A 135,012-nucleotide genomic window follows, 5' to 3' on the forward strand; every position below is an offset into this window, starting at 1 on the left:
TGACTTCCAGGAATGATGGAGCTCACTCGAGTGGCAGAGTCAACCCAAAGTGAAGGAGGGAGTTGGCACAGTTGCCAGGCAAGGCAGGGCTGCGTGGAGTCTCCTTGAAATTAAAAGTCCCGAGATAAAGCTGAGAGGAAAATGACGTGCCTGAGCCCCGCTTTATAAAGCTTGGGGTCCGCCCCCCACAGCCTTATCACCCTTCAACTGGTCCTGCCTCCCGGCTGTTTGGAGAGTTAGTATCCAATTTCAGTCCCTGAGACACTCACCACCTATTAAGCTCAGTTTCGGGGATTTAGACATTGCCAATCCATATCCTATTTCTGGAACGTAGTAATCATTGTCTTCTAGAATCAACCCACTGCCTGTGCAAACTCCCCTCCAGGAGACGCCCAGCAGGGGTGCCACTGTCCATTCCGACAGCGCCTCTGCTCCCGCCCCTGCCTGCTCACTGCTGGGGCAGCTGGTCTGTTATTACGAAGCAGACATCATCCTCAATGATCGCTTCCGCACTGACACATTCTGGAATGCCGCAGATAACCTCGGAGAAGTTTATACCATCGTCCCGAGCGCAGTAGACCAGGGCTCCTCTCTCCCTTTCTTGACAGCCCTTGTCTCCTCCTCACCACCCTGCTCCAACTTTCCAACCGCTCTGTCTCGTAGATGATTTCTGAGCTCCCTCCCAAGCATGCCCACTCTGCCAAGAAGCCTCCCTGTGCTGTATTTGCCCAGGTTCCTCTTAAAACATGCTGCCTGAGGCACCTGGGTGGCTCAGTTGGTTAAGCATTGACTCTTGATTTTGGCTCAGGGCAGGATCTCAGGGTCGTGAGATCGAGCCCCTGCATCAGGCTCTGCGTTCAGCGGAGAGTCTGCTTAAGATTCTCTCTCTCCCTCTCCCTCTGCTCCTCTGCCCACTCACACGTGCTCTCTCTCTCTCTCTCAAATAAATAAATCTTTAAAACAAACAAACAAACACGTTGCCTGGCATTGAGCACCACACTCCAGCAGGGTTCTTAACCATACAGGACAGTTTATGGCTGTTAATGTTTTTATTTCTTATCGTGGTTTTGATATCACTAAGATTGCCTAGGTTTTTAGTAGTGAAATGTGGAGCAATATAATTTTGTCAGAGCAGAAATGCAGGACTTTGTCTATGTGAGTGAATATGGGCTGGGAAAGTGTGGTGACTGGGAGATAGCCCCAGAATGTAATATTCCAATCATACCGTGACATGTCATCAGACACTAATGAATTACCAAGAAGCAGGAGTTCCTGGGGACATATTAAGCAGATGCTGAGGATGTGACCTGGCTCTTAGAATTCTACCTAAATGAAAGGGGGTATGGGTGCAAATTTCCTTTCATGCCCAAGGGAGCAATCACCTTAAAAATTGGGGGAGCAGAGTCAAAAGGTACAAACTTCCAGGTATAAAATAAGCGAGTCCTGGAGATGTAATGTACAGCGTGATGACTATAGTTTGCGTATTTAAAAGCTTCTAAGAGAGGACACCTTCAAAGTTGTGATCACAAGAAAAAAATTTGTAACTACGTGTGGCGATGGATGTTAACTGGATTCATTGTGGTGATGATTTTGCAATATATACAAGCATGGGATCCTATCTCACACTGATTTAATGTTATATGTCCATATAACCTCAATAACAAAAAATGAGGGCCCATGGCAAGGACTCCAGTTAGCTGATGAGATTTCACAACAAAACCATGAGGAGACCAAGTTGTAGGGTATCTCTTATCACTCCTGGTGTGGGGTCACATACGACTATATGCTGCCACATTTAACTGGTGAATTTAAGATCCAAAAAGAAAATTTGCATATGGCTGGGGTCAGTGGATGTTTATATCTGTTTAATGGATAAGTGAGAATTTTTGTGGTCTCTCATTCAATTTCAGGTGACTTTCTTCTGTATAATAATTCTTTGGTTTTCATTTAGCAAGTGGCTAATTCAATTTTCCCTCTTGTTCCCCTCCTCCCCCGAGACTGATCCACCCTGATCTTTTCCTCAGAAACTGATGCCAAACAGATCTTTCCCATCTGGCTTTAGTGCAAGGAGCTTGACTACCTCTCCCAGCTTTGGGTCATCTATAAATAGCAAAGCATGCTTTCTATAGAATCCATAAATAAATGAGGAGGTCAACGGTCCATAAAAATGGGAATCACTCATTTAGCCAAGAGTTAGAAGGAAAAGGGGTGACAGGACGTTTCTGATAATGCTGATAATTTTGTAGGGCTAATGATTCTGATAACAATGCCAAAGTATCTGATAATGTTGTCAAAGGGTTGTTTTCAAATCATGGTAAGGAACATGGGAAGGGAATTTGCCTAAACCAATTTTTAACTTAATTAAAATTAATTTCAATTTTCTACATGTGGTGGTTAGCAAACGGTACAACTGGTAACTTCCATGCCATAATAAAGAGTGAATTATCCCATTCACTCCTGTTTTTACTTTGGACGGTTAGCCATTTCTTGTTTTCTATCCAAACCTCTTGATTTTCTCCTTCCTGCCACCGATCAATTCCCATGTTGTCACTGTCTAGCACTCTCTATTGGGCAGTTCTGGAGGAGGTGAAACTGAGTCAGCTTGCTCTGTTATTTGCTAAAAACTCTGATAGGTAAGGCAGCGGATTCATATTTTGGCTTGTTTTGATTTCCACTCCAATGACCCGACTTTATATCCACAAAGCAATAACCAGAAACCATGGTCTAGCTGACAGGATTGGAGATGTGTGCAGGGAAATGGGAGACCTGGATGCATTTTGTAAACTGAAATGTTTTAAGATGTAATTCCAAATATCCTGCTTACTTTGGCTTTCTTTTATCAGAAAACAGGCAGCTCTTTGTGCCTTGAAAGAGACACACAGGCTGCAGAGAGTCATCTGAACTGCCCAGAGACGTCTTTAATCTTGACCGTTCTCCAACACGGGTCTCCATGGTGAACCATTTTCTAAGGAATGCTTACAATGCATAGTCTGTTCAGAGGATGCTGATTTCAAAACCTCTGTACACAGGCCATAATGAAGAGGGGCAGAAAGTGCACAGCTTCGGTAACTTAAGAAAAGGGAGAAAATTCGACAGGAAATGAAAGACTACCCAAGTTGAAAGTATGTCGCCGGCTATGATTCAGAATAAATGAAACGTAGCTCTTGGAGGTCTCTCGCAGACCACCCGCGCTTGCCCTCAAGTGTGGCGAGCATGCCAGCGTCCAGTTGCATAAATGTGCACACAGGAAAAAGGACACGTGAAGAATGGACTCACCATAATCACAGGAAGGGACTTATCTTTTATCAACGATTTGGGTTCTATAATTTTCCAACAACTTTAGTTCTCGTAGAACTATAACAATCCCAATCACTCATGTGCTGGCTCCTTACTGTTTATCAGTGCCGGATGTAGATAGATTAACGGTTTAATACCAGTCCAAACAGTCTGGTAATCTACATATTTCAGATTGCAGATGAAGCCACTGCAATGTTGGAATTTAGAGCTGCCTCTGTGTACACATGTAAGCATGAGCCAGTGAGGGAGGAATTCAGGACCTTCTCAGGACTGATCACTGCTCCTTGCCCTCAGGTCATTCTTCAAGCTCCCCCGCTCCACTCTGTATAGCAGGAGGCTGACTTCTATAGGCTGTTTCCAGACTCCTGTTTCTGGGGGCCTCTAGCTGCATTTGACAGATCAGAGACTGGAAGGGGAAAGAAGGGAATAGCCAGGGTATTACTAATCTTCCTTCTCTGGCAGTGGCCCCATCTCTTTCATGGGTCCAGCTTCCAGTGGATAAACCCAACATGATTCCAGCTTTGACTGGTCACCTTAGGTCTCTCCAGCTTGGGAGTGGTAGTGGCTTATGGCCATGGCCAATTGTGGGTCGCTGCACTGTCCCCTGCTGAGCTTTCAGCCTTCGTAGTCAATCTCCTACATTAAATTCCTAACGTAAATTATTCTTTACATACTCAGAATGGTTTCTGTTTTCTAACTGGATTCTGAATGATACAACTGAAACATATGTTAAGTATGCATGGAATCTCTTTTATAATAAAAATAATAATAGCTAATAGAAAGAGAAAGCTCCCTAAGTACCAGGGAAAAGCACTTAGTAAGTCCCGACACAGAGGGTAGCTACAGCTTTCGCCTCCAGCTTCTCCTGGTAGCAGCTGATGAATGTCCTCTGGTTGAACTCGCCAGCGTGGCTTATGTTACTCTGACGAGACCTCGACCAATACATAGGCTATTCTACCTTAATTCCAGTTAAGTATCCCCTCGAGTCTTTATTTTTTTTTAACCGTTTTTATTTATTTATTTGACAGAGAGAGAGACAGCCAGCGAGAGAGGGAACAAAAGCAGGGGGAATGGGAGAGGAAGAAGCAGGCTCCCAGCAGAGCAAGGAGCCCAATGTGGGGCTCGATCCCAGGACTCTGGGATCACTCCCCGAGCTGAAGGCAGACGCTTAACGACTGAGCCGCCCAGGCACCCCACCCCTTGAGTCTTTAAAAAACGGTATTCAGCCCATTTATTTCTATTTTATTTCAACTATACTAACTTTATGAGTTCTTATTTACATCATTACCTTTCTTTTCCCTTTTGCTCTTTTTCCAGAAAATAATAAGAACAGGGGCGCCTGGGTGGCTTGGTCGGTTAAGCATCCAACTCATGATCTCAGTTCAGGTCTTGATCTCAGGGTTGTGAGTTCAAGCCCCATGTTGGGCTCCATGTTGGGTGTGAGGTCTAACAAATACAAGCTGTCAAATGATTGCACAAATACTGTTTACGAAGATAGAGATGCTGCTGAAAGGCAAGTTTGATGGGCAGGCTATGATTACGTGATACTTTGANGGGACTCTGGGATCACTCCCCGAGCTGAAGGCAGACGCTTAACGACTGAGCCACCCAGGCACCCCACCCCTTGAGTCTTTAAAAAACGGTATTCAGCCCATTTATTTCTATTTTATTTCAACTATACTAACTTTATGAGTTCTTATTTACATCATTACCTTTCTTTTCCCTTTTGCTCTTTTTCCAGAAAATAATAAGAACAGGGGCGCCTGGGTGGCTTGGTCGGTTAAGCATCCGACTCATGATCTCAGTTCAGGTCTTGATCTCAGGGTTGTGAGTTCAAGCCCCATGTTGGGCTCCATGTTGGGTGTGAGGTCTAACAAATACAAGCTGTCAAATGATTGCACAAATACTGTTTACGAAGATAGAGATGCTGCTGAAAGGCAAGTTTGATGGGCAGGCTGTGATTACGTGATACTTTGAAATGTTCATTATCAGGTGATGCATGGAACATGCACTTGGCAAACAAAGGGTGACTGAGAGATATGTGAACGCCTAACAGTTGAAAAGTTGAGGACGTCCCATGCTTGCTNGGAAGCAGGCTCCCAGAGGAAGAGTCTGATGTGGGGCTCGATCCCAGATCGCCAGGATCACGCCCTAAGCCGAAGGCAGACGCTTAACGACTGCGCTACCCAGGCGCCCCATGGGTAGACAGATTTCTAAGACAGCCCCCTAAGATTTCTGCCCTGTGGTAAATAATCCCCTCCCCTTGAGTATGAGCAAAACTGTGAAGATGATGGATGTCACCCCCATGATTATATTATATTACATGGCAGAAGGGGTTTTGCAGGTGTAATTAGGTCCCCTGATCAGTTGACTTTGACTTATCCTGGATGGGCCTGATTTAATCAAATCAGACCTCAAAGGTACTACACTCTTCCCGCCACAGATTGAAAGGGTTACAGGGAGAACCTATGGAAGGGCCCACATAGTAAAGACATGAGAGTGGCCTCTGGTAGCTGAGAACAGTCCCCAGACAACAAACAGCAAAAAAGCAGGGACCTTAGTCCTACAACCACAAGGAAATGAATTCTGCCAAGAACGCAAGGAAGATTAGAAGTGCATCTCTCCCTAGTCAAGCTTCCTGATGAGGACTCACCTGGCTGACTGCTTGACTTCAGCTTTGTATGACACTAATCTGAGCTGGGCTCCTGACCTACAAGACTGGGAGGTAATAAATTTGTGTTGTGTTATGTCACTAAGTTTGTGGTAATTTGTTTCACAGTAACAGAAAAAGACTATAGTCTATGGGGTGTGTGTGTAGATTCCATCTGCAATACCAACAAAATACATCATAGCCACAATAAGAAATATGTAAGGAAAATCCTAAAATTTTACTGATGCATAAAAGTGGATTTGGAAAACTAGGGGGATATATTATGTCCCTAATGGGAAGATCAAATGTTTTAAAGATCTCAACCTTAAAGTAGTTTTTATGATAGATAAGAAGTGCATGAATAGTCCAAAAGAAAAAAAAAATCTGAACAGAAAATACATAGAACATTTGGAAATCTTTGGGAAAGGTCACTCTGGAAATAACATCCGAGACACTAAACTAGTCCATAATCTCTAACAGGAACTCAAATCTATAGTGGTAGAATGGACCTAAATTTTAGATCAAGAAAATGCAATTGGACTGAAATAGTAAATTCTAGAGGTGGTAGGAAAAATGGCTCTGCAAACCCACAGAGGTATAGAAGTAAGCACAGAGCTAGTGAAGTTAATCAAACCCTTAGTGGGAATAGATTTGTAATAATTTTAGGACCTGAGAGACAGGGTATATGTAAGGCATTTATACATTATTATAGATTATCTTTGATATAGATAATGATACCTGGTTAGCTTATCTTACAGTGTAATTTGATAAGTTATGTGAACGTGTAGTTTAAAAATGTATTGATGGTGTCAGATGGGAGCTACACTTGTGGGGAGCACAGCATAATGCATAGAGTCGTTGAATCATTATGTTGTATGCCTGAAATTAATGTAACACTGTGTGCCAACTACACTTCAATTTAAAAAGTTTTTTGTTTAAAGATTTTATTTATTTGAGGGAGAGAGCACAAGCTAGGGGAGAGGGAGTGGGAGAAGCAGACTCCCCGATGTACAGGGACCCCGATGTGGGGCTTGATCCCAAGACCCTGAGATCACGACCTGAGCCAAAAGCAGATGCTTCTCCAACTGAACCACCCAGGCACCCCTAAAAAGAATTTTTTTAAAGCAAAAGAAATGGGGGGGAGCATGGATGTTAATACAGGATTAGCTGTTTGCTGAAACTCCAATCTGGACCCAAATTTACACAGAGAAGGACCATTTGAAGTCGCTGGGTGGTAACAGCATCAGGAGTTGCGATTGGATACTATCTGGGGAGCCCTCCCCTCCTCTCCTCTCCAGCCTGTAGATTGCTGCCACCGCAGCGGTTTGGCACATAAAGGCACCAGCTGGGACCTTGTTCAGCTTTACACAGGGCTGTTTCATGGATGAGTGACCTGTGCAGCTATGCTTAAAAGAACCCCACGCTTGGTTTATAGTTCTATTAACACTGTCTTGAAATTCTTAATAATTTTTTTTAACAAAGGACCCTGCATTGTNAGCATGGATGTTAATACAGGATTAGCTGTTTGCTGAAATTCCAATCTGGACCCAAATTTACACAGAGAAGGACCATTTGAAGTCGCTGGGTGGTAACAGCATCAGGAGTTGCGATTGGATACTCTCTGGGGAGCCCTCCCCTCCTCTCCTCTCCAGCCTGTAGATTGCTGCCACCGCAGCGGTTTGGCACATAAAGGCACCAGCTGGGACCTTGTTCAGCTTTACACAGGGCTGTTTCATGGATGAGTGACCTGTGCAGCTATGCTTAAAAGAACCCCACGCTTGGTTTATAGTTCTATTAACACTGTCTTGAAATTCTTAATAATTTTTTTTAACAAAGGACCCTGCATTGTCATTTTGCACTGAGCCCTGCAAATTATGTAGCCAGTCCTGGCTTTAGAACCCATTGGATTTTTGCTTCTTCTGATAAACAGGAATAAAATTTAGATGCAGTTGAGCAGTGGCTCGGGGGTGAGNCCATTTTGCACTGAGCCCTGCAAATTATGTAGCCAGTCCTGGCTTTAGAACGCATTGGATTTTTGCTTCTTCTGATAAACAGGAATAAAATTTAGATGCAGTTGAGCAGTGGCTCGGGGGTGAGCATTCCTCCAAATCCCCTGACATGCTCCCCTGTCAGACTGTTCCTTTTCTCTAATATCCATCAGTTGGGTCTACTATAACTTTCAGGAAACTGGATGGGTCTCTAAAGAGAACCTGGCTGAGATGAACTTGATCTCAGCAGCATTGCCATTCTGTCAACAACCCCCACGTTGTTACAGGTGTGGCGAAACATCTCTCCTGCCAGATTCCAGCCAGTGGTGTATAAAGGACCCTACCTTGTGGGTGGCCTGGGTCTCCTGAGGATATTTTTTTCCAGAATGGTCAGAGGGGGACAAAGGGGGTTGGAAAATGATAATATTAGTCAGAAGTCAAGAATGATTACTCAACAGTGAATTTCTACCATTGATTGTTGCTTAATCTCCCTGAACCTCAGTTTCCTCATCTGTGAATGGGGCAAATGAGGAGGTATGAACCCCCACAGGACTCCCCAGAAGACAGAGAGGATGTATAAAAGACTTTGTGTGGTTCCTGGTGCTTAGTGAGTGTTGGCACTTATGAAACATCAGTTCTTTTAAAATTTTTAATGTATCTTTTAAACATGTTTATTGAAGTATAATTAAAATGCAATGTTATATTAGTTTCAGGTGCACAACATACTGATTCAACAACTCTATACATTACTCAGTGCTCACCGCAGTAAGTGTAATCACCATCTGTCACCATACAAGGTTATTACAATAGTATCAACTATAGCGGCACCTGGGTGGCTTGGTCGTTAAGCATCTGCCTTTGGCTCAGGTCAGGATCCCAGCGTTCTGGGATCAAGCCCCGCATTGGGCTCCCTGCTCAGTGGCAAGCCTACTCCCTCTCCCACTCCCCCTGCTTGTGTTCCCTCTCTTGCTGCCTCTCTCTGTCAAATAAATAAGTAAATAAAATCTTTAAAAAAAATAGTATTGACTATATTTCCTATGCTGTACTTTTCATCTCCTTGACTCACTTTATAACTGGAAGTTTTTTTGTCNCTTTTTTGCCTTTCTTTCTTTCTTTCCTTCCTTCTTTCTTTTTCTTTCTTTCTTTCTCTCTTTCCTCTTTCTTTCTTTCTTTCTCTCTTTCTTTTCTTCTTTCTCTCTTTTCTTTCTTTCTTTTCTTTCTTTCTTTTCTTTCTTCTCTTTCTTTCTTTCTTTCTTTCTTTCTTTCTTTCTTTCTTTCCTTCTTTCTTTTTCTTTCTTTCTTTCTCTTTCCTCTTTCTTTCTTTCTCTCTTTCTTTTCTTCTTTCTCTCTTTCTCTCTCTTTCTTTTCTTTCTTTCTCTTTCTTTCTTTCTTTCTTTCTTTCTTTTTTCTCTTTCTTTCTTTCTTTCTTTCTCCTTCCTTCCTTCCTTCCTTCCTTCCTTCCTTCCTTCCTTTCTTTTCCTTCCTTCCTTCCTTCCTTCCTTCCTTTCTTTTCCTTCCTTCCTTCCTTCCTTCCTTCCTTCCTTCCTTTCTTTCTTTTTTTCCTGCCGCAGGTTTGTTTGTACAAACAGCACAGGAGAACACGAGCCCCACGCAGATAGAAGCCCAGGGGACACACCAGTCCTTCCGTCCTCACACTGGCACCCAGAAGCATCTACGCTGGAGCCTTTGCGGGGGCCTGGGCACCTTTGGGAGCCTGAGCTGCAGCAGGAACCGGAGCCGGAGTCGCAGCCTGGCCTGGCCTTGGTTTGAGCCTTGGCCTTGGACTTCGGCCGCAGAGCCTGAGACCCTTGGCAATGCGGGCACGAGCGCGTTTCCCAAGCTTGGGGTGAGCGATGTAGGCAAGTCGATTGGGATCTTGGGCTTGACCTCCTTAGGCTTGACGAGGGCCTTGATAGCCTCGGCACGTGCACTCATGGCCTTGGCGTTGTTGGCCTGCACCCTTTTCAGGCCCTTCTTGTTGTGCTTCTTGGCAAAGCGCATGTTCCTCAGGAACTTGGGGTCTACCCCCTTAAGAGATTCGTATCTTTGTGACCGGGGTTTCTTGATGCCATTTCTGTGCCATTTCCGTGACTGGTTGTGCGTGGTGTGGTTCTTGGACTTGGCCATATCTGCACCGAAGCCCGCGCCTCCCGAAGCGCCTCGGACCGGAAGAGAAAGAGAAAGAGCTATAAACTGGAAGTTTCTATCTCCTAATCCCCTTTACTTATTTCACCCATCCCCCCACCCACCTCCCCTTTGGCAACCACCAGTTCTCTGTATTTAAGAGTTTGGTTTTTGGTTTATTTAACATTGATTCTTAATCATGTGGGTCATGGGCCCCTGGGAGAACCCTATGATACCTATGGTTCCTCCCCTACCCCTGCTTCGCCCCCAAATGTCATCTCGGACAAAGAGCTTGCCTACAGTGACAGCTCGACAACCCCTGAAGTTGGTTCCTGGACCCGGGTGAGGGCACGTGCCTCTCAAGGTTCGCTTAGGCGCTGCTATCTCCGCTCCCGCCTGGAAGCCTCCACCTGCGGCCTCCCACGGCCGCCACCCTGCGCTCCCCGCCCCCCCCCCCCCCCCCCCCCCCCCCGCNCCCCCCCCGACTCCGCACGCGGCTTCTCCGCAAGGGTCCCAGTGGCGGCGCCGGAGGGGGCGGGCCCGGCTGTCGGCCCGCCCAGTGTCGGGTTCGGGGTGGGGGCTCCCGCCTATTACAGGATGGAAACTACGGTGTCCAGAGGGGCGGGAGGCAGGGAGAGAGGGAGAGAGGGAGGGAGGCGCGCGGGTGAAAGGGGCATTGATGCAGCCTGCGGCGGCCTCGGAGCGCGGCGGGGCCAGACTCTGATCACGTCCCGGCTCCGCGTCTCCTCCTGCTCCTCCTCCCGCTCCGCGCGTCCCGGGGCCGCTGCGCGCCATGCGCCCCCACGGCCCCGCCGCCGCCTCCCCGCAGCGGCTCCTCGGCCTCCTGCTGCTCTTGCTGCTGCAGCTGCGGGCGCCGTCAAGCGCCTCCGAGACCCCCAAGGGGAAGCAAAAGGCGCTGCTGCGGCAGAGGGAGGTGGTGGACCTGGTGAGTCCGGCGGCGGGGACGGAGACGCGCGCCGTACGGGGAGGACGTGAGTCCGGCTGGCGGGGTGGGGGGTGGTCTTGTACAGCTGTGTCTGTGGTTCATGCGTGCGCCTGGGTGTCCAACTTTGTCTGAGTCCACGTGTAAGGTAGGACCTGGGCAATGCGAGCGGTGAGGACGTGGAACTCTTACGGGAGACGCAAATGCTGGAGCGGAGATGCGACGGTCGGATGGGACCCCCCAAAATACAGGGAGTCGCCCAATAATTTCTGGCCTCTGAGGGTCGCCCCCCCCCAACACCCCCGGAGGACGGAGAGGGTTAGGACGGCAATGAGAGTAGAATGAGAAGCTCGAGTAGGTTAGAAGGTGAGCCTGGGAGCTGTCTGGGAGACCCCGGCCTCGCTGCTCTCCTGGGTGGGCCTGGGCCAGAGCCCTGCGACGTGTCCTGTGTTGGGGCTGGTGGCCACGTCTGCCTGCAGGAGAGAATAACAACCCTCACAAAGTATCCGTCCAACTCTTTGTAACTTGAAGACTATGAGTCATGTTGGGTCATCTTCCTAGGAAGTGTGGGCTGCAATTTACTTTGTTGGACGACCACAACTCAGGACAGGAATGGTTCAGAGGGATTAAGGCCAGAAAGGGAAAATGAAGGGACCCCGCACTAACCCTCCGAGGACCCATTTCATTGTTCTGTTTATAGAGAGATGGGCAGTCAGCCCTTCCAGATACCCTCGGTTCTCAGCCTGTGGCCACCAAGCAGAAGCATCACAGCGGAGCAAAGGGAGAAGACAGTTCTCAGAAGAGCCAATAAATAGCCCAAGGGCTTTCTGAGCGGCTAATCTATGGGAAGGTCTGTGTGCTTAAAGCTCTTTCCTTCCAGAAGTCAACAAACCCAGTGGAGGGTAGAGCAGTCCTCTGCCCTGTGTCAAGAGCTGTCCTTTCAGACCATATTCACTACCATATTCCTTGGCACATAATAAACTTCAGTCTTTAGGCCAATCTTATTTGCAGACAAACAGGGTTTATAGGCATTGCAGGACCTAAGGCGGGGGCATTGTTTTGATTTAAAAAAAAAAAAACTGTCTCGAGTTTGTTAAGCTGCCATTATAAACTGTGCTAATAAACCAAATTCCCTGGCAGCTAGTTCTATGCCAGATTCAAAAGCTCTGGAAAAAAAATTCCTGCCATTGCACACTGCACTTTTGGTGATGTGCTATGTAATTTTGTTCCACAAAGCAGACAATGTGTTCAGGGCTCCAGTTCTATTTTAAGTGTCTAAATTGTCTAAAACTGTACCAAATGGCTGGGGTTCATGTGCAGTTTGCATTTTTATGAATTTGTAATTATGATACACAAAATACCCCTTTTCTCCAGAAAGCTAGCAATTTTTTCTTTTCCTTCACGGATTTACAGTACCTGCGGTTTCCCACAACGCTTGCCCGGCTTGGAAAAGCTTATTGTGAAGCCAAGCTCAGGTGCATCCTGTAGACTGGATTTGGTTTTGCTGGAGAAAAAAAAATGTTTATGTGGTCATTGAGAAGGTTTCGACAGATTCTATCAAGAAACTTCTTTGTACAGGAGCTTTCAAAGCGTTCCTTTCAAGCTTCCAGCAAGCTCTGCCCCCTGGTGGCCGGTGGAAGAAATATAGGTTCATTCTACAGACGTTTATAGAACGCCCCGCCTAGTACTAAGCCTGTGCTGGGTTAGCATTTTAAAGTGAAGGAAGACAGACGTAATACCCGTGGAACCAAATTCAATAAAATTGTGTGGTCACTGAAATGCAGTTTTTAGATAAAAAGCTGAATAAACATTCTCAACCTTGGCACTACTGACATTTGGGGCAAGATAATTCTTCGTTGTGGGGACTGTCCTGCGCATTGTAGGATACTTAGCACCTGTGGTCCCTATTCCCGTTAGATGCCAGGGGCACCCTCCCCTCCCAAGTTGTGACAATCAGACATGCCTCCAGACGTTTGCTAAGTATGCCCTGGGGGACAAAATCATCCCTGATTGAGAACTACTGATATATAGGAAAATAAAACTTTGTGTATCATCTTGCCTCAAGGAGAATAACAGTGAAAAAAAAAATCAGAAGAAGTCTTATTGTTTCTGTCTTGCCACTTGAAATTTATGTCTAAACATGTATCTGCTAGTGAAAGCAAATGAGATTACTAAAATGAAAATCTCACATAAACCAAACTGCTTTAGAATATTTTATACTTTAGCATGTCTTCAAATTTTGTTAAATACATTTGCAATTTTGTTAAATACTTTTCTTACTATTTCTTTGGTAATAAATAAATGGTGCCTTTTCTTATATCAGGAAAATGACAGTGGCCAAAGTCATGACAAAAATCATTTATCAAAACGCAGATGAAATTAGTGATATGAGAAGAAACTGATTGGGAAACATTATATCTATGAGGATCCTTCCTAGGCAGTGGCATTACTGGATTTTATAATATGACCATGTCTAAGTCCAGAAGTTGTTTTAATATATAAGGAGTCTTGGTTTCTTTTTTGTTCTCACTGGACAGTATCGTTAAACAGAATGATAGAACAATTTACATTAATAGGGGAATGTTAAAGTAAAAATTTAAGTGGCTTGCATTTGGGGTTGGGGGGTCCTAATAAATGGGCCAATTCCTGAATAGACAGGGGAATTAGACAGATGGAGATAAAATATTACCTATGCCACTTACCCAACCATATTGGTGTGTGGGGGGCTTATGGGTGTGTGCTGGCTGACAGTTTTGCTAATGCTGTCTTTCCCGGGTCTAGACCCTGGTAAGGTCCACCCATGGGAGTAGACACACTTGCCCAGTGTCACTGCCTCACATGGTCTTGGGGGAATAGTAAAACTCATCATGGCTGACATATGCTGTGCTCACTGTGTGCCCCACACTGCTCTAAGTGCAGCTTGATATGTGCTCTCACTTAAATCTCACATGAACCCTACAAGGTAAGAATCTTTATTATTTTCCCTCTTTTACAGGTAAGAAAACAGGCACTGAAATGTTGAGTAAGTTGCCTTATCTCACATAGCTAATAAGCAGTGGAGCCAGGATTAAAATCCAGAAACTCCATGTTTTTCATTTCTACCTGGTACTCTTGCTGCCTGCCTACCAAGAAAACCACAGAGAATTCTGGCACTTGAGAGGTTTGATAGATTACTGCCACCCTGTTGAAGGCCAGTGGTCACCTGTGACCAGGTCATTCGCTCCTGAGGGGAAGTGAGGTTGGAGGCCAGAAGTTTTACCTTGATGACACTTCCTTCACATAAAAATAGAAGCAGGAGGTGTGCAATCCAATTCAAAGATACTGCTGGTGTAAGATCATTATTAACTAAGGTTTTCTGATAATTATATCCCTAGGACTATGTCTTAGGGAAATAATTCAAAAGATGAAAAAAGCTGTATGGGTGAAGATTTTCATTACAATAATACTAATGATAGAAAAAAATAGAAATAACCTAAGTATCCCAAAATAGTGCAATGTTTGCATAAAATGTTAAAAGTATCATTCTGATACTTCACAGCCCTTTACAACATAAAAGGCTAGAAGAAAAAAACAGTATATCTAATTATGTTCACCCTGGAATAAAGCAATTTAAAAATTATGTATGCTTTTAATAAGCAGTAAAAAAAAAAGCAGGCAAATGAAAACATTTTGTCATCCTTGATTTCTGTGGGGGGGCAGTCTATGCAATAAGAATGGGAAAGAAATCTCAATATTTTAGAAATAACTTTAAAATCAGTTCTCTATAGTAATGCATCTAGAACATGAGCAAGTGGTGTAAAGGGATTTTTGACTCCAAGAAATGAATGCAATTCTAGGGGCCCCTGGGTGGCTCACTTGGTTAAAGGACCAACCCTTGGTTTCGGCTCATGTCATGATCTCAGGGTCCTGGGATCGAGCCCCATGTTGAGTCCCCAGTAGACCCCGTTGAGCCCCAAGTGGAGCTCTGCATTGGGTTCCACATCAGCGGGAAGTCTGCTTGTCTCCTCTCTCTGCCCCTCCCCCTGCTCTCTCTCTCTCTCTCTCTCTCTCTCTCACTCTGTCTCTAAAATAAACAAAATAAATCTTTAAAAAAATGCAATGCTAATCAGAATGAGTCTTTGAATCTTGAGTGGTGAGGGTTTGTCCCCTTTTCCTTTTTCTGCTCTAGTATAATGGAATGTGCTTGCAAGGACCTGCAGGGGTGCCTGGGCGAGACGGAAGCCCTGGTTCCAATGGCATTCCTGGTACTCCTGGGATCCCAGGTCGGGATGGATTCAAAGGAGAAAAGGGGGAATGCTTGAGGGAAAGCTTTGAGGAGTCCTGGACACCCAACTACAAGCAGTGTTCATGGAGTTCGCTCAATTACGGCATAGATCTTGGAAAAATTGCGGTAAGTAAAGTCTGAATTATCTTAAAGTTGAAGCAGAACTTAAGAGTTTTCATAGTTGAGTGTGAATTTACTATTTGATTTTATTTTTGCTGAAATTGTACTTTTTACAAAATTAAGGAGTAGGAATCATGTGGCTAAGTTAGAATTAATGAATAAAAAGAATAACATTTCAGATTTAATTTTATAAAGGTATTTCTAGGACAAATACATCACCATGTTATTTTAATCCTAATAATATCTAAAATAACTTACTCCTTTTTTAAAAACATAAACAAAAAGGGAGAGCATAAGTATTTGTGTTGGACAGTAAGCAACTTTCCAATCTTGTTCAAAAGTGAACTTAAATTTAAGTTAGTATGAGAAATTCTGCTGTGGCTCCAGACATAAGGGTAGGAAGAAATTTCCAAGAAACTCACCATGTGATAGGAATTATCTCCAAGTGGGAAGTCCGTTGATATTTGTCCTTATTCTGGCTAGCAAGTGTGGCTTAAAATTGCCAAGCTTAAGGGAAGTGGAAAGGACCAGAGATGTACTGCAGTGAGCATTTAAAATTTTTCTGCAACATTTAGGGGGGAAAAGTACTCAAAAAAGTTGTCTAGCAATGCATTTTGATTCATGATTCAGTCATTTTAATTAGTGTTTGCTTCAAAAGTAACTGGCCAGGCGACTGGGATGGCACAGAGTTGAAGAAGCTGGTGCTATTCGTAAGCCTTCTCTTGTTGACCAACTCTGTACATGGTTCCGTGTCTCTATTATTATTATTCAACAATATGTTATTCCTTGATACTCACCACTCCTACCACCTGGCAAATGCAAGTGGAAGAGGTTTTACTTTCACAAAACTCTGAGATGCTCATCTCAGCTCTTGACGGTCTGCTCGATTATCTATAAAAATCTTTCAGACTGTTTTGATTTGACTTTTGTGTACTAGAATTTCCATAGAGCTTCCAGAGTTTTGGTGACTGTGACCATTTTTATTTTCCTATGGGACGTCTTAGAAAGCATTGTATTAAGATGTGTTAAAATGTTGCCTGCTTTTTTAAACACCTGACAGTGATAGACTGGTTACTTATTTATAGTTCATCAAAAGTTGCTGAGTTCTCTCTAAAACTATCGCTGTGGACTCTGAGTTATTAATATGTTTTTAAGTTTCTTTTAGGAGCAGTCAGAATGAGTTTGGGAGCTTTCTGAAAGTAAAAGATAGTAGACCATGAACCAGGAGAGAGACAAATTTTGCAAAGAGCAATTAGAGAAAGAAACCAACGAAACAGGGTCTTCTAATTGTGTCATTATCGGTAAAGACTAAAACCTCCACCAGGGCTTTACCCCGATACTGTTTACTGTTGCTCACAAAGAAACTGGTCGAGAATAAATACACAGACAGTGCTGTTCTAGAATATAAGTCCCATGAGGGCAGACATTGGGTTTCATACAGTTGCTGTTGTAACTGTAGCATCCAGCACGTAGGGCTCAGGAAATATTTTTGGAATGAAAAAAGAAAAGTAAATATATAGATCGGTTTGGCTTTCAATACTGAAGACCAGCTGTTTTGAGTAAAACTAAAAGATACCTTCAATGGTGTGAAGAATTCTAAGAATGCCATAATTTGATTTTCTTAGAGTTCCTCCTATCTGAGTCTCTGCTCTGCCTTGCAGAGACTCTCTCTCCTTCTGTAAAAGTTAAGCTTTTGAAAAGTTAAGACTTAAGTTTGAGGAAAAGGAAAGTTGAGTAACGTTCACACGACAACTCGAAAGCATCTTTAAGATGAAAATGGAAAATGCTAAGTGGCCCCTCTTTCTGTGTTTGCCATAGGAGTGCACATTTACCAAGATGCGCTCGAACAGTGCTCTGAGAGTTCTGTTCAGTGGCTCACTTCGGTTAAAATGCAGAAACGCATGCTGTCAGCGTTGGTATTTCACGTTCAATGGAGCTGAATGTTCAGGACCTCTTCCCATTGAAGCCATCATTTATTTGGACCAAGGAAGCCCTGAACTCAATTCAACAATTAATATTCACCGCACTTCTTCCGGTACGTAGAGTAGTGACTGCGGGATGTGCCTGACGGCTTCAGAGACCAGAGCTTGGTTGTGAACCCGCTCTCATGTTGGCTCGCCAGCCTGGGATAAAGAGACCTATAGCAAGTTTCCAGCACCTAACTCTTCATCCTGGTGGCATTTCAGAATTCCCTGAAATGGATCTTTGAAATAAAACGCAGATGCCTGGGCCCCGTCTCTGACCAACTTGAGTCAGAATCTCTGGGGATAAGACTGTGTTTTTTAAAAGATCCCCAAGATTGAAAATCACAGAGTTAGATGAAATGGCAAAACAGCCCATAATGCCATGGAGCAGTGGTTTTCTACCCGGCTATTACATTAGGCTCACCTAGGGAACTTAAAAAAATCCCCATCCCTGGGTACCACCCTTCCAGGGAGTCTGACTTAATGGATCTAGAAGCGGCCAAGGTACTGGGATTTCAGAATTGCTTCCAGCTAGTCTCATGCTCAGCCAAGTTTGAGATCCACTTGATAAGGAGATTATTTCTCTGCCTTGTCCTTTAAAAGGATAGACATTGTCTGCTGAATTTGTAAAAGAGAACATTTCTAGAGTGCATTCTTTGTTTCTGCCTAGTGTAAGAGAAAAGACATTCATTTAAACCAGTGTTTAAGAAAAAAAAATTATTGCTTTGTTCTATTCTATTTTAAGGTTCATTAAAGAAACTTTGGAAGATACTCCAAAAATAGAAGGGGGGGTGTCTGTTAATGTCATCACCCAGACACACCCCTATCGATATTTGGCTGCCGCCCATTTTGGTTTCTTAGGTTGCAATGGGATAGCACACCATGGCAGGCCACACTGGGAGAATCACAAGATGTATATATCACTAGCTTCATTCCCCGGACGTCTTGCAGGGATTTCTCACTAACCTTGTACTTACAAATGGCAGAGAGAAGAGAAGAGATCCCCCACCGTTAATCAGAGGAAATTCTATTTCAGCATGTTTTGGGGATCCAAGTCAGATACTGAAGCCAAAAATTAATATAGCACATTTATTCCTGAGAAGTCAAGGGCATCCCTTCTGCATTCTTCCTCAAATCCCCACACTATCCTTGAGATATAAAGAAGATATTTTAACCCCCTCTCTTGGCACATAAAGAAGGTCCAGGAAAATAAAGTGTCTTATGCAGGACAGTAGAATCAGTGTTCAGGAGAGCAGAAACCAGCTCCTTGCCTGCCCTCTTGTCTCCCCAACCCTCTCTTTGATCACATTAAAGAGCCTCATTGCTGAGTTCTTAGATCCGAAAAGCAGTCTCTGCAATAAGAAAAATATAGCTATAAAATAAAAATTCAATTAGGAAGTGATATACTATATACTATATAGTATGTATGTGGTATATGTAATTAGTATAAGCAACTTTCTATCTTATTACCTTTAAGGTCCTTATGACGATATCTTGCTACAACATAAGACCTCGGGTCCAGGAACTGTGACCTATACATGTATATGCTTTATAAATTACTAACATAGCAGTTCCTAACCATGGTGTGGAAACTTATGTGGTGTGATCACTTGGGTGGAATATCAGAATTTGTTATTTATAACAGTTTTTGTATTAAGATGATAGAAGGTTACCTCTGTAATAAAATCGCTTTCTCTTGCACACTGATACTCTTTCTTGAGAGAAAGGAGACACTTACACTTAGCGCATCGAAGATGACTTTAAAGCCTTGGATATGCCCATGGGAGTTTGAAAAACATTTGAATGTCACCTTCTTACCTGGGGTCTAGAAAACCCTACTCCAACATATTTCAGGTGCTTAATCAGTGGCAATATTACCTTATCACAGCAAAAATGTTCATTCATTCAAAAAACATTATTTCACGGGTTAAAGACCATGAAGTCACCATCTGACTCGCCTCATGTGAGACTGATGCTAGACCCAAATTTGTCTTATGTCCTGTAGTGTGAGGTGAACAAGCTTCTAGGCCATGGATGTGCAGAACTTGGGAGAACATGAGTATTTCTGGGCATTTTCACCCAGCGTGGCGCTAGATTAAATGGGATCGTGGCCACACTGTTTTGTTCTCCCAGCTTAGAAAGGAGCCTGAACCACAGTGAAATCCTTGGATTCTGAGGGACTTACTTTAGATTCATTGATGTGTCAGCTGAAGGAAGAGGACTGCTTCAAGCCCAAATCCCTGAGGCTCAGCTAGAATGTACTAACCTACCGAATGGGAAACCTGACCCGTCACATGATCGCATCCCTACACTACTTATATGTCAGGACTCATTTTCTGAAAGAATCTGGCAACCTCTGATCCTTTTCCCCCCCTGCACAGACACTATCTTTTTGTCTGTTAAAATGACCATTGGGGGAATTTTTTTTTAAAATATAGAAGGACCTTGGTAAGATGGAATGCACATTGTATATTAGTATGCGGAAGTCCAGAGACCCTGAGAAAAGTTGCATATTTATAAAGCATAAGAACACAGACGGAAAGCAAGGTTGTTTGTTTGTTTGTTCACTGTGGGGAAATGCCATGTAAAATGGGATTCCCAGATTGAAGGACTGGTATAATGATTATGCTAGAATTTCTTTTAGTGTTACAAAAGTCCTCCTATGCATCAAGTGTACAGGTAAGTGTTGGAAAAGACCTGCATATCAAATAGAAGTCTTGGCTTTCAAAAGTGTGGGTTTCCTTTGTTTAGTCAAATAAATTGCTTTTTTGTTTTCAGTCACCTAAATGGTAACTTTCGGTAACTGAACAGATTCTGGCTTGATGGCTGGAACCTGTAAGAAAACCGCCTGTTCAGCTTATATCATCAGACAGATAGGTATACACTTTAAAAAAATATTTATGTGGTAAGAAAAAGAGAATTTACCTTTATGAAGTCCTTATTACGTATTAGAATTTTAATTTAATTAGAATTTTAATTCACTGTGCGTTAAATAGATTTGTTACCCACCTTGCTCTAGTAATAACATTTAGGTGAAGATTTTTGCTTTTTGTTCTAAAGAGTGTAACTTTCGTCTCTCTTCTGCAGTGGAAGGGCTTTGTGAAGGAATTGGAGCCGGACTGGTGGATGTTGCCATCTGGGTTGGGACTTGTTCGGATTACCCGAAAGGAGATGCCTCTACTGGGTGGAATTCAGTGTCTCGCATCATTATTGAAGAACTGCCAAAATAAACCCTTTAATTTTCACTCCCTACCTCTTTTTTATTAAACCTTCGAAGGGTTCATTTTAGTGGCGTTTTTATATCATTTTTATGTAGATATCTGAATAAAAAACAAAGATAAACGTGTTTCAGACCAAAGTGTGATTTCACACTGTTTGAAAATCCAGTATTATTCATTTTCCTTCAATCAAAAATGGTTTCAGGATTTTGTAGTTGATTAGAAATTCCTTCCTCATATTCCCCATTCCCTGAACCTATAATTTGGAATGTCACTGTGGTCTTGAACTTTTCCTATTCTCTTAGGATAGCACTTTTTAAAACAGAAAGGCTGCCATACCGGTCTTTGTACAAGTTGTAAATGTTCAGAACTGTTTTATATCTGTGAAATAAAACTTATTTCAAACAAATTCAATATGTTAACCTAATTGCTACTAAAATTAGAGTTCCTGGTACTTTATATCTGAAAAGTTGGGTTCATTTAACAATCATATATTACATTTTAGTGCATGTATAAGACTGTTCCATATTTTGAAGAATAAAAAGAAAAAAGGGGTATTTACATGTCAGGAAATACATTAGCACTTTAGGAATTTCATTTTTTTTTAAAGATTTTATTTATTTACTTGACAGAGATAGAGACAGCCAGCGAGAGAGGGAACACAAAGCAGGGGGAGTGGGAGAGGAAGAAGCAGGCCCACAGCACAGGAGCCTGATGTGGGGCTCGATCCCATAACGCTGGGATCACGCCCTGAGCCGAAGGCAGACGCTCAACCGTGGTGCCACCCAGGCGCCCCTAGGAATTTCATTTTTAACAGAATAAAAAGATATTTTTAAAAAGAATAAAAAGAGGAATCCTGTCCCAAATCGCTTACCACTTGATAGGGAAGGTAAGATGTATACAAAAATAACAATAAAGCAAAGATCAATTTGTTGATTGACATAAAAGTTACTGAAGGGGTGGTACAATTCAAAGGATGTTCTATTACTTCTGGCCAAGGTGATCAGAAAGAATTCATGTTGAAGGAAGTTCAGGTGTCAGACTGATAAAGTTAAGTGAATCCTGGGCTTGAATTGGAAATATCAGCATGAACTCCTCAAGTACTTTATCTTAAATAAGCCTATAAAACAATAACAACAAAGTCTCCTCATTTTTGGCCTGCAAACAATGACCTAGAAAAGGCCTAGAAATGATAACCAGTCAGGTGACACCCCGATTGTGATGTCCACATTCCATTTCCTACTAAAAGGAGATAAGTGTCCTTGAAGAAATGGGTGATTTCAGCTCTGGGGCAGGAAATGTACAGTGTGAGTCTGGAACATCTTGGCATACTGGAAACCAAGGCAGCTATGAAAGACAACTGAAAAGGATCCAAGAGCCAACTTGAATTGGTGCCCACTGGCAAAGATGGTACGATGTAAGCATCAATAAAGATAATAACTGCAATGGCTTGCAACACATCAAATATGTTTTAATGCAGGAGTTCATAATGATATTAACATAAACTCATTGGTCAACTTGGAGGATGCCAGCAAACCAACTTGTTACTTTGAAAATTGGTAAATAGAAAAAAAACCAAGCATTTATTCTGCTTTCTCAATATGAACCTTATTTCTGGGTGACCAAATTGTTGATGAAGGGAAATTTCCCCTTATAGAAAGTGTGTGTGTATTTTGTAGTGTGCATTGATATATAATAAATGAGGAGTGATGGAATTAGAATATCAAATTTTCAACCCCTCACAAATTAAGGGATCTAGCAATGATCGTCAATGACTGACAACATTCCAAAAAGGGAGGGACCAGGCTATGTGCCTCTTAATGAATGTACCTAACACTACCCAAGTACTTTTGCCAAGAGACAATCAAACTTGGATTTGATGTAGCTTCCAGATATAACCCTTAAATTTTGGGAAATATAGGGGGTAGAAGAACATGTTCAGTGACAAGACAGAATCATAATCAGCAAATCTAGACTCTGGGAAACTTGAAAGACAACTTGGTCTCTTCAATAAAAAATAAAATGCAAAACGAGAAAGAAAAACATGGATTAAAAGAGATTTACTGTCATATCAATCCATTTCAATGTTTGAACTTTATTTGGATGCTTGAGATAGCTGAGGACATTTGAACATTAACTGGATATTGGATATCAAATAATAATTTTTAGGTATGATAATGGTATTATTTTTTTGAACTCTTTTTTTGAGATTTTATTTTTTTAAAGTTCTTTTTTTTTTTTTTAAAGATTTTATTTATTCGTTTGACAGAGAGAGAGACAGCCAGCGAGAGAGGGAACACAAGCAGGAGGAGCGGGAGAGGAAGAAGCAGGCTCCCAGCGAAGGAGCCAGATGCAGGGCTTGATCCCAGGACACTGGGATCATGTCCTGAGCTGAAGGCAGACGCTTAAGGACTGAGCCACCCAGGAGCCTCTGGGTTTTATTTTTAAGGGGCCACTGGGTGGCTCAGTCGCATCTGCCTTCAGCTCAGGTCATGATCCTGGGGTCCTAGGATCAAGCCCTGTGTAGGGCTCCCTGCTCAGTGGGGAGCCTGCTTCTTCCTCTCCCTCTGCCCCTCCCTCCCCACCTCCTGCTCTCTCTCACTATCTCAGATAAATAAAATCTTTAAAAAATATATTATATTTTTAAGTAATCTCTACACCCAATGTGGGGCTCGAATTCACAAACCCAAGATCAAGAGTCGTGTATGACCCACTGAATGAGCCAGCCAGGCACCCCAGAATGTGATTATTTTTACATCTTTTCTTTTAGAGGTACTGCAATATTTAAGGTAAAGCGATATGTCTGGAATTTGCTTCAGAATAATCTGGAAAGGAAAAGTGGGTGAAAAAAGAGTCTAGATGAAATAATGTTGAAAAGAGAAGTTAACCAGGATGGGTAAACATTTTGAGAAATGCGGCTGGGATTAAGGACATTTTGGGTGGGGACAAGAACATTAATTCAGACCTCTTTAAATTGGCACAGACTGTGAAGATACATGGGTCCCACGTGAATGCCTACTAAAGGATATCCATTGCAGAGGGGGCTCTTAATAATGAGATGGACAAAATAACACACTGTTGGGGTCAGCTCCTTTCCCAGCCACGCCAGTCCTAGTTCAATGGACCCATGAACAAAGAGGCCATGGTGGCAAGGATGGAGGCTGTTCAACAACATAGAATTTCCCTTAAAAGGCTGGCCTGGCTAGAGTCACTGCTGCAGAGACCAGCATTGAGTATGTAACATTGGCACCATTTCCTGAGAGGACAAGCCAGACACCTAGTGGACCTCTTCTACCATGGAGGGACAGAGATTCATTCTCATGGAGATAGACATATATTCTGGGTATAGATTTGCCCTCCATGCCCCTAATACTGCTGCCAACACCACCATGATGGACTCACAGAATGCCTTAACCACTGTCATGGCATTCCATTTGGCACCGTTTTGGATCCAGAAACCTACCTCATTCTACAACAGAGTGCAGCAATGGGGCTCACCCCATGGAATTAACTGGTCTCACTACATACCCATCACTGGAGAATGGCTAGTCTAAAGGAAAGGTGAAATGGCTTGCTGAGGACTCATTATGGTTCCAGTTGGTAGACAGCATCCTAGAAGAATGCGGTCTCACAGGATGCAGTATGTGCTTGGATCAGAAATCATTACATGCTGTTCTCTCTCCTGTAGCTAGAATACAAGCAGTGGAAGTGAGAGTGGCTTCTCTCACTATTATACCTAATAACTCATTTGTAGACTTTTTGCTTTCTGTCCTGGCAGCTTTGAACGGCTGATTTGGAGATCTTGGTATCCAAGAGGGGAATGCTTCCACCAGGGGACACAAAAATAGTTCCACTGAATTGGAAGATGAGACTGTACTAGTTTTCTATTGACTGCATAGCTAATTTGGTAGATTAAGACAACACAAATTTATCTCATGGTTTCTGTGGGCCAAGGATCTAGGTTCAGGTTAGTCGAGTCTTCTGCTTATGTTGTCACCAGGCTGAAATCAAAGCATTGGCTCAGTTATCTCATCTGAGGCTCAGGATTCTCTTCTCAGCTCCTGTGATTGTTAGCAGCATCTAATTCCTTGCAGCTGTGTTGTTGAAAACCCTGTTTTCTTGCTGTAAGCTGAGAACTGCTTTTACCTCTTGGAGATCACTCCCAGGTGCTTGCTACGTGGCCCCTCCTCTTACAACATGGCTGTTTTTCTTCCAGACCAGCAAGAGTACTCTTTTCTGCTTATAAGCCTTGCTTGATTAGGTAGGTTGGGCTCACCCAGGATAATCTCCTTTTGGATTATAGCCAACCGATTAGGGACAAATTACACTTGCAAAATTCCTTCTGCCATATTCCATAATCATGGAATTGATAACCAACTATATTTACAGGTCCCAACAATGCGCAGGTAGAAATAGGTTGTTTATATCAGGGGGCAGGGATCATGGAATCCCTGTTAAAAGTCTACCTGCCACAGACTGCCACCTGGCCATTTTACGCTCTTTATACCCCTGAACCAAAAGGTGAAAAACAGGAGGTTAATCTGTCGGCTTTACTGATGGAGCCCAATTACCATGGGAAATTGGTTGCTACTATGGTGGAAGCAAAGAGGACTATGTTTGGAACCCAGAAGATTTTCTGAGGTTCTTTTTAGTACTTCCATGTCAAAGATTAATGGAGAACTACAGGAACCAGAAAAGGCAGAGTGATTGGGGATTCAGACCTTCCAGAAAGGAGGATTTGGGTCTTCTTCACCAGGTAAAGAACCCCGAGCTGTGGGTTCTGGCTGTGGGCAAGGAAAATGTGGAATGGGTGGTTAAATGTGGAAGCTATAGATAGCAACTATGACCTTGTGAGCAAGGACGGAAACCAGGACTGTGGTAGCTTTGGATAGATTCTCTTTGTTATATGCCTGTTTATACATGCTAACCCTTTTCTTCCTTTCTCTCCTTCTCATTTTTATTTTATGTAAAAGTTGGTGGAGGTCAACTTCACAATTCTGAGGCGAAATTAATATAGCCAGCAATGAATTCAATGACTGTTGGGCTTTGTGTTTTCTCATATGGGGAAGTGCAGGCACTTAACTTATCGGGATAGTTGTATCATGCTAGGGCTAAAATACAGTTAGTTGCTTCATCATTGTGCAGGAATTGGAATGTGTTTAGAAGGTTGCGAATGAAACTAAGTACTCCAAAGGGTCAATTAAAATACTCGATTTATTGCTTCTGAGCTCTGAATTCATTCTTCAATACCTACACTATGATAATGAACTGGACTCTAAGTATTTCTCCTTTAGAAGCGGGCTATTAAGAGAATACTGGAGGGACACTGCGGAAGCAGCTTGTCTTCCCGATTTCAGTGAGCTGAAATGTGCTTCTTGCTCCTATCAGTGGTGTGTATGTCTATCTGGTGGTACTTTGCTCCAGTTGCACACCCAGAATGCACAGTCCTTTAACTAGGACTTGCAGCCCCAGCCCTGGGGGTCTGCTTATCTTGCTGCAGTTGAGAGGGACACCACATACTCCTGGCCCCTGTGGCGGCAGGGCCCCTGATTCCCCAGAATGTCTCCCCTCCCCCAGTCTCGGCTTGCTTGTCCCCTGCAGAGTTGTTCCTGAAGCCCTTCCAACGTGGACAAAGTCTGCCCTGGTTTTGCACCTGCAAAAATGTCCCAACTCCCTTGGCAACATGCTCAGCTAGCCTTGGCTTGTGTCGTAAGGGATCTTTTCCCTGTTTATCACGTAATTCTAAACCAGCTCTGGCCCAATAAATCCAGCAGATTTTCTCATCATCCCGTGGTCTGTAGTGGCACCTTCTTCAAGAGGTCTGAATTTCAAAGGGGGACCTTCTTTCAAACTTGTCCTTCCTTGGCTACTTTTTCTCAGCTTTAGGGTACTGTTTAGAGTTCCTGTAATATATCTATCATAGCTTTGCAATTCCTTAATCTTCTCTTGGTTAAATTTGCTCTGTGTTCTGTCTCCTGGTTGGACTTAGATTGACAGTGTGTGATTAGTTGATTGGAGGTGGGGACAAGGAAGTGAGCATGAGTGGTGCTTTCTCTCTCCTCTTTGGGAACAAATTGCTCACAGCATGAGTTCCGCCCCACATCTCCTTGCTGTTTTTTTTTTCCCCCAAAGATTTTGAGAGAGAGAGAGTGAGAAAGAGAGAGAGGAGCAGGGGGAGGCGCAGAGGGAAAGGGAGCAGCAGACTCCCTATGGAGCAGGGAGCCCAACACGAGGCTCGGTTCTGGGACTCTGGGAGCATGACCTGAGTGGAAACAGACACCCAATCGACCGAGCCACCCAGGCACCCCCTCCTTGCTCTTTTACAAGGACTGGCTCTGGAAGTCTTGGTCCAGTGCTTTCTGTGGCTGGATGGGTAGGTTTGTATGACTCTGAGGCTTGGTTTAAGGAAGCCCTTTTACACAAATATAAGCCTCATTCTCTAATTTCAGCCTTACTACTAAGGATAATATTTTATGCTTCACTTAATCAATTTATTAGTTTTTTTTCAAAGATTTATGTATTTGAGAGACAGCTTGCAAGCAGGGGCAGGGCAGAGGGAGACAAGCAAACTACCCGCTGAGCCGGGAGCCTGACACTGGCTCAATCCCATGATTCTGAGATCATGACCTGAGCTGACATCAAGAGTCAGACACTCAACCGACTGAGCTACCTGGGCGCCCCCTATTTATGAAATTGTTTAAAGGCTGGGCGAGAAAGGTTAACGTGAATCACTTAACAAAAGTATCTTGTTGCTATTTGTCATGTTGAATGTAAATTGGTTTTATCACTTTCTTGCCTTGAGTAGAAGATGCCTGGCATCACAACTAATATATACTGAAATTTAATACAAACACACAACTTTGTCATATTTGATGTCAGAAAATACATTGGGAACAACTTTCAAATCATCCAACACTTGTACAGTTGGACCTTCTCCAATAGCAGATTTTAGTTATTTTTCTAAGGCTACTGGTCAGTCTTCCTCTTTCATGCTTTTCATGGTGAGTTGAATAACTTCTTTAATTCTTTATGAACATTAAATAACTGTTTTTCAGTTAAGGTAAAAACATTTTCAAAAACCTATACAACCCATGGAAGGATCACAGAGTGCTCCTTTTTCCTAAGGGTGACATCAATTTCCATAGAAACGAGAGTTTGACATCATGACGGTCTATGGGAGAATGACAGACTTTAGGGTCTGCATCACAGACTCAGTGTCATCTGGGAAGCTGCCAGTTGCAGTAACAGGCCCAACTGAGAGTGGCTTAAAAAATAATTAGTTCGCTCAGTTGAAAACTAGAGGTACATGCATCTGGGGGTCAGAATGGATCCAGAATCTCACATGACATGATTTAGGTCCTAGCTTCTTTCAATTTTTTATTGTTATTTCCTTGGTTTTGATTACATTTTGTCTCCAAACTCTACCTCCCCAATTCATAATCTTGAATTGGCTTTGAGGAGCTTTGTGAATTACACAAACCCTAATTGGTGAACCAGCAAAGAGAGAATCTGTGTCAGGATACACAGAAAAAAAAATGTCTCTTTAAGAGTCACTGCCCGGGCCAGCTTAGGCAATTGTGTCCATTCCAAACGTTCATTATGAACAGAGATGGCACATTTAGATCAGCTCTGCTAATCAGGGCCCCCCCTAAGGCAGGTGAGGCCAATTCCATCTAAACCACAAAGGTGAGAACGGAGGGAGGTTCTGAAAAGAAATTCCAGCTACTCGTCTCAGAAGAGAAATCAACGCCAAGCAGCCAGTAACAAGGTATTCCCTATGGATACTTCCAACTTCTTATTCACTCACTTTGAAAGAAATTTAAGACCTCACCCAAAGTAACCCAAACCCTCACATACTTTCTGCATGTTAAATAATACATTTTTAGAGAAGAAATAGTTAAATCACTTCATGCTATTTTATTTCTGTAATTTTACAATCACTAAAGAGGTCTTGCTAATAAAGTAATAATACTCTGTCTGGAGGATTTTATGTTCAGTAACGTGTCCGTGTCCACATTCAAAAGACAGACCGTGCTCTGATGACTCCTGAGCTCAAACATACTTTTTAGTTGATATCCCTTTTCTAGTATGGCTTTGAACAACAACTTTCTGAAGTTGCCACACTACAGAAGCACATAGTGAAAACAGAATAACCTTTTCACAAGGCATGGCACCCAACATTGTCTTGGTTCACATTTTACCATACGTTCGTTCTCGGATGCTGAGCTCCAAGTTTTACTTTGGCCTAGATCTTAATCTTTGAGCCTTTTTATAATCATGTTCTGGTTTTCGCTTGGCCAACCTCCCTGCTCGCACCCCTTCCTAGACTCCCAGTACTTTTTTCAAGCTGAAGTTCTCTTTCTACCTTTCCTTTATCTGCTGAAATCCAAGAAAGAGCCTAGAGTGAAATGAATCCTTGCTGTTTGCCCTACCTGCTTAGCTGCTTGCAACGTGTCTTCAGCCTCTATAATTTGAATCTGCTTCAAGTTATCAGTGACATTCATCTTCATCTTACTGAAATACTTACATGGTTGATAACCCCTTCCCTTTGAGTTTGCTCCTCTTATCTGACTGGTTGTCTTCTATCACCCTTGAGATGTAACCATGTCTGTTCTGTTAATGACTCTCACTTCTCTTTTAGTCATCAAATAAAACCTAGACACATTACTAAGACTCTGAGTTCTCAGGTTCTGGCTCGTCATTCAGCTCTCTCTTCTGTTTCTTCCTTTTATTACTACATTGACAACACGCTGCTCAAGACATGTCACCTGTGCTTTTTTTCATGTTCCCTTTGAAATCTCTACCATCAAGGCCAAGCTTCAAGTTCTCCCTTCCATGAACCCTGTTTTAGTTACCCCCAAGCTATAAACTGTTTCCAATTTCATCAATCAGATCGATGCTACCACCAACTCTTGACTAGGTATCTGTGAAAGCTTCCTAACTAGTAACCCTGTTTCTTGTCTCCTAATTCTTTCTTCATACAATAGCTAGAATGATCTCTCCCGAAATCTAAACCCCTGACTACGGCCTCTAAGATCTGGCCCATGCTAATGTTTGTAAAATGCTAAGCACTACACATTGATTGATCCATTTAATCTGATCAATAATCCTATGAGCTACCTACTTTTCATATCCTCATTTGCAGATTGTTGATGACCCACCAAACCCCTCTTTACAGGGCTGGCGCACCCATATCCCAGCTAACAGCTGTCACTCCCACATTATTTGGGGGGCTGCTTTTGACTGAGGAGAGGGACCTAGCCTCCCCTCCTCTCCAGGACAGTCAATGACTGCCTGATATGAGAACATCATAGCCCAGCCTCCCACCTCAGGGCAGGACAATCTCTGTGGTCCAATTCATACTGCAGAGTGTCCTGTAGGAACAGGCTGAAGGTGAACTTCTGAAACTTCCCCCGTCGTCTTCACTCCATGACAGAGGCTCGTAAGAGCACTCCCTCAATAATCACTTGCCCAAGCATCCTCATCCACAAAGGAACAAATCTAAGACACATTTTACGTACGAGAAAACTTGATTGGGCTGAGGCCAAACGGCAAATGGGAAAGCTGAAATTTGAAGCCAACCCTGCACTCTTTCCTACCATACTAGCAGGGCCATTTCTCCAACCTCCCCCTCCCTGGCCAGCCTAGCCTCAACTCACCCCCTCTAGCTAAATTAATTCCTGCCTCAGGGCCTTTGTACTTCATATTTTCTCTGCCTAGAATGTGTTTCCTTATCTCATTGTGGCTTGCTTCCTCATTTCTTTCAAAATGTTTCAAATATTGCCTCTTCAAAGAGGTCTTTCCTGACCCTGACCATCCCAAGATAGCAGCACTATTTCCAACTCTGCTTTTGTTCTATTTATAGCATTTAATATCTGAGATTGTATTATGCATAATTTATGTTTTCTGTCACTTGCACTAAAATGAAAATCCCCTGAGGGCAGGAATGTTGTCTGTCTTACTTTCTGCTGTATCTCCAGTGCTGGCACAGAGCAAGAGCTCAGTAACAATTTGTTGTTGAATTAAGTGGAAGGAGTTCTCTTTTCTCAGAACTCTCACAGGGCTTTGTAGAAATCTTCTTGCCTGTTAGTCTAGAACTGTAGTTACTTAATGCTTATTTACTTTTTCTGCAAGCTTGTATGCTCTTAGAAGACAGGAATTATGTTTTAGTAATTTGGGGGTACACACAGGAGGCATTCAAACAATGGCACTACCTCTAAAACTCCAAGCAGTAACTAGCCGGTCTTCCATATAGGGACTAATATCAGGATTTCATATGAATTATCGTACATCCAGAAGTATGAAAAAATACATCGCATTTAATTTACAAAGTATTCCTGTGCATATTACAAGAGATTAAATACAATTCGATACTTACTGTTCCATATTTTTAAAACAATGCCATTTTCAAAATATAAAAAATAGACCCATTTTCAAAGAACCATTTAAATATGGCTTTGAAAACCACCATTTTTTTAATTTACAACAAATAGATGGAAGTGCAACAGCATTCATAAAGATTTATGATAAATAAAAATATTATTCTGGCATCCTTTTGGGGCAAGCTTTTATAGATATTTACAATGGCTCAAAAAAGTAAAGTCAATAATGGCTATCAACGTAATTTGTATTGAAACCTGAATATGAACAACCAATGGAGATTAATCATTCATTTGGGATGTGAACCCATATCTCCGATAGCTGAAGTAGGAAGTTAGTTTCTCATTTTCACACAGTTCCTCAACAAGCACATTCCAATTATTCCAGTATCTGTATGAGGTGATCTATTAGTCACCTACAGCCAATTAGTGATTTACAGCCAAATATGCTAACCAAGGGCTGCACAGCTGGATCCTAATTCAGATTTTATAAGTTTAAGACACTAAGTACCTATGTCAAAAATATAACAACTGGATCCACAATTACATTTTAAGTTATGGAAGAGCCCCTGGAGAAAAAATTAATGACAGAATGACAACAAATATCAGATATTTCTCAAATTAAGAGAAGTATGTAACTTCTCAAATTTCTCTAGTTAGCACATTCCAATTGAATTAAAACTAAAGCACACTTACAGTGTTTTTTTTCCTTACCAAAATTTCCCAGTTCAAAAATGGTCTGGATTTAAGCAGTACTTTTCCCAGCAAATCCTTGAAGTTTAATTTGCCCTTGAAACAGCAATGATAATTCTTTTCAGAAGCCATTTTCTTGCTATTGCACAGAGATTGATTTTAAAGCCAATCCAGGCAAACGAGTTCAGAAAAAAAGCACGTTCATCTAATCCATTCAGCAAATGCTGTAATCAGCTTCTACTTGAACAGTGAAATACAGAAATTTGTGAAATTCTTCACTTGGTATCAGTTTTACAATTGTGTTGATGGGAGCCATTTCTGGCAGAGGTAGCCAAGTCCCATACATACGGGGAAGGCAAAAAGCAGAAAAACATTGCAAAGTCTTAGCAGTTCTTTGACTTCTAATGATTACAGACCAATTTCCATTGTGAACCATGTTGCTGTGCAGTCTTCTTCCGAGGTTTACATCTCAAACACAAAGAAACAGTTGCTCCCTTAAGCAGATGTACTGGAATTATCTTCTTCTAGCTTACATTTTTTTTTCTCTAAGGTCAAGTAGAAAATGTGAGACATTCTCATATACCACGAAAGTGATACAGCAGGCTGGAGTCACTCTGATCAAATTGGGGGCAATTCCTTTGTAAAATCCACCGATGCCTTCTTTCCTTTAGAGGGAAAGATAGATACATGCTTAATTTCTACATAGCTAGCCCGAAGATACAAAAGCTTAATTGGCATAGGGCATGGAACCAGCATTCAAAGCCTCCCTGTGATTTAAGTCGATGTATTTGACATGCTGAAATGATGTAGTTTACGAGCCATTTGTAGGGGCTTCCGTTCTTTCTGTGACTGACTCAGAAAGAGAGGGCAGAGGCACTCCAAAACTGAAAAGTGCTGTAATGACAACCATCTTTCCAATGTCTCTAAACATACAAGCATACAGGGGCATTAACTGATTAACTAACGTAGGCATTAAAAGTCTTACAGCTTATATAAATGCCAGGCGACACTAAACCTAGCACATACAAAAATAAAACTTTATTTCCTTAATGCCTAGAATGGGAATAATATGGCCTTGGAACTTGTCAGTTCGGTTCTCAATAAATATTTACTGAACTGAACTCAATGTAAACACCCTAAATATTCTGCTCTGGCCTTTCAGAATTACAGAAAAATATGGGGATGTCTACCTGTAACAGTTTATCCACAGGCTGAAGAGCGAGCATCTCTTTTATACATGGAGACAAGTGTTTGCAAGTTATTGTGCAAGTAGCAGTTTAATTATATTAAACTAAGGTTTTTATTACTTCCTATATTCAATGCCATTCAACTATCTTATGACACCTAAATTTTGGTACATTAATTTGCTGAAGCACAGATTTTTTTTTTTTTTTTTTTAAAGAGAGTGTGAGCAAGTGGGGGCAGAGGAGCGGGTGGGGAGGAAAGAGAGGGAGAGCGAGAATTGCAAGCAGGCTCCACGCCCAGTGCAGCACCTGACGTGGGGCTTGATCTCATGATTCTGAGATCATCACCTGATCCAAAATCAAGAGTAGGATGCTTAACTGACTGAGCCACCCAGGAGCCCCAATCTCATTTGATTTTTATAACAATCTTGTCAGCCTAGATTTTCTAATTTTACAAATGAAGGAATCAAGCCTCAGAGATTAAGTCTGTGGTTCTATGGGTAGTCCATGGGAAATGGAAAAGCAGGGGCCACCAGTCATGTTTTCACCACAGCACACTGGCCTTTACTATGCCCCCAACAGCAACCGGACAGTTTGAGGCATGCAGGGCAGATCCGGAGAGCCGTTTTGATACGCTGCATGCTCTCACCTCCACGTCTTTGTGATCACGTCCAGCACGCCCTTGTAAAACATGTGCTGATCCTGCAGACGGGCTCTCACGACCTGATACGGGTACGTGGCTGCCACAGCAAATATTTTGGAGAGTGCTGCAACAGATATATATTCTATTGTGCTCTAAAATGACAACACAAAACATTTATTTTTCTTTAGACAGGATTCCTTTAAAAATATAGAAGTAAGCATTATATAGGAAAACCTTTAAATGGATCTGTAAGTGAAAAATATGGTTTCCCCTCTTAACACAAGCTCTGTACAAATAAGGGGTTCTATTTTTGACATGTGTCATCTGCCTATAAAATATTTAACTGTAAATTAAATTAGTGGCAGTCATCATCATAGCAGTATTACCAAAGTAAACATGACGAAATTTCCATCTATTAAATGCCCATAAACGTAAATAACAGTTTTTTTGTTTTGTTTTTAGAACCATCTTACCAACTGGGCTTCTGGTAATCTGTTGATATGCTGGTTGTATTTCAACTTCAACAATTCATATGCCATAAATTGAAGGGCACCATGTGATGTTCCAAACAGCCCAGGAATAAATCCCTAAAAGGGAATAATTAAAAAAACAACAACAAAAAAAACCAAAAACTAAGCCAGTTCCCAAAGGACACAGTTTCCAGGGACGGAAGTAAAGAATGGGTGACCTCGATGTGTAACTTAGAGAAATGGTTACTGTACAGAACTTTATAGACAGGCCTTCTCAAACCTGCCAGTGTCATGATGATGTACCTTATAATAATGAGGATAAACAGATTAAAGCACAATTTCCACATTATAAACCAGAACTTCCGTTTTCATTAAATTGCTTTTTGCCTGAGTCTGGCTTCTTTTTAGGACTGACTAAAGGTCATTCAGAACTCAGACAACAGAGCCAAGGGAAGTTACAATGGTCAATTATTCAAAATATACTGATAATTCATTACCTTGTACAATCCACGCACACCTTCATACTTATATATTTTCAGAAGTGTATCAAACATTCCTTTATATTGTCGTTGTGAGGAGTTAACAACACCGTTGTACTGTAACATAAGGCGAGTCTTTGTTACCCATAACGGGTTTGTAATGCAGAGGGTCATGGCTCCTAAAACCAAATTTAAATAAGATTACTCAGCATACAAGTACTTTGCCACCTATGATGATCCAGATTAAGAACAGTTCATTAATAAACAGTGGGGTTGCCCAGGGGTTGTACCTGCAACAGTGAGATATGGTCCCTGAGGAAGCCTGAGGGTTAAAGGGTAGCCATAGTTTTTGGTGGTCATAAAAAGTTCCTCACTTGGTTAGTGGGAGGTAAATTAAAAGGGAGATGGAAACGTGAAACACTTTCCCTTTGAGGTGTGAGGACAGCAAAAATGTCCTGGCTCCTAAACAGTATGGCTTGGTGTAGAGAACAGATGGGAGTCCTAGGAAGCAGACTCTGGTAAGGAGATATAAATAATTAGGAGTAGGACATAGCACAACCCAGAGAGGTTGAAGATTAGGGGAAAAGGATCCGGAATCCAACACCTCAATATTTTCTACATGAACATATATATACATATATTCACCCCAACTTTACCACAATCCTCCTCAGATCTATTCAAGGTAGCCATTGCATCTCAAAACTTAAAGAACTACATGATAAATAATACTTCAAGCTCTTCATAGAAAGTGACAATTTTGCATATAAAAAATTTCATCTGGTTAAGTTTCTCATTTGCTGAGTTTCCTAAGTAGTCCTTTTTTCAACAAAAATTAATTAAGTCCCATTATGATTCAGGTCTGTGCTTGCAGCTAGGTATTCAAAAATGAGTAGGTTTATTAAGACAAGAACTATCAATAAACAAAGTGTCGAAGTATGAGTTATAAAGATTTATAGGTCCTGCTCTGCTTTTCTCTTTGAATAGTATACATACATGAGGCAATTAAACAAGGCTACTAAACTGTCTAATTTGAAAACTGAAATTATACTTTAATTGAAGAAAATACCATACCAAATCGTCTTTAACTATCAGGAATTCATAAATTTTCTAAATTTTACTTCCTTTGTGATAACTAAAATTCCTGAAATCTGTCCAGAGTAACCAGTAAGAAGAGTTGCTTTCTAAGAAATTCCATGTGATAACTGGTTACATAAGCATACTTAAGCTCTATTGTTCAATGGGAGAGAAAAAGCAAACAAAACAAAAAACACAAGAGAAAATCAAGTTGGAAGTTGCTGTTTTAGATTTCACACACTGCCTTACCAGCTTCGGCAGCTGAGACGAGGTATTCTGTTGCCTCTAAACGTTCTGCTCTTCCTTCTGTCTTATACGATTTGATGGCATTGTAACTAAAAGAATTAAATATAAGCAGTTTGATAAATATTGAATAGGTGTCATAAAGCAGTAAAGTCTGTTTTAAAATGTTTATAACTTAACAGCAGTACCCAAAAGTAAAAGTCAATGCATAAGGCAACCAAAGGAAGTTTCAAGAATGCATTTGCTGGAAATGGTTTCCTCTTAAGAGTTTACCATCACTCCCCACAAATGTATACGGCTACCACTACATATGCAAAATAGTTTAATCACATACTCATCAATTAACAGCAACAACAGGAAAATGGGGGGGGGGTGGTTGGCGGGGAGGGCTGTAGCAACGGTGCAGCAATTGGGCAGACAAAGCAGAAGGACAAAAGGGGGCCCCTAACAAAGAAGTGCTGGATGTTCAGGTACTGTGGTTGGCAACTCGGCTAGATAAAATACTCGGAGGGGCCTTCCTAGTGGATTCACAAGGACCACAAGCTGCACACAAGTAATCATAATAAAGACAACACAGATGATGTCATAAGAGATTGAGAAACTGTGGCTGAGATCACAGAAGGCCTGTGTAGGAGGTGGCACTGGTGGGGCGTGGAGACAGGTCCAGTTTCAGTGGAGAAACGGATGAGCATGAGCAAAGGTATAAGGGTGGCGGGAGAAGACGGGGAAAACGGAGCCACACCTGAGCGCAGAATATTTGGGCTTTAGTTGGCAGAAAATTGAGCCACTCAATGTTTCTCCACAGAGGAGTCAGATCAGCCTAGTCTCTCGAACTCCAATTTCCATTTTCCTCTTGGAAGAAGAGTTCAGCTACGTAAATCCTTCCAAACTTTACCAATACTATTCTAACATGAAACGAGTATACTTTTATAAGAAATTACCATCACATAAACCTTACATTCATACGGCATGGCCTTAGAAACCCTCTTTAGAGGACCTACACAACTCAAAATTGGTAAAAGAATAAATTTATACCTATCACTTCACCCATCTGTGTCTTAGAACTAAAAAGAAGAAAAATACATTTTTAAACAATATTAAGGTTGAATTTATTTTGCATTCACTTAAAAAATATTTTAAGATTGTGGTTTGGGGGCACCTGGGTGGCTCAGTCGGTTAGCTGTCTGACTCTTGATTTTGGCTCAGGTCATGATCTCAGGGTTGTGAGATCGAGCCACACGTCAGGCTCTGCACTCAGTGGGGAGCCTGCTTAAGATTCTCCCTCTCCCCACCAAAGACTGTGGTTTATATACTGCCATAAAATTATGGGAGATAAAGTAAAATATACAACACAAACGAGAAAAGGGCAAATAGACCAGGTACAGATGTTCTCCTAAAAGTGCCATCTAGTAACACAAAGACAAGACTCCCCATTCCTGGGTTCAGGTTCCAGTACCAGAGGCAGTGTGTGCCCCTCCACCACAGGGCTTTGCTCCCACACTCTGGCACAGTCAGTAAGCCAAACGTGCCTGTCACAAGCGCTTTCTGGGGCTTCTTCACTGGTCATGGAATCGCGGCTATTTCACATGGTGATGACACCCGACGGGAAGGAGGAAGAAAATGAACGAGCTAGGAAGATGATGGGGCAGGTCAATAAGAGGCAAGAAACAATGTGTCTCAAGCTCTTCTAGCTGCACGCTGGCTTTTACTTTCTGTTCCCAAGAGGGAGTTCCCATGGTATGTGTTCTTATGAGGGCCCCAAGACCTGTCTTCTTCAGCTTTCCAACTTCTTATGAATCAGAAGTACTCTGATAAGGCATCTTCCCGAATTCACCTCACAGAAGTAGCTTCTTTAAGAGTGTTTCTCCAACTCCTCCTTCACCTTTTTCCTATTAAGAACTTTCTTCCAGACCAAATGTCTCTGGATAACAGCTGACAGAGAAGGAAAGTAATAAGACTTTTGCTCTTTCTGACCCTTCCTATTCAGAGAAACTAATGAAATGTCTCATCTGGCTTCATCAACTGAAATGTAAAATAAATCACTGAAAACAAAAACTCCTTTTATTTAATACTGTAAAATCTCCCAGATCTACTCACAAGAAAAAGTAGAGTCCCCAGGATAAACCTGCACCCCACACATTTGGCGTTACTCCTTGGTAAAGTCCCCGTAGTCCATCAAGTTTCCAAATGGTAGTCAAGCAATGCACAATTCCTTTATATTTTGGTCTCAGTTCCAATCCATCACTCACTGCAGTAAAGGCACAAAATTAGGTGAGAGGAAAGTTCTAGCTCTGAATCACATATAAACATAGATATCACATAGTCATAGTAAAGAGATAAATTCAGAAGAAAACCCTTTTTAGGTAGAGAAAAATAATTCTATTTTCTATTTTTCGGAATTATTTATTCTTTATTATTTTCTCTTTAAAACATCTGACGCAAATTGCTAGAATGTTCAACAACTTTCTGTTCTTATCTAGTCTCTGAACCTTAAAGCTTTTACACAGGCTGTTCTGTCTGCCATGAACATTCTGTCTTCTCAATCTTTGATTCCTCTTTCAGGTCTGTTTAATAATTTCCTTTGGTGATCCTTTTCCTATCCCCTAGATGAGTTCAAGTTTCTTTGCACCATGGCACACCATACTTTCCCTAGCATAATGAAAACACTCTTCATTGCAATCACTCTGGCTTCCTAGTAGGAAGATGCTCTGTGAGGGCAGGGACTACTACTTCGCTGCAATATTTCTACTCCTATCTTAGCGCTTTGTACACCGTAGGCTCTCAATATATATTTGCTCAATTATTATATCCTGAATACTGTGTTTCTTTTCCAGATCCACTGTCCATCCCTTTCTATCACGTTCTGCCTAGCAGCCTGATCTTGTCTTAGAGTTTCTAGTTGAGCTGGGCTAGTGGGGAGGCCTGACAAGAGATCAGAGGGATGGAAGAGAGCAGATGCAGGTATTTCCTCTTTCACCTCCCTTCCTATGGGGTTGCCTTAGGAGGGCTGAACTTCTCCACTGCCAGTTACAGCTCCTCTCAAGGTGGCCCTCTCTCAATGACCTTCTCACCTTGACATTTGGCCCTTCAGGTGGCAACAGCCCAAGCTGTTTCCAGTTCCAAAATACTGCAGTATTCCTTATGGTTTTGCTATAATCTCGTATTTTTGTAAACAGTCCTTTCAAGCACACCCCCCCCCACGCCCCGAATTATCTTATTTTGAATGTGCCTTCTGTTTTCTATGGGGAAATGGAATGAAAGGATGTCAAATTTATAACCTAGGTTTTTTTAAATTGGTATTTTACTACATATAGTTTTGTATACTGCTTTTTTCTTCACTCAAGAGTGTATTGTAAGAATTCTCTTTGTAATTATAGACTTGTTATTTGTAATTAAATAGACTTCCAAAAGGTTTTTAAAAATAGTATCATGGTTTTCCCTCTCACAGACATCCCATCATTTGTAAAATCATTCCCCTAGTTGACATGTAAATTGTTCTCTTTTTGCTATTATTAAAAGGTCTCTAGAAAATATTCTGTAAAACAGACAAATTCCTATATCCTTAGAATTAATGATCAGAATGGGAATTAATAGGGGTCAAAGGTTATGAAAGGTTATACTGAAACTGTCCTCTACAAAGTTTATACAAATTACAGTCCTCCGGCCACATAAAAGCATGCCCGGTTCATTGTCCCCTTTGCCACTACTCCACCACATAATGGAGTCTGGCAAAGAATCACTGTTTACCATCGCCAGGGAAAGGGAGAAAAGTCAATTTCTTTCATCATTAACTTGACAACGTTACACCATGAAATGAGATTAAAGTACATGAGGCTTTATCAGAAGACGTGGGTTTGATATATAATTTCCCTAATTAGCTACATGATCTTAATCTTTCTGAGCTTTAGCATCCTCAATTCTAAAATGGGGATAAATATCACCTACCTCACAGGCTGTTGAGAAGTTTATACAAGATAACAAGTTTAAAAGCAAGTAACAGAGGAACAGGCTCTCAAGAAATATTTTGCTGTGTATTTCATCATCTTTCTGATGATTTCCTTGAATTTCACGTCTCTTATTCTCCTGATAAATTTCTTCTAAGTACCTTTCCATTTTCCTTTCAATAATAAGCTCACAACACAATTTCTCTCTTGAGGTAAAAAAAAAAAAAACCCACAAAAACACCATCTTTGCTTTTCGTGGGTATGAACCAATAATTTCTTTATTGTTTTGACAAGTCAATTAAAGGAGTATTAAGTATCTCAGTAACAGGCAACAACATTGTATACCCTATACTTCCCTGATACTGTAATCTTGTCTCCACTATATAGTTAGGATCAAATCTTTAAATGTGAAAAATATTCATTTGCACACCTATCACTTTATAAAAAAATTAAAAAAACTATTGACTCCTTATTATTGCCAGGCAAACGGGCAATCTCAACAGGTAGGACACAAACCCAGGCCCTGAGGAAGACATACTCGTCAAGGCCAAACAGCAGCAATCATGTTACAAAGTTATGAGCACTACGGTGAATGAAGTGCTATAGGATTACAGAAGCAACACAAAAAAATGTTCTGTATAGAAGGAACTGGGGAGATGAAGTAAAGTGACAGGGAACATGAGAGAGAAGATGCTAGGGTAGAGCCTTGAAGATTGATTAGAAACTTGTCTTTGGGGAAAGGAGAGAAAGGTTTGTCTCTAGACAAATGCAATAGCTTGTGTAAATACATGCAAGCATCACAGTGCCTGGCACTGTCTGGGAGAACATTAGGGATCTGGTATCAAGTGTACAGCTGACGGAGGGAAGGGATGGTAGGAAATTAGGCTAGAAAGGAGGGCAATGGTGTGATGGTGTGAACTGTGTCTCCCCCAATCCACTGCAATGTGATCTGCGCCTCCACCCATTACTGCAAGTGCTCTAAAGACCCTGAAGTGAACTGTGGGAATCCTTTCTTCTTCACCAACCATTTAGCAGCACCTAAGACTGTCCACATCCTAAACACTCCTCTTTGGACTAATTTTACACCACACTCTCCTGATTTTCCTCCTTCTTCTCTGGCCACTAAATTTCCTTTGCAGCCTGCTTACACTCCAACACTTAATTGTGTGATCCTGAGTCACTTACTTGATTACTCCATGGCTAAGTTATCTCATCCATAAAATGGGAAAAATAACGGAACCTAACTCTAAAAATCACAAAGGGCTAAATGAATTAATACATATGCAGCCCTTAAAATCATGTATGGCACACAGGAAGCATTCAATAAGTATTAGTTTATTTAAGCTACAGGGTCTTGCACTATATATACAAAACTGGACTGCATGCTATTCTTGTTACTTGATTCTACATTTTGGTTCCTCGATTAACTTATGGATTAAAGGCTTTCAGGTTATTTTAGAAAATTACTGTTTTTATACCTCATTCTTTGTTGGGGCTCTCTCTCTCATCAGTCTTTTTTTTTTTTTTAAGTTTTATTTAAGTAATCTCTCCATGAACTTATGACCCCAAGATCAAAAGTCGCACCCTCCTCCAACTGAGCCAGCCAGGCGCCCCCTCTTTCATCATTCTTGGATGATTTAAAATTGTATCTTAAAGTTAGAAGGGTCCTCAACAATCACCTCATCCAATTGACCTTTCCACTCAACACAGGAGTATCTTCTAACTTCTGTCATCCAGCCCCGAACCACTTCCAGATATCACCAGTTTCATTTCTGAGCACCACTACTTGGGACAAGCCACAATCTGCTTTCCTGTCATTTCCACTCAACCTCTACCTGGTCTTTACATCAACCCATAATAAGATAAATCCCTTTCACACATTACAGTTGTTCATCTTAAGTCGTCTGTCCCTGCCCTCCACCCACCTGAAGCCAAACTAGTTCTTCCAGTCATGTCTCACAAGTGATTTCTAATCTTTTTACCTCTCTGGACACTTTTGGGTTCCAATTTGCACTTGAACTCACTGAAATATTCCAAGTTTGGTTTAACGGGACATTCAAGACTAATACCCCTGTCACTAGGTAATTACAATTTCATTACAAGGGCCTAAGTTTTATGAAAGCATAAAAACTACAGCATTAATGCTGATGATGGCCAATCAACTATTTTTGATTTCAGTAATTTATCTTCCTGAATTTTCCTCTTTTCTATCACCACTTCACAGCCACACTTTATCATTACAAATTCCTGCTTTGACTCCTAGATCTTTAATTTTGTCTTTCCATCTGTCTCAATCATCTTACCTTGGCCACATTGGTCTCCTAACTCTCCCCAATTCATCAAGATTACCAATTTCTCAGGTACCAAAAATTCCCTTTCTTCAGGCACAATCTGCTTCACAGCACTGTCTTAAACTCACCAAGCCAACACTATTCCTCAGTGATCATCTCAACTGTCACCTCTTCTCCTAGACAAAACATTGGAGACACCAAATCATACAGGCCTGTACCTGCAGCCAAATCCAAAATTCTTTTCTTCATGTTCAAGCCACTGTATACTAGGGATTCCTAGAGGTAGAACGGTGAGTGGTTAAGAGTAAAGGGGTTCTAGAATTAGACTGCCTGGGTTCAAATCCCACATCTATGCTGTCATAAACTTGCGACTGGTCAACTTCTATTATTATTTGTATAAAATGGAGGTAATAAATTCACAGGGCTGTTCGGAGTGGTAAATGAGATAGATAATGCCCGCAAAACTATTAGTTCATTGCCTTGCTCTTACGAAATGCTCAGTGCTACTTGTCATTGTAATTTTTATCTGTGCATGTGTCACAAACTCCATGGAAATTACATTCCTTTCTGGGTTTTCTTCTAGGGAGTATACTCCGTAATTTTCACTGACTTTCCTCTGTAGAATGGCTTCTTGTCTCCTTTCTAGCTGTCAAAATATCAGTCCTTCTGTGGGGAATCTCAAGATCTAATGGAACCTTACAGATACGGATACATATGGCCACCAGCAACCTATAATTTTCCTGGTAGTCTGTCTCTACATATATTTTGATATTTGGATTTACTCCATTTTGCCCTTGACTTTATGTTGCCTAGAATTATCTTTTATGTGACTAACACTCAAGCCTACAATTAGACTGTACATCCCCTGAGGACAAGAACTTTGTTTAGGTGCTTCTGTATGCTATACAGCAGTCTACAAATATTAAGAGAACAATAATATTTTAGGTGGATAGAATCAATTTGCCTCTTGATGATAAACAACTTCTGCAGATCTAATTCTCAAGGCAGAACTTGAGTAAGAAAGAAAACCAAATGCCAGAAAATAGTTTCCCAGTAAAGGTACCAAGACCCTCTTTGAAACTATCTTTTCCAGAATTTACTGCTGAGTTTAACTTCTAAGGCACTTTGTAAATTTCACTTAACTCACTGCACTTAATAAACGTAAATTTTTAAAAATAGCATTTGGATTCTATCTATTCCTTCATAGGACTTTGTTACCACACTACAAACGCCAAAAAAAACAAACCTTCAAGACAATCCTATCCCAAACCTATTCCCAGCCACCCTCTGAGGATTACCACCTACCCCAAGCACTTTTCCTCAGATCCGAGGCCAAACACGTGGCTACCATAAGATTTCAAAGTACCTCCAAGGGTGAATGATTAGCATATGCGAGGGCTAACCCCTAAAAGGTGCCAATCCCTTTCTCGCTTTCCAAATCCGGCGTTGAGTCCCCCATCCAACGCCAATTTGAACTTTTCTCAGACTTTTCTATCCCTCTCCATTCCTTAGACTTGGGGATCTGGGACGAGGGCGACCAGATCCCTTTCCCGGGCTCCCCTTCCTCGAATCTAGTTCCAGGTGAGGCCGGATAAGCAGCATTTGCTTCAACGCTCGCCTAGTGGTAGGCAAGGGGCAGGGGAGCGCAAGGCCTCCTTTTGCGTCTTTTATCACCCACTTCGGGGTACCAGCAAGGAAAAGGAGCCCAGGGTCTGTCTGAGTGGGCTCTTACCCGCGAAGCGGATCTTCACGAGGTCTAGCGGGTGCAGCGCGAGGTTGGACAAGACCCCGCCGCTCACACCCGCCACCAGATTCTCGTACCGGACGTGGCGGAATATCGTGCTCCACGCCGACGACCCTGACGCCGACTGGCCCTGGCCCGTCATAGTCCCAGGGCCCGCTGATACCACGCCCAGGGCCACGGAGGTGGTAGGAGTTGCAGTGGCCGCCACCGTGGCGACCGTCGCCGCCCAGGAGCAGAAACCGCGGGGGGCGAGCCCACTTCCGGGGCCAGAGCTAGAACGCGGTAACTAAGCGGTGAGACCCCAGCGCAGAGCCGGCGCGAGAGGGGAAAGGTAGCACGTCACGCCAGCGGAGAACGCGAAGGAGGCGGGGCGCCGGCCTCGGCCAAGTCCCCGCCCCGCCCCGCCCCGCNGCCCCGCCCCGCCCCGCCCCGCCCCCAACTGCCGTTTCGGGCCGAGGATAGCTGATCCGAGAGCGCGGTTGAAGAAACACCTCGGGCCAACCTCTGTCGGCAAAACTACGGAGCGCCACAGGGTCCTGCTCAGGAGGCTGGCTTCCACGCCGTGGAAGTCACATGACAGGAAGTAGTATTGAAGAAGCGGAAGTAGCATGTGCCTAAGGAGACGGTGGTAATCCAAACTCGGGTTGTTGGGCGCAACTAGCAGCCAAAATGAAGGTGAAGATGCTGAGCCGGAACCCGGACAACTATGTCCGCGAAACCAAGCTGGACTTACAAAGAGGTGAGACGAGTTATTAGGGAGTCTGCCCGCTTTGAGGCTGGCCTCGGTCTCCACGGAGCGAAGCTGGGGGAACATTGGCGCTCCGGTCTCGTTCTTTCCCTGTTCCCTTTTGCAGAGGCAAACTTTGTGTATATAAGGACGTTGTGGGACTGGGTAGCAGGTAACTTCTCTTCAATGCCCTTCTTGAGGAAGTTTTTCTAGTGGTAGGTGAGAAAGTTGTTCATATCTGGAATGCTTCCGCCTTCCCTTTTCCAGCTGCTGCTCTCCCGATTTTTCCCAGAGCCCAGTTGTCAATTGAGAAGTGGAACTTGAAAGACAAACTCGTGAATTGAAGGATTTGACAGGCTTCTTTAAACCTCTCTAATTTTTGGCCGCTTTACTTCTTAAAGTTACGTACTTCTAAATGTGGGAAGAGACAAAGGTGAGACGTAAAGGCATCAGTTTTCTAAACTCTTGTGGAGAAGTCTGATGGGGAAATGGCTAAAATGAAATTAATAAGGCTTATTTATTGGTCTTATTTGCTGGTCTGTCCCCCCATTAGCATCCTGATTGCTTATCATTTGTAGATAATAATATCTAAATGACGAAGGACTAATCATGTCTGAAGAGACTAACAGAGGCCTTAAGGCAGGAATAAAGATAAAGCCTAAGAGAAGGGCCATGTCTTCGGATTTTGAGTAAGGGGAATAAGCCATAGAAGATGAGGCTCGGACGATATTTCGGTATTTTGATTGAGTAGTAGAGATTATCCACATATATGTGAGTAATGCTGAGAGGTAAATATGTGGTCTGTGTTCACAAGCTGTTTACAGTAATGTTTCTAAAATGCAAATTAGGTTATGTCGTTTGGGCTTGACATCATCTCTGGTCCCATCTTCCTCTCTAGTTTCAGTAGTCACTACTTTCCTTCCAAGTAGCTTACATTTACCCTTGGACATCTGAGTGCATTTCAGACATTTCTCTTTCAGATGTCCTGCGGCACACACCCTTACTCAAGTTAGCTCCTTCCTCTGAACAATAATCTTTCCATACTTACTTCCTTTGGTTCCCCTCCCCAGCCCATTTAAAGCACCCTTCTTCTGTGCTTTGATCACATTTTTGTACTAACATCAGAGTGTGTATCACATTGTCTCATGATTATTTTGGTTATCAGTCTTTTCCATCAGACTGAACTTGTATTGAAGGGAAGAGTCATGTTTGTTTCTATGTCCACTGTGTCTAGACAACACCTGGCACATAGTGGTTGCCTTATAAATGTCTGAAGGAATGAGTGAGTGACTGGCTGGTCATAATCTCCATGTTAGGAGATTATTAGTCATCTGATGTTATCAAGTGTCTTATTTTCAATGATATCTTCTTGTTTCTTTATAGTTTTTTTTTTTTTTTTTAAGATTTTATTTTATTTATTCGACAGAGATAGAGACAGCCAGTGAGAGAGGGAACACAAGCAGGGGGAGTGGGAGAGGAAGAAGCAGGCTCATAGCAGAAGAGCCTGATGTGGGGCTCGATCCCATAATGGCAGGATCACGCCCTGAGCCGAAGGCAGACGCTTAACCGCTGTGCCACCCAGGCACCCCTCTTTATAGTTTAAGATTTTATTTATTTTTTTTTTGAGAGATTTTATTTATTTATTTGAGCAGGGAAAGGGGCAGAGGGAGAGGAAGAAGCAGACTCCCCGCTGAGCAGGGAGCCTGACCTGGGGCTCAGTCCCAGGACCCTGAGTTCAAGACCTGAGCTGAAGGCAGGCATTTAGCTGACTGAGCCACCCAGGTGCCCTTCATGGAAGTTTTAATAGCAAAATGGAAAAACAGAAGCTTAGGAGCGCTGTAAAACATAAATCAAGGAAGACATTTGTTACCCCACCCTTTTTTTTTTTAAAGATTTATTTATTTATTTGAGAGAGAGAGAGAAAGAATCTTAGGTGGACTCCCCTCTGAGCGCAGATCCCAGGACCCCAAGATCATGACCTGAGCCGAAATGGGTAGTCAGCTGCTTAACCAACCAAGCCACCCAGGCGCCCATTTGTTACCTTTTTTAATTCTTTCATTCTTGTTTAGGTGTTATTTTCTTGTGAATTTTGATTGAATGTTGGATGTAATACCATTAACAGGGAGTTAGAGAAAAAAAAAGACAGCAAGGTGAAGGTGTGGGGTAAGAAGATGCATTTACTTTTAAACATTAAGGGTTTTTTAGACATGTGGGCTTAGAATTATTTCCTAAGCACAACTATTTACTGAGACATGTTCGGCAGCATAGCATAATAGTTAGGAACATGGATTCTGAAACCTGACTGCTTTTGTTTGAATCCTGTCGTTATCACTTCATAGGAAGTTTCCTCTCCATACCTCAACTTCCCAGATATAAAATGGGAAATAGTAATAGAACTACCCATAGGGTGCTTTGGAGATTAAATGCGTTAATATACAGTATTTGGAACAGTGCCTGGGACATGGTGAACTGTTTTTTAAATAAGTAAATAAGTTTTTTAAATAAGTAAACAAATGTGTGAAATGCTCAATAAAAAGTAACTATAATCATAATCACTGTGTATGCCTTGGGGTGCCTGGGTGACTCAGCCATTAAGCGCCTGCCTTCGGCTAAGGTCGTGATCCCAGCATTCTGGGATTGATCGTCACATTGGGCTCCCTGCTCAGCGGGGAGCCTGCTGCTCCCTCTCCCACTCCCCCTGCTTGTGTTCCCTCTCTCGCTGCCTCTCTCTGTCAAATAAATAAATAAAATCTTTAAAAAAAAATCACAGTGTATGTCTATCAGTATAGTGTTTAGCACTGGAGATAAATAGTGCTAATCCTGCCCCAAAGGGAGCTTAGAGTTCGGTTGAGTAAACATTTGTCATAAATTTGTTTTGTACCAGGCATTGTGCTAGGCATAAGTAGTAAAATGAAGAATGTGGTGGAAGCCCTGCCCATGAAAGCTTTACAACCCAGTTAAAGAATGTAGTAGGGCATATAAAAGGAAAAGCTGAGGTTATACGTAGGGTCCTGAGGTTATACGTAGGGTCTAGGTATTTTGCAAGATGTATGCATTCCATAGTTTTCCGGTAGTTTTGGAGAGGTTTATGAGTAAAAGGTCATCTACTTTTGTATTTTTCACAGTGCTAGGCATAGAACAGTGTTCCTAACAAAGGCTTATTGAGTAACAAATTGAATAATTAGCTGAGGAAGACCACAGGAAATATTAAAAGTGAATTATTTTGTTAAGAGGAGTCATTTTTATTTCAGTTCCAAGAAACTATGATCCTACCTTACATCCTTTTGAGGTCCCACGAGAATACATAAGAGCTTTAAATGCTACCAAACTGGAACGAGTATTTGCAAAACCATTCCTTGCTTCTCTGGATGGTCACCGAGATGGAGTCAATTGCTTGGCAAAGCATCCAAAGAGCCTGGCTACTGTCCTTTCTGGGGCATGTGATGGAGAGGCAAGTGTCATTCTAAACATCGCTATTTTAAACTAAAAGTAGTTGTGTTACAAATGTTTGTTAGTTTTGCGTTACTATGGATTTTAATTGGTTTGATTTAATTTTTCTATGTCCTGGTTTCTATTAATTCTCAAGAATGAATTCTGTTTGAATTATGAACTACAGTAGTTTCTCATCTAAGCCTCAGAAATTAGAAAGGTAGCAGCTGAAGGCTCAGTTGAGCTGAAGGCTCAAGCATGTTTACAGTAGTGAAGGTATTTGGTTCCCCCCTTCCCCCCCACAGAGGATGTTATTAATGATTCAACACTTATTTTTACTCTGGCAAGAAAAGAAAGCTTTGAAACATTTTAAACTAGAATCAACAGAGTACTTAACAGATTGAATTTTCTGCTTGTTGATATACTATCCATATGCACTGTAGTATTTTAAACTAGAGGGTTTTGTTTTTAGCAATCTGGTAGAGTGAGTCATAGCCTTTTCAGTGTGAATTTATTTTTCTTGGATGTAGTACTCCTATGCCTGAACATTTTATGTTTATAGTTCACTAAAATTTCTTGCTATGCTTTATCATAGGTTAGAATTTGGAACTTGACTAAACGAAAATGTATCCGTACAATACAAGCACATGAAGGTTTTGTACGAGGAATATGTACTCGCTTTTGTGGGACTTCTTTTTTTACTGTAAGTATAATTCAATTAAGTCATTAACTCTTTTCAACATGTGTAAGACTGAGCTACTGTTTTCTGAATTCATTTATTTGTTCCAAGAACCTTTTGGAGTTTCACAACCCAAAATAACTTTTTATAAAGCATTGAAAAGTCCTAGTTTTCTTTATATACTTCAGCCTTCTTCATACTTCTTGATTTTTTAAAATAAATAATTACTTAACATGTTATTGAATTAATATTCTATAGAACACTGAGAAGTGGGATTAATGCAAGGCGAGGCTAGAAAGGTAGTCGGTTTACTCTGGAAGATTTTCAGTGTTGGAGATGAGTAATTTGTACTTTGTCAGATAGTAAATTTTTGAAGTATCTGTGTGTGTGGTAAGGTATAGAGAATGTACAGTTTACCGTTCTAATAATTTTTAAGTGTACATTTCAGTGGCATTAAGTACATTCACGTTATTGTGAGACCCTCACCACTTTTTCATCTTCCCAAACTGAAGCTCATGTCCATTAAACAATAACTCCTTATTCCCATCTGCCTCTGGCCCTTCGTAACCACTGTTCCACTTTCTTTTTCTATGCAGCTTACTATTCTAGGTACCTCACATAAGTGGAATTATGTCATATTTGCCCTTTTCTGTCTGCCTTATTTCATTTAGTGTAATATCTTTATGGTTCATCCATGTTGTATCAAGTGTCAGAATTTCTTTCCTTTTTATGGTTGAATCATACTCTGTTGTACATACATACGTTTTGTTTTTCCGTTCATCCATCAGTGGACATCTGGATTGTTTCCATCTTTCTGCTTTTACGAATAATGCTGCTGTAAACATTAGTGTGCAAATGTCTGTTCAAGTTCGTTGAAAGTTTTGTAACAGGAATGACAGAATCTAAGCTGTACTTTGAGGTAATTAATTTGAGAGCAGTAAGTGATCAGTTTGGAGGCTGTTTTATTTATTTTTTTTAAGATTTTATTTATTTATTTGACAGAGACAGCCAGCGAGAGAGGGAACACAAGGGGGGGGGTGAGAGAGGAGGAAGCAGACTTCTAGCGGAGAAGTCTGATGTGGGGCTTGATCCCAGAACGCCGGGATCATGCCCTGAGCCTAAGGCAGACGCTTAATGACTGCGCCACCCAGGTGCCGCTGGAGGCTGTTGTAATAATCTGGGTAGGCAAAAATGAATCTGTGCTAGGGAGGGAAAACAGTGGAAAGAAGTTGTTAGGTTTAGAAACGTTTTGGGGGTGTGACAGGCTTGGCAGCTGAGGGGTATTTAGGAAGATTCCTTTTCCTTCTAGAAATGGGGAAGTCAAGAGTGTCAGAAGCTTCAGAGGAGAGAGGGAATGGGAAGGATATGGTATGATGAACTGCAATGGACTATCTGAATGAAGAAGTCTATCACACCCTTACAGATGTAGGTCTGGAGTTGAGGAGGGAAGTGAGAACTAAACTTGGTATCATCAGTACAGGAATAATGATTGAAGTCGTGGTATGGTGTCATTGAGGGAAAGTGACGGAAAATGTAGAAATACAGAAATGTCAGGGAAATAGCCTTGGGGAATGCCTGCTCCTAGGTAGGAAGTAGGAAAACTCAAGGAGTAGCCAGAGATCTAGAAGTAAGCTGGTAAACAAGCTTAATGTCCCAGGAGAAAAGAATCATTGGTTCTGTGAACTACTACAAAGGATGATGGAGACGAAGACTGAAAGAAATACTTTGGGAATATAAACCTGTAAAGAATAGAAAGTTAACAGCCCTGTAATTTCAGTTTTACCACTGTTGGCAGTTTGGTGTCTATCCTTTCATCTGTTTTGACCTATATATATAGCAGTTTGTGTATACATACTCACTAATCAACCATGTAAATCTTGAGTAGCATGCTGGGTGCCAAGGTAGATTGCAAAGGAATAACAAAGGGAAGAGATGACTTCTGGGAAACCTTTAAATATTTGAAAGATTGTCATGTGGAAGAAGAAATTGACTTTTCTGTATAGCAGCATTAGTAATAGTTGTTAATGTTAAAAGACTTGATTTCAGTGTAGGGACAAACTTACTCGCTGTCAAAAACCGAAGTAGGCTACTTGGTAGGGAATTCAGGTATTTTTTACTAAAGGGGTTTACATAAGCTTCATGACCCTGTATACAGTATGTTGTAGAAGGAATTGAGTGGGAAGTTGGAGCAGACTTACTATAACTGCACTTCCAGTTGGTTATTCTTTTGGATATATTGATTAGTTTAATATCCCAGCCAGAGGATTTACTGGCTGGGTTTTTTATATATATATATATATGTATACTTAAAATGAATAAAGTCTGAAAAATATTTCATCGTCACTGTTCACTTCCTTTCTTCAGATAAGACACATGAAAACTACTTGTTGGCCGAATTTTAGCACTTAGTGTTTCAAAAAATGTTCAATACGCAATGCTGCAAAAGATAAATCTTTATTACCCAAATTTCATAATATCTACTATATCTCAATTTGTGGCACCAACAGGTCTTTTTCAGCCTACTCAGCCTTGAGATAAGATATCCTGACCAGGCGTATGTTGCTTGGCTCCTTATTTTTACAAAATGTTAAACCTTTCTTGGCATTGATGATCTGCTAAGGCTTATACTCAGCAGACTGTACAGGGTAGCTTAGTCAATTACAAAGGAATTCAGTCTTGAACTTGCAGATACTACAAGAAGCTTGATCGAAAGAAGCAGTCTTTAGGGTAGACAGTCTCAAGGACAATTACCCGTCTTGCATAAATGCTAAAATTCCAGTGGGTCAGGCTAGATTAACAAAGACCTCAGTACCTAAATTAGATCTTACTAGCTCCCAGTAATGGGTTTCCAAAATTGAGTTTTAGGTATGATGCCAATAACTCAGATTCAGGTTGTCATTAAGATATAACCCTATTAAATATGTTTTGTCTATTATAAGGATGTTGTTAATGAATCTGTTAGCATCTTCAACAAAAAAAATTCCTCTCTGACCTTAGTACCAAAACTTCTCTCCTAATCACTTACCTGTTTTAATATCATGGGCGCTATGAATTGTTTTGCAGGAAGGGTTTCTCTTTTTGAATTTGCTTTAAGGAAAGAACTAAATTTACACCCCTCTCCTAGATAAATATATAGCTTTGTTAATATTTTTATTTAGAAAGTGGATGTAGATTGTATATAATAGAAATGTGAAAAACTAGAAAGTTAACATACCCTGTATTTCTATTTTCAGTTAAAACTAGTGGTTTGGTGTATGTATACAATTGTTCGCACCCTTTATATGATTATTTTATGTTTTTAACCCTAAACTAAGTTATATTGTGCATTCTGTTTTGCAGCTTATTTCACCTAATGTCTTGAATGTATCTGCCACATGCCCAAGCCTAAATTACCATTGTTTGTTACCTTGGTTTGATTTGGGCTCAGGTGCCAGTAGTCCTACCTGCTGTGGCTTTTTCACCATCTCTGCAACTGTCAGTTCACTGAAAAGGCAAATGATGTCTTTACAACATTATGGAAATAGTTTTGACCTTACGGACCCCTGAAAAATTCTCAGGTTCCTTCAGAGGTCTGCATTTCACAGTTTGAAAACCATTGACTTAATAGTCTTGGAGTCTTATGTCATGCAAAGGCGGCTTTACCCATGGCAAGATTATAAAAATGACTTCTGTCTACTATTTTTATGTTTTGTATTGGAATTTTTTACAATTAAAATTATGTGGAATTTTATATTTATGTCGGGTATCAGATTGCTTCAAACTTTTTAAATGACTAACCTGATACCATAATACCATTTTATTATAATCCACTTTTCTCTCTAATTTGAAATGCCATCCTTATCACAATATGCATTTTTTTGCCATATTTATGGCCTAACTTTGTCTCTACTCTCCTTTTGCTCTACTTATACTGTCCTATTTTTAATTTTATCTCCTCTATGTATTTGTCACAAATCTTTACTACAACATGGTGGGACATAAATGAATCAACAAATACAGTACTAGAAGAGTATGGGATGTATATTTTTTAAACTAGAGATGTTTATAATTTGATGTATATGTTATCAAGTTTACAGTTAATAGCAGTAGTTCATTATCATCTGAATCATTAATGTTTCGAGGTTGGCGATGACAAAACTGTGAAGCAGTGGAAAATGGATGGACCAGGCTATGGAGAAGAGGAGGAACCATTGCATACAATATTAGGAAAGGTACAGAAATAAATTGGCCTATACTTTGTCTATTGAAAGTCTTCTCTTAAAATTATTTCAGAATTAATTTTTTAAAAAGATGCAAATGAGACTTTAGGCTGCGATAATTGACCTATTTTAAGTAATATTTAATGTTGTTAAGGTCCTTTGCAGCTAAAGAATTTGAATGGGTCTTTGGTGTTCATTGTATTGGGTTCAGCTTCTGTGTTTAGCTGGAGGATGCAATGAAACATTTCCTATGGCAAGTCCTTGGGAGGAAATCTATAAGAAAAATAATGCTTTGGCTTCTCTCTGATTTATATTATCATAGTTCTTACACAAAGCTCCCAATTTCTTACTTGAAAGAACCCCTTAGGCAATGAAGAGGTATTATAATACGATGTTTTTTGTATAAATCTCATTTACATTTCTTAAAACATTATTCTGCAAATCAGACGATATGGTTTAGTTATAGCTTAAGTATAGTTCAGATCATATGGCCTACCCATGTTTCATAATGCTTACATTTTGAAATTAAATGAACTTCTAAAGTTAGATTAATCTTTAAATATCTGCATTTTTAAAATCGATTTGTCATTTCAGTATTATGTTGGTATATATTTAAGTTCTGCTTTTCAGATTTCAAGAAATCGTAAATGTTTTTAAAGACACATGGAGGTGGGACATGAGTATAACATGGTAATAATTTTCAAGTGGTAGAAAAGTTAGTCAATAATTCCTAAAACAAAATTGGTTTCATTCTTGAAAATGTCTTTTCTCTAGGAGCTCCAAATATTTTTTAAATATTTCATTTTACCCCTATATCTGTGGTAATGGGGATTAATTTTTACTGCGGAAAAGTTTGTCAGACTTGCCTTTGTGAATAGAAAATAATTGGAAGCCTGCGGATGCTGCTAAGAGTTCTTAAAAGCCTAAAGTGTTAGCTAAATATTTCCCTTGAATTTGCTTTGCAAACATTTTTTAGCACATAGTATAAAGACAGATTTTAATCTGGCCTTGAATAGATCAATCACATCTTTTAAGTGGATAATAACAAATTTATGAGATTTTATGGATTTTAACAATATTAGCATCCACCATTGCCAGGTTTACTTCTCTCCCTAAATTTTAATCCAGTTGTTGGTTTCGGTGTTTTTGTCCTGGGAATCAGTACTTCATGTGTTAAATGTGGAACTGAGTGTTTTAGACCTTACCCTTGCATTTCATTAATTGTTTGCAAGATCCTCGAATACCCAGTGATGATTAGGGATTACTTCAGTGATATGTATTCAAACTTAATTAAATACGTCCAGTGTTAACAGTTTTCTTTATCCCTGGAATGTGTTAGATAGGAATCGTTACTTTCTATGGTACTGTTTTCTCCTTTTTTTTTTTTTCCAATTTTTATTTTAAGTAGGTTCCATGTCCAGTGTGGGGCTTGAACTCACAACCCTGAGGTCAAGAATTGTATGCTCTACTGAGTGAGTCTAAGTAAAGGCTTCAGAGGAGTTTCTTTGTAAACAGGGATTTTCTTTAAAAAATGAGAATGTGGGTAAATATATTTAAAATATGTAGATTTGAAATATTAATGATTAGAAAGACCCATCTATAACAACATCTTTGCTCTTAAAGACAGTGTATACGGGAATTGATCATCATTGGAAAGAAGCTGTTTTTGCCACATGTGGACAGCAAGTAGACATTTGGGATGAACAAAGAACAAGTCCTATATGTTCAATGACCTGGGGGTTCGACAGTATAAGTAGTGTTAAATTTAACCCAATTGAGGTAATGCTGCTTTTTAAAATACTTCTGCTTGCTCTTTATTTATTTAATAATTTCAGCTCTGTTTAGGAAACTTTTGAGTGCATGATAAAAGAATTTTATTTAAATTTTAATTGGCTTCTGGCATTTGGTTAGTTTTCCAGATTATATCTGAGTTCTGATATCTTTGGTCAGATCTCGACATGTTTGCCCAGTTTAGTCCCATATACCAGTGCTATGCACTGTTAGAGGAAGGTGTGTGCATGTGCTCATAGGAGTAGAATTCAAGCAAATACTGTACTGTGAACAGTTTTACTCATGTCTTCAGTGCTTATGTTCTACAGATTACATCATTGTATATGGGGAAATGTTCATTTTTTAACTCTCTTTGAGGTCAGAAGAGGCATTGAGCATTGTTTTCTCTATTTGTAAGTGACAAAGGCACTAATGATTTATAGTAATATGCATGATTACTACTATACTGCATAATGACAGTTGTATTTTTCTTTGCTCAGAAGTCTGATATGGTGATTCCTAAGTCCTTCAAGGTCTGAGGGAAGAGTTGGAGATTAAGCTCTACTTACTGTTTATTGAGGTCTGATTTTAGGAAAGGAGGCTGCCCTAAAGGCTAAGCTAGTCCTTGGACTTAAGACCTTGCCCTGAGCTATTTCTGAATACATAACAATAGATGAACTCTTGTCCAAAAGACTCAGTAGAGATGCCTTTCCTGCAGAAAGAAAAGGAAATTGTTGCATGTATAAACTAATCTTCAAAGTTATCAAGAGATTATCATGTTAGATGGTATGAGATAATCCTGATCTGTAAGTTTTGCACTCTCAGAGATCAAGCTGATAAAAGGGAAAAAAGGATAAAATTGTTTATATGAAGTATTGGAACATGAGGTGGTGCAGTTCGATGTGAGTTTGACCTTGTGATGCTGCTGAGAGTTCAGATGGTCAGAGAGCACCCTTCTTGTCCCCAGCACATACCTACCTGCACACTTCTGGGAGGGGTTACAGGTCAAGAGCAGGGGTTGGCAAACTGGTTCATGAGCCCACTGCCTGTTTTTATAAATCAAGTTTTACTAGAACACAGCCATGCCCTTTTTTTTTATATATTGTTTGTAGCTGCCTCTGTACTATGACAGCAGAATTGCCCACAGAAGTTTAAAATATTTATTCTTTGGTCCTTTACAGAAAAAGTTTGCTGACCCCTGGTCTAAAGTATTTATCTGTATTATATCTTCCTCACTCCATCCTCCATCATCGTTTGGTTGTAGAAGTGAGATATGGCATGGGGGGCAAGCCAGCTTTGCAGAGCCAGGCCAAGGTGACCCTAGGCAGAAGCAGACTACAAACACAAGCAATTTGTAGGAACATTTTGTGTCCTACTTGGTGTGGAGTTAAACTGAAACTGTATTTTCTGCTAGCGTACCTTGGTAGTGACCTTACACAAGTCACACTTCTTCTCTTTATTTGCTTCTTTATTTTTAAAATGAAGGTCATGAGGGTAAAACGTGATAAATTTTATGTATTTTTTAAAGATGCTACCCAAATTTAGGATGACGTTATTACTATTAAAAAAATAAACAGAACAGAGCGATACTGATTCCTACATGTCTGAGGTATAAACAGTATTTTGTGTCTCTATTTTGGTGAACACCTATGTCAAAAGAGCTGATGGTTAATTCCAAAAATCATAATTAGTTATTAGTGATGACCTAGTGACCATGTTTTTCAAACTTGACTATATAATAACTATATTTGTTCAGCTGTGTGGGTTTTTTTTTTATTACCATTATGAATTGAGTGGTAAAAGCAAATGGTGTGCATGTCTCTTATCCTATATTAAATTTAATGGGAAGGGCATGTTGCTGTGAACAAATGGAGTGTATTTGTTTCCTCTAATCATTAATAATTAATTTTCGGTTAAAATATTGAAGCCTACAGTTTTGCTAAAGCTAAAAGTTTTATGCTGAGCATTGCCACATTTTGTAATGTAAAAGTCGGCTTTCAGTCTAGGTTGAATTTTTTGCTTTTCTCAGATTAAAGTCTTTATTTTAGAAATGGAACCTGGTGAAACTTTGAGGTGGCAGAATGAGAAACCAAGAAAGATTGAGAGGAGTCAGTAACTAGGGGAAAGTCTCAGAGGGAGTGATTTAAAAAGGAAGGTTTGGGGTTTTTTGTTTTTTGTTTTTTAACTAAAGATTTTATTATTTGAGAGAGAGAGAATGAGCAGTGGGGAGGGGTCAAGGGAGAGAGAGAAGCAGACTTCTGGAATGCCTAGCAAGAAGCCCAATGGCGGGGGTCAATCCCAGGACCTGGGATCATGACCTGAACCGAAGGCAGACACTTAACTGACTGAGCCATCCAGGCACCCCAAAAAGGAAGGTTTTGGAAAGGACTGGAGAAGAGGTCATGATTGCAGCATTAGCTTTATGATGTTTCATTTGAACTGTGTACACATATACAGTGGAGTTAGCTAGCCGTACGGCTATGTAGTAGATAACTCTTCTTCCTACACTTGCAGTAGGAAGTGATAGGCAGAAGCCAGGAGTTATGAGTGTCAGGAACCATGAGTAAGGAGGCACGGTGGGACTCAGGCCCTGCTGGTAGGTAGAGGGATTGTTCTCACATAAAGCTAAGGGTTAGGTATGTCAGCCTCCTGGACACTATAACTGACTTATAAGCAAATTAAATACTTGCAGGTAGGTATGTGTTGGGGGCAGGAAGGGTGCCCTCTGACCGTCTGATCTCTCAGCAGCACCACAAGGCCAAACTCACATTGAACTGCAGCACCTCATGTTCCAGTACTTCATACAAACAATTTTATACCCTGCTACTTTCACTTAACCTTTTCCCCCTTTTACCAGTTTGGGTCTCTGAGAGTGTAAAACTTACCTATCAGGATATTCTCTTATACCATCTAACATGATAATCTCTTGGTAACTTTGAAGATTAGTTTATACATGGAGCAATTAAATAGTTGGAAAAAGAACAGGCTTAATTTATACAGTTAATGAATATAAGGAAATGTTTATTAAAAAGCAGTAGTTCATATGATTAGGAAATATTGCTGTACAGATGTGAACTTTTAAATGCCACTACTTAATGCTTCCTGGTTGCAGTAAAATTGACATATTTCCACACTGCAGTGTATATTGATACAGCTCTTGGGAAAACAGTCCTAAATAATCAAAAACCATAAAATTGTTCATACTTTTGACTCAGTAATTCACTACTGAAATTTTATCCTTTGAAAAAGAAGAGTTGAATTTATGAAAGTGTTTGTTCAAGTGTTAGTGATAATACTGGAAACTAGGAAATAGGCTTAAGTTGAAGAATGGATAAATAAAATATGTTCTGTTATTAAAAAAAACACTGAATTATCTGAACACTCCCATCACTGGCATGTAAAATACACTCATGGGCATTTAGCAATGAAAATACTTGACTTAGGTTGCTGAGGTTATGAGCGATCATTGTTCTCTCTTAAAAATGGACTTTAGTATTGTAACTTTGTATCTTAAACATAAACATTAAGGGTAATTGAATCATTTGTTCATTGAATGGACAGGGTTTGCTGCCAAGCCTGGCTTTTAACTGGTGATTCCTATTTTTAGACATTTCTCTTGGGAAGTTGTGCTTCTGACAGGAATATAGTACTATATGATATGAGGCAAGCTACTCCCCTGAAAAAGGTGAGTTTCAGTTTGTTTCTGCTTTGTACAATTGTTAATACATTCCTCTATGAAGTGAGTGGCAAAAAAGTACGGAGCAAATGTTTTTTTCAGAATTAAATGTTTTTCATAGGCTTGTTCTTAGAAGCCAAAGTGATTATAATGGCATTCTCTCATATCCTTGTTGCTTTTTAGAGCCCCTTAAATTTTCACTAAGTTCTGTATCCTAGTCAACTTTGTATCTTCCATAATACCAGTAAGTTTTAGGCACCAAAATTGGTACTTGTTGAGCTCAGAGTTCTTAAGTATTGCATCCCATTACTTCACACCCCCATGGTTTTCATATGACACATACAGTATTCTGTTCCAGAATGTTTTGTAATGGAGTCACATAACCAGCTTTATTTGTTTAATTACATGCTGATGGATACTAGTTGACATTTTGTTTAGATAAGCACTAACTTGTTCAAGGTGACACATTTCCCAGCAGTTTTAAGGCAGTCATTCCAGGACTTAGATACCAAAGCTGATACAGCCTTAAGCTGACTCAAGAGGGACCGACATATTGTCAGTAAAGAGAGGAGTACCATTATAAGTGAAAAGGTATAAAGTTGATTTCAAGTGCTCAAATTCAGAGTGCAGAAGGGCCTAGCCACCATTCGTGTGCTGCAAGTCCATTGTCATAGTCCACATGTGAAAGAAATGCTTTTAATGTTTTTGTTGTTCCTAAACCATTTTTACTACATGTAGTAAATACAGAAATATTACAATATTGAGGTTTGAACTGCATAAAAATGATAATCTTTCCAAAGTACCACTTTAATCATTTCACTCATTCATGTAGTATAGTGGGCAGATCTTGCATGAACTTTGGTATTAGACCTTAAGCAGGTAACTTAGTCTGTGTTTCTCCTGTAAAATGGTGATATTAATAACTACATTTCAGCACATTGGTTAGAATAAAACATGATAACAGAATTCTAAGTTGAAATCTAGTTTAATAAGTAGTAGTTTTTGCCCCCTCTGCCCTTACATATTCTGTTTTTAATGGTGCTCCATTACTTTTAGTTGAAGAAAAGATGATAGCCTGGCTTTCAAGGCCCTCCAAATCTCATCCCAATTTGCATTCCATTGGTATAGTTGTTTCAGTCAGTAAGGCAACATTTAAATAGGGTTTGTCACATGGAGGTCACCTTGATGGAGTAGAGATGCTATTATCTCTCATTTCTTTATTCTGTATAGTAGGCTATCATTGTTTCTTCTGTCTTTTCTCCTACACTTATTAGTTTTCAACCAGGGGTCTATTTTTAGGAATGTGGGAGACGCATTTTAGAGACGGGCCTTTAGGGGCGCCTGGGTGGCGCAGTCGTTAAGCGTCTGCCTTCGGCTCAGGGCGTGATCCCAGCGTTCTGGGATCCAGCGCCACATCAGGCTCCTCTGCTAAGAGCCTGCTTCTCCCTCTCCCACTCCCCCTGCTTGTGTTCCCTCTCTCGCTGGCTGTTTCTCTCTGTCAAATAAATAAATAAAATCTTAAAAAAAAAAACAGAGACGGGACTTTAGTGGACATGTGCCTGAGAGGCTAAACATTTGCAGTGTACAGTTACACATAACAAAAATTATCCTACTCAAAATGCCAGTAGTGTTTTTGCTGAGAAACACTAATATGCTGATCCTTCACAGGTCAGCTCAAATCATGCTTGTCTTTTTGAAACCTTTCTTCTCTTCTTTAACCCTAAAATCACTGTTAATTGTGTCCTCAATTTGATACTTAATTATTTACTGTCTCTTTGTTTGTATTTTAAGTTTTCTTACATATATCTCATTTTCCTGACTAAACTTTAAGTTATTTGAGGTTGAGGGACCATTTGTTAAGCATTTTTATATTTTTCAGTACTTACTACTTAGTCTGTGTACTCTCTAAACAATTATTGATTGACTTCTTTTTGTATTGCACCGAGCTGAGTACCGTGCACATAATAGGTGTTCACTAAATATTTGCTTACATCAATAAAAAAAAAGGAAAGAAAATGAAGTGGGAGACTTATCCATTTGAGAGGGAATTGATTTCATGGTGATGGGTTAGTGTATTCCTCCTTTCTCAGGTCATCTTAGATATGAGAACAAATACAATTTGTTGGAACCCTATGGAAGCTTTCATTTTTACTGCAGCAAATGAAGATTACAAGTAAGTTTTCTGCTTTTTAAAACCTACTTATTTCTATATAAAGTGGCTCAATTGTATAAATCTTACTAATGAAATAGGTTTTCCTACATAGTATTCCTTCAAATATAAGATAGAAAATTGTCACTTGTTTTGCTAAAATAAATATTTCCCAAATTGGAGAAGAGCTTCTTAGAAAAATATTTTCAGTTTTCGAAGTGATGTAGACTAAGGACAGTAAACTGTGACCCATGGACCAAATCCTGTCTGCTGCCTGTTTTTGTAAATAGTTATTGGAATGTAACGATACTCATTTATATATTGAATTTGGCTGCTTTTGTGCTATCATGCCTGAGTTGAGTGGTTGCAACAGAGACCATATGGCCCACAAAGCTGAAAATATTTATTATGTGGCCCTTCATAGAAAAAGTTTGCTGATCTCTATACCATATAAATAATGAGTGAACCATACATGTTGTAATAGAAACTAAAAATATTTGCTTACAATGTGTAGTTCTTCACAAAGCTGTTACTCATATAGTCATGTTATCAACATCACTATTAACTTCAGTAAGACAAAAGGAAAAATAAAGTTTCAGTTTTTACCTTAACGTTTATGGACTCCATGTAAAGGTGACTTAGCAGCCTTACATTTTTGACCTAGATGGAATTTTATGATCCCTTATATATTGCCTTAAAATTTGTTGAGGCATTTCACATTGGCTGTCTTACTTTATCTTCTCAGTATCCCTAAAAGGTAGATAGGACATGTATGCTGTCCCCTTGGGTGTTAGAGCTGGGAGTTTAATCCCCTAGGAAGGAAAGAGTGTCTTCCTTTTTTTTTTTTTTTCTCCAAAGCATTTGTTGTAGTACAGTGCATATGGTAGATTCTTAATACATGTTTTTTTGAGAAGGTGGAAGTTTGTAATTGGATTGAACTTTAGATCTTCTGTCTTTAAGTTCTTTGTTCTTTCCACTATTATTATTTATGAAAACTTAAATTAGCTCAGAAATAGGATTTATTACATGATGTTTTAGTGGTACCAACTAAAAACATTATGACTTTTGTACTATGCTCATTTGGATTCTCATTATGTGGTAAGATCAAACCAAATTAATTGAAGGCCTTTTAGTCTTTACCAACATTTTGAAATTAAATGGCCTTATTCCAGTTAAAGGAAATAAAATAATGTTTTGCTGACCAACCTTATTAAGGTTTCTAAAGTTTGTTCTAATTAGCTATTTTGGCAAGATACCTTTATACAGAGTATCTGGAATTTCTCAGTTCTTGCCTTCGGAAGAATTTTATAGGCACCTGAAACAAAGAGCACATCCCTTGTAAGAAGTGGCTGTTAGAATACTCTAATTTGCTCTTACCTGAAAGTGTTCTTGCCTTGGTGTACTCTATATTTTTTAATATTTTCTTTCTTTTATTGCCCACCAAATAATCTAATCATTCTGAATTCAAAACCCAGGTTTAAGTCTAGACCCACCCAGTAACCACTGTAGAAATTTGGACTAGACATGTAAATGAACTCTGTGCCATAGTTTCATCATCTGTAAGATAATAGGATTGAAGTAGATGATCCCTAAAGACTCCTATAACTCAAAACTTTGTTTATGTAAACATTTTCTTTTCAAATGGGTTCATTTGCTTAGATTTTGAATAAGTTCTTAACCTTTTTCTTGTGTCGAGATTAACAATTTACTAAAAAAATCAGAATGTGTTAAACAAAAGCAAACCTGGTTGAGGACCACTGCTCTAGACAAGGAATATAAAGCAGTTGTCAACTCAGAAATTTAACCTCAAAGATCAGGATGACATTGGCTGACCATCCTGTGGTATGTGGAGAGATTAAAAAACAAAACAAAACAACAGACTTGTCTCTTGAGAATTTTGTGTTATTTGGGATATTTTTTTTTTTAAAGATTTTATTTATTCGACAGAGATAGAGACAGCCAGCGAGAGAGGGAACACAAGCAGGGGAAGTGGGAGAGGAAGAAGCAGGCTCATAGCGGAGGAGCCTGATGTGGGGCTCGATCCCATAACACCGGGATCACGCCCTGAGCCGAAGGCAGATGCTTAACCATAACTGTGCCACCCAGGCGCCCCTATTTGGGATATTTTACCAATACCATGAATGATTTTTCATAGTAATGATGTTAAAAAATATTCTTTTTTAAGTGTTAGGTCAATTTTTAAAACATTTTATTTTGAAATAATTTTAGGTTTATTGAAAAGATGCAAAAATTGTATTTGTCAGCCAGTGGATTCCCCTAAAGTTAACATCTTATGTCACCATAGTTCAGTTAGCAAAAACAAGAGTACAATACATTTAGCATTGGTTAACCAAACCACAGACTTTACTTCATCACCAGTCTTTCCATTAATGTTCTTTGTCTGTTCTAGAATCCAACACAGGATCCCATGTTGCATTTTTTTTTTTTAAAGATTTTATTTATTTATTCGACAGAGATAGAGACAGCCAGCGAGAGAGGGAACACAAGCAGGGGGAGTGGGAGAGGAAGAAGCAGGCTCATAGCGGAGGAGCCTGATGTGGGGCTCAATCCCATAACGCCGGGATCACGCCCTGAGCCGAAGGCAGACGCTTAAACCACTGTGCCACCCAGGCGCCCCCCATGTTGCATTTAATTGTCATGTCTCCTTAGTCTGCTCAGTCTGTGACTGTTTCTTACTTAGTCTTCCCTTGTCTTTCATGACCTTAGTACTTTTGAAAAGGATTTGTTAGTTTATCTTGTAGACTGCCCTTAATTTGGGCTAAACTGATATTTTCTCATTATTAGATTGAGATTATGCATTTTTTGCAAGAATACCACAAAACCGATATGCCCTTCTTGGGTCATCACTTCAGGGATATGTGATGTCACTTTCTCTTATTACTGGTGGTGTTAACCTTGATCACTTAGTTATGTGCTATCTGCCAAGTTTCTCACTATGAAGTCACTATTTTTTTCCTTTTGTAATTAACACTAGTCTTTGGAGAGATGCTTTGAAATTATGTAAATACCCTGTTTCTCCTCAAACTATTGCTCAGTAATTGTAGCATTTTGAAGTGTTTTAGTGTTAGGAACTTGTTTACAGTAATGCTGTGTTACTGTTGTTCATTGTGCACATGGTTCATTTGAAGCATTATTCTTCTGTTAAGAATTTTTAAATCTTGAAAATCATGAACTCATTTTTTTTTGTTTTACCAGCTGTGCACAAAATATAGTTTTCTAATTTTAGTAGACCCTTTGAAAAGCCACAGTCACTTTTATATATCACTGACAGGAGTGGAACTTTGTTGGAAATGAGTCAACTCAAAAACCTTGAAAGTTCTCATGCTTTTGGACTTCGTAATTTACTTGTAAGAATTTGTCCAGATTTAATTGAATCTGTCCCATTCAGTTAAAGATGAATTTCAAAAATTCAAATACTGGAATTTAAGAATTATTTAAAATTGAAAGTTGGAAATTTTTTATTAATAAATTATAAATATATTTAAGTTTTAAATAATTTGTTATTTTAACTCATTTAAATATGCAACCGTAAATGTTTATAATATGCTACATGAAGTATCAGAATACAGAACTTCATACGGTATTACCAATTTTGTTAAAAGTATATATTTAAATATTAGCATAATGAAAAGATTAGAAGTCATTATACTGCACTACCTGTTGTTCCTTTGGTGATGGAATTAAAGGTAAGTTTTCTCTGTACTTTTTTTTGAAAGTGTCACATTTTCTACAATGCGATTTAGGTTTATGAGGATGAAAGTGTGTAAGTTTAATCTTAAGGAATAAAAACTGGTAATATTTTTCTCTGTCCCTTACCTGCTATGTAAAAAAGCTATATATTTATGTGTGCATTATTTAGCTAGTGGTCTTAATTTCCCTAATGTCTCTTTGTACTGCATATGTTTCTTTATAGAAATTTGTATGGAATAATCATTCTTTTACAGCTTGTATACTTTTGATATGCGTGCACTGGACACCCCTGTGATGGTACATATGGATCATGTGTCTGCGGTACTTGATGTGGATTACTCTCCCACTGGGAAAGAGTTTGTGTCTGCTAGTTTTGATAAATCTATTCGTATCTTTCCTGTGGACAAAAGTAGAAGCAGGTATGTGACTACCAGTAAGCTATTTGTTCTTATTTGATGTTTTCTTGTCTTGATCATCATTAACCTTTTTTGAAAGGTTACCTGTTTGGTTATGTGTATATGTTGGGACTCACATCTAGGTATTGTGACTTAGGATACCAACTTCCACTGTGTCATCTGTGGGCAAAACATCAGCCTACTGGGCAGTTTCTTTCACTGAATAGGATATTACCTTTATATCATTTCTTGATATGAAATCTTAGTGTTTGCCTTAAGGTGAAAGCCTTTATTTCAGAGTTGTTTTTAAGTGTCTTAGAGTACACTTTTTTTTTTTAAGACTTAATTCTTTTTAGAGCACTTTATGGTTTACAACAAAATTGAGAGGAAGGTACAGAGATTTTTTTTTTAAGATTTTATTTATTTATTCGAGAGAGAGCGAGAGAGCACAAGCAGGGGGAGGGGCAGAGGGAGAAGGAGCAGCAGACTCCCTGCTGAGCAGGGAGCCTGATGTGGAGCCAGATCCCAGGACCCTGGGATCATGACCTGAGTCGAAGGCAGATGCTTAACCAACTGAGCCCCCCAGGCACCCCCAGAGATTTGTTATATAGTCTCTGCCCCAACACATGCAGAGCCATCACCCCTCCACGCATTACCAGCATCATTCACCAAAATAATATGTTTGTTAGTAAGGATAAACCTGCATTGACACGTCTTAATCACCTTAAATCCATAATTTACCTTTAGGGTTCACTCTTTGTGTTCTACATTTGTGGGTTTGAACAAATGTATAATGACATATTTTCATGATAATATTTTCATTGCTCTAAAATATAACAAACTTTTAAAAAATTTTAATTTAAGAACTTAGAGAAGTTTTCCCTCATATAGTTTCCCTCAGTAGCAAGAGTGCCTTTTTTTTTTTTTCTTATTCAAATTCAGCTCTTATACACTCAAGCAAAAATAAAAAAGAGGAAAAAAAGCAGTTTAAAATTGTCAGGCTCATTCTTCCTCCATCCCACTTAGTAGGTATATGTCCTGGAATGACCAAGAGGTGGAAAATATGATACTCAGCTGACCTTTACTCCCATTTGTCTCTTGTTTGATAAGCATATTGCGTGTAACTCTAGTGTTAAGGTATGTGTTATTTTATACAGTTTGGCCCTTTACTACGTATTACGTGTTATTGAATGTATATATTTATACATCTATACTGTATTACATATTGCTGTATTGAGTTAGGTTATAAAAAACTATGGCGTTTTAAGGTTTTAAGGATAGTTTTTTTTTTCTTTTAAAGATTTTTATTTATTTATTTGACAGAGACAGAGACAGCCAGCGAGAGAGGGAACACAAGCAGGGGAAGTGGGAGAGGAAGAAGCAGGCTCATAGTGGAGGAGCCTGATGTGGGGCTCGATCCCACAATGCTGGGATCACGCCCTGAGCCGAAGGCAGACGCTTGACCGCTATGCCACCCAGGCGCCCCTTGAGGATAGTTTTGACTGAGCTTGGTTTTTTGCTTTATGGGCTGACTTCAAAACCTAACTCCTGTGTAAGATAATCGCTGTTTGTGTAGTGTGCTATGGTTTACAGAGCACTTCCATGCACATTCTTGTTGTTCCTTAGTAATGCTTTTTATTGTTCCTGGAAGCATATTCAGAGCAAAACCAAGTAAGTTGGAAGAAGTTTCCCTGTAAAAAATAATGATAACTAGGGCGCCCAGCTGGCTTAGTCGGTAGAGCATGCGACCCTTGATCTCAGGGTCATGAATTCATGCCCCACATTGGGTGTAGAGATTACTTAAAATAATTTTTTTTTAATGATGAAGTATTATAGTGGTGTTGCTCACACTTGAAGATATGACTAGCTCCATTTTAATACAGTAATAGTATTGATACTAAAATTTAAAAAGAATAAATGGTCTCTCTAAAGTACTATATAAATACATATACACAATATATGCATGCATATACATGAATACATATACTTGATTGAGTGTCGTACTCTTCTTGCTTCGTGTAATTAAAGCTCAATGGGGGAAGATGGACTTGGTGAAAGGTAACAGAATATAATTGGAGGGGCACCTGGGTGGCTCAGTCAGATAAGCATCTGCCTTTGGCTCAGGTCATGATCCCTGGGTCCTGGGATCGAGTCCCATGTCAGGCTCCTTGCTCAGCCTGCTGCTTCTCCTGCTTGTGCTCTCTCTTTCTCAGACAAATAAAAAAAAAAAAAATTAAAAAAAAAAAAGAATATAATTGGAGGTAGGAAAGGTAAGGAGAGGAGTGAGTGCAATCTGGGAGAGGAAAGAACAGAAAACATGTATAATGAGGGTTGGGGTGATGATCTGTGCTGGAGGACAGCGGTGTGGAGCTGTAAAGCAGTGTACCCAACTTCCTAAAGATTGATGGTAGCAGAGAGTTGTTCTGGGACCCTTCCTTCCCTTAAAAAAAAAAAATCTAGAGAACATTCATTTGGTGTTGCAACTATAACAAGCTGGAGAAATCTCACCATTTTAATGCAGTGATGAGAATTTTGGTTACTGCTTTTACTGATAAAGAGCCTAGCTTTTACAGTGCTGAAGCTTTTTGAGTCTTTTGAAAGAGTGATGTTCATTTTCAAAGGCATATCGTGTCCTTCTCCTGACTCACCATCATTCTGTTTCAGCAGGGTCAGAACTAGGGTGTTTCTAAGTCAGGGGCCTTGGGCATAGAATTTCAAGGAGTTCCTCATTGTTGTCAGGGTTGTACAGGTGCCAACCCTGCGTCTGCACCTCAGTTTCTTCACCCTCGTCCCAGCCCTGTTTCAGAAACAAAAGATCTTTCAAACAGTGCATCCTGAGAGTCAGGCAACTCATCCATACCTTGTTTGGTCATAGCCAACCTGCTTTTGTTTGCCATTTTGGTATTTTTCTTGCGGTAGTTGCATCTTTCTACCCTCTAATTTGAGGGAGCCATACTGATTCCTAACCCTTCTTGTATCATTGATATCAGCATGCCATTGTCGTCATCGTTGTGTATCTGATTAAAAAGGTGCTTGAATCAAAAGTGTACTGACTGGAGTATTCTGATGACTTTGATCTTCATTCCATCTTCTCCATGTAGAACTCCCAGTGTTGGTTCTCATGGCTGTTGCCTCCTTTACAACTTACTTGATACTCTCCAAACTGTGACGAATGGTTTGTTGGAGTTATTCAGTCATGCCCATGGCAGGGCTGATAGTTTGCATTCTTCTCACATTCCTGGAAGATACTAAGAATCAGGGGAATGTGGCCCTTCAATTATTTTCTTTGCACTGGAACCGCCAAAGGTAGTAGCACAATATTTTCCTAACATGATGCATGAGCACACACAAAGAATGGGGAAAGAAGAAAGAAGAATAAGAGAATTGAGAACGTTTGGGCACCTGTGATCTCAAGGGCTCTGCAGCTGAGTTATTCCAAAGCTGTTGTGGGCATCCAAATGCAGATCTATCTAAAAAGCTCAGGTAATTGAAAGTTGTATGAAGTAAGGAGTTCTTATGCCCCTTTTCTAGGGAGTTGTCTCCTGATGACATTTAGAGATTTTGTAATCACAGTGGTGGTATATGGTACTTGTTGTTGGGTTTAAATATAAGTCGTTTTTCCTCTGATCTTTGCCTTCATCTGCTTAAAAGGTAGTTCTGGCTTGTTCTGTGGTCTGCTCTAGTTCATTACAAACATCAAATAGTGCAGCCAGTGCTTTGAGTAATCTTTTTTTTTTTTTTAAAGATTTTATTTATTTATTCAACAGAGATAGAGACAGCCAGCGAGAAAGGGAACACAAGCAGAGGGAGTGGGAGAGGAAGAAGCAGGCTCATAGCAGAAGAGCCTGATGTGGGGCTCGATCCCATAACTCCGGGATCACGCCCTGGGCTGAAGGCAGACGCTTAACCGCTGTGCCACCCAGGCGCCCCTGAGTAATCTTTATGTTTAAAATGTTTTTCTTTGAAAGACCTTAAAATGGTAAAATCTATTTTTAAAGTAAATTTTTAATAGATTATTAAAAACTACAGGTAAGTCAGTGTTTGAAATTAGACTTCTATTGGGATTTCATTCAATATTTACCAAGCAAACAAGTAAATTACTTGTATTCACGTGGAGTAGTTTGACTGTATAGTGAAGAATTTAAGTTTTTAAAATGTATATATCTCCTAATGGTATAACTTTAGTGAGCTTTGTAAATCTTTAACATGCAGAAACATATTTAGAAGTTAAGAACTCTGTATAGTTTACCATTAAGGAGACTCTGTTTGGTTAAGGAACTAACAGTTCGATTTGACTGGTTTCATATATCAACAGATTATTTTTAATGGTTAAAGCCTGATTGAATTTCCTACCTCTTTTTTTTTTTTTTAAGATTTTAAAAATTTATTTGTAAGAGAGAGTGTGAGCGAGCACAAGCAGGCGGAGCTGCAGAGGGAGAGGAGCAGGCTTCCCACCGAGCAGGGAGCCTGCCACAGGGCTCTATCCTGGGACCCTGAGATCATGACCTGAGCCGAAGGCAGACGCTTAACAACTGAGCCACCCAGGCACCCCAAATTTCCTAGCATTTAAATTCATTGGGTGGCTCAGTTGGTTAAGTGTCTGCCTTCTGCTCAGGTATGATCCCAGGGCACTGGGATCAATTTTCACATCGGGCTCCAGCTCAGCGGAGAGCCTCCTTCTCCCTCTGTCTACTGTTGCCCCGCTTGTGCTTTCTCTCTCTCTCTGACAAATAAATAAAATCTTTTTAAATAAATAAATTAATTTCATTATATTGCTAAAGAAAAGAAGGGCCACTTAAATAGGTAGAGATTATGAGAAATGAATCTTGTGAAAGCAGAGCATTGAGAGGGGGAAGAAAATCCGTCTATCTCATCTAGTTTTTTATTTTAATAGGATGTTGTTTCTAACGTCCTTCCCCTTTTAGAAATAAATTTCTTAGGGTTTCTCTACAGGTTCACTCAAGAGCTCAAAACATATCCATTAGAAACAGTGTAAAAGACTAGTTTTATAAATGTATCTCAGATATTTTTTATAAATCCGAATTCTTTTTGATCAAGTCATCATGTGTGGGGTTTCTTTTACTGTGCAGAGTGACCAAGCTCATTTCCTTTCTCTCAAGTCTGCATTTTGAATCATCTAACCCAGATAGGGAAAATTCATTTCTCCAAAAGTCTCTATTTTTCCTGACCTTGTCTTTTACTTGTTTTTTAATGCTTTTCTTAACACTTTCCCAATATAGTATCTTCTGTGAATTCACTTAGCATGTTTCACAGCCTTTCCAAATAGGTATGGTATTTTACATCTCCATTTATTAAATGATTCTTAACTCATCAGACACTTCTATAGCCCTCCCTTTCTGTTCACACATGTAAATCATCAACTCTCACTTTAATTAAGTAAGCTTTTTAAACAATTGGACCGAAACAAAATCAGACATTAGGGTCAATATATCAGGATGTGCTCTTTGAATATTATTACATCCATTTTATTTTCCAGTAAAATGAAAAAAAAAAAGTGTTGACCTGAATTGATTTGGAGGGAAGAGACAGTCTATTTCTTATTGTTAAAAAATTACTCTAGCTTCAGCATATTTTATTTGTGCCTTCAGTAATTTTGTGAACTTTCCTGGGCATCTGGTTTTGCTTAGTTTTTTTATATTTATTTTTCTTGTTAGATTGTAATTTCTCTGAGGGCAAGAATTTTTTTTTAACTCCCTAGGGCTTAGCATAAAGCCCTGTTAGTTTGGTTCAATAAAAGTATGTTAAAATTAATTTGAACCCTTTTATACTCTCTTCAGACTCAGAAATGCTATCCTGATACTTGATAGGCAATGGTTAAAGGAAATCTGTATCAAAATCCTAATTTTAACTTAATTCCTCTTCTGTAGGGAAGTCTATCACACAAAGAGAATGCAACATGTTATCTGTGTAAAATGGACCTCTGACAGCAAATATATTATGTGTGGATCTGATGAAATGAATATTCGTCTATGGAAAGCTAATGCTTCTGAAAAATTGGGTGTGGTAAGAGACCCCATTTTCTTTCATTGTCGTAAAACTAGTTTCTAATTTAGTGGGTATCATTATATTATAAAGAATTTATTTGAAGTACTTTAAGGATTTTGCTCAAACTGGCATAGTTGTGATAAAAAGAAATAAGTTAGCAACAAAATAAACAAGGCTGTATTGAGATTTACTTTTTTCATGTCACAGGAACCTTCAGAGGCCTGTGTTAATTAAAATGTTTGATAATATTTGAGACTTCTTGATTCTTCGTGTTTTTCTTGAGATAAGGAGAGGTATAGAGACTAGAAGGTTAGAACTGAGAATGCCTGTTTCTTCTGTTAAAGGAATAGTATAGTAATCAGGCACATCAAAAGCTGCAAGTGCCTCTGAGGTCTTCTAATTTCAAAAACAGTGAAACACTAACTTAAAAAAAAATACAGAAAGCTTCAGACTATAAAGAAGATTCAGTGAAGCTATAACACATATTATCATTGGCTGGCTCCCTCTGGGTTGGGGGTTATGGTTGGTTTTTGTTTTTGATGTTTTTCTGATATGAAACGAGACATTTCATATCAAACATGAGTGTTTATATCAGACACAAATACTGAGTTTAAAAAGGAAAGGTTAAGTGTGAATTATTGTCTACTTAGCCCCAGTAGGAAAATCAAGATATGATAAACAGTAATTAAAGGCCATTTTATTTTAGGCTTAATGATTGGTAAGTATTACACTATGCCTAGGTTTCAGTTCATCACTTAAGTTCCTCTAAATCATATCATCCTTAATATTTGTTAAACAAAACCTTGTCATTACAGAATTGAATGCTTTTTGTTTTCTGTTTCAGTAGTTATTTTTATGAAAAAATGTCGACGGATTAATTATAGGTGCTTTTTCTATGTTTTTTATGCCCAGAGATGGTCTAGTTCAGTGGTCCACATATCCCTACACAGCACTGATATTTTAACTTGGTGGCATATATCTACATTGGAGGCATATAGCCTAAAAGGAAATTCAGTGTTTGCAGAGATAATGACTCACATAACCTTGTAAAGGGTAGAATTACATTGGCAATTTTGGTTGCATGTCCTACAAGTTTTTGGGAGAAAGGGTGCTTCTTCCTAGCTTTGTTATATGAATAAAAAGAACAAACCATTCATTGAAATGTCAAAATGCATTTTTCCAGCTTACATCACGAGAAAAAGCAGCCAAAGATTATAACCAGAAGTTGAAGGAGAAATTTCAACATCATCCTCATATAAAACGCATTGCTCGTCACCGACATCTACCAAAATCTATCTACAGCCAGATCCAGGAACAGCGCATCATGAAGGAAGCTCGCCGACGAAAGTATGATTTGGGGCATTTGATTCTCTCTCAGTATCCTTTTCTAACTTCCCCTCTCAGCTCACCGGAAATAAACAAAAACCAGCCTTCTGAGGGAATAGTTTATGTGCCATTATACAGTAGAGATGTTTTTGAATACTGCCATGAAGGGGAAGCAGTGATTATATGAGAACTTCCATTACCTATTTTTTGAGATAATATTTAAAGGGCAACCAGTAAAAATGAATTCTATCAAAATAAGAAAACATTTCTGCTCATACTAAACAAAACTGTTGCAAATAATGTTTTTAAAAATGATTTCTAAAGAAGCTGGAATTAAGAGGTATTATATATTTTCCAAGTTAAAGAATGTGAAGAACTCATAGCATCTATTTCTTGAAGCATGTTAGAAAAATTTTTATTCATCATAGAATTTTGGATCTAAAGCAGAGCTCTCACCACCATTTTCCTGGTAGAGTGTTCTTCTCTTTGGAATAGGACACTGTTAACGTGATAAGAGAAGAAGCAGTTATAAATAAGTTAACAAAAGTTGATTTCTAGCTACTTTTTACCCAGTCTCCTTGTGAAAACTTTTTTCTTCTCAATAAGGAGTTTTTTAGCAAAAGAAAAGACTGTGGTTTTTATAAGAAAGCTTTCTTTGGGCAAGGTGATTTCTCATAAACTTGCTTATGTTTTGTATATTTTGTTTATTTCTAGGGAGGTGAATCGTCTCAAACATAGCAAGCCTGGATCTGTGTCAGTTGTGTCAGAGAAGAAGAAGCACATAGTGGCAGTTGTGAAATAATACTTGGTATTCCTACCAATCCTGATGTATAATTATGTGTTACGTTTTGATGTGCAGACTCCGCAAATAAAGTACTGACTCTAGAATAATAACAAACAGTTCAGTTACATGTTTAGAGCACTACCCTGAAAAACTATCCTGAAAGGTGGCCTGGTTGATAAGACTATCCAATATTTTATCCTTGATCTGCTTTCTTATTTCATTGAAGAATACAGTATTTACAAACATGTTTATTACTGTTAGAAATTGCAGATACGCTTTCGCTTTGATCTATTGTTGTAGATACACGCTTTAATTTACGTTTTAGACCAAACATCTCTTTTGTTACCTTTAATATTACTTTGGGTAATTATTGCAATGATTCTTCCTATGATTACATATAACATGTGGAAGCATTATGTCAGAACTTTTTTCAATTCAGTTAATTTTCTGCGCTTTATTTGTATTTGGGTCTTTGAGACTTTAAAGATGATCAGCTTGCGTTTATATAACTTTTATAAATAATTATAATTTATGGTGAAGTTAAGATAATAAAACATCCTTTTCTCAGCATTGTAACTTTGATCCATTTCTGCTAATTTCTCTTCAATCTCACTAAATCATAGTCCTGTGTGACATATGTTGGGGTTTTTTTTTAATTATAGTTTAGTAAACTTTATTATGAGTATATATAACCCAAATTTTAGGAAATTTTAAATAAGAGATTTTTAGGGGCACCTGTGTGGCTCATTTGGTTAAGCATCTGACTCTTAATTGTAGCTCAGGTCTTGATCTCAGAGTCATGGTTCAAGCCCTGCATTGAGCTCCATGCTGGGTGTGGAGCCTACTTAAACAAACAAACAAAAAACTGAAAGAAGAGATTTTAAAAACACACAAATATATATGTTAAGAATGTATATATTTGTAGTAAAAATATAAAGAAATGTACAGGAATGATAAAGATAAAAATCGAGAGTGGGAGGAAGAGAGGGTGGAGTACACAGGAGACTTCATCTCTTACTAATGTTCGTTTCTTAAGCTGTGTGATCATTGTATTATTTATGCTTTCTTGGATATCTTGGATATTTCACCATATTTTTCATAAGGCTGAGAAGAGATCAACCATCTACCTTTTAATTCCTATGATCTATTGCAGGCCTTACTTACTTGATTTGCAAGATGAACCAAGTTGTCTTTTGCATGTAGACTGCTGTTAGTTTGGGTGTGGTTTCAAAGAAATATGCAAAAACTGATCCAAAAACATGAGCTTTGGTGTAATTTGAGTCCTTCAAGAAGCAGATACCTAAATGGGATTATATGTGCAAGAGATTCATTGGCAAGAACCGTCTATAAAGGATTAAGAGGCAGGAGCAGGAGTACGCAGGGAGAGCCTCTGTCTGGACTATAGGCTTGACATCTGTGACAGGTGAGCAGGAAGAAAGGAGGACTGAGTAGGAGGAGGCTCAGGCTGCAGTGTGGTTCTAAGGTTGGGCCAAGCTGATAGGGTGTCCTGGAACCAAGTTGCTTGTCAAAGGAGTACCATATTCAAGAATGGGCCAGCTCTAGTACCCTCACTGTGCTCAGTCAGTGGCAGGGAGCAGCCGTGGGGAAGCATGACCTTACAGTGAATGCCGGAGTGGTAGGTAGGACCCCTCAGCTAGGACTCCATCAGCTGTACTTCCTGCAGCCAGTTCTTGAAGGAATTCTGAGCAGAGCATTTCTATAGCTGCACCCCTTGTGCCACACAGATCCACTTCTTGCAGGTTTGGGGAGCAACTCCTCCATGATTTTCCATGTACCTCTTCTAGAAGAAGGAGTTTGGGTGGTCAGTAACCCCTGTCTCTGAAGAGCCACAACTAGTACTCACCTTTTTAAATTTTCCTCATCCACAGCTATCACCTTTGCCAGTTGGCTTACCTCATAGTATAACCCAAACCTTCATTCCTGAGGGGTCTGAACCTTTGGTAATCTTTTCTGAACCTTTGATAACCTTCTCAGATAGGGGTTGCTACTCATATCCATTAACAGTTGCAGTGGAGCAAGGGAATATCAGCAGACACCAAAGGGATTGTGTTCTGCATGTTCTGCATGTATTTCTCCCATCTCCCCCTAACTGCCTCTGGTCAAAGTCAGTACTCCTGTTAGGAGGCTGACCATTCTAGCCTGCTGGTCCCTGGACATAAGTTCAAAGTACCTTGGTGATAGTCGTAACTTAAAGAGTTAAGTAGGACTTGTGCTGTGTTCTCTAGCAAGAGTGTATACCCCTTTGGCAACTAATTCTTCCAACCCTGCAAAGCCCAGAGTTTTAGGAATGGGAAGCCGTGGGTTGCTAGGAATGGTGGAGCCATTCCTTTTCTCTCTTGGTCCTTGGACACGAAGGTTTGTGATTTGGTGGATTTAATGCATTCAGAAGGACAGTACCCCATCATTTTACCATATTGTATCTGAGCTGGTGCTTACATTATGTCATTAGCAGGCCATTCCAGTAATCTGTGAGACTGTGTATTTCTGCACTGTGTATGTGCAGTGGGGGGACCCCCAGTGGGGTCCTTTGGGCCCAGTTTCTTACCTCCTTTGCTTGAAAGTAGGTTCCCTGGATGAATACTGTGTTGAGTGGGATTCATGCCTATGAATTAGGCATTCTGATAATGCCCAGGTAGTGGTGCTGGCTGAGACTTTGTGACTGATCTGGGAATACTGGCATAGGTATCTCCGTGAAAATTAATTGCTGGCCCTTCTAGGATTAAAGAGAGCAGTATAGTCATGTCGACACCAAATGGTCTTTTGTTCTCCTCAAGAAGTAAATAGTACCACATCAACACAACATTGGTCTCTGTCACTAACAGTTTGGACAGTCAGGCACACAATAGCTAGATCAGCTTTGGTAAGTGGGGGTTCATTTGTTGAGCTCATTCATAGCCTCTATCTCTGCCATAAGCCATTCCATCCATGTGCCCCTTGTGCCTTTTCTAGGTTGGCTAATGTCAATTAGTGGAATTATTCTATTTGGTGCCTTAGGGCCTCTTTCATGGTGGATTTTTTGGTGGACATTAACATGTTATACAAAATACTCTTGACTCCCTCATATCCATCTGTAAAACTCTACTCCAGACCTCCTTGTCAGATCTTCTAGCCCTTTTCTTTCCGTACCCTGACCAGCCATTGACCGCTGCCCAGGAATCTCATCTAAGGCTCCTTCTACCTAAAATGATAACCAGGCACATAGCTCATAGATCTATCCATTGGGAAGATTTTCCCTCACCACTGTCTCTCAAGGCCATCCCTTTATGTTTTTTTAAAGCAGCCATGGTCCATTTGTGTCTTGTGCCCACATATTGAGCTAAGCCAACCCCTCAGTAGACTAAGCTTGGGCATTATCCACCTCCTTCAGCTGGTTTACCCCCAAGGCTCTTGGTGCAAGTGGGAGGAATGACACTGATGCAGCTGTGGTGGGTGATGTGGAAGTCTGTGCTACCTACTCATATACGTGCCCTCTGGTCCTGCTTACGCTTTCTCTCAGATGTACCATTCTTGTCTTCTGATGGACTGCTGCTGAGTTCATATAACTTTATATCTTGGTAGTTCTGACTAATTCATCTCAAAATGGGCAGTTGTGGACACATGGTTATTTGGTGCTCGTCATCAAGCATTCTGTGTCTACCAGAGCTCAGTCACATTCCAGAAGCCACTTCTCAAAAGGTCTAATTTCCACTGCAGGTAGCATGGCCTTGCTCTGGAATCCCAGGGTCTTGTGATTCTCCCACTTGGACTTACCATAAACTCCACACTGCATCTTTTCCACCAGTGATGCTTCCTGTACTGTAAGGTCTACTGGGTTTTGTTGCCCAAGCACACAGGGCTGCTTGTACCTTAGCCTAGACCTGATACAGAACTATTTCCTGATCTGGGCTCCACTCAAGGATTGTAGCCTTCTGTATTACCCAGCAGATGAGCCAAAGCAGTAGGTATTCTTAGGTGTGAAATGTGTTGCCTACAAAACTCAAGTGGGTCTACCAGGCACAATGCTTCCTTCCAATGCAGCGGTTACACTTTGGGAGAGATCTTGTGGTATGCCCCTGATCACTGGACTCCTAGAAAGTCACTAATGTGACAGATTGCTGAACCTTGATAGGATTAATTTCTCACCTTTCTGACCACGTGTATCTTACCAGGGCTTCTTGCATGGCAGCCATCTCTTGTTTGTCCTGTCCAGTCAGCAGGAAGTCATCAATGTCATGTATAAATGCTCTATGGGATGTCCAGTCAGCCTCGATCTCTGGACTGTGAGAGAGTACAGGAGAGTTCGTAGCCTGAGGGCAAATTTAAGTGAATATTGTTCATTCCGTGTGAGCGTGAACTTTCTGATCGTCTTTTCTAGCTGGAGTAGAAAACACATTTGCCAGATCCATAGCTGCCTACTGTGTACCTGCGGCCTACCAGCATGTCTGCTCTAGCTACAGTGCTGTGTCCAGCACAGCAACGGGGATCGGCCATACTACTTTTGACTGCTTGCAGTGGTGTATGTTACAGTCATTCTCCACAATCCATCTGGTTTGTGCAGAGGTCAGACTGGCAGATTCGATGGAGATGTGAGACCGTATCTGCTCCTTTCCTGTCCACCCACCCCCAATACTTTTTAGGTCCTTAATGGTGGCACCAATCTCCCCTATCCTACCCACCCCCAATGCAATATTGATTTTGATTTGCTGTCTTGGTTGGGGGGAAGAGGTGGGATTTAAGAGGCTTCTTACTTGTTTTTCCTGTCACAGCTCTTATTTCATGGGTCAAGGACCCATGTGGTAGTTATTCCAACTATATCATTTCCAATTACACACTTGGGAACTGAGGAAATGACAACCGGGTAAGTCCATGGACTCAGTAGACCTACTATAAATTAGACTTTAGATCTCCATTAGTTGTCATTCTAATAGAGTCATAATGACTCCTCAGGTCTTGGGAGTAAAATGTCAACTCAGACTTTGGGCCCTATAATCCTTGCAATATCTGGGTATTCCTCTTTCCCCAGTGCACAGTTACAATAAGTAAATGGCCATAGGTCCTTTTGAGAAACCATTATATACTTGTGGTTTTGCAAGTCTCCCCCGCCCGCCAAGGACCCAACTACCTCTGCAATCAGCAGTTCCGACTGAGGTCTGCTAACTGAGCAAGAGATTGTGCCTTTTTACTGTGATTACACTCGGCTTCCTTCATTCTTGCCTTTTTCTAGCTTTCGATGTCAGAGTACCATTATTGGATATCCATCTATTTGCCTCAAGGACACCATGCTTTAATGATTTCCCAAACTCCCTGCAGATTAAGACTATTTGCCCCTCCAACCTTGCTGGTCATGACTGCCTCGTGGCTTCTAATGGTTAAGCACCACCACTTGACCTCTCTTACTGGTATGTGTTTGGGGGCAAGGGCATGATCACCATGGATTTTAATGAGCTAGCTCTCTGATTACTTTTCCTATCACCAGTGCTGGGCTGTAGAGAACTAGCCCTGAACTTTTTGGTGATGTTAGTGCTCCTCTCACCAGCACACTCCTATTGACCTTGGTGAATGGTGTGTCTCCTAGGCTTTCCCTTGCACATAATCTGATGGTCGCTGCCTTACTTAATGTATCCATCCATCATGCCAACTTCCCTCAGCTCTATTTCTTCCTCTACAGGCTGCCAGGGCAACAAGCTATTTCCACTTTGCTCAACATTGGCCATCACTTTCTCCAGGCTTCTAGGAGCCATCCGAACAGTGAGTGCCCCCTTTCCCTAGGGTCCTTCCCAGGGTGCCAAATCCTATGACAAAAGAAATAATTCTTCCTTTTTCAGGGTTATGCCCCTCCCCCCTTGAAATTCAATCCCAGCAGTACTTCCTTGGCTCCTGCCAGGATACACCAATTCTTGCAGCTCTTTTGGTGTGTAATCTGTTTCTTTTCTTGTCAGGGTCAACATATCCCTAACCAGGAAATGCTGGAATTTTACTCTAATTACTGGCTCAGCAGTCCAGAGTGTAGACAAGGGAGTGCTCCCTGCCTGTTGCCTTGCTGAGAAGAAGCCCGTGTGGTATCTTTCCATACAGGAGAAATGCTAGCTCTCATTAGAAGGGATGGACCACCTCTCCAAGCTCTAGGGAATCAGGAAGGTTTGCAGTGCCCACATCATCAGAATATCCTTGGAGTTCTCCCACATCATATTTCAGAGTTCTAGGTTTTCCCTACCAGAGACCTGTCCTTAGCAAAACAGACTACACTGGCCGAGCATTTAAATGTCTGCAGAGGTGTGCAACTCTGATGATCAGATCCTATGTCTGCTCCTCAACTCTGTCTGCACCTTCACTGCAGGAGGGAAGGGCTGCTTTGTAAACTAGCAGAGTCTGGTCTCTGATTCTCACAGTTAGCCTTTAATTAATGGCCCTCAGTTTCTCATTATTCCTCTGCCAGGCACCAGTACACCTTAATAATCAGCAACTCTGCTGTCCTTGGAGACATTGTGCCCTCGTCTCTTTCACATGCTTGAATCATCACACCTGCAAGGGTAGTTCCTCCCATCAGGACATTTTCCTAGGTCATCACACTGGAATCTTCAGCAGTGGAGCCACTCAGACTGCAGCCATTTTTATCAGCCAGGCAGTGAGTGAGCCTGTCTCCAAACTCCATCTTACCTCTTATTTTCTTGCTCTACTCCTAGTACCAGGTTCTAGTCAGGTTCCCTGAGAAACAGATGCCAAGACAGCATTAGACAAGCAAGAGATTTAATAGAGGAAGCGTCTGTGAAGGTGAAAGGGCAGGGAGACAAAAAAATTAAAAAATAAAAAGGCGGGGAGCAGAAGTACACAGGGAGAGCCTTCTGTCTGGACCGTAGGCTTGATACCTATGACAGGGAGCCTCAGGAGACAGTGCAGTTCTAAGAAAGCTTTAACCAAGCCAGTGGGGAGTCCTCCAGCCAAAGTTGCCTATTAGAGAATTCCTTAATCCCTCAGGGATGGGCCAGAACTAGGACCCCTATGTGCCCAGTCTTGGGCTGGGAACAGCTGAGGAAAGTGTAGCCTTGGCAGGAGCCTGGTGGTGGGTTTGGGGCTGCAGCTGGGGTTCTTAGTAGACTGTGCTCCCCACTGCCAGTTCTCTTGAAGGAGACCTGAGGGGCACATTTCCATGGCTGCCACAGCTACCCTTTTTCATACCCATTGTCGTTATGAACTAGGATCTGTTTATATTTCTACATATAGATCATTCAATAAGTATGCTAATTTTTTCCTTACCTGGACGTTAATATAAGTGAAAGTGTAATGCATTTGCAAAGTGCTATTTAAATATTGGTCCTAAGTGGTATTAACTGTCATGGCATTGGAAGCGACCAATGGCAGAGAAAGAAGCCAAGCTCAACATTTAGCTCTTGGCACATAGTGGGTGCTCATTAAATGTTTGTTGACATAAATAAAACCCAAACTTGCATTCCTGGTGGAATATTTACTGATGATTGTAGTTTTTTCATGACTTAACACTTTTCTCCTCATTCCTTTGTCCTCCATAAGCCTGAGAATGCAGTGTCTCTATTTAAGGAGAGTGCCTTTTTAAAATATATTTTGTTCTGAAATATTAAAAAGTATATTGTTCAGGTACATAAATAAAAACATGTAACTCAATTTTTGATAGTGCTAACATCAAAAAATGTATTTGATAAAATAAAAAGTTGGTTAAATTCAAGCAATTGAACTCTGAAGCATAACTGCTTAAATTTACCTTTATGAAAATATGCAAGCTATTTTTGTCATTCATGCAGCACCTCAGTTTGATTCAACTAATTCAAATAATTGATTCAAATCATGAAAATATATCCATACCCAAAAATAAAGTCAAATATTTAAAGTTAGGCCAAACGGATATTACAAAATACCTTTCTGATTTTATTGTTTCATTGAGGAATAATCACTATAACTGAAACAGGACCCAACCGTGATTCTTAAGGGATGAGGATGAGAGTGTATATATCAAATCATGCTGTTAAGAAACAATGCCCCAGGGGCACCAGTTAGTTAAGCATCCCACTCTTGGTTTTGATTCAGGTCATGATTTCGGAGTCCTGGAATCGAGCCGCATGTTGGGCTCTGCACTCTGCGCTGAGTCCGTTTGAGATTCTCCCTCTCCTTTTGCTCCTCCCCCTGCTTGTGCACTCTCTTTCTAAAATAAATAAATAAATGAAATGTGAAAAAAAGTTTTCCCCTTTGCTTGATTTCTTTTCATGTTTTTTTCTTCAAATTTATAAAACACGAAGGAGGATCACAAATTTTTCTACTTATCGAAGGGGATGGACAAGGGTTTTCAATGATGGAAAGACACTATTTCAGGGTTCTTGCCTACCCAGAAACCATCTGACCACTTTTGAAAGTTTAGAGATTTGCCTTCATCCTTTTTCATTTTCACTTAAAGGGAGTAGGGAGGGGAGTGATGGAAGTTGAATGGTCACAGAGCTTATTATCACTTATGGCCACCGAGTTCTCAACTCAAAGATGATGAGATGAATGCATAGGACAAACCTTTTTTTGAGATGTAATTGATATTTAGCATTAGTTTCAGGTGTATAACGTACGATTCAGTATTTGTGCTCACTGTGAAATGATCACCATACATACATATAATTATAGTTCTTTTTCTTGTAACGAGAATTTTTAAGATCCATTATTTTAGCAACTTTAAAATACACAGTACAGTATTAATAACTAGAGTAACCATGCTGTACATTACATCCCCAAGGACGACTTACTTTATAACTGAAGTTTGTGCCTTTTGACCACCTTCACACATTTCCCTCACCTGCGGCTCCGCCAAACTGCCTCTGGCAGCCAGCAATCTATTGTCTGTATCTGTGAGTTCGTTTTTGTTTTATTTTTTTAATTGTTTTATTTTTTCAGAGATAATGGTAAATTTATTGTATTTTTTTATTTTAATTTTTTTTTATCATATAGTGGAAGATCACATGATATTTATCTTTCTCTGTCTGATATATTTCACTTAGCATAATTCCCCTGTAGCGTAAGCCCTTGGGCTTTTCTTTTTGTAATGCAAGTGTCTGACTTAAGGTTTGATGCTGAGCCATCTCCCTCAAAGAGGCATCTACTTCAAAGATGGCTATGTTGAATAGACACTTGCCAGCCTTAGAGCTAAATAGTCAGGCCACTACCCCCTCTCCCCTACCAGTCTCCTTTATTTTAGAGATCTTGGTTGGTTTTGATAAGTGACCGCTTGGGCCTCTTGGTTGGTTTTTTTTCCCCCCTCTTTCCACACTTTAAATTCCCTCTATTCTGCTTTAAATAATTCACCAATAAAAAGTGAGCCTAAACCCTAGGCCCTCATCCTCAACCCTAATAAAATCAGAACCCTAGGCCCATGCATGCCCTCTTTCTTTTTCTCTCTACCTGCAACCTGCCTGTGTAGCCACAGATGTGCCATGTAATTTCTAGGTACTATAAGTAATTAACCTTTCTTTCAAAGTTTCCTGATGGTTATTGCTGAAGGCATCTTGAAGTTATAAGAACCACAAGGGCTGGTTCAGGCACAGCATTGGTTATTGATAGGCTGAGACTAGCACACAACATGCCCTCAAGTTCCATCCATTTTGTTGCAGATGGCAAGATTTCATTCTTTTTTATGGCTGAATAATATTACACTGTGTAAGTGTATGTGTTTTTTTTTTTATCCTTTCATCTGTTGATGGATAATAAAGTTGCTTCCCTGTCTTGCTCCGGTGAACGTGAGAATGCAGATACCTCTTTGAGATCCTGATTTCAGTGCTTTTAAATATATATCCAGAAGTGGGATTGCTGGATCATATGGTAGTTCTATTTTAATTTCTTGTGGAACCTCCATATGGTTTTCCATAATGGCCGTACCAATTTACATACCCACCAAACGTATACAATGGTTTCCCTTTTCTCCTTGCCAACACTTTTCCTTTCCTTTCCTTTCCTTTCCTTTCCTTTCCTTTCCTTTCCTTTCCTTTCCTTTCCTTTCCTTTCCTTCCTCTCTTCTCCCTCTTTCTTTTCTTTTCTTTTCTTTTCTTTTCTTTTCTTTTCTTTTCTTTTCTTTTCTTTTCTTTTTCTTCTTTTCTTTTCTTTCTAATAACCATCCTAAAAGATGTGAAGTGATATCTCTTTGTGGCTTTGATTTCCATTTCCCTAATGATTAGTGATTTGAGCGCCTTTTCATGTACCTGTTGGCCATCTTTTTCTTCTTCAGAAAAATATGTATTCTGATTCTCTGCCCATTTTCTAAAAAGATTTATTTATTTGAGAGAGAAAGAGAGAGAGAGTGGGGCAGAAGGGGCAGAGGGAGAGAGAGAATCCTGAAACAGACACCTTGCTGAGCGCAGAGCCTGACATCGTTTGATCCCAGCACCCTGAGATCACAACCTGAGCCGAAATCAAGAGCTGACTGCTTAACCGACTGAGCCACCCAGACACCCCTGCCCATTTTTTAATTGAATTGTTTTTTGCTGATGAGTTGTATGAGTTCTTTTATTTTTTGGATATTAACCCTTTACGAATATATGATTTGTAAATATTTTGTCTCATTCAGTAGCTTGCCTTTTTGTTTGGTTGATGGTTTCCTTTGCAGGGCAGTAGCTTGATGTAGTTCCACTTAATTATTTTCGCTTTTGGTGTCAGATACAAAAAGTCATCGCCAAGACCAATGTCAATGAGCTTACTGCCTGTTTTCTTCTTGGAGTTTTATGGTTTCAGCTCTTACATTCAAGTCTTTATTATATTTTGAGGTAATTATTGTGTATGATTTAAGATAGTGGTTTATTTTCATTCTTTTACATGTTGCTGTCCAGGTTTCCCAGCACCATTTATTGAAGTGCCATTTCTTTCTGCCTTGTATATTCTTTTTTTTTTTTTTTTAAGATTTTATTTATTTATTCAACAGAGATAGAGACAGCCAGCGAGAAAGGGAACACAAGCAGGGGGAGCGGGAGAGGAAGAAGCAGGCTCATAGCAGAGGAGCCTGATGTGGGGCTCGATCCCAGAACTCCGGGATCACGCCCTGAGCCGAAGGCAGACGCTTAACCGCTGTGCCACCCAGGCGCCCCTGCCTTGTATATTCTTGGCTCCTTTGTCATCAGTACTTGACTATGTATGCATGGTTTTATTTCTGAGTTCTCTGTTCTGTTCCATTGATCTGTGCAGTTTTTTTATGCCAGTACTACACTATAATTTAATTACTATAGCTCTGTAACATAGTTGTAAATCAGGAAATATGATGCTTCTAGCTTCATCCTTCTTTCTCAGGATTACTTCGGCGATTTAGGGTTTTTTGTGGTCCCATACAAATTTGAGAATTATTTGTTTTAGTTCTGTGAAAAATGCCATTGGAAGTTTAATGGAGATTGCATTGAATCTATAGATTGTTCTTAGAAATATGGATGTTTTAACAATATTGGTTCTTTCAATCCATGAGCATGGTGTAGCTTTCCATTCTTTTGTGTCATCTTCAGTTTCTTTCATCAAGGTCTTATGGTTTTCAGAGTACAGGTCTTTCACCTCCATGGTTAAGTTTATTCCTAGGTATTTATTCTTTTTGAGATTAAATGAGATTGCTTTCGTGATATCTCTTTCTAATGGTTTATTATTAATGTATTGAAACATAACAGATTTTTTGTGTTGATTTTGTATCCTGCAACTTTACTGAATTTGTTTTTCCTAATAGTTTTTTGGTGGAGTTTTTAGTAATATCATGTCATATAGGCATTTTTAAAAAGCAGTATAAAATGATGTTTTAAAAAAACCCAAACACTTGGCACATATTGCAAATATTCAGGAAGTGGCATCACTTTTTTTCTTTTTTTACATTTTATTTATTTATTTGAGAGAGAGCAAGGCAAAACGAGAGAGAGAGTGAGCACAAGCAGGGGGGAGGGGCAAAGGAAGAGGGAGAAGCAGGCTCCTCGCTGAGCAGGGAGCCCATGCAGGGCTCCATCCCAGGACCTTGAGATCATGACCTGAGCTGAAAGCTGATACTTAACTGACTGAGGCACCCAGGCATCCTGGGAAGGGGAATCACTTCTGATATGAGTCTTAATCCTCTGTCATTGAAGTTAAGGAGTTTAATAAAAAATTTACTTTTTTTTTTTTCTTAAAAATGTTTAAGAAGAGTCTGGCTTTATAGCTCCTAGTTACCTTGAAGCAGGGCTTTTTACTTTTAGCCCTGTGGTTCTCAACTGGGGCCAGTTTTGTACCTTTGGGGACATTTGACAATGTCTGAGACTTTTTTTTATTGTTACACCTGGTGGGGAGGGGTTGTTGCTAGCATCTAGTAGGTAAAAGCCAGGGATGGATGCGGCTGAACATCCTACGAGGCGTAAGACAACACCCCCCACAACAAAGAATTATCTGATACAAAATGATCAACAGTGACATTGTTGAGAAACCTTGCTTTGGTCAAATTTAGCCAAGCCACTACAGAAATAACAACAGGGATCCATCTTTTTTTAAATCAAAATTCGAAACTGCAAATTTTAAGCAGTTTATAATTCGTTGGAAAAAAAAAACAAAACAGGTAGGAAAGCTGTTTTATTATCTAGCAATATCTTACACTTACAGGCTGTAAGAATGAGCCTAGCAGGAAAGTACGTCTTTCCCTTACAGCCTGTCCTGAGTAATCAGTTCCAGTAACTGAGGCCAACATTCACTGATTTACAAAGTAGAGTAGCATGGAAGTTTACTTTTTTTTCCTTTCTCTTTTATCATTTGAATCTGATCTTTCTCTTGCTATTTTCCCTGCTCCTGCTTTGGCTGATCTCAAGTCTGATTTGCACCTTAGCCCAGTGTCAATGTATATTCCACTTAAAAAATGAAACAGCCGTAGTATGGTGCTTGCTTGGCATCTTGTCAGGGCACTGGGTACTACTGACTTGGAAGTAACCCCTGCTGAGTCACTGGTACTGCCTCCTGCTACACCCCGTGGTTTCCATAGTGATGTCTCCGTGAATTGCACTCAACGGAACCTGACTGGTGAAAGAGAAGAGCAATTTCCTGTCATTCAAGCTCTCTGTTAATCTAGAAATGGGAACATGATTTTAACCATTTTCAAATTTCACTTTACCAGTCAAAATCTTTTGGAATAAAATCCACAGATATGTTTTAAGAAGTGAGGTTGTTAGGGTTAAACCCTTAACAGGAAAGAAAGGAAATAAGGATGTAGGTGATGGGAAAGAGTTACTTAGGGAGAAAAAGAAATGCTAGTGAATACAAAAGATTGATAGTAACCTTCCGGAAAGAAAAGTTCCATCAAATGCCTTGTTATTAAGTCTTGCCCCTTGGTCACTGCTATAGGCCTTATCTTTGATGGAACCAGAGAAAGCAGATTGTTATTCAACCAATTTTTTTTTAATGATCCCCACTCATCATCTTTTTTTTTTTTTTAAAGATTTTATTTATTTATTTGACAGACGTAGAGACAGCCAGCAAGAGAGGGAACACAAGCAGGGGGAGTGGGAGAGGAAGAAGCAGGCTCATAGCGGAGGAGCCTGATGTGGGGCTCGATCCCATAATGCAGGGATCATGCCCTGAGCTGAAGGCAGACGCTTAACCACTGTGCCACCCAGGCGCCCCCCCACTCATCATCTTATTTTAAGAAAAAAGAAAGGGCTTGCCTGACTGGCTAAGTCGGTAGAGCATGCAACTCTTTATCTCAGGATTGTAAGTTTGAGTCCCTCGTTGGGTGTAGAGATTACTTAAAAATGAAATCTAAAAAAAAAAAAAAAAAAAAGGAAAGGAAGGGAGTACACCTGCAGCTAATGTAACACGGTATGTTAACTATACTGGAATTAAAACCAAAAAAAAATTTTTTTTACAAGAGAAAAGGAAGGGAAAGAGCCATTGATTTCCCCTTACTTGCTACCCATTTAGTGGTGTGGACATAGAACAGTCTTTCTGTCCTTCCCTCCCCCCCTTCCTTCCTTCTTTTTTTCATTCGTTCCTCCTCCGTCTCCTCCACCTTCTTTAACTAATACATTTTTACAATTGGAGAATAGATTGCGGAGATTTTTAAAAATTGGTATGACATTCTGTGTACTAGAGAGACTTAAGGACTGTGTCATGGGAAAAAAGAGATACTCAGGAAATCAGGCATCTCAAGTCTTTAGAGAACATTCATGGTCAGCTTGGATGTTTGAGTAGTGAATCTAAAATTGGTTGCAACCCAGTGAGCATTGTGATTTATACAGGGCCTTAAAGCCCCGTACTAGAAGGTACTAAATAAACATTTGATTATCTGGTGAAGGAGGTTTTAAAACATAATAGATCAGTGTTTTCCAGTTTTTTAGTATTATGACACATAATGGTGCTAAGAGTGCATGCATTTTATTTTATTAGACTTTTTTTTTTAAAGATTTCTTTATTTGAGAGAGAGTGAGCATGAGTGGGAGGTGCAGAGGGAGAGGGAGAGAGAATCTCAGACTCAACACTGAGCGTGCAGAGCCTGACACGCGGCTCGATCCCACAATCCTGACCATGACCTGAGCTGAAACCAAGAGTCGGTAGCTTAACTGTCTGTGCCACCCAGGTGCCCCTGGTGCATACATTTTAAAGTAAATGTAAGTTTGCTTTGATCCCTTCTTTGAAAGTTATTAAGTAGCTAGGTTTAAGTCGGGGCCAAGAACTCTTTCACTGAATGAATGAATGAATGAATTATTGAATGAAATAAATATTCTTTCATTTAGTTGACATTTGAGTCCCAGCTATAGGTGTGTGTCTTAAGTCAGCTTGATGCCTGAGTCTCTTCAAAGGCAGTGAAGGTAATGTCCAAAAATGAACTCATTATTTTGCTCTGTCAAATTTCATCTCCTTCTGCATTACCTATTTCTTTTTTTTTTTTTTTTAGGATTTATTTATTTATTTATTCGACAGAGATAGAGACAGCCAGCGAGAGAGGGAACACAAGCAGGGGGAATGGGAGAGGAAGGAGCAGGCTCATAGCGGAGGAGCCTGATGTGGGGCTCGATCCCACAACGCCGGGATCACGCCCTGAGCTGAAGGCAGACGCTTAACTGCTGTGTCACCCAGGCGCCCCTGCATTACCTATTTCTGAATGGCATGTCACACACAAAGATACCCAGACAGGAACCTGGAAGGAAGCAAATTTTATTATTAATAATAGTTTTAATAACAATAGCTGCTAATGTTTATCATAATACTGCAAATGCTTTACATGCACTTAATTTAAACTAATTTAATTCTCTTAAGAACCCCAAAATGTTCTGTTACAATAGAACCTTTATAGGCCCTATTATAATCCATATTTAGTCTCTGTACTTGGCACTCAATCTATAAAAAATTCTGAAAGGAGCTCAGTCTCAAAGGAGATAGACAAATAGTTGAAAACAAGTCATTGCAGTCCATTGTGGTGCCTCAGCAGGATACCGTAGCAGCACCCACGAGGAAAGCCCTAGCGTCTGGCTGGGACAGGAAGGAGCCCTCCAGAAGTGAATGATGTTTATCAAATGCCAGCTAGTTGTGATATATTGCATGGGCGAGTAGAAATATAGCAGGGCTATTTTCAAAATAAATCTCTGATCCCTCATTCAGATATGTCACAATTAATCAAAGAATCTCTTGTAGCAATGCTATATTATCAGAAATTGATTGCCCTAGGTCAAATAATATATATGGTTTGGGCTCATATTCTCCAGAGAGATAAGAGAGTTAAAGGATAGAAGTCTTATTAGGTATTAAAGTTGAATGGATCAGAAAACACAAAAAACATATTTAGGGGTCTAGGACATGGGGCAGAAGAGTGACTGTTAGGTAAAGATGAAGGTTGGTGTGAGAATTGGAGGCACTGAGGCAGAACAGGTGTGCTGCAGATCCTGGTGGACAGGCCCATGACAAGATCAGCCAATAGCGACAGAAAAGAAGCTTCCAGCAAGTACGCACGCATGTGCCTACATCTGCGTATGGGAGCAAAGACTGACAGCAGCAAAAAGGGAAAGCATCTCTTCTGATCTTTGCCCCCATAGTTCACACGACCAAATGAAGAAATTAGATATACATTTAGGGCCAGCTTTAAAAATAGGCCTGAATGATTTCGTGACTTCCTCTCTCTTGCTAAATAAAATATCTCTTTATTGCAACTAAACACAAAGATTAATATATAATTATTGGTTGAGTTAATACATTGATTTAAGCACACGATAGCTTTGTTGTAGACTGGGGATCAGTTTTTTTCAAGGAACAATATTTTCCTCAAGGCATTCAAGAAATATGTGGGGAAGAGTCTCATGGAAACCCAGGGGCAAGAACCTCAGAACCACCACTGAGCGAGACATTCAGGGCTCTATAGCTGGGCCTTGGAGAGCCACGGGGAAATGAGACTCCTTCTGCATCTGCTCTGTGTGTTCTCTACCAACTGGCCTCTTTCCCTTGCTCATAATTTCTATTCTTCTATAACATCAACTCTTCCTGTACCCAGACAGCTGCCCCACCTTGACTAGACATGACTTTCCAGTACCAGTGCCCCATCATTTGGCTCTTTACCTCTGTATCTTTCAATTTCAGTTTCCCAGGAAGGAAAACCCCTTAGTTGGGATCAGCTTCTTGAGGGCACAGTCTCTTGCGTCAGAGTCACTTGGAGGCCCTGGTTAACAGGTCTGCCCTCGACCTCTTGCACAGCATGAGCTAGAGGTGGGAGTTTTCAAAATGAGCTGTCAGTACTAAGCCATTAAAATGTTTAGTGCATTTCAGTTAATGATCAGAAGGAACAGGAACACTCTATCAGTGTTTTGGGCAAGGAATGGAAGGAAACAGGGACTCGGGAGTTCAAAGTAGGGGATAGGTCACTCCGAGTTGATAAAAGGGCACGGAAAGAGGAGGCTGATTTCAACCTCAATTCACTTTGACTGCCTCTGTTTTCCTAGCTGTTCAACCCTATGTCTCCTGATGGTCACCCCCAAATATGTGGGAGCAGGCTCAGTCTTGCCTCTGTTCCTCCTTTGGTGGGACATGTAAGGGGGGCTTGGAATTCCGTTACTGTCCCTATACCCTCAGTGTCTCCCTGGATCTGGGTGTAGATCCCAATTGCCATCCTTTCCCCATGTGGCTCCACCCTGAGTCCCTGTGGTGAGTAGTGCCGTGGAACCCTAACTAGTTCCTACCAAATTGGCTTCCCCATCACTGTTAGCCCATGCCCTGCTTACTGGCCTAATGGAGGGTGGTAAGTTATTTGGCTCCTAAACTTCAGCACTCAGAAACTCTCCCTCCATGCCCTGGCCAACCAATGATGAGCCCCAGAATTCTGCCAAGCCACAGCCATAACCAGGAACTGTAGCCCCCATCGTGCCAAGCTTGAGCTGCTCTCTTGCTGCCGAGGTTTCAGCATGCCTTGCACCCGAGAAGAACACAAACTGCAGACTTCATAATCACCTCAAAGGGAATTTTATCATCACCTTAGCAGGGATAAAATAGAGGCTACGTACAGAGGTGTTGCTGTCCTGCTAACACGCTCAGGAAGCCTTGCTTTGCATGCTTTATGAAGCTTTTTATTGGCTTTAACACCTTAACTTCCTCATGAAGAAACTTATTTCCCCAGAGATTCCTTAATCAAAACATCACAACATTAGATTTGTGAGAAAGTTCCCTTAAGCAATTAGTACTGGTAGAGAATATAAGCCCAAATATTGAGTTTGGTATGATGGTAATACATACTCCTCAAGGCAATTGTTCTCAATATTTGCAATTTTATTTTTTTTTTAAGATTTTATTTATCTGTCAGAGAGAGAGAGCACAAACAGGGGGAGTGGGAGAGGGAGAAGCAGGCTCCCTGCTGAGCAGGGAGCCTGATGTGGGGCTCCATCCCAGGACCATGAGACCATGACCGGAGCCAAAAGCAGACACCTAACTGACTGAGCCACCCAGGTGCCCCAATATTTGTAATTTTAATTTAAAAATTCATTTGAACTTAACATGTGTTATAACAGTACATAGAATCTGAAATGCAAAAATTTCAAGCTCAGTGATAATAAGTAACTAGAACAAATATATTTGGGTCTAGTTTCAATTCTATAAGGAAATAGGTCAGAAAATTAATTTATAAAAAGCAATCTTGTTAATTAGATTCTTTCCAGGTGAAATGTGAAGCTTTGAATAGCATTATCCATTCCAATTTATAATTAATGAACTCAATTTCTGTTGTAACGAAATTTCCTATTCATCCGTCAGGGATTTTCAAATCACTATCATTCATTTTATGAGGAAAAAAATGTGAACTATTTCCTAGAGGAAATAAATATTTTAAAATAATTTTATTAATCATGTTTTGCTTAAATTGGAGTAAATAAGGTAGAAAAAATTAATTACTCCAAATCTGTTTGTATTACATAATAACCAATTATGCCGATCGTGTGTGACTATAGGCCAAACACTTATCCTCTCTGAGACTCAGTCATGTCATTTGAAAACTGGGTATATTCTATGCACGCCTTCACAGGGCTGAAGGTTTTTTTTCTTTTTCTTTTTTTTTTTTTTAAAGACTTTATTTATTTATTTGACAGAGAGAGAGAGAGAGACAGCCAGCGAGAGAAGGAACACAAGCAGGGGGAGTGGGAGAAGAAGAAGCAGGCTCCCAGCGGAGCAGGGAGCCCGATGTGGGGCTTGATCCCAGGAGCCTAAGGCAGATGCTTAACGACTGAGCCATCCAGGCGCCCCTAGGGCTGAGGGTTTCTAATGAAACAATGCCACACCCTAGCCAAATAGCAATCTTGACAAAGAAGCTTGCTTAAAGATCACAAAAGCAAAGTCAGGGATAGACCTAGATGGGGTCTGTTATTTGAATCAACTAGTAGAGTTTACTCAAGCAGTTTCTTTGCTACCCTTACAAACATGTCTGAAATTCTTGGCTGAAATTCTACCCCTTCATTAAAATAACACTTTAGTAAATTATCATAAGCAGTATGCAGTGGACATTTATCCTTTTCGTGGTTTCCCAGTATCTACTTTGATGGAATCTGCAGTGTGTGATTCTTGGAAGTGATGGAGCCAGTCACTCCCTCTCCCTGTTCCCTTACGGGCAAAGCCAATTAGATGCTGCTGCCCAGTGCTTTGAATCTGGGGTAAGTGAAACTGTCATGTAGGGTCAGTTCTGAACTGACACACAGAGGGGCATCCAGCAGCAGTGGAGGGCAGCAGTGGTGGTCGTGTCCATTGAGACACCCTAAACAGACCATTCCTGTGGTGGGACTGGCCTGCTTCCAGTTCTGTAACCTTCCCTGGCTCCTGTCAAATTTCTAGCCTTGGACTCCAGCCTTCGTATTCAATCTGTGATCTGTCCTATACCTTTCCAACAAATTCCTTTTCTGCTGAAGTTAGCAATAGTCACTTTCTGTCTGTTTTCAAGAACAAGTGTATAGTTCTTGGCCAACTAATTCATTAGGAAATTACCTTTTGGTGTTTGCATTAGAAAAGAGTCTAATTTACTACCTTTCTTAAGTCAATTTTGCCTTCCGAGAATCATTTTTCTTAACAACAACAACAACAGTTGAATGGAAACCCTACAAAGAAGAATAAACCCTGTACAGTCTGTTGATCTGGGTATCTTGTGTATGAACGCTGCCTCTTCTGGTTTACTTTAGTAAACTTCACTCCACTACGTTCCCTGCAGTTTCTGCTTTCCACTCTTGCGGTAGAGAAATGAGACAGGGGTCAAGGTAGAAGAGGAAAGAAAATCTTCTCACTACTTTTGATCCTCAGCCTTTTATTTCCAACTGGACTGCAAGGGACTTTGTGTTGTTTATTGTTGACTTCTCAGCATATAAACAGAGTCTATGGAATCACAGATACTTGATTGAGTTTGTTGAATAAATGTGGTGAATCTCTTCAACATGATTCATATAGAGTCTTAGTGTAACTATATTAGGGCTTAAAATAAATTCTTATGAACTAGTTTGGGAACTTAGGCACAATTTGTAACTTGTTATATTAGAAATTATATTGCAGGGGCGCCTGGGTGGCACAGCGGTTAAGCGTCTGCCTTTGGCTCAGGGCGTGATCCCGGCGTTGTGGGATCGAGCCCCACATCAGGCTCTTCTGCTATGAGCCTGCTTCTTCCTTTCCCACTCCCCCTGCTTGTGTTCCCTCTCTCGCTGGCTGTCTCTATCTCTGTCGAATAAATAAATAAAATCTTTTAAAAAAAATTATATTGCAAGAGTCATAGAATTGTGAGGGCGCCTGAGTGGCTCAGTTAAGCGTCTGACTTTGGATCAGGTCATGATCTCAGGCTCCTGGGATCCAGCCCCATGTTGGCTTCCTGCTCAGCGGGGAGTCTGCGTCTCCCTCTCCCTCTGCCCCTCCTCTTGCTCATGGTCTCTGTCTCTCTCTCTCAAGTAAATAAAATCTTAAAAAAAAAAAGAGTCCATCATATAATGGTCTTACAAATAAGCTTTTGTAAGGCAATTCAGGTAGGTTAGGCACTGCCCTTCCAGTGGAAGAGAACTAATGTCAGCAGTGGTGACTTTAGTACAAGAGGCTTCTGCCTGAAGTCGATTTGAGTTAATAAAGAAAGTATCAGTGGGATGTTAATATATGAATTGACGAGTAACTCTTTTAAAATGTTTAAAATGTTTGCTCAAATTTTTCTTTCAGCAGTAAATCTGCACCAGATAGCTAAAGCAAATTAGTAAAAAAAAAAAAAAAAAGAAAAAAGAATTGTTTTCGAAAATGCCAAAGATGCTTCAGGAGCCACCCTCCCCAGTTTGAAGACTGCCCACACCCACTGACACTTCTCCTACTGTCATCTTAGGCATCAATGCCTGTTTTCTCTTCCAGCTGCCATACCATCATTCCAAATCCCACCCCTTGGCTCCTTCTATCTGCCCTGCAACATGCTAGCATTGCTCCATTAATTCATTTGATAATTACCCAGGCACTAGACTGCTACTTCTGGATGTCCTTGGCTCTGTTCTATCTTTCCATCAGTCATCAAGTCCTACATACTTCCTAATTATCTTTGAATCTTCCCTGTCCTCTTCATTCCCACTGCCAACACCCTAATCTAGCCCACGATCAAACCTCACACAGACCATGGCAATGGCCTCTTTTTTTTTTTTTCAAGTTTTTATTTAAATTTCAGTTAGTTAACATATTGTGTAATATTAGCTTCAGGAGTTGAATTCAGTGATTCATCACTTACATACAACACCCAGTGCTCATCAGAACAAGTGCCCTCCTGAAAATCCATCACCCATTCAACCCAACTCTCCACCCACGTCCCCTCCAGCAACCCTTATTCTGTTCTCTATGGTTAAGAGTCTGTTTTATGGTTTGCCTTTCTCTTTTCCCCCCCTTTGTTCATCTGTTTCATTTCTTTAATTCCACATTAAGAGTGAAATCATGTGGTATTTGTCTTTCTCCGACTTTTAATTAGCAAAATACACGCTAGCTCCATCCATGTTGTTGCAAATGCCAAGATTTCATTTTTTGTTATCCCTGAGTAACACTCCATTGTATATATATACCACTTCTTTATCCATTCATCAGTCAATGGGCATTTGGGCTCTTTCCATAATTTGGCTATTGTTGATAATACTGCTATAAACATCAGGGTGCATGTATCCTTTCCAATCAGTATTTTTGTATCCTTTGGGTAAATACCTAGTAGTACAATTGCTGGATCATAGGGTAGCTCTATTTTTAACTTTTTAAGGAACCTCCATACCGTTTTCCACAGTGGCTGCACCAGTTTGCGTAATCAGTGATGTTGAGCATCTTTTCATGTGTCTGTTACCCATCTGTATGTCTTCTTTGGAAAAATGTCTACATGTCTTCCGCTCATTTCTTAACCAGATTATTTGTTTTTTTGGGTGTTAAGTTTGGTAAGTTCTTTATAGATTTTGGATACTAGCCCTTTATCTGATATGTCATTTGCAAATATCTTCTCCCATTCCAAAAGTTGCCTTTTAGTTTTCTTCATTGTTTTCTTTGCTGTGCAGAAGCTTTTTATCTTGATGAAGCCCCAATAGTTTATTTTCACTTTTATTTCTCCAGCATCAGGAGACGTATGTAGTAAGAAGTTGCTATGGCCGATTTCAAAGAGGTTGCTGCCTGTGTTCTCCTCTAGGATTTTGATGGTTTCAGGTCTCATATTTAAGTCTTTCACTCATTTGGAATTTATCTTTGTGTATGGTGTAAGAAAGTGGTCCAGTTTCANTTTCAAAGAGGTTGCTGCCTGTGTTCTCCTCTAGGATTTTGATGGTTTCAGGTCTCATATTTAAGTCTTTCATTCATTTGGAATTTATCTTTGTGTATGGTGTAAGAAAGTGGTCCAGTTTCATTCTTTTTTTTTTTTTAAAGATTTTTATTTATTTATTTGACAGAGACAGAGACAGCCAGTGAGAGAGGGAACACAAGCAGGGGGAGTGGGAAGAGGAAGAAGCAGGCTCATAGCGGAGGAGCCTGATGTGGGGCTCGATCCCACAACGCTGGGATCACGCCCTGAGCCGGAAGCCAGATGCTTAACCGCTGTGCCACCCAGGTGCCCCTGTGCCACCCAGGCGCCCCCAGTTTCATTCTTTTGCATGTTGCTGTCCAGTTTTCCCAACACCATTCATTGAGGAGACTCTCTTTGTTCCATTGGATATTCTTTCCTGCTTTGTCAAAGATTAGTTGACCATACAGTGTGGGTTCATTTCTGAGTTTTCCAATTCTGTTCCACTGACCTATGTGTCTGTTTTTGTGCCAGTACCATACTGTCTTGATCACTACAGCTTTGTAATATAACCTGAAACCTGGAATTCTGATGCCTCCAAAGATTGCTTTGGCTGTTTGGGTCTTTTGTAGTACTATACAAATTTTTGGATTGTTTGTTCTAGCTCTGTGAAAAATGCTGGTGTTATTTGATGGGGATTGCATTAAATGTGTAGATTTCTTTGGGTAGTATAAACATTTTAACAGTATTTGTTCTCCTAATCCATGAGCATGGGATATCTTTCCATTTCTTTGTGGCCTCTTCAGTTTCTTTCATCAGTGTTCCATAGTTTTCAGAGTACAGATCTTTTACCTCTTTGGTTAGGTTTGTTCTTAAGTATCTTATGGTTTTGGGTACAGTTGTAAATGGGATTAACTCCTTGATTTCTCTTTTTGCAGCTTCATTATTGGTATATAGAGATGCAACAGATTGCTGTATGTTTATCCTGCAACTTTATTGAATTTGTGTATCACTTTTAGCAATTTTTCAGTGGAGTCATTTGGGTTTTCTATATAGAGTATCATGTCATCTGTGAATAGTGAAAGTTTGATTTCTTCTTTGCCGATTTGGATGCCTTTCATATCTTTGTGTTGTCTGATTGCGGAGGCTAGGACTTCTAGTGCTGTGTTAAATAACAGTGGTGAGAGTGGACATCCCTGTCTTGTTCCTGACCATAGAGGAATAGCTCTCAGTTCTTACCCGTTCAGGATTATATTAGCTGTGGGTCTTTTGTATATGGGCTTTATGATGTTGAGATATGTTCCCTCTACCCTACTTTGTTGAGAGTTTTTGTCAAGAATGGATGCTGTACTTTGTCAGATGCTTTTTCTGCTTCTATTGAAAGAATCATATGGTTCTTATCCTTTGTTTTAAAATGTGGTGTATTGCATTGATTGATTTGCAAATATTGCAAATATTGAACCACCTTGCAACAGGAATAAATCACACTTGATCATGGTGAATGGTTCTTTTAATGTACTGTTGGGTTCAATTTGCTAGAATCTTGTCGAGAATTTTCACATCCATGTTCATCAGGGATATTGGTCTGTAATTCTCCTTTTAAGTGGGGTCTTTAGTTTTGGAATCAAGTTAATGCTGGCCTTGTAGAATGAGTTTGGAAGTTTTCCTTCTGTTTCTGTTTTTTGGAACAGTTTGAGAAGAATATGTATTAACTCTTCTTTAATTTTTTTTTAAGATTTTATTTATTTGAGAGAGAAAGAGCGCATGGGGCGGGGGGAGGGGAAGGGCAGAGGGAGAGGGAGAAACAGACTCCCCACTGAGCAGGGAGCCCCAGGCAGGACTCCGTCCCAGGACGCTTCACCAACTGAGCCACACAGGCACCCCCTTCCATGACTCTATCTTCTATATCACATTTTGTTCCTGTACTTCTTCCATCCTTGTGGTCATTACATCCAGTCAGTTTCACATCTTGGTCATAACATTTTTTATTTTGGCCTGTCTAGTTATTAGCTCTTTTATCTCTGTGGTAAGGGACTCCCTGGTGTTTTCCATGCTTTTCTGAAGCCCAGCTACTATCTTTATGATTGTTGCTTTATATTCTGGATCAGGCATATTACTTATATCTGTTTTGATTAGATCCCTGGCCATGACCTTTTCTTCTTCTTTCTTCTGGGATGAATTCCCCCATCTTAGCATTTTGTCTAGGTATCTGTCTTCTGTGTGTTAGGAACACCTGTTGTGTTTCCTGCTCTGGAGAGTAATGGCTTTATAAAAAAAAAAAGTCAGATAGTGTCCAGGGCCTGGCACTTCAGGAGGTGTCTCTGGTGTGTGCTATTTGGACTCTGCCACTGTGTTTTGGCTGCTCTATCCCTCAGGTCAGTCATCTGCCGAATTTCTCCTTACCTGCAGTGGGGAGTGTTTGGACCTAGGCCAGAGTGTGGTGAGTTTTAACTAGGTGTGCTCTGGTGTGCTGTTTAAAAGAGACCTGATGCTATTTCCACTAGAGTTGAAGCTTTGCAGAACTCTATGGTCAGTAGACATGGTACACTCGGAGGGCTTGTGCTGATCTTGTGTGTGGGGGGGTGTGGGCACTGCTCTGTTCTCAGGCATGCTTGCATTAGAAAAGCAGCACCTGCAGAGTGCAGGTGTGCAGGGCTTGGTGTAATCGGTTTAGGCCACCACTTTTGGTGCTGTGCTGCTTAGTGAAGTTAGTTTATGCTGAGAGCCTGGGGGAGAAATGGCACCAGCCCCCTCCCTCGTCCTTAGAGAGGGCCACTGGTTTCCGGGAAGCCCTCCCAGAAGAGCAAACAGTCTCCCTTCATGTGTCCCAGGTGTCCCTCAGATCTCTGCCTTCACCCTGTCTGCGTCCAGGCCATCTGTCCACCCAGCAGTGCAGTGCACCCATGTTCTATCCCAGGCAGGCTGGCTGAGTTTTAATACTGCTAACTTTAGGGAACTGGCATGGCATGGATCTGTGCTGGACCTCTGGGGGAGGGTCTCGTGGCACTGGGACTGGTACCAGTTTATCCCAGAAGGGCAGTGGCTCTGAAGCACAGGGGTGTGGAATTTGGAGTAAAGCTTAGCAAAGAGCCAGTGCCAAGTTAGCCATCCTTAGCAGGTGTCTCTGTGCCTGTGTTGAAGGGGCGGGGGGATGGTAATGGTGTCCACTGGCTCTTTTGTCCCTGGAGAGACAATGGCACCTCTCCCAGATGCACTCCAAGAAGGGGGAACCATCTCTCCCAGTGCGTCCCAGGGGATCCTTAGATCCTGCCATCCATTATAGGGCTATCTGCCCTCCTTCTCCACAGGAACACTGCAGTGCCCAATGGGCTCCACTCCAACCACGCTGTGGACCTCTAAAACTCCACCCTTTGAGCCCTGCTGGTTGTAGAAACTCACAAAAATCAACCCCTCTCATTTTTCCAGTCATTGTTTTTGGGGAAGTGTTCTCCTTGTGGGAACCCCTGTGCACTCCTCTCTCTCTCTCTCTCTCTCTCTCCCTTCCTTTGCTCTGTGACCAGGGCTCCCTCCCCTCTGCAGCACCCACATTCCTCTTCTCCCCCAATCATGTCTCTGCTTCTTCTCTCCCTCTGGTTGTGCATTTTGTTCTGTTAGTCCTCAGATTGATTTCATAGGTGTTCAGAATGATTTGATACTTATCTAGGTGTTTTCCAGGGATGGGGCAAGCCTAGGGTCCTCCTAATACTCCACCATCTTAGCTCCTCCCCTCATGGGTCTTTTAACATAAACTTCCTCTCTTTTTAATTTATTTTGTACTCTTTGGCAAAGTAATCATTTCAAAAAGCAAAGTCACCATGATGACTCTCCTGTGTTCAAAAGCCTTTCAATAGCTTATTCTTGGCATTAGAGTAAAGTCCAAAATCTCAACATGGCTCACAAGGCTCTCCGTGGTCTGCTCTCTTGATCAACATCACGTTTCTTTTTGATGCCACACTCCTCTTCCATCTCTATGTTCAGCCAATTGGATTTCTCTCAGTTCTTTAATTATGCTGTGCTTTCTTTTGCCCCATGACTTCCACAGATTATTCCCTCTGCCCTTGGGGGACTTGTCCAGATTCTTCAGGTCACCTCAAACATCATTTCCTCAGAGAACACTTTCCTGTCCCCATAGGGCAGGTAGTTCCTTAGGATGTAATCCCAGAGGACTGCTCTGCCAACTGTGAGACCTAGGAAGTCATGGACCATGTCTGTTTTATCCTTGGGTGTGTTCTCAACTCCCTGACCTCTCTGCTTTATTATATTCTCCACAACTCTCCTTTTTCCTATACCCTGAGGAGTAGATGTTATTTCTGTCTTCCTTTTCTCATTTTGAACCCTCTTGGAGAAATATATCCCTAATTTAACATCCTACAGCCGTGGGAGTCAATGAGAGAGGGCTCTAATCAAACTATTTCAATAAGCAATTTTAGGGAGAAAGAATGGTAGATCAGTTAAGATCGTTGTCCCTCAAGTTAGACCACTTGGGTTCAAATCCTGACTCAATCACAAGGAATGTAACTCTAGGTAAATTACTTAACCTCTAGCCTTGGCTGAGTTTTCTCATCTGTTAAGTGGTGGTAATACATCATAGGGTTGTTGGGAGAATTAAATGAATTAATATATGTCAAACACTTAGAACAGTGCCTGGTATATAATATATGTTAGGCAAGTATTAGCTATTATCATTTCTCGAACATGGATTCTGTGCTACGTTAGACTAGCAAAGTTAGCCCTGTGAGGGTAGAGCTTGGGTCTGCCTTCTTTATTTTGGTATTCTCAATGATTAGCACTTTATCTTAGCACTAAGTAGTTGTACATTAAATACTTGTAGCATGAAATCAAGGATGACTGAAAGAATGGTCATCATTTGTTAGGCATCATCCTAATGGAGAATAGCAGAGAAGGGACCTAACTTTTTCTTTTTTTTTAAGTAAGCTCTATGACTAATGTGGGGCTTGAACTCAGGATCCTGAGATCAAGAGTCACATGCTCTACCCACTGAACCAGCCAGGCACCCCAGAAAGGACCTAACTTTTATTGAGCAACTTCCACAAACCTCCTCTCCTTACCTGAAAATGGTGGTAATATCCTTCTCACAGGACTGTTGTTTGATTTGAGTGACAATAAATGATGTAAAAAGCTTATCCCAGTGCCCAGCACACTAAGTGCATCAATTATGGGCTATTGTTACTCTCCGAGCTTGGAAGCTAGTAGGTTAGTAAGTGTCTTTCTTTCTCTAGGTTCCAGCATTAGGTTCTCAGTTCTGCCTCCTTACCTGTCCGACTTTATTAAGGCATTTCCAACAAGGTGATCATCTATCTTCTCAACTTCTGCTTGCTCTTATAAAATCTCTACGAAAACCCAGCAGACTCCTCTGCCTTCAATATTAGCCAGCACTTCCCCTGTCCAGAACTTACTCCATCCTTACGGATATTGAGAAGATAAACAGAAATGATTAGAATGTACTTTCCAAATATAAAACATTGTACTATAGGAGTTTGCCAAGAGGGATTAATATAACCAGATATCTCTAGAACTTTATGAAGACTCTGTGTATCTCTCAGCCTTAATGTCTAAGATTGTGGATATGATAGAAATCTGTAAATAGCTTGGAAAAGCAAATTTATTAAAGTCTAGGACAACTGCATTACCCAGCTGTACACAGTGTGTTCTTTCTTCAGATGCAGCAATAAATGAAAAAAAAAATGGTTGCCATAGAGATAGTTAAACTATGCCCTTTGGCTAGCAGATTAGAAGTCCATTTCAACCTAGGAGAAGAGAATGCATTTTGCCTCTAAGTGATATTTACAGATTATTTCTATCACAGTTGCAACCCAAGTTATTAAAGTTCAAATGCTAACCCTATAAACATCGCAGCTTATAAAGACTTTTGTTCTTTTGACAAAATTTATTTTAATTTTTATGTGCAAACCCTAAACGCTGCTATCTTTTTGCCTTGGAAAATGTATGTTTAAAGTTCTTCCCCCTAAGATATTATAAAAATCTTCCATGAAGTCTATTCTATCATACAGTTGGTTTTATTTTCTTTGAAGCTCATATTTTATTTTTGAATTATTTGTCAGAGGTAATATGTAGTATTGCAAAGGATGGACCAGCACAGGAAATGCTTATGAAACATGGAAAACTCATTTAATAATAACTCACAGTAATCAGTTAGCAGAGAGATTTGTGGATGATAATATTTAGATCTTATGTAGTCATTTAATCTGTTCTTCAAAATTCAGAAAGTAATTACAAATCCACAGCCAGGAAAATCTTCCAGTCGATGCAAGCATTTGCTGCAGGAAGAAAATTTGTCAAGGTTAAGCTTATTTTGCCTGGTTGGGTAAGATAGGTTCTGTGGATAACAAAGAAGAGCCTGGATTTTTTTTTTCCTCTAAAATTGAATGAATTTTATGTCATCGTAAGTCTGACCACTGTTCCCTGAAATATTGCTGCATAAATTCATTTTTCAGATCTGGTAACTTACAAGAGATTTGTATTCCCTAGGAAAACAATAATTTTTCTCTTTCCCTGGGCATTGGGGATTCAGTCATGACCTTCCTTTGCTCATGACAACATTTAGGTAATTGTTTCCTTACCTTATGCTGGTGGCAACTATTTATATCATTGTGTGTGTGTGTATGTGTGTGTGTGTGTGTGAAGTATATGTGTCTAATTGAGCATTTAAAGGAAGGAAGAATAGTAGAGAAAAAGCACCTTGGCAAATAGCCTGAACTTCAAACCAGGAACCTTAAAGTTCTAAATTTGGGTGAGTACATGATCATATAACTTGTTTCCCATCTTTCCCTCCTCCCCCACCCTCAATGTCCTTCTCTTAGATGTAGTAAAACCAGATGAGTCAATATGCATGAAGATCTTTTAGTTCCTGAAGGCCACACATCATTTAAGGTAGAATATCAGTTTTCTTTTTTTTCTGAGATGAAGTGAAAACTTAAGCAACTACATACTTTATAGGTTAAGAGAGTTGAAATAGGAGTCATACATTGTTCAGGCTCTTCTTTATTATGCATAAAATCAATTATTTTATTTCTTCACCTAAGAATCTGTTTCATGTTTGTACAAGGAAAAGCATGGCAAACAGTGAAATTAGACTAGCCTAAAACACATTCCCCTCCCTCTTCTCCATTCCCAGTTTTCCACTAGAGAGGCTAGAAATGCTAGTTTTCTAGAAAGAAATACTTTCTTTCTACCTCCCTATGGCTGGGGGTGGCCATGTGAATCTGTTCTGGCCAATATGGCATAAACAGAAGTCTACTGTGAGATTTTTGGGAAAGTGTTTCTTTCTTAATAAAGGGACAGATGTGGTTGGTGCTATGCTTTCTTCCTCCCCTTCATCAACTTCTTTATGCCTTAAATGTGAAAGTGATGTCTGGTACTGCAGTGGCCATATTGTGACCATGGGTCTAAGCTATGAGGCTAAAGGTGATGGAACAGAAGATAGGAGGGGCCAAGGTCTTTGACAACATCATTCAGATAGGAGATACAACCTCCTGTCTCCTGTCTTCTAATTATAATGAGACAAATAAATGCTTACTGACTCAAGCCACTGTTAGTTTGATTTTCTGAATGCTTAAAACCAAGAAAAGATCCTAACTGATACAAGGTTTGGTTTGAATTTCAGTCTGAGAACCACCCCTACCCTAAAGGATGTTAATACTTTCCATTTTATCCCTTGTCTGTTTTAGGTGAAATTGTTACCTCTGTATTAATCATTATAAGCTGTTTTCAATTCAGTAAATAAGCTGGACCTTTTCCAAAGGGGATAGTTTGGTGTTATGCAAATATTACCCCACTATCAAGATGTGTATGTAACACAGTTCAAGGATCATCCTTAGGGTCGTAACTTTTAACCAGCTTGGTAAATGAGGCCAGTTACGGACTGGGAAGGAGAAAATTTAAAGTTAATCTCTTTGTATCAGAGGTGCAGGTGGCTCAAATCAAGTCATTTTCTGTGCAAGTTAATGAAAGGAAACTGACTTCCATAAAGTAGAAAGCACGTCTTCTCTGTAAGTATTTTTAGTTTTTCTACCCCAATTTTGTATCTCTGGGAATCGGACATGCTCTCTTGGCAGACTCATCTGTTTTTAGTGGAAAGATGTACAACGCTTCTGAAGCACTTCTCCTTTCGACTCTCCCTGGTTCTAATTAGTCCTCCCCAGAGTGACAGATGTACTTCTGTAGTTTCTAAGCTGCCAGCTGCAATGCCATGTATCTATCAGCATCATCACCTGACACTCTCAAGTTCCCCATGATCTCCCAGTCACTTCAGATAGCCAGTCATGTTCAGGTTAATGTCACTTGCTCTGAACCAATTCTCCATCAATTATGGGAAACAAAGCTAAATAATTTACACTGCTGTTTAACAGATATCAGCTAAACTTTGCGCATAAACATTCATAAAAAGATACACATATCTTTTCCCCTGAAAGCCTTTTATGATTCTTTGGAAAATTATTTCAATTCAATCAGCTATGGACATCATCAAACATCATGGGTATAAATAACAATGTCGCATTCGGTTGATTCTGGCTCCAAATTTGCACGTAAGATCATTCAATAACAATCATCAACTGCTTTTTGTTATAAATTGAGGTTAAATTCACATAACATAAAATTAACCAGTTCAAAGTATACAATTCAATGGCATTTAGTGCATTCACAATGTTGTGCAGTCGCCACCTGTATCAAGTTCCAAACATTTTTATCACCCCAAAAGAAAAATCCCATACCCATTAAGCAGTCACTCACCATTGCCTCCCTCCAGCCTGGGGCAACCACCAACCTGCTTTTTGTTTTTAAGGGTTTACCTGTTCTGGATAATTCATATAAATGGGGTCATATGTGACCTTTTGTGTCTGGCTTCTTTCATTTAGCATGTTTTTGAGGTCCATCCACATCACAGCATATATCAGTACTTTATTTCTTTTTATGGCTGAATAATATTCTATTGTATTGATCCTACTACCACATTTTGTTTATCTATTTATTAATTGATGAACATTTGGGTTGTTTCTATCTTGGAGGTACTGGGAGTGGTGCCACTACAGAAATGTATGTACAAGTATTTATTTGAGGACCTTTTTAAAATTCTGTTGGCTATGAACCTTGTAGTGGAATTGCTGGGTCAGATGGTTATTTTATGCTTAGCATTTTGAGGAAGCACCACACTGTTTCCCGCAGCAGCTGCACCATTTTACGTACCCACCAGCAATATACAGAAGTTCCAGTTTGTTCCCATCCTTACCAACACTTGTTGCTTTCCTTTGGTTTTTCTTATGGCCATCTTAGTGGGTATAAAGTGGCATCTCATTGTGGTTTTGACTTGCATTATTCCCTAATGATTAATGATGTTGAACATCTTTTCATGTGCTTGTTGGCCATTTACATATCTTCTTTAGAGAAATGTCTTTACAAGTTCTTTGCCCATTTTTAATTTGGGTTGTTTGTCTTCCTTGTTGAGTTGTAGGAGTTCTTTATATATTCTGGGTAAAGGTTCCCTCTTGGATATGTGATTTGTAAATACTCTCTTTAGTTCTGGGGGTTGTCTTTTTAGTTTTTAAATAATGTCCTTTGATGCACAAAAGTTTTTAATTTTGATGAAGTCCAGTTTATTTTTCCTTTGTTGCTTGTGTTTTTGGTGTCATATCTAAGAATCCATTGCCAAATCCAAGGTCACGAAGATTTACCGCACTGTGTTTTCTTCTAAGAGTTTTATAGCATCAAATGCTTTTGTGAAGTTAGCACAGCGTGACTGCTGAAAACAAAAGTAAAAAGAAATAAGGTTTATGTACTAACCTGCTCCAGAGGAGAGCTTATCTAAGGCTGAAGACTTTCTGTTTTCAGTACTATATAATTAGAAGTTGGTCCTGGATTCTGCTACCTAGACGTCACAGTGTCCTCTTAGCATCTAATTAACAGAGATTGTTCACTGGTGAGCTAAGTGAGAAAAAGACAATTTAATAAGAAGGTCAACATAGCCTTTGGAAGACAGGCAGATGGTTCTGTGACACGATGCCAAGCTTCTTACCAACTGAAGGCTTACAGCACAAACCAATCTTTGTTGTGTTTCAAAATATTTTAGCTACCACATAAATTAATTTCACTTCTTAAGCAGCTCCATTAGTTAATACCCTTCATTGAATATCAAGGCAGAGCCTCCACCAATAAGATGTTAGACACAGCTTTGAAATGAGTAGTAGGATGCCCTCATAATGCTATCCAGAGCAGGGCCAGCCTTTGGAAAACTGGACTAGAGATTAAGTTTGTACCTATTGTACCTATTAAGGTTTCAAAGACAGTAGGACAGCCTTCTGACCGGCCTACGTCCCAAATGTGAATGGTTTCCTTGGCTAGCCTCCATAGATGTTTAGCTTTGCAGGTTGAGAAATTATTTTTTACTTATTAAGAAATTGTTCAAGTTTAGGAGGAATTCATTTCATTCTAACGACTCACAAGAGGTTATTTTATCAGGTAGGATTCCAGTTTCAGGATTTATAGAGATTATATCTGCCCAGAGGCCAACATTGGCTATTTGCTTCAACTTCTCTATCTTAGTGGTAAATCTACTGGGAGAATAAATTGTTGGTGCTGCATTTTGGTAGAAATTAAGTAAAAGTGCCTGTGATGGTTCCAGGTAGTATGGATCTTCACCTGCCCCTCTCCACTCATAGAAGGAGCATACTGATGTATAAATATTAGTTGATCTTCCCCAAAGAGGGTCTGTCTTCCAAGAGATACACTGCTAATTCCCATGTACAGCTTTTCTCTTTGGTGGGTTGTAGCCTGGACAAAAGCAAATTCAGAGGATCCAGGAACATCCCTCTATCTACGTATCTCTACCTACAGTTCCTTCCATACTAGGGGAGATCTTGCTCTTCCATTAATCTCAAGCCCAAAGGCCAATGCCGAATTATACTTTGAGTAATTCAGGAGTTTAATTACTTAAAAATTAACCTCTGAGCCACCCCAAGTGGAAGGGAATTAATGGTGTTTTATTTTCTTTTGCTTTTTTCTTTCAAAAAGCAAGAAGGAGCCTGAAAATAAGTGCATTTAACACTTCCCTTCTCACACACCACACCACAGCATTACTGTGGACAGGCAGTACATATCTCAGGGTTTCTCAGAATGTGTATCACCAGGAGCACAGAGGTTGATTTCAGCTGTTACCCAGACGGAGCTCTTTTATTTTAAAGGTTATGCATTTATGTTAATGTGTGTTAGAAAACTATCTGGGGGCGCCTGGGTGGCACAGTCGTTAAGCGTCTGCCTTTTCGGCTCAGGGCGTGATCTTGGCGTTCTGGGATCGAGCCCCACATCAGGCCCCTCTGCTGGGAGCCTGCTTCTTCCTCTCCCACTCCCCCTGCTTGTGTTCCCTCTCTCGCTGGCTGTCTCTATCTCTGTCAAATAAATAAATAAAATCTTTAAAAAAAAAAACTATCTGACTAGCTTATCAAACTCATGGTGTCATAGATACCATTACTTAGGGTGAAACTAAAGTATGAAAAATATGGTTAATTAGTTGTTTTAAAGAACACCATGAGCTGTTTTAAAGAATTACATTGAAGACTATAGGTAGTATGAGAATATAGCAAAGATGATAAAGGTAAGTAACCAAAGAGCAAAATTTGGGAAATGCTGAATTTATTTGTCTTATATTAAGTGACAGAGTTTTAGCAGCTCTCCTGCAATATGTCCTGATAGCTGATTTAATAAATCCAACTAATCACATCCCATTCCCTATCTCCCACTCGGTATAAATGCTTACCCCTCATTGCTTGACATTACAAAGTATCAACTTCATTTGGAAAAAAAATGCTTACTGTGGCAAGCTCTCCATGGACGTTTCTCCCAATTTTCCTCTTCATTCAAGCATTTAGATTCAGCGTTTATCTGTAAATGCACCCCTTGTGATTATGCCTCATCCTGACTTCCTCTTATCAGTAAGTCAGCCTTGCCTTTCTCCTAGTCTTCATTTCTCTTCACCCACCTCTGAGCTGTATTTCTCTTGAAACTTCCATTTAGCAATTTATTTTCCTATCTGGCACTAAATGTACATTATTTTCCTCACCCATGACATTCCTATCCACTCCTCTTCCTAGTTCTTTCTGCCTACTGCAACGCTTGGTGACAATAATGACAACAAAAATAGTTAGATGTAATTACTGGCTATTTTTATAAAATTAAGTGTAGCTTGCCCCTGCTCTATTCTAGGTATATTCTAACTAAATAATTGACATTGGCCTTCTGAAGTCAAAGTGCCCTTCCGTCTGGGGAGGCTGGATAAACCTAATATCTGCTTGCTCTCCTGCCTTCCTTTTCTTAGATCTGAGGCAGACTTCCAATCCTCCTTCTGTTCTGACAGCACCACAAAAATCGGAGGTATTTGGCAATATCACTGACAAGGCTACAGTTTTGTTTTTGTTTTTGAGAAACTCAGTGTCTTTCTTAACTGGACTAAGAGACAATGGCTCTATTTTGGACATGTTTATAAGCGAGTTAAAGTGAGTCATTTCTGCAGATGCAGTCTTATTCACTTTGCATCAGTTTTAATATCAGAAGCTAACCTTTCCTTGATCTCATCCCCAAATTTCGGAGCTATCTGCTATTTGGAACCTTAATGAATGACTGCACTGTTCCACATAATGTTTCAGCATCTCTGCGTCCAGGCCCTAGTCTATGACCTGTGACAGGGCCTTCCTGTCTCAATCAGGTGCCCAGATGTAAAGTAATCTTCGCTAGCAAGGTTTTCATTGGTTAAAAGTTGTGGGTAAAAAAGGGAGCCCAGGGCACCTGGCCAGCTCAGTTAATGGAGTGTGTGACTCTTGATCTTGGGGTTATAAGTTTGAGCCCCACACTGGGTGTAGAGATTACTTAAAAAAATAAAATCCTTAAAAATAAATAAATAAATAATAAATAAAAAAGATAACCCTTCCCCAGTGAATGTATGGATTTAAGAATATAGTACTCCTGTCCGTATGGAGGTAAGAATAATTGAAATGTAAATGGGCTTTATGTTGTCTCAAGAGGGAAAGGATGAAGTCTCTGGGAGTGCTGGAGGTTTAAATGTGAGAGAAGAAGATGAACAAAATGAAATGCAGAAGTTACTTAAAGAGACACTTGGGAACGTTCCAGAAAAATGGGAGACTAGAGCAGAGTAGGTTGGAAGGTTGCTAGTGGAGTCTAGTGGGGGGAGTACATTAGCTTTATAAAGATAAGTATCCAGAAAGGGCTTGGGAAGAGGAAACAGCAGCTTAAAACACTTCCTGTGAACAGACCGAAGGGATCTTGAGATGAGAAATTTGATGAAAAGAGTTGGGATGGAATCCAAAGTCAACTGCTCAAGCCGTATCTGGAGGTTGCAGAGAGAAAGCGGTACTTAGCTGGGACCAAGGACAGTGCCTGGTGGCTAGAACTGAGCTTAATGACCACCTGACCTGACAGTGAATTTTGAGTAACAATTTGTTAAAATTGTGTTTAGTGAGTTAAAAATCATCAAGTTGTTTTAAGAAGCCAGACTGTATTCCTCTAACTCGGGATAATTTGTATCCTTCAATTTCCTCGCTTCAGAACAAAGCCTTGCTGAATACCTAAGTGACTGACTAACGGGGCTGAGATAACAAGACACAGAAAGGAGAGGAAACCAGAAACAAACAAACATACAAATAAATCGGACAAGGAAAAGGCCACAGTGCACCTGGTAAGTGGTGAGGGGGAAACTTACCAGTCATGGACTTCTAGGAAGATTTTCTTGGGGGCTACTATGATATATCTTTGTGCCAAGGTATAAAAAGGATTATTTAGGGGTATGAGATCTTTCTAGTACCCTTCAAATCCTGCCATGTCTAGTTCTAAGTATGAACTGAGGTGGGTCAGAATGCACTTTAAATATATAAATATAAATATATATGTTATTGAATACTTATATATTCAGACTGAAATCCAATTATAGCTGAAGCATAAGTAAAATATTTTTAGATACATTTTCCTTCAGACCAAATTTTCCTTATGTCAGAAATGAAACCAAAGAAACACATGGTGAAATTCTGTGTTCTCTCTTTTTTACCACAGTTGCTCTATTCTTCCCTACAGGTTCGTGTTACCATTTAAGTTTGGCAAGCAATGGTAAGTTTTTGATTGCTTCTGATTCAGGGTACTTTAAAATTCTTTTGTTTTGGATGTGATGAAACTCCAAACACATTTTTCTTAGAGCTCTTCCCCTCAAAGACCAGTTCTATGTTAAAATTGTTTTGTTGTTGTTGTTAGTTTTTAAAACAAAGCTGCTGATTGAATCCAGTGGTTATCAGAGGCACAAAATTTTGATTCGGGGATATGGAAAAAATTTGGAGGTTTACTGAAATGAAATGACTTGGTGGTAGAATCAGATATCGGGGTGAAAAAAGGAAAACAGGGCATATGACACTGTGCTATCTCAGAAATGGGAGACCAGTGTCAAGTGTCAGTAATAGATGGCACCTTGCTCAGGGACAGCCATCAACCAGATAAGACAAACCTGGGGATACTATCCTGGCTCTTTGGTAAGTGCCCTACCCCCATGCATGGGCAGTAAAACTCGGGTGGGCATTTGGACAAGGGGAGAAAATGATGATCTATATTTCAGGTAATAAGAAGAGAAATTTCCTAAACATACACGTAGCGCTGGAAATGAAGGCAGAATTTAACATTTGCACATACGAGCCTGAGGGAGCAGGGTGTGGGTACGGGTGATGGATAGAGGCTTCTTTTTGAGAAAGGAGCATCCGTGTCAACAGCTGTCAAGTCTTGGCTTCCTTCTTGGCCAATTCTCAGTCTTGATTTCACATGGCTTCCTCTCCTATCTTCCCATCATGGTGTTGACAAATGCCAGGCCTCATGTTAGGAAATTGTGGAAAGGGAGCCACACTATGGCTGATGCCTAAAACCCTTAGTCTCCAAGTCAAATTAAGTGAGAATTTCGTGTCCCCCTCCTGCTGCTTCTATCTTCCTTCCCAAACAAGTACATATGGGCACATGATATTCAAGTTCTTTGTAGTTCTCTGTGACTTTGTTTTTTTTTTTTTTTTTACATCAAGGTGTGTCTGATGTTCATCTTGAAATGTGTCCTGTCTCTGGAATGGCCCTGTTCAGACACCATATTCTCTCCACTACACATACATTAAGCACCTATTATACACACTCAGTGGATATTCACAAAGAAGAGCCTGTAAGTGGATGTGATCTCCCCTTGTGTCTGCAGTTTGCAGGGATCCTTACTCTCACCAGATTCTCACTTCAGCAATTCATTTAAAAATTAGTTGTATTCTGGGGGCACTTGGCTGGCTCGGTTAGTGGGGTATGCGACTCTTGATTTTGGGGTTATGAGTTGAAGCCCCACAATAGGCATGGTGTCTACTAAAAAAAAAAAATAGTTGTATTCTTTTCTTTCCTGCTTGTATGGCATCTGGAGTTTCTTCCTCCAGTGTTCTGCCACAAGTGAGCCAATGTTCTTAACCTATCTGTCCTTGGAAGTTTTTGTCTTTCCTTGGATTTTAATGTACTTTGTTGCCCAGTGATATCAGCTCTTTGATAGCTTTAAGAAAAGGTATGATTATATTGATTATCCTGCTTTTTCTCTTTTATTAGGATGGAAACAATATTATTTCCAGCTCCCTATATCCTAGATAGAACTAGCATTGTGTTTACTTTTAATTATATTTGATTCGGGCTTATGGCAGGATAAGCATGCAGCTATTTCTAAGAAGTAACAAATATGAGACAAAAGACATGAAAAGTCAGGTGTTATCTGCAGATCTGATCATCAAAGCTGATAGAATATGATATTGTAGAGGAAAATAAACTGCAAAGAAAGAGCTGACGGTGGGAGACACAATGAAATCATTGAACTTCCTGCAAAAAAGATAATGTATCTATGTCTGTTTGATGGGAAGTGGATGGTTGAACAAAATAATTAAACTTTCTTTGTAGTCTATCATTCCAGTTTTTAAACTGATTTCCTGCGATCTGTGCCTTTCAGTTAAGCAGACCTGTTTCTAGAGAACCATCTGAAAGTTTTTCTTCTCGTCTTTCTCAACTAGTTAATATTGATACATTCTGGCTTTATCAGCAAAGAAAGTAATCACTATTTCTTCCCTCCTCCCCTTTGGATTCCTTTAATTATTTAAAGTGGTGCTGCTCCAAATAGCTAAAGACTAATTAAAAAAAAAAAAAACAACTCCACAACAAACGGTGATTCATTCATTTCCTCCACCAGAGCTACATCTTAGCCCAAGGGCTCCGGATGGCAGCAGCATGAGGTTAATTCTGGAATCACAGGCTGCTTGGTTGAAAACTGTTTCACTGATCCTCTCTTCTGGGTGGGAGCTCCCACTGATGGCACATTCAGAACGACAGATGAGAATTAGGCTCTCTATTTCGGAGGTAGGTATTTTGAGCAAAATTGAGGATGGTATAGGTAGGGTGGATTAGGTTGAAATGAACCCCAGTCTGACAAAGCCCTTAACACACACACACACACACACACACACACACACACACACACGATAACAAAGGCAGTATTCACCCTCGAGAACGATGTAGTTCTTTTCCGGCAGTAGCCGTGTGGCGTGGTAATTAAAGTAATTAAGGCTGTGGACTCTGAGCTTAAATCCTGGCTGCATCAGCCACTAGCTGTGCAACCTTGAAAAGTGATTTGATCTCCCCAGGTTTTGGTTTCCTGTAATGTTATATAGGGGTTAATCGTCACAGCTAACGCTTGTTAAGCCTATGCTATGCACAGAGTATTTTTCTTTTTCTTTTTTTTTTTTTAAAGATTTTATTTATTTATTCGACAGAGATAGAGACAGCCAGCGAGAGAGGGAACACAAGCAGGGGGAGTGGGAGAGGAAGAAGCAGGCTCATAGTGGAGGAGCCTGATGTGGGGCTCGATCCCATAACACCGGGATCACGCCCTGAGCCGAAGGCAGATGCCTTAACTGCTGTGCCACCCAGGCACCCCTCTTTTTGCTTTTAAAATAAATTTTTATTTCTATCAAGTAATTTTAAAAAGCAAAATAGTACTGAATTAGTAGGTGAGAGGCTAAGGTATTGTTAACAAAGACGGTTCAGGTATTAGCCATTGTATTTGATGACCCCAGCAATGCTCGATGCTTCAGGTGGCTCCCAGCAATCCTTGGTGTTCTTGACTTGTAGCTAGATCACTCCAGTCTCTGCCTCCATCCGCACATGACTTTCTCTCTGTGTGGTCTGTGTGCCCTCTCCTAAGGACACCGATAATTGAATGTAGATCGTTAGAGCCCACTCTAATCCAGTATGATGTCTTCTTAACTTAATGACGTCTACAAAGATCCCATTTCCAAATAAGGTCACATTCTAAGGCTCTGGGTGGACATGAATTTTTGGAGGACACCTTTTAATCAACTACAACAGGTATTGGTGCCTATGTCCTGCAACCAGGGTAGGATAGAGGGTCCATTACATTTTCTTAATTTCTTATTTTAGCCCTTCATCTTCCTTCCTAACCCCCAAGCCTAGAAACTTAGTCCAGAGCCTCTTTGGTTTGGGGTACCCATGTATCTACGGTATCTTGACAGAAGTGTTTGGGTACATAGTTGGGTAGAGGATAGTGTGGGTGGATGTGGAGTCACAGATTTTATGAGGTTGAGGAAGGAACCTAGCGAGTTTAATTATTTTCTGTCCAGATTTTTCAATCAATCCTTCTTTCAGCCCCAAACCTCACCTCTGTGATTTGCTTTATCTTGGGCCTTCAAGTTGAAGCCTTTCAAATGGTTTTAGGGTTAATTGTGCTTCATTGTCTTTAATAAACTCCCTCTGTGCCCACCCCACCCCCCAACTTCACCCCCAGCAAGCACTTTATGTTTTGACCTAATCTACTCTGCTAAATCTGTTGCCACTTCTCCACACTTCACCACGGGTAGGCAGATGTTAAGAGATGAGAAAAGTTGAGTTTCATATAGGCTCATGAGAAAAACATGAGATATTATGTCTGAAAGCATACTAGGCATAGTAATTGTCATATAGTAAGAATTTGAAAGATATTACTTGAATCTGAATTTCTGGTATCTTTTACAGAGCAAATAATTATGCCCTAATTTTTCTGTAAATCTAGATGTTCACATGTTGAATTGGCATCAAGCAAGTTAATATTTAAAAATCCCCCTCTTCCACTTAGAAATATTCTCTTATGAAAAAATGATGTTTTAATGTGTTTTAAGGAATCTTCATTTTTGAATAATAGGGCCAAATAAATTTTACATTAATTTGTTTTCAAAAAATGCTTGTTTTTTGTTGTTTAAATATATACATATTTTTAATTGAAGTATAATTAACAAAATGTTATATTAATCTTAGGCATATAATATAATGATTCCACAATTCTGTGCATTACTCAATGCTCATAACAATGAATGTATTCTCAATCCCCTTTTATGTTACCCATCCCCCCCCCCCAACCTCCCCTCTGGCAACCACCAGTTTGTTCTCTGTGTTCAAGTCTGGTTTTTTTGTTTTTTTTTCCTTAGTATGTTCATTTGTTTTGTTTATTAAATTCTACATGGGGCACCTGGGTGGCTCAGTCGGTTAAGCATCTGACTCTTGATTTTGGCTCAGGTCATGATCTCAGGGTTGTGAGATTGAACCCCGTGTAGAGCTCCTCACTCAGTGTGGAGTCTGCTTGGGATTCTCTCTCTCCCTCTGCCCCTCCCCCACTCATGGGCACGCTCTCCCTCACCAAATAAATAAAATCTTAAAAAAGTTTTAAAAAATTCTACAAATGAATGGAATCATATGGTGTTTTCTTTCTCTGACTTATTTCACTTAGCATTATATACTCTAGGTCCATTCATGTTGTTGCAAAGGGCAAGATCTCATTCTTTTTATGGCTGAGTAATATATTCCATTATATATGTTCATATCTATCTGTCGATCGATAGATAGATAGATATCTCACTTCTTCTTTATCCATTCATCTATTGATGGACACTTGGGACTTGGGTTGCTTCCATATCTTGGCTATTGTAAATAATGTTGCAATAAGTATAGAGGTGCATATATCTGTTCAAATTAGTGTTTTTGTATTCTTTGGGTAAATACCCAGTGATAAAATTACTGGATCATATGTTATTTCCATTTTTAATTTTTTGAGGAACCTCCATACTGTCTTCCACAGTGGCTGTACCAGTTTGCTTCCCACCAACAGTGCATGAGGGTTCCTTTTTCCCCGCACACCTTTACCAACCCTTGTTTTTTCTTGTGTTTTTTATTTTAGCCATTCTGACAGGTATGAGGTGATATCTCATTGTGTTTTTTATAAGTTTTATTTATTTAACGAATCCCTACACTCCACATGGGACCCAAATTCATGACCCTGAGATCAAGAATCATACTCCTCTTATCAGCCAGCCAGGCACCCCTCGTTGTTTTGCTATGCATTTCCCTGATGATTAGTGATGTTGAGTATCTTTTCATGTGTCTGTTGGCCATCTCTATGTCTTCTTTAGAGAAGTGCCTGTTCATGTCTTCTACCCATTTTTTAATTGGATTATTTGGGGGTTTTTTGGTGTTGACTTGGTTATAAGTTCTTTGTATATTTTGGATACTAACCCCTTGTTGGATATACCATTTGCAAATATCTTCTCCCATGCAATAGGTGTCTTTTAGTTTAGTCGATTGTTTCTTTTGCTGTGCAGAAACTTTTATTTTGATGTAGTACCAATAGTTTATTTTTGCTTTTGTTTCTCTTGCTTCCGCAGACATATCTAGAAAAATGTTGCTATGACCAATGTCAAAGAAACTACTTCCTATATTTTCTTCTAGGACTTCTATGGTTTCAGGTTTCACATTTAGGTCTTTAATCCATTTCGAGTTTATTTTTGTGTGTGGTGTAAAAAAGTGGTCCCGTTTTGGTTTTTTTCATCGTTGCCCAAAATTTTCAACACCATTTGTCGAGGAAATTGTCCTTTCCCCATTGCATATTTTTGCCTCTTTTGTCATAGAGTAATTGACCATGTAGTTCTAAGTTTATTTCTGGGTTCTCTATTCTGTTCTTTTGATTTGTATGTCTGTTTTTGTGCCAGGACCATACTGTTTGATTACTACAGCTTTGTAGTATATCTTGAAATCCGGGATTATGGTACGACCATCACTGTTCTTCTTTCTCAAGATTGCTTTGACTATTCAGGGTCTTTTGTGTTCTATACAAATTTTAGGATTGTTTGTTTTAGTTCTGTGAAAAATGCTGTTGGTATTTTGATAAGGATTGCTTTAAATCTGTAGATTGCTTTGGGTAGTATGGACATTTTAACAATATTGGTTTTCCCAATCCATGAGCATGGAATAGCTTTCCATTTGTGTTGTCCTCAATTTCTTTCATCAGTGTGTTGTAGTTTTCAGAGTACAGGTCTTTCACCTCTTTGGTTAAATTTATTCCTAAGATAAATGCTTATTTTTCATGTGACCTTTGATAAATATAATGATTTGGAAACATATGTTGCCTGGAAATTTTTATATGCAAATATAGCATTAAAAAATTGTTCAGTATATTTAAGATTCATAAGGAATCAACACACTCATATTTCTAATTAATATGGTTACATAGAGTATGCTAATATTTTGAGTACAATAACATTTTAATTAAAAATTTATTGTAAAATGAATTAATTAAAATCTGAGAAGATACTGTTTAAGAAAGAAATATACTAATAACAATTAGTGTAGTCATTTGAAATTTTTTCATTAAACTCTCAGCTTTACTTACAATAATGCATTGGTATGTTATTTATTTATTTTTTAAAAAGATTTTATTTATTTATTTGACAGAGAGAGAGCATGAGCAGGGGGAACGGCAGAGGGAGAGGGAAAAGCAAGCTCCCTGCTGAATGTGGAGCCTGACATGGGGCTCTATCCCAGGACCCTGGGATCATGACCTGAGCCAAAGGCAGACGCTTAACCGACTGAGCCATTCAGGTGCCTGGTTTTAAGATTTCTATTTACAATCTTTCTTTAAAGAAAAGTTTTAGAGGAAATATTTGACTTTTCAAGTATAATTCATTTCACTTTCACTCCCTTGCTCTGCTTAAGCCAGATAATACTCTTATTCAACCAAATGTTATAAATTTCTCTCAAACAAAGTTGAGCTTTTATGGGTTCATTAATCTTATATATTGAGGTTTCGAGTTTCACATGACAGCAGCAAAAATGGACTTCAACAGTTGTAGAGGAACTGCTTCCACAAGAATGTATAAAAAGGATGTTCATTGTAGCACTGTTTGTAATAGCAAGAAAACTGGAAATAACTCCATTCCCTATCAATAGGGGCTTGGTTAAATAAACTATGGTGCTCTGATATAAATGGAAAACTAAGCAAAACGTTAAGATGTAAATCTGCAATACTCATATTGAAAGGGTTCTTAGATATATTTTAAAATAAAAATTCAAATTGGCAGAAGAGTATTATATTATCCCATTTGCCTTAATTACATATTGCATATGCATAGCAAATTCATGCATGATTTTGCAAGAAGCTTGATGGTAACCTCTATAGCATGTCTGGCCTTTTCTTTTTTTCCATATTTTTCGAGATTATGTATATAATTATTTTTATTTATTTATCTATTTTTTTATTCCTGGTGCTAATTTTTTTTAACTGTACAACTGACTATTATATACACTCCAACACTAACGTGAACACTTCTTTATCCCCACCTCCATTAACCATTAACACCCTGAAGTATAACTAATGTGTTCTTTTTAGAGCAAATATTGAAAATAACACCATGGCTCATCTTCTAGTGTGGCCCCAGATAAAGTCTGTAAACTTAAAGCCTAACTTGTTCAATTTTGGTTTTAGTACTAATAAATCTCAACTGGGTTAGCTGCTGAAAAAAAGAGGAGAAGTTTTGAAAAAGTCTTTTTTTTTTTTTGCTATGAGTATAGTTTATTTTTAAAAAAACTACTTAATATAAATTGTAAAAACTTACACCACACAAATACCTCATAAACTTCTAAATTATCTTCAAATTTAAATTTCACTTTTTCTGAGTCAAACCGCTAAGAATAAACAAAGGCTCAGCTCATTGTACACACTATTGGAGGGAAAAAAGCAGTTAAAAACATGGTTCATGTCCTCAGCTTACAATCTTCCTAGTAAAGCATTAAAAAAAAGTTCTTTTCTGCACTAAATCGAAGGACAGAATAACTTCTGAAATAGGGGGCATCGGTGTTGTAGGTGCTAGAGTAACTAGAAAAGGCCTCAGTCAGGCAGTGGGACTTGAACTCAACTTTGGAAACGAGACCGTTCAGAACAGAGGGAAGGAGAAAGGTCATTTTGGCAACATACTGGCTCTTGTACAGGCACTGAAGCAAGAATGTGCTTGGCATTGTAGGGAAGTGCCCAGATAGAGGTCCCTGTCTAAAATGAGAGTATGAGGAATCTCAAAAGCTCCATTTTAAATCCATGCCAAGAACTCTCAACCAAGCCCACTGCTTCCCAGACAACTCAATCGTTGGTTAAAATGGTCTCAACAAGATGTCTGCCAAGGTCCCCAATACCAGTTTCACCTATACCTCTGTCATTTCCCGAAAATCAGAGAGAAGACATTAAGGCACCAAGGACCAAAAAGAAACCTTATCAAAAAAACATTGAATTGAACAAACCTTTCTATATTCAGAAGTTAAACTGTTTGTTACCTTTCTTTGTAGGGAAGGATAAGTGTTCATCCATTGACCAAAAATAACTTTTCTCTCCTACATCTCAATGTGAGCAAATCTATTTCCAAGAAGCTTGGCTAAGATACGGTTCATCATGCTGAGACACAGGTATTACACACATGTGATGTGATGTGATGTGGAGTGGAACTTGTGAGTGGCACTGCTGAGATGTCTCTATCTAAATCCAGGGGTTTCCATCCTGACGTATTTGACAATCTTTTGCATGTCGTGTTTCAAAAGAATGTTTCACTTAGTAAACTATTCAAAAGATTATTCTTTTGTTGTGTTTCCCAGTAGAATTCCATCATCAGTAAATGCTGTGATCGACTGAAAAAAAAAATAAAAAAATAAAAATGAGAGTATGTGTTAGGAAATAAATTTTATACAAATAGGGTGGAGTTGGATTGTGGAGGGCTGTCATTTCTCTGAAACGAGAAGCTTTTTCTCACAAGGAGAAGCTTGACCTTGATACTCCAGGCAATGTAGATTTTTTTTAAAGATTTCTTTCTTTATGGGGGGGAGGGGCAGAGGGAGGAGAGTCTTTTAAGGCGACTCTGCGCTGGGTGCACAGCCCAACTGGGGCTCATTTCAGCCAGGAGACCCTGAGATCACGGCTCTTCGACCTGAGCCGAAAGCAAGAGTCGAGCACTTAACAGACTGCACCACCCAGGTGCCCCAGCAATGTAAATTCTTGAGAGGATAAGTAGGGTTGTGATGAAAATAATTATTAGAAATATTAGCGTGGGGGCTCCTGGGTGGCTCAGATGGTTGGGTGTCTGCCTTCAGCTCAGGTCATGATCCCAGCGTTCTGGAATCCTGGCTCCGTGGGGAGTCTGCATCTCCCTCTCCCTCTCCCCCTGCTCACGCTCTCTCTGTATCTCTTTGTCTTAAATAAATAAATAAAATCCTTTAAAAAAAAGAAATATTAATTTGATAGCCCTATACGAGATACACTGAAGTACGCTGAACTGTACTGGGGCAATGGGGCAAGAAAAAAGGTGAAAGTAGAGAAAATGATTAAAAATAGAAGGATTTAGCAATGGTGCAGATATAGGGATGCACTATGGGAAAGAGTCAAAAGTAGCTCTCATTTTCTCTATCCTACAAGCCTAGAAGAACTGATAAAAATGCTCCAGGCAACACTGTTAATTGGATGATGGAAGCTAATGAGAACCATATTTCTCCACTCTTTATGTACCTCCTGGATATAATCTCTTCCCTTCAAATTCAGGAACAATCTATATACATTAAGATGTTTTCCCCAACCATTTCTTCTGTCATTTTTTTCCTCCATTGTATTTGTAAAGACCCAACCCACAATTCCCCTTGATTTCAGTGCTATTTATCTTTTACTTTTAAATCTGATAAGCTTTCCTCTAACTTAATCTTTATATCTTCTTTTTTCTTATTTCTCAGTATTATTTCAACTCCATTAAATCTCATGCTCCCAATTATCTGGATACTTGAAGTCATTAGGGAGTAATCTTTGTACCAGCCCAACATAGCAACATGTAGAGTAGGAGGTAATCATCAGGTATCATGAAGATTTATAATCAAATTAATGACGATGGTAACAGTCAAAGATATCCCCACATTTTCAGTCTTGTTTTTGCTGAGATTTTCCTATTTTTGCTACCTCCTTCTTTTAGGGAAACTACATGAGTTGACATGCTTAAGAATGATCTTATAAACCTTGTAAAAATATTATATGCTATGTGACATGCAAGGCCCTTTTCTTAATAATGGCTAAAACATAAAATTTTCCAAAGTTCAGTCAGTGAAAATACTGGAAGGAAAATCTCTAGAAAGAAAAGCCAAGTAAATGACCTTAATTCTTTCACCTCCATTTTCATCTCCCTTTGGGAAGATTTGTGCTGTCCTACTTTGAATTATGCTGGGTACCAAACTCTAGCCAAATGTGAACAACATATTCTTCCTTGCTTCTCCTTAGGACAGAAGAAATAGGTGGTCATTTTGAAAACTTCACCAAATAGTAAGATAGAGTAAAAAATTAAAGAACATGGCAAAATAAAAACAAGCAGGCATAAAAGATGTCAGTTTTGATTATGAAATAGTTATAACCATACAGCAACCTTAAAGGATTAGATCCACTTTGCAAACATGGTTTCCTTCCCTCTCATCTTCGTTCCTGTCTATGACTGGCCATCTCATTTACCATCACAGAAGAGCTGTTTTCCGGACATACTGACTCATTCTTGGATCAAGGTTTAGGAGCCTGATTTAAACGTCTCAGACTAACTGAGGTCTTCTCATGAAGTTCAGGTTTGTAACCTGAGGTATATACCTTATCTATCCATAGTAGATTATTGGAATTATTATAATTCACACCATGAGTTACCTAAACCTTTTTGGCTGAGCTTAACAGATTGTGCTAATTTCTCGAGCATCTGTGAGGAAGTGATTTAAAAGGTTACCATCATCATCATCATTCTCATCCTAATCATCACAAAATGACCGTAATCGTATCACTGTAATACATACACAGTAACAACAGAGTAGTCATCTCATAGGAACAGAGGGAATGAAGATGGAAAAAAGATGAGCAATCCTGAAGGAAAAAATTATGACCTCCTACACTTGTTAGAAAAGCGTTTAGTCATTTTTTTCTTTTTTTCCTAAAAAAAAGGACAAGTAAATTAAAAGATAAATTAAAACTAAAATGAAGGTGAGCTAGAATTTGGAAATGTGAAGTAATGTTTGATCAATTCACCTAACCAGATATATTAAATTTTTTTCAATACTTATGTTAACAAAAGGAAAAAAAATTCCTCATTTTAAATAAAGAAAACCATATTGCTATGCTTACATGGTTTTCTTTCAAGTGTCAAGATTTTAGAGTCAAAAAATTGCCTATCAATTGTTGGCTCATTAGCAGGGCTTATTGGTTTTAAATTAAATTCAGTAAATACTCAGTGAGATAATAGGCACTATGTTAGAGGGTAGGTGAATAATAAGAAGAAAGCATTTCACATGCCTTCAGGAGTCCATAGGCCAGTGGGAAAGACAGAACAATTATTAGAACCATTACCTAGGAATATATTTTTTGAAGTTTGAGAATGAAAACTGTAATTCTTTGCATACTTATTATCGAATCTGTTTTTAGAAATGAGTTTATTCCTTAAAAATTCTTCCCTCTATACTTTGTTATGTTGCTCTGGTGAGTTGAACTTTACAGAATCTTCACTTCATTTAGCATTATTATGGAGTACATTTAATGGAGAGAAAAAAGCATTAGGTGAATGCTAATGATCTCAGTGTATAAATAAAAGATTGCATCATAATTAGACAGCTGGATTTGCCGTCTTCTTTTGAAGTGCAATGATTCAAGGAGAATTTTTCTTAATATTTCAGATCAGTCATATTTGAGTTCAAAATTAAAATGCCAGCCAGCGCTGCAAATCTACGAGCAATAGTTGCATTATGAAGCCTTTATTATTAGAGACATATTAGATACCCAAAATTCAAGTCATAACAGTGCAGTAAGATACGTAATGTGTAGTTTCCTTTAATAAAATATTTTGTATCGAAATAGCAAAATATTTTTATACAAAGTAGTGGGTCTGTCATCACTTCCACTTGCAAAGGATGGAAACTGTCAATAAGTCCTGTTTGCAAGAGCATCTCAGGTTCTAATAGGGAAGTAATAACAAGGTCAAAAGAGCAGTTATGAAATAAATGAATATGTTTTCCCAGACGCCACTTAAGGGAGAACACTTTGGAAGATCCAAAGGAAATAAGAAACTTAAATTGAGATTGTCAAGGCTGAGCAAGCCACTGGTGGAGGCATAAATATACTTATCAAACACAGCTATTTATTATAAAATCATGTTGGGGGGTGCCTGGGTGGTGCAATTTGTTTTGGCTCAGGTCGTGATCTCAGGGTTGTGAGATCAAGCCCCAGGTCAGGCTCCTTGCTCAGCACTGAGTCTGCTTAAGACTTTCTCTCCCTTTCTCCCTGCCCCTCCTCCACCCCCCACCCTCTCCACCCCCGCTCCTGTGAATTCTCTCTCTCTAAAATAAATAAATAAATCTTAAAAAAAAAAAGAGATAAAGTCATGTTGGCTTCAAACTCATTCTGAAAGCAGAAATGGGATTCTGTGGGCTCCTGTTTTAGGGAGTGAAATTGAGTTGTTGTTGTTGTTGTTGTTGTTGTTGTTGTTTTACCCAGAGATCCATTGCTTAACTTGTTTCTCTTCCCAAAGGGCAGTTCTGAGAGCTGTGATACTCTTTTCCATGCACGCCACTTCTTTTAACCACCTAATTCCATTTTCTAGATATATAGCACTGAATCCACCGTAAGACTATTTTATCCTTCATTGAGTGCTGTTTTCAGCTCAGTGCTGAATAGAAATATAATGTCCCTGACTTCAAGGAACTTATACTCTACTTAAGGAGGCAAGAGATATATGGATAAAAGATACAGTATAGGGCAAGCCAGGCAGTGTTTATAGAAACTGACATTATCAAAGAGATGGTCTTTAATTGGACTATAGGGATGGTGGAATGGACATTCTTTACCTACTTTCATTACCTATTTTCCCATTACTAACAGCATGTAGACTTTAACTTGGATGATATCCTCTACTATAAACTCAAGTGCTTTGAAGGAAGCTTATCCCCCCTCAAGCTTCAGGAGGAGTTGTGTTTTTTTTAATCCAATCATTAGCACACTCCATTTCCCCTGGTCACATCATTGTTCAGTTGGGGCTATGGGTAGGGGTTGGGGAGAGGAGGATATGACCCAATCAGGTGAGTTTCAGGAATCTTGTTTGGAATGTGGGGAAGAAACTCTCTTTCTCTAACAACAAGGTGAAGCCTGAAACCATTCCAGCCATTTTTCCAGATGTCAATCAGCTTGAGGGCCAAGGAAATATAGGGAGGAAGGCACTGGCAAAGAACTGCAAAGAAACAGAGGTAGAGCCACTGGACCAAGCCAATCTGAAACCTGTTTTACCACTAGACCAATAGATTTCCTTATTATTTAACCTAGTCTAAATTGGTCTTTTGTTTCATGTAGCTGAAAGCCTTCTGATTTAGATGGCTACATTTCAGATAAGTAAAGAGGCTGGTGTGTTCTGGGCATAACTGATACTGAAGAGGTGCAAATAAGTCAGAAACCGCTTGAAAATAGAGAATAGACTAGTATGTTTGGGTGGAGGGTCTATAGAATATAATTGTCAGGACAAGTGTAAGGAAAAAGTGGTTTGGAGGCAGATGTGGAAAAATTTAAAACTCAGGCTGTGGATTTTGGACTTGTTTGGTAGGCAGGATCAGTTAATGAGTTTTGCTTGGGAAATGTCAGAATAACATTTATTGAGCACTTACAATGTGCCAGGCTTTATACATATAGTACCTCATTTAATTATTGAAATCTTTAATGAGGTGCTATCTCTTTTCCTGTTTGACAGATGAGGAACATACTTAGTAACATGGTTGGTAACTGGCAGAGCTGAGATTAGAATGCTTGCATTCTGACATTAGGGCTGATACCCTTAACTATTGCTTTAGTGTGCCTCCTTCATGTAATAATAAAAGTGATGCTTTTTTAAACTTAATTTATTTGACAGAGAGAGTGAGAGAGTACAAGAAGGGGGAGCGGCAGAGGCAGAGGGAGAAGCAGGCTCCCTGCTGAGCAGGGAACCTGATGCAGGGCTCCATCCCAGGACCCTAAGATCATGACTTGAGCTGAAGGCAGTCGCTTAATTGACTGAGCCACCCAGGCGCCCAAAAGTCATGCTTTTAAAAGGTTAATCTGCTAGTGGTGTGTGGAATGATTTGGAGGAAGAGTAGAAGCGAGTGAAGCAAGGGAAAATAGTTCTGGTACAAAGTTTTAGAACTGAAGAGAACACAGTGATTCTCTTGTCCCGTTCTACTCATTTTATAGAGGAATTTAGGGTTCAGAGATGGAGACACCTAAGATGACATAACTAATTAGTGGTATACTGACTCAAAGTCCAGTGATTTTTCTTCCACGACATGCCTAGGATACTGCAATTATTTGAGTGGGATGTGATAATAACCTAAGTTAGAGTGGTGGTAGTGAGAAGACTTTAAGGGATATCTCTGAGATATAAAAAAATAGTAGTATGTAGGGGCTGATTAGATGTAAGCAAAACATAAGGAATAATTACAGATATTTTTGACATTTCTGCTCCAGAAGATCTGGGGGGAAATGATGACTCCAGTGATAGAAAAATGGAAGTCAGAAAGGAACTTTATTTAAAATATTTTGTTGAGGAAAGGGGTAGTGGATAAATTCTGTTTTAGGCATATTAATGCTATACAGACAACTGAGTATGAAGGACTGAAATTAGAAATACAATTTTATTCACTTATTTATTTAATTAAGATTTTATTTGACAGAGAGAGAGAGAGCACACGCACAAATAGAGCAGCAGGCAGAGGGAGAAGCAGGATCCCAACTGAGCAGAGAGCCCAACTCGGGGGCTCCTGGGATCATCACCTGAGCCGAAGGCAGACCCTTAACTGACTGAGTCACCCAGGTGCCCCAGGAGATACAATTTTATTTACTTTTTTTTTTTTTAAGTAATCTCTACACCTAACGTGGGGTTTGAACTCACAGCCTGGAGATCAAGAATTACATGCTCTACCAACTGAGCCAGCCAGGTGCCCCGGAGTTACAATTTTAGATATTAGTTTTGTTGAGGTAGTTGTTGAAACCACAATTTTTTCATTAAACATAAAGTAAGAGTAAAACAGGGACTCCTGGGTGGCTCAGTTGGTTAAACGGCTGCCTTCAGCTCAGGTCGTGATCCTAGGGTCCTGGGATCAAGGCCCATTTTGGGCTTCCTGCTCAGTGGGGAGCCTGCTTCTCCCTCTGTCTGCCACTCCTGCTGCTTGTGCTCTCTCTCTTGCTCTGGCAAATAAATAAATAAAATCTTTTTTTTAAGATTTTATTTATTTATTTGACAGAGAGAGAGACAGCCAGAGAGAGAGGGAAACACAAGCAGGGGGAGTGGGAGAGGAAGAAGCAGGCTCCCAGCGGAGGAGCCTGATGCGGGGCTTGATCCCAGAACACCGGGATCATGCCCTGAGCTGAAGGCAGACACTTAATGACTGAGCCACCCAGGCACCCCAATAAATAAAATCTTAAAAAAAAAAAAGTAAGAGTAAAACAAAGTGAGGGCATTATTATTATTTTTTTAGTCTCCTGCATCATCTGGGGTCATTTCTATTACTTAAAAAAAACTTTAGGGGAATAAACTTTCAGTTACTTTGAAAAAAGTTTTGTGATGCTTCTGTTGGATTTGGATAAAAATCCTCCAATCAGTGGTGGACAGAAGAGAAGCAAAAACATGCTTAAGGTTGTACTTTATCATGGGCATCAGCTCCATACACATTTGTATATTAGAAACACTATTTATAAGGGAATTAATTCCTGTGTGTATATTTTTTAACAGTGGGGTGGCCAAAGTCCTCCTTTTTCACTTTTGGTACTGTTTCCATTTTATCAAAGATTCTCATCTTTTTAGGGTAAAATCTGGACATATCCCAATCAAGCTTATAACATCAATTCTTTTTGAGTCTACTTCCCTCACTTTTTGGGGCTGCACTAACAAAGTAAATTTTGCCACCTTCATGGCACCATTTTCTTCCTTATGCTCTCTCTAATGTGATTTTCATCTGTGAATCTGAAACATCATTTGCTCACTTTCACGTTTCAGTTTTTTTTTTTTTAAGATTCCATTTATTTATCTGACACAGAGAAAGACAGTGAGAGAGGGAACACAAGCAGGGGGAGTGGGAGAGGGAGAAGCAGGCTTCCGGCTGAGCAGGGAGCCCGATGCGGGGCTCGATCCCAGGACCCCAGGATCACGACCCGAGCAGAAGGCAGACGCCTAACGACTGAGCCACCGAGGCGCCCCTCAGTGTATTTACTTATCATGAAAAAAATCACTTGAAATGTAAAGACTTAAAAACGAAATTGATATAAATGAAAACTAAAAATCAACATTCTTACTCTGTTGACATAGTAAGTTATTTATCTAGTACCTATTTCACTCTTCCCCCATTAAGTGGCAACCATGTGGTTTGGGTGGGCCAAGTCTATCAGGTAATCTAATTCTCTTGCTACAGTGATGGGTTCAGGTTAGTCAGATCTAAGTCATCAGAGGTGGCCTGCCAGGGGCCCCAGGGATGAATGAGAAGTGCTCTAATCGGCGCACCATTTAGAACATAGGTTGAATGGATATGGGAGCAGATTAGCTCAGATGTGGAAGGGTGCTGTTTTTGTCAGCCAGATTATGTCAGTGAAAGGAATCATTGTTAGAGTGAATATCATGGACACTGGAGTACATATCAAGAATGAAATGGAGTCCCTGATAAAACATAACTAGACTGCTGGTTCAACCAATTCTGAAACCTTATCTACTTCTGAATTTTCTAGTTAAATGAGACAATAAATGTCCTCGTTGTTTGTCAGTTTGTGTCGAATTTTCTTTTATACGTCACTGAAAGCATCCTGAAGTAAAGCATTCTTTCTTTATTGGTAAGTTGTCTGTTGCTATGGGGAAAAGCCCTGGAATAGACTCTATCTTTAAACCTTTATACTTAGTTTTTCCTTCCTGACTAAACTACTCATGGCAGGGGTGCCTGGGTGGCTCAGTCAGTTAAGTGTCTGACTCCTGGTTTTGGATCAGGTCATGATCTCAGGCTTGTGAGATAGGGCCTCCCTTGTGGTTCCACACTCAGCAGCGTCTGCTTGAAATTCTTTCTCTCCCTCTCTCTTTGCCCCCTTCCCCTGCTCATGCTCTCGTTCTCTCGCTCTCAAATAAATAAATCTTTCAACTACTCATAGCAATTGCATGAGGCTTTACAATGAAGCCTTATTTATCCATTGCTTACGTATGGGGAATGTGTCTGTTACCATTCTCATGCACTTACAAATGAGCTCATTTTCTCAAGGGTGTTATGATCTTGAGATGTCTTCTGGGATTTCCAAACCCTGGTGTTGTTTCTCAAAGGAAAATGATGTTGTTGAGCCTGCCAAGATTTCCTCACCTTCAGTGTGGTTTTCAAATGTTACCATTTCTTAATTCCTTGACTTTTGGGTAAAAAAAAATATTAAAAATATCTTACAAAATGATATATTTTAAAAGAAATTAAAAAAAATAAAGACACTGGGATGCTTTTTATGTTGAGTCCTGCAATACAGATGCTGAACTGATCCTTCATCATGCTGTGGAATAGAAATTTCTTCTAAGATGAAAATGTTCTGTACTGGTACTCTGCAAAATGTAGCCACTAGCCACATATGGCTATTGAGTGCTTGAAATGTGACTAGTATAACTGAAGAACTGAATTTCTAATGTCATTTAATTTTAATTAAGATAATAATAAATTGATTTAAATTTAAATAGCCACATGTGGATAGTGTGGCTATGGCTACCATATTGGACAACATAGTTCTAAATCAATCTGAGACTATTATAGGGTTAAATAGAACAATGGCCAAAGATGGCTATAGCCAAACAAGTGTATTTTTATGGTCTTTTTTTTTTTGGGGGGGGGATGCAGTTCATCACTGATTTAATGAGATTTTATACCTTTAAATCAAATTAAGTGAGACTATTGGATTCTTGTGTGGACTTCTCTCTCTCCCTCACCTGTCACAGCTGATTAGTCATCAAGTCCTATTCATCCTCCATCTTAAAAATTAAAGACACCCCCTCCTTTCCATCTCCATTACCATGGTGACCATCGTTATCTCAATAGGTTCTTCATTTTTCTGTTTACCACCACTCTTGCTTCTGTCTGTTTCACTTCCTACCTGTTCATAGATTAACCTTTCCTAAAAACAGTCTTACCACATCACTTTTCTACTTTAGACTACACTTCACACTCAAATGTGGTCCATGGATCAGCGGTATACGAGGCATCACTTGGAGCTCAATAGAAATGTAGACTCTCAGGCTCTATCCAAAACTAAGTGAATCAGAATCTGCATTTTAATGAAATGTATAAAGGTGATTTTTATGCACATTCAACTTGGGGAAGCATTGTTGCAGGATGAAGTCCAACTCCTTACCATATCTCAGAGGTGCTGTTTCCAGCCTCATTTGCAGCAATCACCCCTTCCCAACCTCTTGAAACCCACCCTCCAAGTCATACAAAATAATTTGCAAGTCCATGTATTCATCTTTGTTTTTCTGCCTAAATAACCTTTCTTTCAAAACTGATTTGAAAATTTTTTATAGTTTCAGGGCGCCTGGGTGGCTCAGTCAGTTAAGCGTCTACCTTCAGCTCAGGTCATGATCTCATGGTCCTGGGATCTAGTCCCGCTCCTTAGGCTCTCTGGTCAGCAGGGAGTCTGCTTCTCCCTCTCCTTCTGCCCCTGTCTCCACTAGTGCTTTTTTTTTTTTTCTCTCTCTCTCTCCCAGATAAATAAATAAATAAATAAATAAAATCTTAAAAAAAACCCAAACCCTGAAAATTTTCTATGGTTTCTCATAAAAGGTAGGTATATCCTCTCTTTGTACTCCCACAGAATTATTTAGATACCTCTTACAACATGTGCCACAGTGGATTTTAAGTGTTTGTGCCTCATGCTAGACTGTGAAGTTTTTGAGGTAGACAGTATTTCTTATACAGCTATGTTGTTCTCAATAGTTCCTGATACATGCACTTACTGTTTGAGTGATATGTTTCAGAAGTCTTAGATAAGGGTAGTATTTTATAGAATCATTACATTTTAAAGGTAGAAAGAATCTTACTGATCACCTGGTAGAAGAATTTTATTTTATAAGAGGAAAACCAAAGCCCCCAAAGTTGAATAACTTCTCCAAAACTATTGTCATGGTGACATTTTCTCTATTTATTGGCTGAATAAAATATCCAGCCAATAAATATGATGAATTTATTACTCTCTCTGTTATTTGGATGAACTAAATTATCATTGACTAAGGTAAAGACTCTAATAAACTTGGATTAGTCTTGATCTCTTCTGCTAATCTTTTCTTCACCTTTCCCTTGTGGGAAATGACAGGACTCTGTTCTATCTCCCTTTCAGTTTAGTGTTATATGATGCTAATCAAAAAGATAGTGAAGTAATTAAGGATGCAGTACCATCCGTACACAGCTGATAGTAAGCTTTGCCTCTCCTTTCATCAGATCTAGGATGTAGTTTCTTGAATTTCACAGTGTCTGGCAGAGTAAAGGACATGGAGGAAAGCATTTGGATCAGACACCATCTAGATAAGGCTAAAGTGATCCTCAGAGGCAGAGGGAGACATGTGAAGCATACAGCAGCCAGTTCATGGTGCAGAAGATAAACCCACCCTGTGTCTCTGAAAGCCACAATTTTGTTTGAAATCTTAGATTGCAGGCTATTCCTAGGTGATTAGATTTTGGCCAAAACTTCCATAATCACTTTCTACATGTTTTTCAAATAAACAACTATTATCTTTTCTTTTAATTGGGAAGATTGTTATGGCTTTATCTTCTTGCACTGTATTTTAACCTATGTGGATGACTTCTATATTCATTATTATGCTTGTCTTACAAATCCTAGGCCATTTGATCCGTTTTTGCCATGAATCTTCATTAGAAGATGGACTCAGTATTTTTGGTATTCCTATTTCTGGATTCCAGATAGAGTCAAAATCTTGTCCTAGGGGAGAGTATAATCTAATCAGAGGGATTTTACTTTTTTCTAATGGAGAACCCATTAACTCTATTTCAATTAAATTTATTAAATGTCTAGCATGTAGTATGGTAATTACATGATGGTTATGACACAGATTTTTATCTTGGAACACACTGAATTGAAATAGATTTTCTATACCCATTACACATTGTCCATCTGAGCCTAATTCATATTGCACCAAATACAGCACAATCACAAAATTTGATGGGCAAACTGAGGTACTTTTGAGAGTGAAAGGAGTTGTAATTAATAATTACACCTGATCAACAGATTACAAGGGATGTCCTGGGCAAGCTGGGATAGTGTCAGATAAACTGGAACATATGGTCACCTTAACTAAACATTAGTTTCTGTTACAATTGCTTTTTTGCCATTTTAAGCATGGCAGTTTAGGTTAAATATAACTATTTTATGATGCAGTTTAGGTTAAATATAACTATTTTATGATGCCTATTATATGTTAAACATTGCAGTAAAAGTATACTCATATTTTAGTCAGGGAAACTATATGCATATAACCATATTAAGCAACTGTGTATGGGAGACCTCAATTTGAAAATTTGCCTTGGAGGGGCGCCTGGGTGGCAGAGCGGTTAAGTGTCTGCCTTCGGCTCGGGGTGTGATCCCGGCGTTCTGGGATAGAGCCCCACATCAGGCTCTGTCGAATAAATAAATAAAATCTTTAAAAAAAAATTGCCTTGGAATTCAATCTCTTCCTTCAGTCAAATGAACAATCTCTCAGGTTGTTTTCTAACCTGTGAAATGGAGTGATACGAATTCTTCATAGGATGGTGTGAGAAAGTGGTAAAAAATGTGAAAGCAGCTAACATGGTATGTATTAAATAAAGAATGCTTGATAAAAGGTTATCCGAGTTTGTTGATTTTCCAGTTTAATGAAAGTGGAAGCTAGAGACTCTTACTCTTTTGCTAAAAACTTTTATTATGAAGGATTTTTTACTGTCATCCATGGCCAGTTTTGCTCCATTCACACCCCATCCATATTATTTTGGAGCAAATCTCAGATATCACATCCAGTAATTTCATCCATAGCTTTTTTAGTATGTAAGGGAGTCTTTATTTTTTAACATCATCACAGTATCATTATTAACCTAAAAAAACCCAATAAATTCCTAATTATCAAACACCTAGTTACTGTACACATTTCCAGTTCTCTGAAAAGTTTTTCCAGTCTTTTTTTAAAAATCAAAGTCCAAATGAGGTTCACGAATTCTTGTACTTAGATGAGGACTTTTAGGTTTCATTTCAAGTATAGATCCTCCCTCCAGCTCTTTATTTTTTCCTTGTAATATATTTGCTGAAAAAGCTGAACTTCATTCCACATATTACAATCCCCTGGTGCAGTTTAAAGTGGTCCTTTGTTCTCAGTGTTTCCTGTAATTGATAGGTGGATCCAGAAGATGTTCAAATTTAGGTGTTTTTTTTTTTTTCTTCTTTTTTTGCGAGACAACTTCACAGGTTGTGTTGTGTTCTGTGTTCTTCCATCAGGAAGCACATAATGCCTGGCTGATTATCTTTTATGATGTTAGCAGCTGTTGCTTTTTAATTGCTATTTAATGCCTAGATCCATTTGTTCATTAGGGATTTTTAATTTATTTCTGATCTCATAAAATTCACTTGTCTTTTTACTTCTATAAGTGGTCAGCATTGTAACTAAGATGAAGATATAATTAAGAAAATAGTAACATCAGTTATGCCTCTATGTCCCAACCTCTAATATTGTCCTATTTCATTTTAAAGGTGTGCTCCCTGACTGCTTGGAGGGAATAAAAATAGAAATAACTTTATAATGCTATAAATGAAAGATGATTAGAATATGATTTTCCCAGATCCTTTTAATATAAAGGACTCTATGGGTTTTATGACATAATAATTAAGAAATAATCTTCTATATGGCTAAATACACAAAGGTAATTAAAAAAGCTTATCTACACCAACATCCACTAAGTTTTTCATTATTTCTTCACCTCAAATCCCAATAATTAAACTGTACTAATCTCAAGCTTTTTTCTAGGAATAAACAATGTATTCTTTCTCTGATGCTGTGCTCTTTTGTTATCCCTAATAAGATACTGTTATTTTAATTTAAAATGACAGTATGGTCCTATGACCACAGCTAAGTACTTTGTGTTGCTTTTCCAATAATGCTGATTAACTTCTGGTGAACCAGTCATATTCTTCCACACAGTTCCTGGTCAAGAAATAACATGTTGTCATTTGACAACTGGCAAGATTAACAGTCAGCTATGGCCACTGCACTGACTGACTCACCCAGGGATTTAAACCATGACCTTGGCCTCATTATCATGCTGTTATAATCTACTGAGCAAAATGGCCAGAAAAATGAATTCTGGAGACAGGAGGTAAAAATTCTGCTATTGTGTCTCCAAGCCCACTGCACATCTGTGTCCTTTCCGTAATTTGATTAGCAGCTGTTTTGGATATGGATGAGGAACTGAAGGCAGGATAGTCTCCTGAAAATTAAAGCTGATCATGTCAGTCCTGTGCATGAAAAAAACCTCCCCTGCCTGTCCAAGGACTATAGAACAAGTTCAAATTCTTCATCACAGCATATAAGGTTGTAGCATAATCTTCCTACAACCTATTTCTCCAGCGTTATCTTCTTGCTACAGTTCTCTGCCTCTTTCTCTGCATACTCCAGTAACAGTGATTTTTCTCATTACTTTGTGCCATTCATGTAATTGTGGAGCATATATTTATTGAGATCCTATAATATATAAGACAGTTTGGTAGGCCATGGGGAAACTGGAGTGAAGGGCATAGGCCTTACTCTTAAAGAATTCATGGTGTAGTTGAGGATACAGAGAAAGAAGTCAATGCTTACAATGCCATGTGACAAGAGCTATCTGTGAGCAAGGTCTGTGCAGTGTGAAGAGAGCCTGAGCTAAAAAGCTGAAAGAGGAGAAAGGGAGGGATGAGTATATGAAGACAAAGAAGATAACTGACTGAGAGGAAGGTTATGGGAAAGGGAGTAGAAAGTCGCAGAAATGAGAAACTACACATTCAGTAAAGTGCACGAAGGTTGTCATGGCTGAAGAGGGGAATATGTTGATAGGTTGGATTAAAGAAAAGCCTAGAGGTAGGCAGGAGATGAACCGTAAAGGAGCCTATATACCTTGACAAAGTTTAGATCTTACTTCTCTATACCTGTGTTTCCCTCTTTTGAGAATGCTTTCTCCCCTTTCTCCGGCCCAACTTAAACCAATAATGATGACACATTCTCCTTCCAGAAATTCATTCAACAGGTGTTTGTTGGAACACCTACTATGTGCCATGTACTGTCGAGGTACTTGGGCTACATGAGTAAAGATACTGCTCTGTGCATGTGCTTATGTTCCAGTTGAGGGAAGTTGATAACTAATGATATACATAGTAAGTTGAGATATTAGTAAATGTGGAGTAAAAGTCATCACAGAATGGCCAGTGCTATGGAAAAAAGAAAAAGGGTACAGTAATGGAGACTGGAGCAACCAGGGAGCAGTGGGGCAGCCTGGAGTATTAAATAGGAAGAATAACTGAGCAAAGGTTTGAAAGAGCAGAGGAAGTCAGCAAGTGAATATTTCAGTGAAGAGTGTTCTAGGCAGAGGGAACAGCTAGAGGCAAGCCTGAAAGAAAGTAGTGGATGAAGTCAGAGAGATTATGTGGGACTTGTACACCAATTAAAGAGTTTAACGTCTACTTACTGAAAATGGAGAGCCACCACAAGACTTTGACCAGCGGAGAGATATGCTCTGATAAATGTTTTAGGAGGCTGGCTCTTCATGCTGTGTTGAGAAAAGACTATAGAGCCACAAGGATACAAGCAGGGAGATCTGCTAGGAGAAACTACAGAAATGCCAACCATCTAAGTATATTCATGTACAGTAGGAAAGCTGCAATAGTTTCAAGCATTGCAGGGGGCCAGATAATCTTAGCAAAGTACTGAGTCCTCAGTAAATTCTAGTGATGTGATTAGTTTATGATTTTAGTTTAGATATGCCTCCTATGACTTACGTAGTAGATTACAAGTAGCTCTTACTCACATGTAAAAATTAAAGTCCGCAGACTTACAGGCTTTACAAACTTGTGTCCCTATAGGAATTGAAGGACATGCATTTTGGAGTTAGTGTGCAGCCTATCAAGAGGACCTTGAGAATTCAATGATGAAGATGGTCAGTTCCTTCTAAAGTTAAGAAGAACAATCCGTTTGAACTCAGCCACAAATTCATATATTTGAGGGATATGCCCAAGCAAAAGATATACGCCATACAGGATACAATAAGATATGATAAACATTTTAAGTAAAATACTAAACCAGAACAAACAAAACAAAATGCCTCTAAGATCCAGACTATAGATCAAAAGATAGGGATCTTTTGGAGGATAGAGGTATTTAGAAGTTACTTTTAGTTCTGAGCATAGCAACCTCGCGTTAAACTGGGCCTATTACTTTGAAAAGTAGTCCATGTAAAATTCTATGTGATATATATTTTATCTATATGATACATAGTCCGACACATTTTTATTTTGAAAAGATATATGAATCAAAGTAGAAGATAATTTTAAGATACTTCCTGAGGATTCCCTTTAATAGGAAAACCACGTGTTGTCGTAAAGAAATGTAAAAATGAAACAGAGTAAGATAACTCACTTCTGCTTCTGTAAGAAGTCAGCTGTCCCAATGCTACCATCTTGTGTGCATTGTATTTCACCTGTAGGCAGTGTCTCCAGGCAGATGAGAGGCAGTGGGGGTGCAGGGAAACACAGCCCCTGGCACCCAGCATGCTGTGTTACTGGTAGAAAGTAGTACAGCGCCCAGGATGTGGCTCTACTGTAAAGGAAGCACCAAAACTGTTTAATTTGGACAACCACTTTTAAGTTCACCTTTATAAACTCAATATAACTAAAATAACTAAAAGAAGTGTTCTTGTTTCCCACTTCCCAGGTCCTCCTGTTTTCTATTTTGCGATGCTCATGGTGTAATTCTGAACCTTTGCTGTATATTAGTCACTTAGGGAGTGTTCAAAATATACCCATGACCAGGCCAGGGTCCTAACCCCAGAGATTGATTCATTTGATCTAGGGTTGGACCCAGGTGGTATTTTTGAAAAGTGACCCAGATAATTTTAATGTGCAGCCAGGGTTGAAAACCACCATGGTTTCACATTAGAGTAAAAATATCTAGGTTCTAGTTGTAGTGCTGCCTTTTACTAGCTGGCTGATTTTTAAGTCCTTAACTTCCCATAGGATGACAAGGCTGTCTTAGAGATTTATAAAAATTCTCTAACTCTCAACTAAAACAAAATTTAATAAATTGGGATACATATGATCTCTTCTAGTTTGCTCAGCTCTGAAAAGATGAAAGCAGAATTATTTGGAGTATGCTAGTTTGGTTTGAAGCAGGTGAGTTAAAAAAAAAAAAGAGAGCACTTAAGTAAACTTTTCCTTCTTCCCTCTTCCCAATTACAAGGTAAGGGAGAAAAGAAACACAGACATTTAGGCTTAGAAGTCACAAGAGACTTCTAGGGCTGCTTTGTCTGTCCCCAGCTCTCTTAAATTGAGAGTTAGTCATATGGTACCTGGGGAACAGAGGCAGGAGGGAGAGCACTTACAACACACCAAGAAGGTAAATATAATACAGCTCCCAAAGGCCTTATACTACTCATCCAACCATAATCTGGCCTGGTACTAAACCCTGCAAGTGTGGAAGGGGAGGTAGGGGTGTGCAAATATACATATACACACGCACCCCCCCCAACTCTCTTGTGGAGAGCGCCGAGAAGAGGGTGGTCACAAGTGATGCGCCCCCAGTCAGGGCC

At 39.8% G+C, this 135,012-nt stretch overlaps 4 protein-coding genes and 1 long non-coding RNA gene across 6 annotated transcripts; 3 read left to right on the forward strand and 2 right to left on the reverse strand.

Moving 5' to 3' along the window:
* Nucleotides 1-9,607: 9,607 nt before the first annotated feature.
* Nucleotides 9,608-10,118, reverse strand: LOC100472067 (60S ribosomal protein L29-like). Its single transcript, XM_034668868.1, is given in 2 exon segments — nucleotides 9,608-9,804; nucleotides 9,807-10,118. Coding segments are annotated over 2 exon segments (453 nt in total). The 5' UTR covers nucleotides 10,063-10,118.
* A 590-nt stretch (nucleotides 10,119-10,708) lies between these two features.
* CTHRC1 (collagen triple helix repeat containing 1) lies at nucleotides 10,709-20,977 on the forward strand. The gene is made up of 4 exons (XM_019793234.2): nucleotides 10,709-11,005; nucleotides 15,171-15,392; nucleotides 17,205-17,421; nucleotides 20,438-20,977. The coding sequence occupies exons 1-4, from the start codon at nucleotides 10,853-10,855 to the stop codon at nucleotides 20,578-20,580; spliced, it is 735 nt and encodes a 244-aa protein (XP_019648793.2). The 5' UTR covers nucleotides 10,709-10,852; the 3' UTR covers nucleotides 20,581-20,977.
* A 7,478-nt stretch (nucleotides 20,978-28,455) lies between these two features.
* Nucleotides 28,456-44,095, reverse strand: SLC25A32 (solute carrier family 25 member 32). The gene is made up of 7 exons (XM_002930442.4): nucleotides 43,701-44,095; nucleotides 37,831-37,981; nucleotides 35,740-35,825; nucleotides 34,435-34,595; nucleotides 33,941-34,054; nucleotides 33,474-33,619; nucleotides 28,456-32,305 (listed from the first exon to the last, which is right to left on the reverse strand). Exons 1-7 carry the CDS (start codon nucleotides 43,852-43,854, stop codon nucleotides 32,170-32,172), a joined length of 948 nt encoding a protein of 315 aa, XP_002930488.1. The 5' UTR covers nucleotides 43,855-44,095; the 3' UTR covers nucleotides 28,456-32,169.
* Nucleotides 44,096-44,212: 117 nt separating this feature from the next.
* DCAF13 (DDB1 and CUL4 associated factor 13) lies at nucleotides 44,213-73,152 on the forward strand. Of its 2 annotated transcripts, XM_011217233.3 has the most exons (11): nucleotides 44,225-44,451; nucleotides 47,691-47,890; nucleotides 48,464-48,571; nucleotides 52,669-52,758; nucleotides 54,370-54,525; nucleotides 58,124-58,201; nucleotides 60,283-60,365; nucleotides 64,307-64,471; nucleotides 70,336-70,471; nucleotides 71,637-71,800; nucleotides 72,494-73,152. In XM_011217233.3, exons 1-11 carry the CDS (start codon nucleotides 44,382-44,384, stop codon nucleotides 72,579-72,581), a joined length of 1,338 nt encoding a protein of 445 aa, XP_011215535.3. In that variant the 5' UTR covers nucleotides 44,225-44,381; the 3' UTR covers nucleotides 72,582-73,152. The 2 variants fall into 2 exon arrangements, with proteins under 2 accessions (XP_034524303.1, XP_011215535.3); XM_034668412.1 differs by lacking the exon at nucleotides 47,691-47,890 and having other exon boundaries at nucleotides 44,213-44,451.
* A 35,183-nt stretch (nucleotides 73,153-108,335) lies between these two features.
* LOC117803785 lies at nucleotides 108,336-109,960 on the forward strand. Its single transcript, XR_004627871.1, has 3 exons — nucleotides 108,336-108,466; nucleotides 108,859-108,891; nucleotides 109,839-109,960. It is a non-coding gene; the product is annotated as an uncharacterized LOC117803785 (long non-coding RNA).
* The last annotated feature ends 25,052 nt before the right edge of the window (nucleotides 109,961-135,012 follow it).

The sequence above is a fragment of the Ailuropoda melanoleuca genome, chromosome 9 (genome assembly GCF_002007445.2).
Source record: "Ailuropoda melanoleuca isolate Jingjing chromosome 9, ASM200744v2, whole genome shotgun sequence".
Taxonomy (NCBI): Eukaryota; Metazoa; Chordata; class Mammalia; order Carnivora; family Ursidae; genus Ailuropoda; species Ailuropoda melanoleuca.

What these genes read in the sequence shown, in the direction of transcription:
- CTHRC1 (XM_019793234.2), top strand. Translation starts at nt 10,853, where the DNA reads ATGCGCCCCCACGGCCCCGCCGCCGCCTCCCCGCAGCGGCTCCTCGGC. An exon ending in AGAGGGAGGTGGTGGACCTG is followed by an intron (nt 11,006 to 15,170) that starts GTGAGTCCGGCG and finishes TTTCTGCTCTAG; the next exon opens with TATAATGGAATGTGCTTGCA. An exon ending in TAGATCTTGGAAAAATTGCG is followed by an intron (nt 15,393 to 17,204) that starts GTAAGTAAAGTC and finishes TGTTTGCCATAG; the next exon opens with GAGTGCACATTTACCAAGAT.
- SLC25A32 (XM_002930442.4), bottom strand. Translation starts at nt 43,854, where the DNA reads ATGACGGGCCAGGGCCAGTCGGCGTCAGGGTCGTCGGCGTGGAGCACG. An exon ending in GTGTGCGTGGATTGTACAAG is followed by an intron (nt 34,055 to 34,434) that starts GTAATGAATTAT and finishes ATTCCCTTTTAG; the next exon opens with GGATTTATTCCTGGGCTGTT. An exon ending in GATTACCAGAAGCCCAGTTG is followed by an intron (nt 33,620 to 33,940) that starts GTAAGATGGTTC and finishes TTGTCATTTTAG; the next exon opens with AGCACAATAGAATATATATC.
- DCAF13 (XM_011217233.3), top strand. Translation starts at nt 44,382, where the DNA reads ATGAAGGTGAAGATGCTGAGCCGGAACCCGGACAACTATGTCCGCGAA. An exon ending in CAAGCTGGACTTACAAAGAG is followed by an intron (nt 44,452 to 47,690) that starts GTGAGACGAGTT and finishes TTTTTATTTCAG; the next exon opens with TTCCAAGAAACTATGATCCT. An exon ending in GCAGCAAATGAAGATTACAA is followed by an intron (nt 60,366 to 64,306) that starts GTAAGTTTTCTG and finishes ATTCTTTTACAG; the next exon opens with CTTGTATACTTTTGATATGC.